Below are 144,179 nucleotides of genomic sequence, written 5' to 3'. Positions count from 1 at the left end.
ATTAAAAATATGTACATAATATAGTGCTAAAAATACATACATAATATAGTTAAGATATATACATAAGATAACATGTAAAAATATATATATAAATAATATAATATTAAAGATATATACATAAAATAGTATAATATATATACGTAATATAGAATTTAAAATGTACCTAATATATTAAAAGAATATATATAATATAATATTAAGAAATATAATAATAATAACAAAAAGGAGAGAGAGGGAGAGGGTGGATGATTTTCGGCCACAAGGTCGGCCATCGTCCGGTCGCCGGACTGCCGCCGGCGCCACCGTACACGGCAGCCGGACCTCAAAAAAACTTTTTTCGGTAAAAATGGGTAAGCTTCCTCCTTTTATTTTTTTTTTACTTTCGTATAAAAAAAACAAAATAAGATTGAAAGGAAAACAATAAGTAAACAAAGAACTTAAAATGAGAATAGACAAAGAAACTTTTTTTGCTTTGATCTTTGATTAATCTTCAAAAAAAACTAGCTTCTCCAAAAACTAGCCTTCACAATAACTCTTCTCCTTAATTACTTTAAAAAGAAACCTCTCCAAAAATCCTTTACAATAACTTTCTCTCCAAAAACTCTCCAAAAAAAAATCCCCCATATACAAAATATGAGAAGGCTTATATAGCCATTTACCAAATATTTTTTTATTGTTTATGTCTTCATTTGTAGGTACAAGTGGTGGTGGAGAAGGTGTGGCTAGTGGAGTTAGTGGTGGAAAAAGAGTGGCTAGTGGAGTTGGTGGTGGAAAAGGTGTGGCTAGTGGAGTTGGTGGTGGAAAAGGAGTGGCTAATTGAGAAAAGTTTAAGTTGTGGGCTAGGTTTTTTTATTTTGATTTGGGCTTAGGGTTTGGGCCATTGGGGTTTTGATGTAAATTGGGCTTTGGGTAGTTAAGATTTTGGGTTTTGGGTTTAATTTTGGTGGGTTAGGTAAGGCTAAATTGGGTTTTAATGTAAATGGGCTAAAATTGGCCTACAACAGCCATCTTATAATATAGGGTGTATTTTTATTACGACTCATTTTTTTGGGTAATCTTAGATTACAGGTGTAATCTTAAATTTTTGACTAGTTTGTCTTTTATTTTTATTATTTTTAATCGAAAACCGTTCATGCAAGTATATATATTGATACAAGTATCATAAAATATCGATCTCACGGAGAGTTATTACTAACCAAATTGTCAAGTACCAAATATTTACCTTAAAACCTACCCAAATTAATCGATAGTAAAGTCTTTTAACTAATTTTAAAGTAAATAAAAAATATCCAATGCAAATTAAATCAAATAAACAATCAATATCAAAATTCTAGGATTACAATTTCATCCATGCGTTAGCTAATTGATTTAGTTTCACCCAATTTACCCTAATAAAGTTTATTATTAACCTAAGAACTAAATTTCCATAATTCTCTTTCGAGCAATTAATCTAATTGTTGAGCCATATTCCTATGCTAATAATGTCGACCAAATTGATTAAGAATTAAATTAATCTAACTATGGAGCTATATTCCTATGCCGGTAATGTTAACCAAATTAATTAAGAACTATCCCAATTATGGCCACCCAAGGTAATCAAGTATATTCCTGTCCTAATTATGAATCATGGGTTGACCCATCTAATTAAAACTAAGAGTTATTCATTCTAGACCTAAAACAAAAAGTCATTTTCCAATTTCTTTAGATTTGTCAAACTAAAAGTTGGCTAGACTATTATCAAAGAAAAACAAGAATAAATAAACAATCTTAACTCTATTAAAAATAAAAAGAGATGGAAATAGATAACAGTTAATTAACTAAGCATGAAATCTATCGTAACCATAGAAAATAAATTCAGTTCATGGAGAATTTAGGATCCATCTTAAAATTAAAACAATAACTAGACATAATAAAAAGGAACAAGAAGGAAAAACGGTGAAGAAACTCTATTTTCTTGTTGGAATCCATCAATTCTTGATGCATGAAAGCTTGGGTGGCTCCTCCTCTAATTTTTTTATACTCTCTCCCTTTTTGTTTTTCTAAACCCTTAAAAATCGAAACTTTAAAAAGCTATCTTTTCATTGGAGTAGAAAATTGTCTGTTTATGTTCGTTGGGGCTAGGGTTAGTATTTGATTAAATCCAGTTGAATCGAGTCAAAAATTTTTGAATTAATCGAGTAGATGAATCCTATTTTATCAACCGAACTCGATTTGAATTTTTTTCGAATCGAATCGAATAGAGTCAAAAAATTTCGAGTCGAGTCAAGTTAACGAATCCTATTATTTATACCCAATGTTGCGTTTATATGGACCGATTATTTAACTAGTAGACGAATTACAAGATTATTTAACTATATAAACAATATAATGATTTTGCCTTTTAAATTAATGTGTAAACATTTATCAAAACGACGTAGTTTTGTCTTTTAACTTAATGATTTTGACTTTTAATTTTAGAAAAGGTGAACATTTATCAAAACACCGTAGTTTTGCCTTTTTTTATTCAAATTTTTAAATAACTCGAATTGTATAATTCATATTTGAATTAAACCGAAAAACTTAAATTTTTTTATTCGAGTTGATCTAAATAACTTGATTAACTCAAATAACTCGAACTATTTAATTCAAAATTTGAATTTTTTATTGAGTTTTTTGAATCGAATTGGATTTTGCTCTCCCCTAGCTGGGGCAGAGACATTTTTCGTTGGAATGGAAATCTACTTATGTGAAGCTATTCTTTCGCATGCTTTGTTGGACCTACGTTGAATAAAATCACATCGAACACTAGTCTGAATTAACACCATAAAATATAATTAACTTAAAATATTAATGAAATAAAATTCCTAAAATTTGAAAAATATTTAAATTATAAAATAAACTAAAAATCTTAAAACCCTACTAAAATAAGTAACAAATAACTCTAAGGGCAAAATAAGGCCTATAGGAAATTTTTATTTTTATTTAGGCCTTTAGGCTGGTTTTAAAATTAATTAAGGATATAAGCCGGTTTAACTAGAAAGCGCATCAGCTGGAGGAGCTTTCTGAAAAGCAAGGCCAGTTAGGTGCACTTTCTAGATATTTCTCCTAGGGTTAGGGCTTTAGTTTAAGGTTTTAGGGTTTAGTGTATTTTGAAAGTGTTCAGGGTTTTCGACTGAAATGACAGATACTCTTAGGTAGTTTTAAGGGGTCAGGGATGTGATAGCACGCTTTAGCATATATACATTTCATATGTCATGGTGGAATAGGACCATGACCTTAGAAACCCATCGTGAGGAAATCTGATTTCAGGGTAATAATGTAACACCCCAAAACCAACCCAGAAGTTTTGATCGGATTTCGGAAATCACATTGGCCATCAACGTGGCTCAAAACTAAATATTGATTTATATAATAAAGTCCGTTCAAAAAACATTTTTACTTGCAACTTACTGAAACTGAAAATGCACTTTACCAAAATATGTTGCAACCATTGAACTTATTTTTTGCTTAAAACTTATTTGGAACCAAATTTGCATTTAATGAATTAAACATGTTTACAACCAAAACGAAGTTGAAAAACCATTAACTGAAACTTAAGTTAAAATTTGTAACATAACAAAATATTCATTTTACCTTTATCGAAAATCATAAACTTATTTTAAAGCCTGACCAATTACAAAGGAAAAGTTTCAATCTCGAAACTTATGATCATGCACGTAATTTGCAAAATAAGTCAAACCAAAATCCTAAATTTTTTACTAACGTCCAAAGTCCAAATAAAATTTATACCACCGTCTACAAAAATTTATTTACAGTCTGGATGAAAACAGTTTATCAAAATTTACGAAAAATTTTATTAAAAACCAAACCGAATTGAGATATTTTGATACATCTGATTTGTCGATTCCAACCTCTAATCTCAAGAGTTACCTGAAAAAGAGAAAAACTAAGGGAATGAGCTACGAAAACTCGGTGTAAATCCTAAACAACTTAACTACATAGAGTTAAGTAGTTAACTAAAATTCACAATTACCAAAATCAATTCAAAAACAAGGATCATAACAGATTGACGTACCATAATGTTATAAAACTTAACAGGTTTGCAAAACATATTCATGTGAAATTTCTTAAACATGCAAAAACTAAAACCAATTCACAATCAGACAATTCTATGCAAGCATTTACTCAAAAATAGAAAAATGTAATTTATACATAAATGCATCAGTCCCAAAACCAACTTATCCAACCTGTACACACTGTCTTTAGCTATCTGTCACATACCAATTAGGGTATGCTAACCCTTTTTCTAACCTCTATACACCAATATCGGGTTATGGTAGACCCGTCCAACCAAAGCACATCACGAAGAAGTTCTTTGCCTCATATTTGTTACGCAGTCAAGCTGCTAACTTAATTGTTGTTTTACCTTTGAAATATAATAACCGATGTCGTTGGGGAGAATGTGTCGTCAGGAGAATGTGTGCCACAATGCAGTGGATGAAGATCGCGTGTAGGATTTCTACGTACAACTGACCGTACCACCGAAGGTGCATCTGAAGGTGTATCCAGAGGTGCGGGCCTCTAGACTTCCTCCTTGTCGTTATCATCGCCTGAGTATGTAGGCGATCATATCTTCGAGAATGGCATAGTCATCATCTTCCTCCATGGTAGATTGTTATGTCATCCTCGTCTGCCATCGTGTATCCATTATTACTCTGTCTACTAGTTGCAACGATAAGTTACCCCCATAAAATAGTGATATACACATTGTTTGGGTCAATATAAGCATGAAACCATAAGGTGCCCCAAATCCCAGATACGTTGAAAAGGTACCGGACATCGACATCGCCATTGACTGCTGCATGGGCGCTTATATCGATAGCAGTGGGTACATCGATGTGTATTATAAAACAATGTTTGACATTGATATCTGTCCAATGGTATAGTATATAGGGGATTTCGGCGAAGCGAAATATGTACCTGCTGGAATAGAAGGACTACCCACGTGCGACAGTTGTCTATAATGCAATGGTGCTTATGAATAAAACACAGGGTTACTTAATTTAATGGGTATACCTGGACTGAAGTGACCCAGATATTGCGCAGCGACAGGCTGTCCATCTTGTGCTTGAGTGGATAACAAACCCGTCATGCAACCGTGAACCCTCTTAGTATGCTGTAACGATTGATGTGACCTTTTCGCCCAAATTTGCCAACTTCTCTCCTCCAGTGATAACAGATATGACTTACCGACGGCTCTGAACCATGCCAAGTAATCATCAATTGTCGCTGTTTTCGCTGAGAACAATTATTCACGAACGGGTATGGATTGCATCCTATGATCCCACGCTTCGATGTGCTTCTCATGTTGCACCGACCAATTGATGTTGTCCTTCCCCCGCATTTCCATCCTGTACAGTTCCTTCAGGTCTTGCGGTGGCGGTAGAATTCGTTGCCTTCACCCGGATTGTCGCAACACCTAGTTCATTTCATGCATTTCCATCGTTGTATACACTACCAACAACACCTTCGCGTCCCACATGTGTCGATTGTGCAACGCTTCTAGTGGGATGCAGTATATGACATTGGTGTTGGCATACGACATTCATTCAAACTGAAAAGTAAAATTGTAAATATTGTTGTTTATGATTTTTTTACGAATCATTACATAATTAATATTGGTTCGAAAGAATAGATAACTAACCTTGGCTTCCGAGCGTTGATCTAACAACAGCCTAATATTTTTGAGATCCTTGGACATCCCACATAGCTCGGCACATGGTTCTACTTGTAAAAGCAATATGTTAGTCGAAACATAAAATAACAAAATATACTATACAATTTACCTATTTGTTAATAAATGATGTTTACCTCGTCACCTGTAACACCCTAAACTCGGTCTAGATGTTATGGCCGAATCTAGAGATGTCACATGGAAGAGAAGTTGAAAACGAGTTTGTCGAGTTAAAATCGTTTTAATTAAATTAGCCTTTATCTTATTTCGAAGTAAAACACATGTTATTCGCTATGTCTAAAATCATATCTTTTTAACGGAAGCTTTGGAAAAAACTTATTTTAAAAAATATCATTTGATCTTAATGAAAATCGAGTTTTATCATGCTTAACAGTAATAAATTGTAAAACAATTAAGAAACCAAAAACTTAAAGCCAGACAGTCCAATGTCCATAAGTTACATCAAAACCCTAAATAAGTAATAAAATCTAAAATTTTGCAAAAAAAAAAAAACTAAAATTTACTTGTGGCCACCACTTACTTGTGGCCACCACTGAGCCCTCCGCTGAGTTAATCCGTCAAGTCTGGGGATTACATGTATAGATTAAACAGAAAAGGTGAGTTTTCGCAAACTCAGTGTGTAATCCTCACAGAAACATGCATACAAATACACATCAGAATACAGTCAGATATAGGATGGGCCTAAGCCCATTACAGATTTAGTTTGGGCCTTAGCCCAATCAATATAGTTTTAGATATAAATTAGGGTCTTGGCCTATCTTAGATACAGTATGCAGTAACGGAAATCAGAATCAACGACCAGCCTTTACACATCATCTCTGTCAATCCCTACACACCATGTTGGGTTAAAAACACCTACCCATCCCTACACACCATGCTGTACTAAAATACGACACATAATTAGAATATTGCAGCTAAGTTGTCAGATAACAGGCTTAAGAGCATTTCAGAACGCTTCCTCCAAATATCATCAACCCACCCCAATTTAATAAATGTCATCCAATTATGCCAATAACAGTACATACATTCGAACCAAATCTCATGTTTAGAACAGAATTCAAACAAATAGTTTACACATATAGGGGTCTATGTAGTGCTTACGGCCCTACAATAAGTCCATAGTTGACTTGGGCGACCTATGCAACCTTAGAGAATTTTTCAGAGAAATGGGCTCACACGCCTATGTGGCCAACATGGCCCAAATTGGCCTTGGCCGTGTGGACACGCTCGTGTAGACTATCTGTGCGGGCCCACACTCCTGTGTTGCCCACATGGCCTAATTCAGTCTAGCCCGTATATCGTATATGGCCTACCTGGCCATCACACGACCGTATCATGCGCGCACAGCTTGGCTCGTCAATTACACGCCTGTGTTCCGTCACATAGCCTACTACACGAGCGACCACACGTTTGTGTGGTGTCGACAAAAAGTTTTTTTAGCTTTTCGCCAAATCTTATTTTCTGTGTTTCGAGCACACACCTGTTACTTTTTTAATGCTAAAATAATTCCTGAGCACTTTAGAACCTATAATTGACCAATATTTCACTCAGTTAACCACTTAATAGTCGAACAAAAATCAAATCTGAAATAAAAACTCAACCATCGAACGATTAAATCTTACCCCTAACACCTCGAAAACTTCGATTGAGACCTCACGAAAGACGAGTCCCTTTGTTTAGAATTTGCCGTTGCCCAAAGAATCGATATAACCCCAATTAGTGTATTAAAAAACACATATTACAATATACCAAAATTTCACTTACCAGTGCTGTGCAATGAAACGTCATAGAAAAAGTGGATAAGGTATGATTTCAGTAAAAAAAGAAAGTAAAATTAGAAAAAGAGGAGATTGGGAAATTTTCGGCAGGGAAAGGGGAAAATTCAACAAAAGAAAAAAGAAAAATATATCAGGAAATCTGATAACCCCCAATCCTTTTCCTCTTAATTCTCTCTACCAACTCCCCACTACTCAACATTTTACTAAAACTCAAATTCTTCTTTAACAGACCAAGCAAAAACATTGCCCAACTAGGGATTCAAACTCAAGATCTTCAGCAATCTAACACTCCACTCATCCACCAGACCAGCTGGCCCATTCTGATGTAAACCTACTAACAATTACTTAAAAACCTACTGGCAAAGGATAGGGCTTTATGCATAAAATACCAAAATTTGCCCAAGTAAAAGCTTGAACTTGGGACTTCACACACACATCCAGAACACTTAACCACTGAAGCAGATATACAGTTGTGTCACATTTATCCAAAACATAAATATAAATTTTTGGGGCGTTACGTCACCAATGAGAACATATATGGATCGATCACCTTGGGAAAAACAGTAGTCGCCACCAAGCCCACAACTGCAGCAAGAGCAAACAACCACTGATCGATACCATACTCGGTAGCATGGCCTGACACATTTCCCGGTATAATATGGACAATACAACGGATCCCTAACTTAGTTTTCCGCACTCATTGAAGTCTATTAGATATAATAGCCATGTTACATGTACCAAATTTCCAGATTTGTCTATCATTAAAATGCTCCTGATTAACCTCATGATGTATGCTCGGGTGTATTATTATATGACATCCTCCGTTCAGTTTTCAATGTCTTCTAGGAGATCATTGAAATTATCCTTCAACCAGTTCATCAATATCTGACCACCTTCGAAATTATCCGAAACTTTTCTTCACAATGATGGACAGAAGTTTACTTTGCCCGGAACGACCACAAATCCTGTGACGACTGACCCATCTACTGTCAGACCGAGTTGTAGCACTACGTCTTCGAGTGTGACTATACACTCATTGCATGGAATGTGGAAAGTGTGCGTTTCACGGATCCATCTTTCCACCAACGCGCTGATTAGTTGCAAATTGAGTTTGCAGCCCCCGGACATACGAGACGTATGTAGAATCCAACCGCTTGCAAGTGGCCACAAACTTCAAGGATCGCAAGCTTTCCCATATTATGAATGAAGCCCTCTAGAACATGATTATCTGCTTATTTGCACAATAAAAAAATCACAATTATAATAAAAAATTAAATTTAACATTATTGAAATTAACAAAATTTAAATTTTGATCTTACCATCACTAATTAGGCGACAGAAATATGTTTGTCATCGAAGCATATTAGGGAGGTAGTCATTCATGGGAAATCGATTTAAATGAATAAAAATAAGATAATTAAAAAAATAATATTTTTAAATAAAAATATCAAAAAACATTAAAAAACCAAAGAGTTGAGAGACTTAAGAGGGTTTAAGAGAGTTTGAGAAAATTAAGAGAGTTGAGAGAAGCATGTGAATGAAAAATAAATTTGAGGGGTATTTATAGGGTAAAAAAAAAGTTATCGTTGGATATTTAATTTTTTTTACTGTTGGCATAAAAGTTCAAAAATCTGTTAGAATCTAATCGTTAACTGGAAAACGTGTCCAACTAGACGCGCTTTCCAGTTAAATCAACCTATATCCCTAATTAATTTTAAAACCAGCCTAAAACCTTAAATAAAAATAAAAATCGGCCTATAGATCTTATTTTGCCAACTCTAAAATATTAGAATTATCAATTATTCTAGTCAATTTAAGTTTTTTTTTCTTAAATAAAGTTTAACATTAATTAAAACAAAAAAAATATTTTTTTTAAAGTGAATTAATAGTTATCATACATTACAATTATAATCATTATATTTTATTTAATAATTTATTTATTAATATGTTAATTATTGTTATAACTATAATCATAGATGATCTTACAATCACTTTCATAAATTATTATAAATATGATTTATAAATTCATTTCAACATAATATACTTACTTATTAATATATAAATTATAATAAAAAGTAAGAATTGGAATAATTTATCTTAATTTTATGAAAATTAAAACTAAACAATATTAGAAGAACTAAACTTACTAAAAAAAATTATAGAAAAGAACAATGGAGTAAATTATGCTTCTAAATAATATTATATTCAATTAACTAAGCACTTGAATATTACATTCTAACTAAATGAACCAAATAAAATAATATTAAGAGTTGTATGACCCGAATTTCGACCTGTAAAATATGATGTATAACTCATTTATTAAAGAAATAAAATAAAGAGGCAAAATTGGAGATTTGTGGGGGTGGAGCTCCATCGGTATAGATTTTACCGTACAAATTGAATTCGTATAGTATTATAATTTTTTTATTAGACATTGATTATAAAAGAATTATTTAACCCTTAAAACGTATATAATAAAAAATGTATTATAATTTTTTAACATTAATAAATATTTCTTTCTCTATCTGTGATTTTTGTTAATAAAAATTTTTCACATAAAATTTATATATTATTATTTTTTTATTGTTTTGCGATAATTGTTATTAACATTATTGACTTATAATATATCATATAGTTTCATATTTTAGACGAAATTTTATGTTATGGTTGGACTAAAACGTTACTTAAATTGCTAGAATCAAAAGTGGGTTCAGCATTAAACTCTTCACAGTATCACGTTGTACTTTGGAGAGAAATGATGCTGACACACATTTAGAGCAGAAGATAAGTCTCCATCAAGAATGGACCCACTGAAGCCTCATCATTTTCATTAGAATCATTAGATAAAGTATCATCATTGACCATTGAATCAAGATAAAGCACCTCAATATGGACCCACGTGAATGGGAAATTGTTGCATTACAATTGTCTCTTACTGTTACAATTTTAAAATTGAGTTTTTAAAAAAATTGTTGTAGAAAAATGGTGTGAAAAAATATAATTATTAATTTTTATTATTCTCTATTATTATTAAAAAATTATAGTCATAGATATAATATTGGAAAATTAATTAAATTATATAATATTTAAATAATTTAATATAATAATACATTAAGTACAAATTTTAAAAAGCTTTTAAATAATTAATATAAATTATTTTTAAATTAATAATACAAAATTTTTTAAAAAAACTTAAATATACTAATAAATGAAATTTAAATAATTTAATATAATAATAAATGATATTTAAATAATTTATATAATGATATATGAAATATTTAATTAATTTAATAAAATAATACATAAAATATAAATTAATTTATTTTTTATACATTTTAAATTTAATATAAATAAGGATATTTTGAAAATGTTCACTCACAAATGTAAAAGCCAACAATACTTAAATCTCAAAATTTTGTGTTTAGGTGAAAAAAAAAACCTTTTATCTGTAATTTTAATCCCAAAAGCTAGGTGTTGATTGCTTCTTGGATGGGAAAATATTTTTGAAACCTCGAACACAATGAAGAAGAGAGCCAAAGAATTATTTCAGATGTTGGAGATAACCCCGCTTTAAAGTGAAAATAGTCTTGAGGATGTGAAACCCTTTTTAAAATTGACTTTTTATTTTAAAGTAAAAATGAGAGTTTCAATCAATTATTTTTATGATGTGTGATCAGATTATTTCGTAATTTAATAATTTTAATAAGAGGTTGAATTTACTAAAACGATATTTTTTGGTTTACAAAATCTAGAAAATAGGTTCGGGAGTCGGTTACGCACGAGGAAAGATCAGCACTCTCGTTACGCCTAAAATTGGTACTTACTTGATTACTCGATGTCTTAGTGTCGAAAATTAAAAATTTGAAGAGAATTTAAAATGCGATCCTATTGTATTAAGATGTTTTAATAGAATAGGTTTTTTTCCGAATTAATCGAGAAGAAGGATCATGCCCCGTGAATTAGGACGCGATGCCTTTAGTTTTCAAAAACCAGAATAATCGTCGTTTTAATAGTTACTCAAATTTTTTGTTATTTTAAATAGGATATTGTATTATTTTAGTTCTAGAAAAATGCTATATTCTGTAAGTTAAGAGCATGACCTCTTTGAATCCCCAAAATATTGAACATTACTTTGGTTTTGAACATTTTATACATTATATAAAATGAAGATAACCCCTTTTTTAAAATGATCTATATTTTTTAAAAAAAACGAATGAATATGTTGTAATATAATGCATGAAATGATGATAGTAATGCAACTACAATAATAAAATGAATATCAATTTTATAATAATAATGGTACTAATCATAGCATAGTTATTATTACATTAATAATATAAGTAAGTAAAATAATGATGATAACAAGGATAAAATAGAATAACATGTATAAGTAGATTGATAAAATAAAATAAAATAAAATAACTATATGGGTAGGATATTAGAAATGATAAAATAAAATAACTATATGGGTAGGATATTAGAATGATAAAATATAAATAAATAAAGAGATACTATAATAACAATAATGTAATCATAACGATAAAATAGATAAGATAACTTAAAATAAAATAAATGGAAGATGCATTATTGAAAAGGCATGACATGAAAGTGCCAAGAATAAGAAATAATAAAGTAACAAAAAGTAATAATAATGAAATAATAATGACAATATGACAAAAATGTACATATATGAACAATATAAATTTTAAAACAAAAAAGCAAGGCAATAATAAAGAAAATAATAAACAAGTAAATAATGATAATAAAAGAATTTCATGAAAGGCTGAAATTAAATAAATAAGAGACTAAATTAAAATCTAAATGAAATTTCAAGTATAAATCCTAATAAATTAATAAATTAAATAATAAAACAAAAAAGGGACCACAATGAAATGCGCGAAAAGGAGGAGGGACCAATTGAAAAATTATTCCCAGACCCTCAAATGCATTGTTCCATGATGGATCAAAGTGAAACAAAACCAAAATTATGTGGTAAAATTAAAAAAGAAAAAAAAGAATAGGACTAGATTGAAAAACAATTAAAAAGTGGAAGGACTGAAACAAAAATTAAACAATTTCTTAAAAAAAACACTTGGATCCTATTAATATCCGGGTTGGGTTTCGGGTCGTGTTTCAAAACGACGCCGTTTTGGGGCTACTGAAGTCAACCCTAAACGGCGTCGTTTAGCGTTGTCTATATAAGCCAATTTTTTTTTAAAAAAAATTTAGTCTAATTAGTTTTCTTAAAAAAAAACATTGTGAGTTTTTTGACAAAAAAAAAACCTTCAAAGGAATCGGTTTTGACAAAAACAATCATATCAGTAATTCAAAAGATCGCATCTTAGTAGCTTAGATAAAAACCAAGGTTGTTTGAACGGGATTAGACTGAGAATCGATTGAAATATCGATTCAGAGAAAGGCATTGAACTAATTGACTCGAAATTTGGCATGGATTGATTCAACTAAGCAAAAAATTGATTGAAACAATTGAATTGAATTTTAAATATTATTTTATGAATTTTTTTAATAATTCATTTAACCAAATCAATGTATTGAAGTAATGAACCAATGACTTAATGATTCAATTAACTATCCAATTCTAAAAACCTCGATGAAATTGAATAATGATAATAATAATTGAACTATCAACTTGTGTTGTCTTAATATAAGTACAAAGTTAGTTTTTTTCTTATATAAAAATAATATGATAAAGTAATTAATTATAAAAATGGATAGTGAAAATAATTATTTACGAAAACGAATTCTTTGTTTCGAAGTAAATCAGAGTTGTCTGACGTATTAACGATATCATTTAACTTTTCGATCAATCATTATATTTTAAAAAATAATTATTAATGTCATTACTGTATCAAACTACACCAATATATATATTTTTAAATATTCATATTTTCTACAAGTAAACACAATAAAAGAAGAAAAAAAGGAAAAAAACCTCACTGTGTCGAGCCACACCTTTTTAAATTTTAAAAAAGATGTATTATACGATTTGTCTTCTGCCTCTATTTTTATGATTTTTACGTACAGTGTTAACACTGCCATTTACTTTTCTTTCTTTAAAGAAAGTATTTGACATTATACATGGAAATGGTCCCTATCCTGCCTTAAAAGATATTGGTGACAAGCTTCCTTTTTTAACTTCAGCTTTTTCCCATCAGTTTTTTTTTTCTTTCTTTCATCAGCTTTTTTTTATCAGTTTTTTTTTTAAACTTCAGCTATTTATTTTGTGAAAGATTTTTTTAAAAAAAATTGAAAGTGGTGTGACTTGTTCCAGGGGAGATATCTATTAAAAATTATTTTTTCTGTTTTTATCTCATTGAGTATATCTATAAAAATAAAGGCATTTTAAAAAATACATATAGATATTATCTCACACAACAAAGATATGAATAAATTAAAAAAAATAATGATTGACTGATAATTGATCGAAAAGTCGGGTACTCAGTAAGTAAACTTTCTCCTCTATTAAAGAGAAATTTCTCATTCATTCTTCTAAAGTTTCATTTTGATTTAAGTTAAAAATTGTTTGGTTTGAATTAAAAAAAAAAAGAAGAAAGAATGAAACATTTGGTCAATAAATAAAATTCAATTACAAATTAATTGGTTGTTAAGAAATTTGAATTTCTTTTTATTGAAAATTAAAAATATATTAATATTCTCATAATTATTTCGAAGTATATAGTTTTAGAAAATAAAATATTTTTTTCTTTTCTTTTTTGAAAAAAAAAACAAAATTGTCCAATAATTATACTTAAAGTAATTCATATCGATTTTTAATATAACAAATGATCTATTTTTGTAAATAATTTCTTCTCCAACCTATTTTCATAAAAAAACAAGTAGACGACAACCAAATAAAGTCAACAATTAAAAGTCTCTACCAATTAAAAAAATCAAAAATTGGGAAATAGCTCCACACAATTAACATATTTTTTATGTTATTATTATTGAATAAAGAAATAGAATGTTAAGTTAAAAAGTTAAAAAAATATTTTTTGTTACAAATATTTTTTATTAAGTGAATATTTATCAAAATCAAAAAAAGTTTGATGTACTTTAAGATTCTAATAGTCAATAAAAATAGAGTTTTATTTCATTCATACTTCTTATATCAATAAATATAGGTTAAAGAAAAAAACATTGTAAACATGAGATATAAATAAGCAAAAAAAATTCAAAGACATAATCATGAGCATGATAAGTGCATAATAATAACCACTGGAAGTGAAAACATAATAATAAATAAGAGAAAAATGAGAGTTCTTAAGATAACTCTTTGAAGGGTATAGATAACTTATATTATCAATGTAATATAAAAGATTATTGACCACGTACTTGTGTATGTCCAAATTTTATAATAGAAAGTATTTATCTTATTTGATACTAATAGTATTGCAATATTTAATTGTACAAAATTAATTGAAATCTCTAGAGCTAATATATCAATTTATTTGTGATTTGAAGTAGGTGCTTGTTGTAGAAGGCCCAAACTGCCCGGGCCCATTTTACAACCTTTAACCCAAAACAAAATAAACCCAAAACTACCCAAATCCCAAACAGACCCAAACCCATACGTAGGCCCAAATTATTAGACCCAACTAGCCAAATTTAGGGTTTTAGAAAAGTTGAAACCCTAAACACCACCTTGCCCCACCGCCATGGTCACATCATCAGTGCAAGTGGCATACCTGCCCACTGCCTCCACCGCCGTTCACCTGCAAAAATTAAATGAAGAAGAGACAGAAAATAATAAAAAAGCATGTAAAATGGCTTTAAAAAGCCAAGCCAAGGGCATTTGTAATGTTTGGCAATCTAAAGAATAAAAAAGTTACTTGATTTTGAAACACAAAAGTAAGAAAGGTGATTATAGCAATACCAAAGCACGCGAATAGCACTAAATCAGGGAACCAAAATACCGAAAAACGAAATCGAAAGCCTAAGGTGATTTTCTTTTTATTTTTTTGTCTTATTTTCGAATCCGTTCCCTCACACATATACATATATTAAAAGCTTATAAAAAATACAAAAAAAGGTACCTTTTGGAATTTTGATGGCCGGCAACGGCGTTCGACCGCGGTCCTCTCGCCGGATTCTGGCCTCGGCCAAAGAGAATTGAGAGAGAGAGGGAGCTTTTTTTTTAAAACAAGGAAAAAATGATTTTTTGTTAAAAAAAATTGCATTTATAATACTTGAGAAACGGCGTCGTTTCATTGGGCCCTCCTAAAGCCCAAAACGGCGTCGTTTTGGGGGGCCGACCTCCGATCCGACCCATCCGCCTCAGGATCGGCCTTTTTTTAAAAAAAAGGGGAATTTGCGCGCGTGGTCCCTCCTCCTTTTTATTACTTTGTAATCAAGTCTTTTGATTTTTCAATTTTTCCCCCCGAATTTGGCCTGGATTCTGGTTCGGTCCCTCTTGGTGCTGTGCATTTTGGGAGGATGGGATATTGCCCATTTTGGTCCTCCCTTGTTATCCGAGAGCCCAAATTGGTCCTATTTTTTGTTTTTTTATTTCGAATTGGCCCCGAAATTTCATTTTAGGTTCAATTTAGTCATTTTTTTGTTATTTTCAATATTTTAATTAAATTAATTAAATTAATATATTATTATTACTTATTATATTATTATTATTATTATTATCACTATTATTATTGTATGGCCCAAATTTTGCCTGGGGCCCAATAAAACCAAATCCAAATAAACATAACTCAACTACCCAATTAAAACCCAATACAAACCCAAAACCCTTAGCCCAAAACTTAGCCTAAAACACTAACCCAACCCAAAAAAAAATCAGAAAAAAAAAACTCTAATCCAACCTACTCCACCACCATAATTGGCCACCCACCCCCATTTTGCTCCACTTGCCTACAATGGAAAAAGCAAATAAATTAAAAAAAGAAGAAGAACAAGTTGTAAAAGGTTATAAAAAGCCATAATCTCAATGTAAGATGGGGGATTGGAGAGAGGAATCTATTGTATTTTGGAGAGAAGAGATTTTTTTTTAGATTCAAGAGGGGATTTTTCTTTTTTTTTTTGAAATTCAAGAACAAAAAAATCAGTATATCAATAGCAATCAAAAAGGTTCAAAGGGTTTCATTATATTCACTCCAATCGTAGTAAGAAATAAGGGATAGAATCAAAGCTGCGCGTTTTGGGTCAAAGGGCTATTGTCCGTTTTAGTCCTTCCCGGTTATTTGCGTGTACGAATTAATCCCCTCTTCTTTTTACGGATTTGCCCCAAAATATTGCTCTCAGATTCGATTATGTCCTTCCTATTATTTTTTTTATTGTTTCTGTTTACCTTATTTATATTATTATGTTTGCATTTATCTCTTATTTCATTCTAATACTAGTATTGTTAGCACTTCTATTATTTTAACTATTAATTAATGTATGTTTATTATATATGTATGTATGTACATTTCTATATATAAGTATTATTTTTATTACGTCATTTTAATATTACTATTATATCATATTTACTTTTTGCATTTTAATATTATTATTATTATTATTATATATTAGTGTATATTTTTATGTACATATATGTATGTATATACTTTTATATATAGTATTGTTTTTTAAATTTAGTATTTTTATTTGCTCTTTGTATTTCTATATTATTATTATTATTATTATTATTATATGGTAGTGTGTATTTGCATTATATGTATATATATATTGATATATAGTATTATTTTTGTTTACTTTACTTTAATATTATTATTACCTTCATTCCACTATTATTATTACTATTATTATATTTTACTATCATTATTTTTCATACGTATATATGCTACTGTTTATATTATTATTACTATAACTACTATATTTTTTTACTACCTCTATTATATATTACTAATATATTATTACTACTATTGTTACTGTTATTATCATCACTTGTTATTCTCATCACTATTATTATAATTTATTATTATTACTTATTATTTACTATTATTATCTAATATATCATCATTATCATTATTTTCATTATAACTTAATAGATTATTATTATTATTATTATTATTAGCACTACTTTTATTACTATTATTTAATATATTATTTTTACTATTATCGTCATATTGTTACTATTACTATTATATTATTATGTTATTATATCTTTTACTATTATTATTGTTGTATTTTTCTATTATTGTTATTATATTTTCCTTTATTTTTGTATTTACTTATACGTTATTATTTTATATTAACTAATTTGATAACTGTATATTTTTTTAGCATATTTATTTTATTTACATATCATTACTTTTATTATTATTTCATCATCTATTCTATTTATAGTTTTTTTTAATAATTTCAAACATTTAGCTTATTCATTATTTCCCTTTCTTATTATTTATTCGACTCATTTATCTTACCTTCGTATTTATTGTTAGTATTCATATTTGTGTTTATGTTTATCCTGTTATGGTTATCAATTTTTATTTGTTATGCATTCTTTATTATCTCGTTTCATTACGAATTTAGGTTTTATCCAACCCGATAGTGATTCTTTCACTAAAGTAAATATTTCGTATTTGGTAATCCGAGACAATCGTGCCCTAACTTACTGGGTTTCGATTTTTATTTTTTTTCTCACGTTTAACCTAAATAACGGCATATTCTTTTAAATCATAATACAAGTGTTAAATAAAATACTTACTCTCTGATATTTGAGGTGTTGTGTCCTAACTCACTGGATATGACATCTTATTACCTCGAGATAAGATTTTTTTTTTTGCAAATAAGGCGATGCTTGGTGTTTGGAAATTTCGAGAAAATAGTGCCCTAACTTATTGGGTTGCCACTTTTCTCGTTGAATTCGAATAATTAAGCACCCTCCTAAGTTTTTTAAAGGTTTTCTAAATGCAAGCCACTATCTTGGAATTTCAAAGCAATATGTCCTAACTTATTGGATATAGCGTTTTGCTGTTTCGAAATAGGAATTTCAAAAAAGGAATAATTTAATGCCAATACTTTGACGCTAGTGAATCCCAATTTTCAAAGTTAAAATATTTTAAAGAGGACTACATCTTAAATTTTTTTTCTTCCAACATTAAAGACATTTGATAATCAATTAGGTACCAATTTTTGGGCGTTACGAGTGTGCTAATCCTTCCTCGTACGTAACCGACTCCCGAACCCGTTCTTTTATTTCGTGGACCAAAACTAATGATTTTAAAACAAAATGTTTTAAAGGTGACCCAATCACACCTAAAAAGATTGGTGGCGACTCCCGTTTTCATTTTTAAAATCGATTCCCATTTTCTAAAACCCGATTTGAAAATGGTTTCGACAATTATTACTTTACTATTATAATTTAATGTATTGTCATTATTACTATTATTTTTTATTATTATCACTATTATTATTATTTTAGTACTAAACTAATTAAGTTCATATTGTTATTATTATATTATATATTCTCTTTTTGTGTTTATTTATTTATTGTTTTATTATTAATTAATTTAATATTATTAATTATTATTTATTATTGTCCTTATTAACATGTCATCATTTTATTAATATATGATTATTACTATTGTTAATGTATTATTATTTTCTACTTTGACTTGTTGTGTCCTTATTACTATTATTGTTATTGTTATTATTCATGTATATATTATGATTATTGTTATTATTAACATTCTTATTGTTACTATTATTTTTATTCCTTTTATTATTTATTATCAATATATTATTATTATTATTATTATTATTATTATTAACACTCTTTAATTATTGTCACTATCATATCTTTTATTTAACATATTATTATTACTAATTTTTATTATCATTATTACTATCGTATTATTATCACTATCATATTTTCATCTATGTAGATTTTCTTGTTACTTACCTATTTATACTTCTATCTATTTATATTTTCGTTGTTATTATATTTTAAGCATTATATCTATATTATCATTTCATTATTGTTATATTTTTCATATTATTATTATCACCACTATTACTATAATTTTCTAAATAGTTTTGCATAATATTTATTTGTTTACTACTAGTTCTTTTTAATTTCAAATATTTTTTTAGTTTATTTATTATTTCTTTTTTATTTTAGCTTATTCATTTTACCCATTTGTTTTATCTTGTCTCTTATCATTATTATCGTTCACATTCGTGTTTATGTTTATTCCGTTATGCTTGTCAATACCGAAATTTTTATTTGTTTATGCATTCTCTATTATCTCGTTTTATTACGAATTTATGTTTTATCCAACCCAAAATTAATTCTTTTATAAATGCAATGATCCGTATTTGGAATTTCGAGAAAATCGTGTCCTAACTTATTGGGTTTCGATTTTTCTCATTTAATCTAAATAACGGAATATTTTTTTAAAATCGCAACACGAATTTTGAATAAAATGCTTATTCTCGGAGATACGAGGTGTTGTGTCCTAACTTACTGGATATGACATCTTGTTACCTCGAGATAAGATTTTTGCAAACAAAGGCAATATTCGGTATTTGGAAGTTTGAGATATCGTGTCCTAACTTACTGGGTTTCGATTTTTCTCGTTTACTCTAAATAATCGAATACCCTTTTAAAAAAGTTATAATACACAAATTTTAAGTAAAAGGCAAGCTCATTCTCAAAAGCTCGAGATGTCGTGTCGTAACTTACTGGATGTGATATTTTATTACTTTGAGACGAGAAGGTCTTTAACATTCGAGTGTTTTTTTACAAAAAGAGGAATTATATTTTAAAGTCTTTCAAGTTTTTAATTTTTGACACTAAGACTCTAATTAATCAACTAGGTACCAATTTTTAGGCGTGACGAGGGTGCTAATCCTTCCTCGTACTTAACAGACTCCCGAACCCGTTTTTTTGAATTTCGCGGACCAAAATTGTTGTTTAAATAAATCAAAACATTTATTAAAAATAACTGCTTTTACGAGGTGACCCGATCACACCTCATCAAAAAGGATTGGTGGCGACTCCCGTTTTTTCGTTTTCATGTCCAAACTAAGTCGACCCTGCTTTTAAAAAAAAATAGTTTCGACACTTGTTAATGAAGCATCAGATTATATATATTTGTGATATTATTCTGTGATTTAATTATAATTTATGGTTATGATTGGATAAAAAAATATGACCATTAGAATATGATAATTATATCTAAAGCTTTGTTAAGATGGGATGAACATGTAGTAGAGTTGTCCATGGGTCGTGTTTGGGTAGGGTCAATTTAAAAATTTAGACCCATTTTCTAGGCCCAGGCCTGACCCGATTAAAAATGCTAGAACCTAAACTTAGCCTGACCCGCTCGTATTAAAATTTTTTATATTTGTAACACCTCATACTCGGCCTAAACGTTAAGACCAAGTCTAGAGAGCTACATCAAATCATTTTAGCAAATTCCAACCTTTAACTATTTAAAGTTAGACAGATGGTAATCATTTAAATAGTTAAACCAAATATGGAAATCCAACTTATAAATTGTAATCCGAAATAAAACACACGATAGTATAAGTCTAGATAAAATAGTAAAATAACTAGAAGGGAGATGACCGAGCTCCTACTATGCCGACCTGCCTAAGTCTGTGGGTTACATGTAATCCAAACAAATAGACTAAATGAGTGTACAACTCTATGTGTAACTTACATTTTCAATTAATCAGTAACATAACAGATATGATTTTGACTTTTCATTAATCAGTTAGTTCTCAAAATCGGATACAGAAACAAATGATATAATACCCCATAACGAGCAAGATGACAAGGCCAAGCTTGGAGAGTTACAACGAATGAAAATCGAAACACACTCTACAAATTATATTAAAACCCCTTTAAAGTTATATGAATATGTAATAGGGACAAACTAGTAATCTGTGATTATCATTCGACTAACTGAAACTATGAAACAACTAACATTATTAATAATACTAAACGGTGTAAAACGTTTAACCGAGCTCCCCATCCGCTGACCCATTCAAGTCTGTGATTTATCTAAAATTCATTCAACAATACTTGAATTAATATATCATAAATGAACCAACTATTTACATATTCAATAGGTTATCGGTAAAACTAAGATATCTAAGTGCAGATGTTGATTCAGAATTAGGAAACAGTTCATTCAGTTACAGATCAAAATCATACAGATAGATAACAATTTAGACTGTAGTCGGATGTCGAACAGAACAGAACAGAACAGATGCAATTGCTTAGTACTAGGTGCTACACACCATCTCTGACCAACCCAACACACCAAATAGGATATTTATTACCTTTCCAGCCTTACACCCATATAGTGTAGATCTGACACGTTTTAGAGAATGCAGTCTAGTTGTCAGATCAAAACATAGATACTAGTGATTTGACCACTGTTTCAGAATAGAATACTTCTTCCTGATTCAATTCCCACTCGATGCATATGCAAACTTCACATGACAGTTAATACAGAGTTTTAAGCAAATACTCAAATACCACTGATACTCGAATACAGTAAATCAATTCCATTAACATTAGTCAAACATAATACACATGCTGATAATCAGCAGTCAAGTTTTAGATCACATGTAACACCCCAAAATCGACCCAGAAGTTTTAGCTGAATTTTAGAGGTCACATTAATCACCGAAGTGATCATAGAAAAATTGTAGTTTAACAAATCGAAAAACATTGCAGTACTTAAGTTACATAAAATTCTCAGTTATAAAATCCTGATATTTCAAAAGAAAATACAGTCCCAATGACACTTACGTGTTACAAAATTTCGTACCACATTTTTCAAAATAGTACTTGCAATTTATGGTATTTAATTATAAACTCAGAAATTATTAATAATACTATTAAAGCCTATTTTTAACCGTGATTGTCTGATACCTCCCATACTGAGTCTGAAATCAGAATTTAGAAATGTACCTGCAAGGGGAAACACTATGGGGTGAGCTAAATGAGCTCAGTGTGAGTTTAAAACGTATCTAAAAATGAAATTATAGATCAGAAACCAAACAGTAGTTCAATAACGAAAGTACTTATAGAGATATGCAGAAATAGAAAGCAAACTCAGAACCAACGTCCCAAACAAACATAACAGTCAAAGTACACCAAATCACACACATAATACTCAATAGATAAACCCGTCAACGGGTTGATACAAAAATACTTATCATCACAATCCAAAATGTCACTACATTAATATCTCAATGTGTGCAGAATCAGTCGTAAATGTTATGATGAATAGATAGATTATAGACAAGTAGCTCACATCCAAATGTATATGAATGCAGTCAAGTATTAAAAATGCAGTCAAGTATTAAAAAAACTACCCATCCAACAAAAACACCTCTCCGTCCACTAATCACACCCTAAAAGAGCTCTTTAAGCTCATCCAACCAAACACACCGCATAGGACCTCGAAAGGCCAATCCAATCCTACACACTATATATGTGGACTAAGCCACTCAGATAATAATAATACTCAGTAAGGATGGTGTATATGCAGTATAGTGCATTGCAGTAAACTGCTGTACAGACATGTTATAGTTTAAACTACCATATCAGATCAGAATCAGTCTTCCTTCTCTTCACAAATAGCCCAAAAATTTACTTTATGCAAATGCATGTATGCTGACAACCTTATAGAAACAATGAACATATCAACAGACAGGCAAACAGAAACAAACATGGACACACCCAGCTAACTGGGTTCAAAATCATATATCCCGTACAACAGTCACAAATAATACATAAGATCGAAGCCTAGATCAGAGTCTTAACTACATTCACTAAAGCCTAGCCAAAAATTGGAACACACAAACACATTTTCAAATAAAAAACATACATAGAACTAAAATTGGTGACTTAGGGCCATGCGGCCATGTGCTCTGGCCGTGTGGAAATATTTAGGCCGTGTAGGGTCAACATGCCCATGTGATGGGGAGACAAGCCTGTATGAGGGAACACACGCCCGTGTGGGAGGAGGTACACGGCTGTGTGGCTAAGGCACACACCCATGTGAGCCAGGGACATGGGCGTGTGAACAGGCTGTGTAAGTCTCTGTCCAATTGTGCTAAAATATAGTTCAGGGCAGACACAACCATGTAAGAGTTTCACATGCTTGTGTGCCTACCAGACACGACCATGTGTCATAACACACGCCCGTGTGGGATCTCTAAATCCTTAAATTAGCCACACAACCGCGTGGTCAGGCTGTGTGGCACCAAAACACCCAAAATTTAATTCTCAAACGCACACACCCATATGCCCAAGGGACACAGCGGTGTGGATATCGACTAATTTCCCCAATTTAGCCACATAGCCGTGTGGAACCTAATCTTGCTCGGAAACTTTAATTCCTAATTCCATACGGCCGTGTGAAAATGCACACGCCTGTGTGGTCATGAAACCACACCAGAATAGGCCAAAATTATTGTTTTAGCCATCAAATCAGTCCCCAACCTTTGCTATAACAAAAATATATCAGAATACGCAGTATTTCCCATACTTTTTCAACAACTAAATACCCAAAATCAACGGTTTAAAGCATACACAAGAATTATCGAATCAACAATTCGTAAATAAATTAGATAAGGTTCAAACCCCACACCTGATTCGTAATCAAAACGCCTTGAACTCAATCAACACACTTCGATGACCTCAATATGAACCTAAAGCTTTTGTCGGCAAAAAAAATGTAAACGAACCGATGCAACAAAAACAATCCAAAAAGAAAATGAAAGAAAAATTGATTGTACGAAATAGAATTAAGAGAAGAAGAAGAATAATAGCAAAAAAAAACGTGTGACAGAGGAAAAATAAAACGTGAAAAAAAGAAAACTTTTTACTTCCTTTTCCAAAAATAATAAAAATACAATTAAAAATAAATAAGTAAATATTTTTAATTTAAAACAAATTGAAGTTCCATAAAAATAATTCCTCAAAACACACACGAGGACTTGAACCCATAACCTTGAGGTACATTAACACTCAACTAACCACCAAACTAGCAGGCCTATTCTGAAACTAAAATGCGAAAACTAACCCAATTGTCTGATCTAGCCACTAACCCTATTTATAAATTTCAAAACTTTTAACCCCAAAATTTAGGATGTTACATCATAAAAATCAGTTTATACAATTTAATTCAGTTCGAATGGTCTCACAGAAGGTTTGTATTCAGTTTGAGCAATGCTCGGGATATGAAAAAATTTTGTAAACTAGCTCACATGCTCTATGGTCTCACACGGGCACATGGCCTGGATAGCTGGCTCGTGTGGTCCCACACGGTCACAACAAGCCCGTGTGCTTGCTCATGTGTCTCACACAGCCTAACACATAGCTGTGTCCTCCACCCATGTGATCTTTATTTTTGTAAACAGTAAGCTACAAGGTTTGGACAGATGCCCGTGTCGTTGGCTCATGTGAACTCTACACTATCAAGGGCACACAAGCCCGTGTCCCTTGCCTATGTGGCTGCTACCTGGTGAACAATTAGTTACACGACCTACCACATGCTATGGCACATGACTGTCTGGTGTTGACAATCATGTTTTTCGGTGTCCAACATTCATAAAAACTCGGGTTTTCAGTACGCGCCTGAAGTAGTTTTGAAGTAGGAATGGCGTAAAAGACTCCCAAAGTTTAAAACAACCATTCAATTAACCAACTTAATTGACAACAATATACAATTACGCGTAGAAATAACTATGTCAAAAGTTTTGACACAAAACCTTCGAATGAAACCAACACTTACTGATGAATTAATGATAACCACTCAAATTAGCGTGTTGAGATTCGCTTCCTTGGATATTTATGCCTAATAAGGAAGTCGAACGATCGTTTATCAGAGAATTTACACAAAACACACAAAAACCTAATTATGAACATACAACGAAGAACAAAATGAATACCATTGAAATAGAAGGAATAACAACAAAACTTACTCAGTAACCTTCCAATCGACACAACGAACAACTTATGTAACGACTCGAAAGTCAGGGGTGTCGGGAACGTAATTCCAGGACTTCATTTTGGTAAACTGAATTGGTAAATAATTCTATTAAATAATTATGGAATTACTTTGGTAATAAATCGAAATTTTGGTAGGTAAGTTTGTGAAGTTAAAGTTTAGATTAAGTGCAAAGATTAAATTAAATGATAAAGGTAGGAATTTGCACTAAATTATAAAGTGAGACTAGGATGAAGGACTATTTAAATAAATAGATCATTAACTACATAAGTTATTGATAGTGGAAAGATTATTATTGATATTATTCTAATATATATTAATTATATTATATTTAACAAGGTGATAGAAAAGAAACATAATAATAATAGATAAGAAACATTAATATAGTGGAAAGTGATAGAAAAAAAGAAAAATAAAAATGACCTTTATCCTCTTAGCATGCCGAAATTTAAAAGGAAGGTAGCCTTATTCGGCTATTGTTTTTCTTACCTTTGAAGTTATAATGGTTAGTAAATTTTAGATCATTTTGCATAAATTTTATATTTTTGGAGCCTTGAGATCATAAGCTAAATTTTCCATGTTGAAATTTTTAGAGTTGTTAATGTGATGGAAAATGTCATCTGTGTGATAGTTGAGTTTTTGAAGTTGTTTTGATAGAATTGGGGTTAAATTATTTATTTATGTGAAGTTTAGGGACTGTTTTGGAGGTTGTTCATTGTGCTAGAAATTTAAGTAGAGTTACTAAGTTTAATGAGTAATTAAAATTTTTATATTATGTGTTTTTGTTAGTATTAACTTTTAAGGAGTTAAATATTACAAATTAAACTAGCATGGTGTTAATTTATTAATTTCAAGAATTTAGGGATTTTTAATGAACCATATGTATATTGGTTAGCTATGGAAATGTAATAAAGATGTGATTACGTTAATTTTTTATGTTAATCATGTTTAGTGTTGGTGACTAGATTGCACAAGTGATAAAATGTTAGGATAATTTTTGTAATAGATAATGGAAGGATTAATTGTATAAATGCATTTATTCAAGCGATGGAATAGTATTAATTGAATGAAATTGTAACATAGATCAAGGAATGAATCGACTGGACTGAACCGTGGAAAAACTAAAGTAACGGAGTAGTTATCGGTCTCACTATTATGACTATTTTGTTAAGGTAAGTTCGCGGTCCTAGAACTCGAACATGAATTATTTTAATTTAATTATATAGATGCTAATTACTATTGAATTATGTTTTCATATGTGCAATACGATAATTTCTATTGAATGAATGATGTTAAGACTATATAATTATCAGTATGAGAAAGGGACATTATGGAATTAAGCAATGAATGTTTAGTAGTTAATGGAGGTAAATGTGATATGGAATTATGAAAGGTGATACTGAATTATGTATATGATATTATGGATTTGCAATGGTATAATTGTTGTCGATTTATTCGACTAATGTTGGGCAAAACCCTCGTCGGTTATCCAACTAGCGCGAGGTGCAACTTCTGTCAGTTTATCTGACTAGTGTTGGCACATTATCATATTCGTCGATATATTTGACTACCAATGGGCGCAACTTCTGTTAGTTTATCTGACTAGTGCTAGGCACAACCATTGTCAGTTATCTAACTAGCGCTGGGCGCAAAACATTGTTGACTTGTTCGACTAGTGCTGGGCACATAAATGATTTTGTCTAGTTAAACGACTAACGCTGGGCGCAAAACCTTGATTACGGTCTAATCGTTAGGCACCAGGTGTCATTTATTGGATAATACAATCGGTAAGGTGTGAAAGATCATATGATGATATTTGTAGATAAATAATGTTATGGATATGATTTTATAATAATTATGGTAAACTTTTAGTTAATAGTTCTAAGTGGGATCCTTTTAAGAACATGAGTTGCTTATTGTTTAAATTTTTACTTGTCTGCAAGTTAGGTAATTATCGTTATTCTACGACTCAGTATCCACGACAAATCTCGTACTCAATGTTGGTGATGTACTTGTTTTTAAGTCTTGGCATGTACGTAGGATGTTAATATTGAAATAATAATATTTTGTTTTAGTGAATTCTAGTGAATATAGTCCTATAGGTTATAAATGATGCGTTACTATAAACACAGTTGTATATAAATGTTTGGGGTTGTTTATATAAATGTTTCCACATAGCGTTTGTTCTAATAAATAGGCCACTTTGGTATTACACCATTGATGTATTTGATTTAGAAATATAAGAAGGTTTATTCATTGGGTCATTTGGTTGTATTTTTTTGTGAGTGTTTAGTATAAGTTATGTATCTACTTATCTCACTTATTTGAATGATTGAACTTTGCTTGAAATGCTGTGAATGACACATTGGTTAGGTACTTAAGATGGTTGTTTTGGCATGTTTTGAGCATGTTTAATTGTGTTTTGAATTGGTTAAATGATTGATGAATTGGTTACTTAGTGTCCAAGAAACTACTAATTGGTAGTGTCCAAGAAACTACAAATTGGTAAACTTGAGTTATAAGGTACATTTAGGTGTACACGGCCTGAGACATGGTCTTTCACACGGTCGTGTGTCACACATGGGCGTGTACCTTGAGCGTGTAGAATAATAGTATAAGTGTAGTTTCTACATGGGCTGACACACGGCCTAGCCACACGGCCGTGTGTCCCCTGTTTCCAAAAATTTTCAATTTTTCCCAACTTTCCCATTTTGTTACGATTTGACCCGAAATGTTTCCAATCTATTTTTAGGGCCTCATAGACTCGTTTTAAGGTTCATTTATGTAATTTAGCTTATGAATGGAATGTGATTGATTAATTGTAATCATGATGGAATGATTATCGTATGAACTATTAATGTTTGTAATATTATCGTAATACTCTGTGACCCCAATCTAACGATTGAGACGGGTTAGGGTTGTTACAACGTAACCCTCACTTAGACCCAAGATCACAAGTATCAAAGTAATCAAAAGAAAATCAAAGAAAAAGAATAGAAAAATGGAAAAGAAATAGTAACTAGAGGAGGGAAGAACATTACTAAACTATTTAATTAAAACAACCACCAAACTTACGATAATTAGCAAAAATATTATCCAACGCGTATACCGAGACTCGAACACAAGATCAAAGGGTATACAGACACTTAACCATTTAAACAACATGCTCATTCTTGACATAAATTCAGACAGAATTAAATCGAAGTCAATTGCTCAAGAATAGATGTTAGTTAAAATTAAAATAGCAAAACCTCTAAAAACACATCTAGAATCCCTGACATCAAACACATAAGCAGGGCATATAACCACAGATACAGGGACTCAATTACAAAGGATATAAGATATAGTTGCAAAACATTTTAGATATAGATGCAGATTCCTACCCTTAACCGCTACACACCGTCTTCGTCCATCCCTGTACACCATATAAGGTATCAAGTACCCATCCATCCTTGCACACTGCATAGTGACTGTGTGTCACGTTTCAAAGTAATTGCAGTCTTGCTGCCAGATCAAAATACTATAAATCACCAGAATTAGACATATGTTTGTGGCTTAGCCACCAAATTCGGCAGATTATTAAACTACCCACATTTCCTCCTTTTCACGATCTCACCCCAATGTAGATGCAGATTTAACAAATATCAGTTATGCATATACAATAATACAAATAAGATCATGCTCACGTAATGCTATCACACTTACTTATCAGATTTCATATCAACTATTTATATGAAAATAATATATTGTTAAGTAACATATCATCAAATAACGGTTTCATTATCTAATTCAAATCATATGGGCTATACGGTATGCCCACGTTCGATTTGAATGACGGTTACGGCCTTAGGGAAAAATCCTAAATTTTGACCCACACACCTATATGGATTCACACGGCCTGGGTAGCTTGCCCCTGTGGTCCACATGGCTTATCAGACGCCCATGTGGTCTACCTCAGTGTCGCACACGATTTGTTACATGGCCTAGTACACGGTCACGCAGCTCAAAATAGTGAGTTACACGATCTAGCACATAGCCCAACACATGTCCATATCACTCAAGACCCAAAATATATCTCACATGGCCTGGACACACGCCCGTGTCTCTTGCTCGTATGTCTATAATTCCAAAATAGTAAGTTACACAACTTGGACACAAGCCCGTGTCTTTAGCCTGATGATCATCAAAACGTGATAAGTTTTATATTTATGATTGATCGTACTTGAAAACTAACTATTATCACGATAAAGGCAAGCGCACCTATCGAACAGTAGTATAGCTTATAGCAAGACCGAAATGTCGAACCCACAGAAACTAAAAGTACTATTATTAACCTTTTTTTTGTTATCTAGCCTAAAAGTAAGGGGATTTGCTTTATCTAAACTAAATGACTAAACTAAGAATGCACAGGAAGTAAATTGGGGAAATACTTTTGGGAAAACTGATTGATTTAGACAATACCCAAGGAAGAATCCACCTAGACTTCACTTGTTATTTGACTCTGAACTAGACGATTTATTCACTTGACTTGATCCGTAGAAATCCCTAATTTATATTATTATCTCTCTCGAGACCAACAACATTTAACCCAGGTTGATTAATTGAAATCTCTTTCTAATTAAAACCCCTAGTGTTGCATAAACTTGATCTATGGATTCCCTTATTAGGTTTGACCCTAATCCGGCAGATTTATGTCACTCAATGTCTAGGAGTGCAATCAACTCCGCTTAATTATGCTAGATCTACTCCTAGACAGGGACTTTTGCTCCTCTGAATAAGCACATCAATACTTGAATCAATATCCTGGAATATTAAAAGAAGAATTAAGAACACATAATTAAGAACAAATCAAGTATTTATCATATAATTCAGAAAATAATAACAAGATCCGTCTTAGGTTTCATCCCCCTTAGGTATTTAGAGGATTTAGTTCATAAGTGTAAAAGACAACATCTCAGAAGAATAATGATAACAAAACAGAAAGAAAACCCAAAAAACCCTGAAGGAAATTGAAGGGAGATCTTTAGTCTTGAAGGAGAATCCGGCTTCTGAGATGGATCAATTGGCTTTCTTCGAGTAATTCCCTGCCTCCTACTCCGTGTGTGTCTGAATGCCTCCTCTAGGGTGTTTAAATAGGCTTTATAATGCTTCCAACCCTCAAATGTGGCCTTTTCTGAATAGAACTAAACTTGGGCTCGACAAGGACACGCCCATGTGACACGCCCGTGTTGATTTGCTTCAAACCATGTTAAAGGCTATTAAATAGACACGGCTATGTGGTATGGCTTAAGCCATGTTACAATCTTTTAAATAGACACGGGCATGTGGTCTACCCGTGTGAAGAAGTCCAGGCCGTGTTGATTTCCCACGTTGGCCAATTTTCTCCGTTTTTAGCCCATTTCTCGCTCTTTTTACTCTCCTATGCTCACCTAAGTATAAAACATGAAATTAAAGGATTAGGAGCATCAAATTCCGTAAATCCAATGATAATTCATCCAAAAATGTGCTAAGCATGGGATAAAAATATGTATAAATTATGACTTATCACAGTCCATGTGCATCTATTTCCAAAATAGTGAGTTACATGGCATGGACACATGCCTATGTCTCCAGCCCGTGTACCTTTGATTCTAAAACAGTAAGTTACACTGCTTAGACACACACCCGTTTCTCCAGCCCATGTGCCTCTAATTCCAAAACAGTGAGTTACATAGCCTGGACACACGCTTGTGTCTCTAGCCCGTATACCTTTTATTCTAAAACAATGAGTTACATACCTATGTCTTTAGCTCGTGTGCCTCTAATTCCAAAATAGTGAGTTACACGACCTATCACACGGCCTGATACACGGCCATGGTACTAGCCTATATGTGACATACGGCTGTATAGCCAGACCGTGTAGCACAACATATGTCATTTAGTGCCCACTTCATGCCAAGCATAATTTTTTGTTCAATTACACAATTACACTTACTCAAAATTTATATAAACTCAATAGAATATGTATCAATTTACCACCTTTTAAAAACATTCAAACAATATACCAATATGTCTCAAATGACACTCAATTCAATCAACATTCATTTAAGCATGTTATGCTAATCAACTAGTACATAATCCTTCCCACTTACCATAATTTAACTTTAACAAACATACTTACTTATCTACTTCAAATGATACTTAATTTTCAATCACATTCATATTATATATACTAATGGAATTATGCACAAATTCAATACACATCTTTTCTCTACTAACCAACTATACATCAAGCTATCACCATAACATTCAAGCATTGGCATTTTTCACTCTTAGACATATACATTGAAATGCAAGACATATACACACATTTCATACCAAATTATCAATACCAAAATCATTTGTTAATCTACCACAATTAGTACTTAATCATATCATTATTTTCATGATTTCTACTCACATATCCATGCCATTCAATTAACTATTCATATGCTTTTTTCATAACGTATCATTTGACACCATTTTAATACCATTTCCATATACCAAAATGTATACTACCAAATCACGTTCAAAGCCAAACAAACTTATCAATCCAAACATATTATATCAACCAATGAAACATTAGAACTTAGCTATTCACTTGTCTCAAACATGGTTTACTGCAATGCCAATTTATACGTACACATTTGCACAACTTACCAAATCATCCAAAATCAATATCATCATTAGGCCTAGCTTATAATCATTTAAGACAACAAAAGTAAAAATCCAACCCTATATAAATGCTACATAATTGAGTCTGGAACAGAGAAAAGACTCCTGAATTAGATGTTGGATAGTGTGAGCTTCAGATTTATCCGATCAATATGTTTCACAAAATAACCTATACAGAGAGAGAAAAGAAAATAAGATAAGCATTCTGAATGCTTAGTAAGATCATATGAAGTTTACACAACATACCTTAACCTTAATTAAATTAAACTTTTAAACCAATTTGGTAATTAATATGGCATCCTTGTCTTCCATGTACTTCTGTATACATTCCCACAAAAACAACCAATAGGCTACTTTATTTATACATCAAGAACTGCTAATACAAATCACATATGCTTATAGAATGATTTAATATAGTAAAACACATGATATCCAATTCATACTCAATTTACAAAAACATATACTTAAGTTCTCTTTCATATCACATTTAATCAAGCTTGTTTTGCAACATTACAATTTAATTCATTCAATATTTTATTCACACTCGATTCATACATGTAACAACCGATTTCATATTTAATCTTCTATTCATTTTGAACTTATTTACTTATTATTTTCAACCAAAAGCTTCAAAATTCATCAATGAAAACTTGACTAAACTTCAACAATTTTGAAAATAAAGGTACGATTTAGCCAAATTGAATTACAACAATCTCAAAAACATAAAATTTATGAAAAATCAAGCATAAAATCCTTATCATGCAAAAGGGAGAAGCTTTCCAATTGTATGAGCTCCAAAAATGGCTTATTCTCTTCTTTCTTGTTTTTCCAACTGTGTAAAAGACAAAATGAAAGATGATAGGTTTTTGATTTTGTATTTTTTTAACATTATTTTAACATATAAATTCTTAGTGGAAGAGCACAAATTGTCCATCATAAAAAATTATGGTTTATTTTCCACTTATATCCTTAAATAATTATCAATTAAACCTTTTTAACTAATAAACATCAATAGCGATTAATTTTTACCTTTTTTACGATTTAGTATTTGTACCTTAACTAGTCCTTAATTCAGTAAAATTACTTATAAAAAATTTAATTCAATAATACAATAACTCCATAGATATTTAATGAATATATTTACAAGCTCGGTTTATGAAATCAAGGTCTTGATACCTCATTTTCTAAAACTACTGAATTTAGGATCAAACCACTTGTACCTTGACTAACTTTCCACATAACAAAAATTATTAAACCAGAATTCAGTATAATATTGTAACAACCTTGTAAATATTAATAAATAATATTTACTAACTCGATTATTGAAAAATGGAGTTCCAAAACTGTCATTTTTGGTACCGCTGAAAATTGAGCTGTTACATGAACATGCTAGTCTTTCATAGTACAAAATTAATTCAATACTCTAGAAGAGCTAATACATTGTTATCCGAAGAAACAAAATGATAATTAATGCATTATATTCTAAAAGGATATACATTGTAACAGATATCATATTGAGACTGTTGATGAGAAGACGATTAATTTCTCTATATTAAATCTATTATATTGGTTAAGAAATTTGTATTGGAAAATTATCATATTTCCTTCTATTTTTTACTATGTATATATTTGTATGGTTAATAATATGCAATGGTAAAGCAAAAGTTCACATTAGTTGATTTACATAAGATGGTAAATTGGAAATTTTTTAGCCCAAATATATTAATTAATTGGCATGATCGGTTAGACCATCCTGATCAATAATGATGCGGTAAATGAGAATTTACATGGGTATTTATTAAAGAACCTAAAGATTCTTCATTTTAAAAATTCCTCAAATGTTGTTTGTTCTTAAATGATTTATTAAAACCCCACTAGCAAAAATTGAGATTGAATCTCTTGCATTTATGAGAGAAATAAGGGTCCATTTATCAAACGAGTGGATATTTTTATATAATTTGGAAGATACATCTACAAGATAACATGTGGGTTATCAACACACAACCTATAGTTTGCAAGATTACTTGTTTGATGATTATTATAAGAACAAGAATTATTATTTTTAACCTTTACAAATATAGATAAAGCCATAAAATTAATTGAAATAGACAAATGCTTAATAACTTTTGATACATGATAAAACAAATCATAACGAGATATGTTGGACGCATAAAATCTGGACAATACTTCTCAGAAACATCTAAAGTATAGCTACTTAATTCAATGTCCAAAGTATCTGTACCTTTCTTACCCTTTAGCACTTGTTGAGAATTGTCAGTGTGCAATTTACCTCGCTCCCGCAAGTGAAATCTTCTATCAATGGTAGAGTAATGTAATTGAAAGTCCATCAATGGATTCTTTAAATCCTATAACAAAGAAACACCACCGAACTAATTTGAGTTAGAGTTAGTTAAAACATAATCATATCTCACTTTTTTATAGGCATTTTCATACTTTTCATTTACTTGAGAACTCTCCAATTTTACCTCATATGGATTTTCACTCACCATTGGGCTGTTTGTATTTTGACTTTTATCACTAAGGGCCTCTTTTCTCTTTGTCTTTTTAATTTTTTTCTTTCTCTTTAACCGTCTCACCGAATTTTATCATTTTCAGTTGGTCCTTATATACATCTTTGGGCTCCGAAGAGGCTAAAGTGTATTTTATTTTTCTTTAAAGATAAGGGAATACCTATTCTGTTTACCATTGTGCATTACATTATGATCAAATTGCCATAACGGTTCAAGAAGTAAGTGGATGACATGCATGGGAACCACATCATACCATTACTCATCCTCATAATTCTCAAGCTTAAATGTAATCAATGATCGCTTTGTGACTTGCACTTCGAAACACTCATTAAGCCATTGAAGGTGGTATGGCTTAGGGTGTTTTGAACAAGATAATTGTAAGGAGTCCACAAGATAACTACCTACTCACAATATGCCTTGGGATCATTCTTTCCACGAAATTGTGGAATTGAGAACTTTGATTTAGCTAAGAAGACTGGCTATGATTATTTTTAACCAAAGTTTCATCATTTGTGTAACACCCCAAACTCGGCCTAGATGTTATGGCCGAATCTGGAGGTGTCACAAGAATGGGTTTTGAAAACAAAGTCAATACGATTTAACCATTTCAATTTTCCCATTCTTATTTGCTTACATCTATTGTCAAAATGTTGTTTATCTAATTAAATTGCCTTTAAACTTGTTTTATAGCTGAAGCTTATGAAACCGTTTTATTTCAAAAAGGTAGTTCATATTTTTAGAAAACCTTTGTTTCGTAAAATCATGATTTCAGACAAACATTGCAGTGAAAATGTCAAAACGCATCCAAACCAAAATAAACCAATAGTCCAGAGAGTCCCAAAAATTACGAACTCTCAAATGAAAACCAAAGTTATAAATAAAACCATAAATTGCCAAGTTTAAACAGTTTACAGTCGAGTGGTCACCGCTGAGTCTTCGTCGTACCGATTTTCCTAAGTCTGATGATTACCTGAACAGATCAAACAAACAAATGTGATTTTTCATAAACTCAGTGTGTAACCCAACATAATTAAGCATGCAAACATACAAAAATCTCATAAACAATCAGATACAGATTCGGGCTCAAGCCCATTTTAGATACAGAAAATAGAATCAAATATACAAATCAGATATACAAAATCCTACCCCCATCCTCTATACACCATCTCGACCATCCCATCACACCTTGTGGGGTTAAAAACACCCACCCATCCCCACACACCATATCGTGCTATTACGACAGATATAAGATAAAGACCAACCAAGTTGCCAGAATACAGGTGAAGGTCACCTTTCAAAACACTTCCTCTATATATACAAATCTCACCCCCAAAATAGATGAAAAAACAGATACAAAATTAATAGAATTAACATGCTCAACATGCTTATATACAGATAACAGATATCAGATATCCATCTAGCAGAATATTCAAACATGCATAATAGTATCATACTCAGAATAGAACATTAAGCTATCAGATCACATAGTTTTTAGGGTTTGGTTAGCCCTTACCAACCCTACGGTAGGCCCATAATCGACCGGAGCGACCCGTGCGACCCTAGGAAAAATTTCAGAATTATGGGCCCACAAACTCGTGTGGCTTGCCTGTGTGGGCCCACACACCCAGATTGGCCTTGTCCGTGTGGCTCACACGGCCAGACCCAAAACCCACACGCCCATATGGTATGCTCGTGTGGGCTCACACGCTCAACTTGACCTAGCCCATGTGGCTTACACGGCCACGCTCATGCTACCACACGATCATGTCTTGTGCACGACCAAGCCGTCGTTGATCATATGGCCGTGTCCTGCACACAGCCAACCACACAGATGACTACACATATGTGTGGTGTCGACAGAATAGTTTTTCAGCTTTTGCCAAAGTTTGATTTTCTGCGTTTCGGGTACGCACCTAGTTCGGTGATAAGTCATAATTTATACATATTTTTATCCCATGCTTAGCACATTTTTAGATGAATTATCATAGGATTTATGAAATTTGATGCTCCTAAACCTTTAATTTCATGTTTTATACTTAGGTGAGCATAGGAGAGTAAAAAGAGCGAGAAACGGGCCAAAAACGGAGAACATGGGCCAACATGGGAAATCAACACGGCCTGGACTTCTTCACACGGGTAGACCACACGCCAGTATTTATTTAACAGATTGTAACACGGCCTAAGCCACACCACACGACCGTGTCTATCTAACAGCCTTTAACACGGTTTGAAGCAAATCAACATGGGCGTGTCCCTGTCAGGCCCAAGTCTAGTTCTATTTGGAAAAGGCCACTTTTAAGGGTTTTGAGGCATTCTAAAACCTATTTAAACACCCTAGAGGAGGCACTCAAGGACACACGTAGAAGAGGCAAAGAATTACTTGAAAAAATCCGGCAAATGAACTCGTAGATTATATTATTTAATATTTACGAGCCAAATGTAGTTTTTAAAAGATTTTTGGGATAGTAAATTGTGTTTTATAAAGATTTATTTGGTCAAGAAATTGAGAAAAAGAGGTATCAAGATCTCGATGTTATAAACCGAGCCATAAATATTTTTATAAATATTTACGGAATTTCAATAAGGTAGTATTAAAATTTCGTTAGAAAATTTTGACCTTTGGGTGGTCAATGAAATAAAAAGGATTAAATTGGAAAATGTGTAAAAGTTGCTAAAAGGATTAAATAGCTCAATTGTCAAATGAGGAAGGACCTAAAGTGAAAATAAGCCCAAAGGAGATATTTTGGGCGGCAATAGCTGAGAAAAATCAGGAAATGGGTGAAATAAGGGCAAAATTAGAAAATTGCCAAAATTAGCTAAATAAAAATGGGACTAAATTGGAATATCTAGAATTCTCTTCATTTCTCTTCATATTCATCAGCTGAAAAACAGCCATGGAAGGGGGTTCAAGCTGGTTTTCATGCTCTAGCTTCATGTAAGTTTAATTCTTGCTTTCTCCTTGAAATTTCTATATTTTTAGAATTTTACAATTGGGTCCAACTTACTATTTCATTAGTTTTTGATTCCATGGCTAATTTTTAAAGTTTTTATGGATGAGTGCTGAAATAATATGATGAATAATCATAGAATTGAAGCTTTACTTTTGGTATATAATGATTTTATCAAGTAAAATTGATGGAAATTCATTTTAGGACCTAATTAAGAAAGAGTTTGGAATTAATGTCTAATGCTAAAGTTCTGATTTTTAGGGGTTATGAAGAAGTTTAAAATGATAGAATAAAGTATTAATTGAGAACAATTATCTAAATTGAGGGGTCAATTGAGCAATGATTGAATTGTATAAACTGTTAAATTTGGGGCAAAATGGAAATCAACATTTTTCACTAAAACTGTTTTGGACAGCAGCAGTAGTGTAACTTCGAAAAATCACCAAAAATTGTATAAATCGAATTAAAGGATGAATAAAATATGAAATTAAATCTTATTGAGTTTAGTTTCTTATAAAAGAAGCGATGTAAGCAATGGAATTGTGAATCATGAGATATAATAAATTTTATGAGACAAGGTCAGAATGATTTTGGGTTCCCCTGTTTTGACTTTGGAAAATCATAAAAAATTGAATAAAAATAATTAGGGGCTTAAATTTATATATTTAGAATCTTTAATGAGCCTATTTTCCATAGAAACAAATAACAACATCATTTGAATCTTGTACGATGATATAATTAATTTTTAGTGAAGAAGAGTCGGAACTGTTAGACAGCAGAACAGGGGTAACTTTAAAGAATAAACTGTACTTATTGGCTAAACCAAAAATTCAGAAAATTTTATGGTAAGAAGATATATGAGTCTAGTTTTAGGGAAAATTATTGGATCTTAATTTGGAGTTATATAGCTCCAGATATAAATAATTTAGTGACTATGATGCAGATTATAGATAATGTTACTTACAAGTGTGTTATATACATTAAGGATGTGGAATGGAGAGGAGGAGGAGGAAAATATATATGAATATCCAGCTAGCATGGCTAATTTGCATATTTTAGGCTTAAGGACTGAATTGAATAAAAGTAAAACTTCAGGGGGTAATTTTGTAAAAATGTCAAAAATGACTAAATTGAAGGGAATGAATTTTTTTATTAGCTAAATTAATAAATTGAATGAAATTTTCAATTTAAGATCGGGTGAAAATTGGGAAAATGGTAAATTACCAAAATGCCCCTTAATCTTGATATTTCTACAATTTCGCCAAGTAAGTTCGTGTAACTTGAATTATATTCTTAAATGCTTGAAATGCATGTTTTTTTATATGAATATGATTTGAATGTTCATTATATGGAAATTTATGAAACATTGATATATTTGAAAAAAAAGGGGAAAAAATCTCGGTTGAATGGAAGGAAAATTCGATGGATGTCTGAAAAGGAATTGATGGCAAAAAGGATCTAGCCCAGACGGGTGATCCTATCCTGATATAGCCCTCCCGAAGAATATGTGGACAATGGATTTAGCCCGGACGGGTAATCCGAATTAGGGTCTGAATTTAGCCTGGACTGGTAATTCAGATCCAAGCTCATTAGAGTAATTGTCGTTGTAGGGGATTTAGCCTGGACTGGTAATCCCGACAATACTCTACGAGTTTATATTACAGGGGATTTATCCTGGACTGGTAATCCCACTGTAAGGATGATGTTCGCGGGAGTGTGCTCTCTGATATGGAATGTGTAAGACCATGGTTGAAAGATACCATGGCAACCTGATATGAAATGTGTAAGACCATGGCTGAAAGATACCATGGCAACCTGATATGAAATGTGTAAGACCATGGTTGAAAGATACCATGGCAATGTGATATGAAATGAAAAAGACCATGGTTGAAAGATACCATGGCAACCTGATATGAAATGAGTAAGACCATGGTTGAAAGATACCATGGCAACATGACGGGAAAATGAATAAGACCATAGTTGAAAGATACCATGGCAACGTGATATGAAATGTGTAAGACCATGGTTGAAAGATACCATGGCAACGTGATATGAAATGAATAAGACCATGGTTGAAAGATACCATGGCAACCTGACATGAAATGAGTAAGACCATGGTTGAAAGATACCATGGCAACATGACGGGAAAATGAATAAGACAATGGTTGAAAGATACCATGGCAACATGATAGAAAATGAGTAAAACCATAGTTGAAAGATACTATGACATCATGTCGAAGATAAATAAGATCGAGGAAGAGAAACGCCAAGATATCTATTGAATAATCGATATTCAGGTAATATGTATCAGATGGAATGGTTATATGAAATGGTTGTGTGAAATGTTTACAGGAATTGGTCATATGGAAATATATGTACAAAATAGTTGTATGAAATAATTAAGAAGATAGATAAATGAAATAAGTATAGGTACATGGAATTTAATTTATGTTAAGTTTAATACGAACTATTACCGAAATAAATATATATAAGATATAAAGAAATGATGGTGCATGAAATATTGATATAACGAAATGAATGATATATGCTTATGAAGAAACAGTAAGAGAATAATATATTTTGTGACATGTACATATATAATTATCTTTGATATGTTGATACAAGGAAATTATGTAAGTTGAGACTATTATTAAACTCAAGTGTAATATGTTGAGAAAATAGGTATATCAATGTTGAATTTATATGAAATATGTGCAAGTATACTAACAATGTTGTTGTTTGAAGCTTAGACAAGTGCCAAGCTATTGATTGAATGGTAACATGTTTAATTATAAAGAGCATTGAAATGGTAAGTACTTAGATGAAAATATAATTTAAGATTTTGCGAAATTTTTTATGATCTCGATTTTATTCCAATTGGTTACTAATGTATGTTTTGGGTTTCGAGGGCCCAATAGAGAGACGTTATGATTATTTCAAAATATAAATAATAAATGACTCAAAATTATCTGAAAATGTTCAGTAAACTCCGGTAATGCCTCGTACCCTATTCCGGCAATGAATACGGGTAGGGGGTGTTACAATTCTTCTGAGATGTTGTCATTTACACTTATGAACTAAATCCCCTAAATATCTAAGGGGGATGAAACCTAAGACGGATCTTGTTATTGTTTTCTGAATTATATGATAAATACTTGATTTGTTCTTAATTATGTGTTCTTAATTCTTGTTATTCAAGTATTGATGTGCTTATTCAGAGGAGCAAAAGTCCTTGTCTAAGAGTAGATCTAGCATAATTAAGCGGAGTTGATTGCACTCCTAGACATAGGGCGACACAAATCTGTCGGATTAGGGTCAAACCTAATAAGGGAATCCATAGATCGAGTTAATGCAACACTAGGGGTTTTAATTAGAAAGAGATTTCAATTAATCAACCTAGGGTTAGACGTTGTTAGTCTTGAGAGAGATAATAATATAAATTAAGAATTTTTACGGATCAAGTCAAATGAATAAATCGTCTAGTTCAGAGTCAGATAATAAGTTAAGTCCATGTGGATTTTTCCTTAGGTATTGTCTAAATCAATCAGTTTTCCCAAAAGTATTTCCCTAATTTACTTTCTGTGCATTCTTAGTTTAGTTATTTGGTTTAGTTAAAACAAATCCCCTTAATTTTAGGCTAAATAATAAAAAGAGAGTTAATACTAGTACTTTTAGTTCATGTGGGTTCGACATCCCGGTATTGCTGTAAACTATACTACTATACGATAGCTGCGCTTGCCTTTATCGTGATAATAGTTAGTTTTCAAGTACGATCAATCATAAATTTAAAACTTATCACGATTTGACGATCATCAAGTTTTTGCGCTGTTACCGGGGAACTAAGATATTAGGAACACTTATTAATTATTACTTTAGCCATTTATTTTATTGCAATTTAAATTTTGTTTTTGTTTATATTACTAAATTTTCTTTTATTTTCTTCTGCCAGGTTTTTATAGTGTATGACTAGAAGAAACCCGTTAGGACTATTACTTTTTGACAGTGAGATCAAACACATAGCTCAGAGAAACCGAAGAGAAATAAGACGAAGCTTAAGAGACATAGAGGAAGAGTGAGAGGACGATATTCCAACCACAACCGAGGAGATGGCTGAAAATTAGGAAAATCCGCTACCTCCTGCGATTGCTGCTGATCCAGTAAATCAGAATCCTGCTCCATGCACTATGTATGACTATGCTAAACCTAGTTTAACAGGAGCTGAACTGAGTATAGTTAGGCCTGCTATTGCTGGAAATAATTTTGAACTGAAACCTAACATAATTCAAATGATACAACAATTTGTTCAGTTTGATGGTTTGCAGGATGAGGATCCAAACACTCACTTGGTGAATTTTTTGGAATTTTGCGACACTTTTAAAATCAATAGCGTTTCTGATGATGCCATTCGCCTTCGGTTCTTTCCTTTTTCGTTGAGAAATAAGGCTAAACAGTGGTTGAACTCGTTACCACGAGGGTCAATCGCTACTTGGGAATAAATGACTGAAAATTTTTTACTTAAATATTTTTCGCCGGTTAAAACGGCTAAATTGAGGAATCATATCTCTTCTTTTGTGCAGATGGATTTAGAAACACTCTATGATGTATGAGAGAGATACAATGATCTTTTGAGAAGGTGCCTTCACCATGGGTTACCTTTATGGTTACAGGTTCAGACGTTCTACAACAGTGTGAACCCCTCAACGAGGCAACTTATCGATGCAGCCGCCGGTGGAACTTTGAACAACAAAACACCTGAAGAGGCTTATGAATTTATTGAAAAGATGTTACTGAATAACTATCAGTGGCAAGTCATGAGAACAAAGCCGACAAAAACAGCCGGTGTTTTCAACCTTGACGCAGTCATTATGCTATCAAATCAGGTAGAACTTTTGAATAAAAAGATTGACGGTTTGTGTGGTTCTACTCAGGTACATCCAGTGATGAGGTGCGATTCAAATGGAGGAGGAGTACACACAGAATATCAATCATTCAACCCCAACACCGAGGAGGAACAAGTCCAATATATGGGTAACAATAATTCTAGACCTCAAAATAACCCATATAGTAACACTTATAATGCAGGTTGGAAGAACCATCCCAATTTCTCGTGGGGTGGTCAAGGAAATCAAAGGCCACAACATCCTCCGGGTTTTCAACAACCACCTTACCAGCAGAAAAAGAAGCCGAACCTTGAGGAGATGCTAACAAAATTCATCTCGGTGTCAGAAACTCGTTTTCAGAATACCGAAACAGCACTTAAGAATCAACAAGCGTCGATCCTAGGACTAGAAACTCAGATAGGACATGCTTGCTAAATTAATTTCTGCACGACCACAAGGTAGCATATCGAGTAATACTGAATCTAACCCAATGGAACAGCTCAATGTGATTACCATTCAAGATGAGGAAGGGTTAGTTGAACTAAAACCAGAACCGAGGCAATGAATTGTGGTAAATAAAGGTAAAGGTGAGGTAGACCACAGTGAGCGGAAACCGGTAAATTAAGAGTACAAACCTCGTGTGTCATACCCTAATGCGACAAGGAAATACCACACGGACGAACAATTTGGTAAATTTCTTAAATTATTAAAGAAATTACATATTAACTTACTTTTTATTGAAGCTCTTTTGCAGATGCCAAACGCAGTTAAATTTTTAAAGGAGCTTTTAGCAAATAAGCAGAAGTTGGATGTGGCATCGCATGTGGAGTTGAATGTAGTTTGCTCAGCCATTCTATAGAATAAGTTGCCCAACAAGATGAAAGGTCCAGGGAGTTTTACGATTCCTTGTTTAATTGGTAGCTTAGATGTTAATAATGCATTGACTGATTTAGGGGTAAGCATGAACGTTATGCCCTATAAAATGTTTAAACAACTAGGTCTTGGGAAACCCAAACAAACTAGGATGAGTATTCAATTGGCTGATAAAACCATTAGATTTCCTAGGGGTATCATTGAAGATGTTCTTGTTAAAATCAATAAATATATATACCCAGCAGACTTTGTTGTTCTAGATATGGAAGAGGATAGTAACGTTCCTTTGGTTTTAGGAAGACCCTTTTTAGCAACTGCTAGAACAATTATTGGTGTTGGTACAAGGGAACTCACACTTCGTGTGGGTGATGAAACAATCACTCTTCAAGCTCGTAATTCAAGTAACCCATCGAATATTGAGGGTGGTTGTATAAATCATGCTACTAATACTGATCATGTGGTGCAACCTTCTTTGCAAGAAACACGTTCAACAAGCATAAATGAGCCATATTAAAGTACCAACAAAGGACCCATCTATGAAGAACGAAGACTACAAATCGAGGAACTAGATGAATGGCAGACATAGAAACCAAGAACACATGATAAACCAAAACCATGCCATGACGAACTCAATGTTTCACCAAATCAACATAAGGTTGGAGAAAAAGTACTACTAGATGCAGCAGACCCTCGTATTGCCACTTCTGAACCTAATAGAGCAATCCCTCTTACGGTACTTAGCATTTTCCCATATGGTACAGTCGAGGTAATTCATCCGAAATTCGGCACTTTTAAGGTAAATAGTACCCGTCTAAAACCTTATTTTGATGAGATTGATAGCAGGAAGGAGGAGTGTAAACTCATCGCACCACCGTAACCACACAAACAAAAGAGATAAGTCAAGCTTAGACTCCAAATAAGCGCTTTTCAGGAGGCAACCCGAGCACTAACGGTGTTGATTTCTTTAAATTTTAGTTTTTAGCATCTGAATCACTAACTGAGTCCTTAAACACAGGATTTCCACATCCACACGGCCAGGCACACAGATGTGCCTTAGGCTGCGCTCATACCACGGGAGGCGACACAGCCGTGTGATACGGTCGTGTGAAAACAGAGCAAAATTTTTCCCCAACACGGGATTCGATACATTGCTACGACCGTGTGACATGGCCGTAGGCGAAACTGTCAAAATCACACGGGCGTGCGACACGCCTGTGTCTAGAAGCCATGGTGAAAACTGAGAAATTAACACGGACGTGTGACACGCTAGTGCCTACCACCCGTGCTCGAGACTGTCAAACTAATACGGGCGTGTGCATTTATACACGAGCGTGGGAGAAGTGAACGAAGCAGGACACGGTCGTGTGCACCAACACCCCTAACGAACACGGGCATGGGCCAAATTTTAGACACACCTAAATTTTAAAATCACGAAACACACGGGCTGAAATAAGGGCAACGGGCGTGCCCCGAGGCCGTGTATCCCAATATCTATATAAACCCCTCACTATTCATCATCCCCTTCCCTAAAAAACCCTAACCTTAGCCTCCGAAATTCTTCCCCCCACCGACTGGCAACCCCTAACTCCCATTCTTCTTCTATTTTCTCCCCTCTCTTTCCTCTCTTTTCCCTCTTTTCACCCTTGCGCGCCCCCACTAAGAATCACACGGCCTCACTGCCCATGCCCGTGGCCGTCGCTCCAGCACCACCACCGCAAATCGATGCCGCACCCCTCTATCGGCAAGCACCACCATTGTTTATCAATCGTTTGTTTCCCTTTCACCCCATTACTTTTATTTCTTTTGCTGATTTCTTAACTTATTCTTGTTATTCTCTCTATTGTTAATAATTTGCATGTGTATTAACCCTTATCCATGTTTAATAAGTTCCACTTTTTCCTAATGATAAAAATTCACTTACGTAATTGTGTTCTCATTGATATTTCCTCTTGCTTGATTTGCCCACATGATTAGGATTACTAATAGTATTATTCACTATCACTTGATTGATCTTTTAGCATTCGCTTGGTTTAACCTTAGCACTATGTCCATCTTTAACTTAGCCCGTTGATTCATATGCAAAATCACCATGTTTTTAACATGCTTAAATGAGTATCTTAGCAAGTCATTATTTTTGGATTACTCAGATTTTACTTGAAGATGTGAGAATTATTGTTGATTTTTTCTTTTCTTCTTGCAGGTATACCATATCACATCCACGTGATAAGAAAATCGTTGTCCCTACCTCGAAGAAATGAAAAGGAGCAGCATCCTCCTCTGGTCCTACCACCGAAATCAGACACCCATTCCTCCAATTTCCACCGGGACCCTAGGAGGAACTATTCCAGATACTATGGGCCCGACCCTTAGGTGTGGGCCATTGCATTGATTGGACTGCCCTAGAGTAGATCTAACTAGCTGACACAGTCCGAGCTCTCCTGACTACTAAACCGTGGGGGCTTTTCTTTGAGATCATTGAGCCAATGTACCTCGAGCTCACACTCAAACTCTGTTCAACCTTTCACCTTCAAGTCGTTATGACAGAGTTCGATGTTCCTGGAATGGTCCAGTTCCTGGAATGGTCCAGTTCTGTCTCGGAGATTTAGTTCGCCAGTTGAGCGTACCGGAGTTCGAAGTCGCACTGGGACTATATAGGGAGGAGTTCATGGATGACGACGACTTCGACAGCCTCCATCGCCACATCTACTAATCACCTTCAAATTGCTGAAAGGCCCTAGTCCCTACTTCGGCAAATTATGACCCTAGCAGTTCCAAGGCATCGGCTCTCGTCCCATCACTGCGATACTTACATGCCATCCTAGTTCACACCCTGACGGGACGGCGAGAGAGTACTAGCATCTTCAACACTAATGACACCTATTTCTTATGAAGCATAGCGCCTGGGCACGTATTCGACCTCGCCTATTTCATTGCCTTCGCCATTCGCCACCAGACGGAGAGGCATAAAAAGGGAGTCATCTCTATCGGGGACTCGCCGGGCACGGTACTTTGGTCTCCTCAACACGGTGGCGCAGGCATCCTCCCTCACCCTCATCGGTCAGATGTCCCCACAAGGTATCTCGAGTATGCTCCATATGAGGATGATCGAGCGACGACGTGGATTTGATCCTCCCAGTACCACCTCGTCCAGTCAGCCAAGCAGGAGGACCCAGAGGACATTACTGATGATGTCCCTCCACCTCACGAGGATCCAGCCTTTCAGCCATCACCTATTCATCTTCCAGTTCATGCAACGGCTTCACTCTCTGACATCTCTGAGCACCTTACTCTATTCGAGCAGCAATATTTTCAGTGCTTTGATCACATTAATTCAACTCTACATCAGATTTGTCAGTACCTTCACATCTCATCGCCGCCCCCACCTCGCAAACCATCTGGCGATGAAGATGTTTAAAAACTTTTATTTATTATTTTTATGTTTTTACTTTTATCTTTTTAAAAACTACATTTTATTTTATTTTTCTTTAATTTTATTTTTACTTCATCCTTAGGTCTTATAATTTCTATTAAAAAATTTATACTTTCGACCATTTCTTTACTAGTAATCATGCTACTTTATATTTCCTAAAGAGTTATTGATTCTATCGTAGTTATAAAGAGCTCTAAAGCTCACTATTACTTAGGAATTTGCAACTCCATTAGAAAAGGTCCTCTACGACTGCCATGCCTTGCTCGACCACGACCATAGCTACCACTAGTTATAATATTCTTTTGGCGCAGCACTTGTGGAACCCAACCTCTACCACCACCGGAGTATCCTCCTCCAATCTCATCCTTGCCTTGGCTGATTACTCTCTATAACTCCAACTCAAGAATTCCATTTAACATTCAGGAAGTTTCACTTCTCTCCCTATCTTATGATCTTATATCTATATTTTTCAGTAAATCTAACTTTGTACTTTGAGGACAATGTACATCTTAAGTGTGTAGGGCGGTTATTTATATTATTATCAGAAAAATCCCTGAATTTTTTCTTGTTCTCAAATAATCTTCTCATATCATTATTAGAATGAATTTTGATTAATTTATGATTTTTATTGATATGTCTTGAATTAAAACATAGGCATTTATGCATTAATTGTTAGACTTTAAGGAATTAGAGAATCAAGCATGATAAAGTTGAAATTTGAGAATTAAAATTTTTTTAGGTTGTTTCCCCAAGTTTAGGTATTATCTTGAGTTGAAATTCACAGGTTAATCATCAAAAAGTCATAATTTTTGTGAGATCTTGAGCTTTTAAAGCATATATTATTTCTTTCATGCTCACTTTTATTGTTGCTTTGAGTGCGTCAATATCGAATTGTTATTCTAGAACTTGCTTGATTATGCATGTCAAGACCCCACCTTTGATTTGATATGTTGAGATGATAAAGGTACTTAGGTTTAACCCACTCACTCAATAAAAGCCTACCTTCATAATTAACCTTTAGTGAACCCCCTTGAGCCTAACAAGCCATTCATTGATTTACCCTCAATATTAACCCATAACCCATAATTGTGAAATCCCCGCAATTAATTTGATCCCTATTTTTGTTGAGATTCGATTTGAATAAATTGCTTACCTATGTTTTATTATATTTGATTTGTTCTTAAAAAAATTATTATTATTATGAAATTATGTAATTCTTGGATTAAAACGATGTTATCCATGAAGAAAAGCTCAAGTAGGAATGTAATTTGTAAATTGTAGTATTTTTCTAGTTAGGTAATTTTTCAATTCAATCTCGATTATAACTTTCTCTTTCAGCTTGTGACCACACCCCCTAACCAAAGCCACGTTACAACCCTCTAAAGACCTTTTGATTGATGTATCATCTCAATATAGTGGTGGAGATCTGATTTTCACGCAAGCCTATGCTAATAACTTTTCATATTGACTAATGAGTGCTTCATTTGTTGTCCTTAAACACTTCGAGTGATTTTAGTGAATCTTTAGTGAGGATGTTGAATTCTGTGATATTTTGAATCAAATGTGATTACTTAAATGAGGGGAGACACCTAATGTTTTCGTGATAAAATGTTCAACTTGGAATGTTTGAAACTTTGATGTTCTTCTAGTCGAATTCTCAATGTATGATTATTTATGGTTTATTTTGAGATATTATTGATAGGAATTATAAGTTAAGAAAAATGAATTTTTAATTGTGAATTGAGGATTTTGCTTGAGGACAAGCAAATGCTTAAGTGTGGGGGTAGTTGATAAGTCATAATTTATACATATTTTTATCCCATGCTTAGCATATTTTTCGATGAATTATCATTGGATTTATGGAATTTGATGCTCCTAAACCTTTAATTTCATGTTTTATACTTAGGTGAGAATAGGAGAGTAAAAAGAGCGAGAAACGGGCCAAAAACGGAGAACATGGGCCAACGTGAGAAATCAACACGGCATGGACTTCCTCACATGGGTAGACCACACGCCCATGTCTATTTAACAGATTGAAACACGGCCTAAGCCACACCACACGACCGTGTCTATCTAATAGCCTTTAACTCGGTTTGAAGCAAATCAACACGGGCATGTTACAAGGGCGTGTCCCTGTCGGGCCCAAGTCTAGTTCTATTTGGAAAATGCCACTTTTGAGGGTTTTGAGGCATTCTAAAACCTATTTAAACACTCTAGAGGAGGCACTCAATGATACACGTAGAGGAGGCAAGGAATTACTCGAAGAAAACCGATTGATCCATCTCAGAAGCCAGATTCTCCTTCAAGACTGAAGATCTCCCTTCAATTTCCTTCAGGGGTTTTTGGGTTTTCTTTATGTTTTGTTATCATTTTTCTTCTGAGATGTTATCTTTTACATTTATGAACTAAATCCCCTAAATACCGAACGGGGATAAAACCTAAGACGGATCTTATTATTATTTTCTGAATTATATGATAAATACTTAATTTGTTCTTATTTATGTATTCTTTATTCTTGTTTTAATATTCCAAGATATTGATTCAAGTATTGATGTGCTTATTCAGAGGAGCAAAAGTCCCTGTCTAAGAGTAGATCTAGCATAATTAAGCGGAGTTGATTGCACCCCTAGACATAGGGCAACATAAATCTGCCGAATTAGGGTCAAACTTAATAAGGGAATCCATGGATCGAGTTAATGCAACACTAGGGGTTTTAATTAGAAAGAGATTTCAATTAATCAACCTAGGGTTAGACGTTGTTAGTCTTGAGAGAGATAATAATATAAATTAGGGATTTCTACGGATCAAGTCAAGTGAATAAATCGTCTAGTTCAGAGTTAGATAACAAGTGAAGTCTAGGTGGATTTTTCCTTGGGTATTGTCTAAATCAATCAGTTTTCCCAAAAGAATTTCCCCAATTTACTTTTGTGCATTATTAGTTTAGTTAATTAGTTTAGTTAAAACAAATCCCCTTAATTTTAGGCTAAATAATAAAAAGAGAGTCAATACTAGTACTTTTAGTTCCTGTGGGTTCGACATCCCGGTCTTGCTATAAACTATACTACTGTTCGATAGGTGTGCTTGCCTTTATCGTGATAATAGTTAGTTTTCAAGTACGATCAATCATAAATTTAAAACTTATCACGATTTGACGATCATTATTCGGTTTTGATGCTATTGCAAACATGAGCCCTCTAGAACCTAAAAATTGACATACCAACACTCAAATTCAGTAACACCTTCGAAACTTTAACGGAAATATTCCACAAACGGAAACTTACAACATCCAACAACGTATTCGTATACTTACCAGTAACGAAAAGGAATCCCTAACGCTCAAATCACTGCAGGAGCACCAACAGATTCTTGCCCTTCCCCTAATCGAAAGTAAACACAAAACCCCCATTAAAACACTAGCCACGAAACATTAAGATCGAATCCACACAAGACTTACCAATCAAAAGTAGTCAAAAGTTGCACAAAAGGAGGCGAAAATGGAAAAATTGAAAAGGAGAGGGAGAGACAAAAATTAACAGAGGACAAATGAAACAGGAAACATCAAAAAGGGAGAAAGAAAATTGGGAAAAACAAAATAAAAGAAATAAAAATTAAAAGAGATGTTAAAATCCCTAAAATTCCTCTCCATTATCCCACAAACAACCACTAACTCAGAAATCCAACTCCACCAAAACTCTCACTCGCAACTGAGCAAAAAATATATCATCCTTGCTTGCACAAAGATTTGAGCATAGGACTTCCAATACACTAACTCCTTACCATCAAACCAACAAGCTTATTCTAATATGATTTAACGGACAATTTAACATAACCCCACTCAATAAAGATGAGACTAGGATTAGAAAAATAACAAAATTGAGAAAGATGAAATTTAAACCCAAGACCTTACACATACACCCAAAACACTTAACCATTAAAACAAATACACAATTATGTTAAATATTTACAAAAACAAAAACAAATTATTTAGGGGGTTACAATTTGCACGAAAGGCACGCCTAACATTATTTCCACGAGCCTCAACACTATTATCATTGCCCAAATTGCAATTATAAGTGTTGAGATTATTATTATTTATTTCACATGCAAAAGTGAATTGTCTGACTATGGTTTAAATTTTGATTTCTATATTAAGCAAAAATAAAATTGCAACTATAATTTAATATTTTTATTTTTATAATATTATTAATTAATTCAAATTATTAATAATTATTAAAGTGCTAGCATAATTTTTAAAAACAAAAATGTACATATCAGCTAAATGCACTTAAAAGATTTCAATCAAATAAATTAAACCAATTCAGGAATTCATATCCAACATTTTAATAAAAATAATTAATGGTTTTAACAATTTCAACTAACTAATAAAATATAAAAGAATCAAATTATATTAAATTAAATTACATAAACTAAATAACAATTCTTTACATAATTAAAGAATTGAAATTGAAATTAAGCCATTTACTCTCTTTTTTACAACAAAATAAATGAAAAGGATAAACTATAAAATTAGTTTAATAACAATGTTGTTTGTTCTGATATCCCATACTCTCATACTCTCATTAGAGGAATCATACACAGTATTCGAAAACAAAATTCGAAAAATACACTCAAGAAGAGAATGCCAACAAATGTAATTAATATGCTCTATTAGCTATTAGCTATTAGCTGATCTACTAATCCAATAAAAAATATATATAAATTGAAAGTAAGACTTTAACATACGATAATCTCCGACTATGAAATAAATTGATATTCTTCTCAGATGACTGAATTTGGTTGTCATTTTATAAGTGAAATTACACAAATCAAAAATAAATGATTTAAAAAAATTAAAAAATAATTTGAGTTTCGAATTAATCGAATCGAGTTATTTGAATTGTACAAGTCAACTCAAATAGTAATTCGAGTTTTGAGTTCGAATCGAGTTAAATTTTACAATTTAAGTAACTTGAATAATTTAAATAATAGATTGGTGTAAATATCCTTTTGGTCCTTCTCAAGTTTGAAAATAAGCAAATTAGTCTCTCTCTTAACAAAAATTACAAAAAAAAAAATTAAAATATTTTTTAAAATTAAAAATATTTATAAAAATATCAAAATTTATATTTTTAAAAAATTCTAAAAATATATATATAAAGAAAGTTAAAATTTTTAAAAATTTATAGAATGATACTTTTAGGAACCTAAATAAGTTAATTAATGATTCAAGTTTATCATACTAAAGCATTTTTTTTATTTTGTTTTGAAATTTTTTTTCAAATATATATGGTTTCAAATTTATGTGCTTTAACATGAATTTAGTTATATTGTAACAAAATTTTAATTTGACATGTTTAATTTTTTAATTTAACTCGAATAATTTTACTCGATTAGACTCAACTCGAATTTCATTTTATTTGACTCAATTAAAAAAATTCAAATCAAGTTAGGATGATAAAATAAAACTTACCTACTCAATTAACTCGAAACTTTTTGATTCAATTCAATTCAACACTAAACCTTAATTTTATTATTGATTTATTTATATTTAAAGATTATTTATGGGAATGTGGCTTTTAATTTTTTTACTTTGGCATCAATGAGGGTAAATACCATCTCTATAATAAGTGCCGACATTATTAATTTTTATTTCACATGCAAAAGTGAAGCGTCTGACAATGGTTTTGAATTTTGATCCTATATTATGCCAAAAAAAAATTGCAATTATAATTTGATATTTTTATTTTTATAATTTCATTAATTAATTTAAATGCTGACATAATTTTTAATAACAAAAATGTACATATCAGCTAAATGCACTTAAAAGATTTGTTTTTAAAAAAAACTTCAATAAAAAAAATTAAACCAATACATTTTTTTAGAAGGAATTCATATCAATACTAAATTAATGATGTTAACAATTTCAATTAACTAATAAACTATAAGAGAATCAAATTATGTTCTATTAAAGAATATGAATTAAATAATAATTTTTCGCATAATTGAAGGATTAAAATTGAAATTAGGCCATGTACTTTTTTTAATAACAAAATAAAAAAAGTAAATTATAGAATCAGTCACCCAACTATTAAAATTTTTCATTTAGTCATTAATGTTTTGGATCATTTCTATTTTGGTCACTCGCGTTTTAGGTCATTTTTATTTTGATTGCTCTCCGTTAAATGGTTAACGGAAGTGATGATGTGGCATTTTCTAATTGGTATAATAACACATTTAGTCCTGAATACATACACATTCTATCAATTTGATCCTAATTATAAATAATTCAATAAATATAGCTATCTACATTTACAATATCTATCAATTTGATTCTCAAACACATATAATTAAATATAGATATAGTTATATTTAAACACATATAATTAAATCTTGATAAAATTATATGTAAATTTACAATTTTGATAAGCCCAAAAACTAGAACCCAAAAAACTCAGAACCTCAAAACTTAGTAAATTTTTTATTTTTATAAACTTCATTCATAATTGTGTTGATAACATTCTCAACAAAGGAACCTAATTTTATTTCTATAAAACTTAACAAATAATTAACAAATAAAAAATAAACGAAAAATCTTCAAGTCTTTCAAATCATCATCTTTTGCATTTTTGTTAACTTGAAGAAACGCGTAAAATCTGCACTAATCTCTAAGCATAAAAGTTATTGTAAAGTTTATCTTCATCTAATTTGTTTGCAACTTATTTAGAAAAAGTTGTAAATTTTTTGGATTTTCAAATTTTCTAACTTGAATTTAGATTTTTTTATTTTTTAGATGCATATATTTTTATAATTTATAATTTCTTTTATATTTTAAAATTTTGGCTAAAGGGGTATACAAGCCCCTAGTTTTTTACGAAAAAAATTAATTAAGACCCTTAAATTCTCAAATTGCATCAGTTAAGCTCTTTGATCAAAGTTTTTCATTTTTGACAATTATAGCGTTGACGTGGTCATTAACGACGTTGATGTGACGCTCTATGTTAGTTACAATTGCTAACGTGATAGTGTTATGTCAAAAAAAAATATTTTTTAAAAAATAAAAAAAATAACAGGAATATTTTTTTTTATTTTTTACTAGAATGAACCTAGACAAATGATTGTCCAAGTCCATTCATTTCAAAACTTATTTTTTTAATTAATTTTAAAAAAATAATTTTTAAAAATTAAATTTTATAAAATTATTAAATAAAATTCAAAATTTTCAAAAGATTACAAATTAATAAAAATCATTTAAAGTTAAAGTCTAGAATGAATATGGACAAAAAATTGTCCAAATTGAATGTGAACTTGGACAATCATATGTCTAGATTCATTGATGATGATTTTTTAAAATTATATACAGTTTAAAATTTATTTTTCTTTAAAAATAGGCTTAAATATAAATTTGTCCCCCAAATTTGTAGCTTTCTCCCAAATTGATATTTATGGATTTTTTTCCAATTTGATAAAAAATATTGTCCAAATTATATATCTTCTATTTAAAAATTTTAAGTAAAATATTGCCCGAATAAATGACATCAGGAAATTATAACAAATAACTAAACAAAGCTAAAGTTATGAGAAAATAAAATAAGAACAGAAACTATTAACATAATATTGTAATATGGACTCAGAAATAAGTTAAGCAAAGTAAGAACGTGTCCCAAATCATTTAGGCTTCTTAACAATCAAAACAGGGTACTTCACGTTTTGTGCACAGTGACAGAAAATACCAGATGGTGTCAGTTTGGGGTTAAATGAATCTTTGAGTCTTATAATTATAATTAAAAGTAAACACATATAATATTATTTTATATAAATATATATAAGTAATATTATGTTTTTATATTTTCTTAATATATAATTTATATTTAATTATATGTGTTTTAATTATATGTGTTTGAGAATAAAGTTGATAAAATTTATAAGTATAGAGGGTTAAAATTATTGAATTATTTAGAATTAAGATCAAATTGATAGAATATGTAAGTATTAAGGACTAAATTTACTATAATACCAATTAGAAAAAGATTACATCATCAATTGTGTTAACTATTTTAACAGCGAGTGACAGAAATAAAAACGTTCTAAAATGTTAATAATTAAATTGAAAATTTTTATAGTTAAATAAAAAAATAAAAACACGCTAATAATTGAATAATTAATTTTATAATTTACACAAAATGAAAAGGATTTTAAAGGTCAAAGTAGTACTTTGACCACAACGCTTTTGAAATAAAGGTTTAGAAAAAGTATATTTTAATAAATAATTTTGGAACATTCATATTTTGAGAAATAAAGAATAATCATTAAATAAAAAGTCGTATAACTTTTTTCTTGCATCTTCTTTCTAGAAGCTAGGTTTTCTCCATTGTGGAGCTCGGTGCAAACCCTAATTTTGATCAAACTAGTACTCAGCACCACTTCCACAGTAATATGGGTGCCTCATGGACACAGCAATCGGATGCATTCACCTTTATCAATCGCCATCCACAGTACCGTGGTCAAACAAGAGACACAAATCTTTTCACTCATTACTTTTTTCATCATCGTCCATGTGTGATATGTGAACGGGTAGGGCTAGTCAAGGATGGATCTAAGGGCACGAGGACAATGGTATCTTAGATATTTGAATTTTATATAAATTATCATATATTTTAGATTTGGAGTCTATATTATATAACATTCATCCTCCTTCATCAAATTGTATTTTATATAATTCGCCCCTTATGAGGTTATACTTTATATTAATAAAGTATTTTTTAGTTTTTAATTACATAACTTTAATAATAATAATAACAATAATAAATTAATGTATGATAGACTTTGAAAGACTAAACTTAGAGGCTCAATATGAATTTTAAAGACAAATTCCATAATTAATTGATTTGGCCCATTCTCATACATATTAGGTTAGTGATTTTCATGTATTTTGATTTGTATGTCTTTCTAAGGAATTATCTTTCTTTGGTAAGATGCCAACACTGTCGAGAGAAAAAGAAATGAGCTTGATGTCGAGATTGAGAGCACAGAGTAAAAAAATACTAATTATTTATCATTAATGAGTTCATTCTTATGAAAAAATGGAGAGTGCAATTTAGGATGCCTAGTATTGAAAAATAGGACTAAGGAAAGTTTTTTTAATTTTATTTTTGGAATTGTAATGATATTTATAAAATTTTTAGTATAGTATTAGTTATTCTTTTTTTACATATTGGAAAGAAATATTTTATTTTATATTGTGTGATTTTTTTATTTTAATTTTTTTACAGTTAAATCATTCATTTTTTCTGAAAAACATTAAATTGATTTGTTTGATAAGAAAAAAAATATCCGAGAAGAGTTGACACTTTTTTACCTTTAAAAAAAAAGGTCGTTCGAATTTAGAAGTTTCGTCTCCCTAAAGTAAAATCTTGGATCTGTCCCATCCCTTGGGCAGTGTTTGTGTTTTCCACTTCTAAATTGTTTTCAATAAGGGATTATTGGTGGAATTGTGCTATTCTTTACCTTCATGATATTCGTATATTTTTCTCACGCTATATGCAAGTGCTTTTACAACGTATATGGAAGCTCGATGGTATCGTTTACGTGGTTGGTAGATAAAAAATTATCCCATTATACGGTTTACCAATTGACATGATAGGGTCTTTATGTTAGATAATGGCTTATGGCCGGTAGATGATGCAGCAATGTTAGCTGCAGCTTAGAGACAGAACTGTATGCTATCCCTATATTTGTTTCGGTCAACTCTAGTGTGGGTGCAATTGTGGGGTAAATTTAGTGCGAGGGTTGTGTATCAGTTTTTGCAAAAGAACAACTCACTCTCTCAACCAGGCATTCTTGCGTCATACAACTGGTGAGTCTTTTGAAAGATTAAGCTTCCTTTGAAAATATTAATTTTCCTCTGGAAAATCATCATTAAGAGCTTACTAATTTGATGTGTCATGATACAGAGAAAACCTTAGATCATCTGTTTCGCGCGTGCACTTTTGCACGACTTGTATGATTTGGGTCGAATCGTGGTATTTGTGTTGATAGTGTTGCTGTTCTTCACCTTAGTGATTGGATCCTGCAATGGGCGAATACTCAAGATGGCTAACAGAAGGAATCGAATGTGCTCACATTATGGCATATATGGAAATAACGAAACTAAGTTTCTTTTTCTAGTAAGAAGTCGGATCCTTATAAAGTCTTACAATGCATAAATGCTTCGTGGATATCAGTGTACTTAGCCCTTCATGATGCTGATTCTCAAACCCAAGTACACAACAAGATATCATCGGGGAGTACGCTAACTAATAGTAACGTAGTAAGCCCTTTCAACATTAGACCATGTCCTACTAGAAATACCAACTATATCATTGGTCTACAATTTTAATCAACCATGCTACTAGTCAGATGGCAAGAGCGATTGGGATCGCCAGAATAATCTATTTTTCTCCACAAATTATGACTGCATGCCTTTCAACAGAAACCAAGTTTCAAAGGAGGAGGATCCTTTTTCGTTTCGTTCTCCTTCAATTAATACATATTAATAGGATTATAAGTCATGATCAGGTGGTTAGTACAGATGGTTAGTAAAACTAATTCAGTTAACTCGTTGTTGCTATAGTTATTCATCTTAATTTCCTATAAATAGTGAAGTCTTCTATGTAAAAGGTAGGTTTTTAGTTTTATGAAATAGATATTAAAATACTATTTCTCTTCTTTTTCATCTTCTTCTGTTATTACTTAAAGCTTCCATAACGGTGTCAGAGATTGAAAGATTTTAACAGAGAATGCTCATTTTTTCCCTCCGGTTATTTTTCTTTTTCTAGTTTTCTGATTCAAAGTTCTTGTGGTTTCTTGGGTAATTTCAAAATTTTTTTCTTTCAACAATGTCTGGTGAGATTGATTCAACTGGGTTTGATAACTCTTCTAATTCTACCTTTGTTATTACTAAACCCTTTTCTAATAAGTCAATTACAATTCGACTTGATGAATTGAATTATTTACTATGGAGCAGCAAGTTTTTTTCATGATTGAAGGGCATTCTTTGGATAAGCAAATCGATGGTTCTTTGGTTCTTGATCCAACACAGGGTGATTAAGCCTCCCTCAAGAAACAAGATCGGGCTCTTGCGTCATGGTTGCTTGCGTCTATCAGTCCTAGCATCTTTCTGAGTCTTATTCATTGTACTTCTACTTGTGATATTTGGACTACGTTACAATAGTTGTTTTCTATTTATTCCACTACCAGAGTAATGTGACTTCATTCCATGCTTAAAGGTATAAAGAAACAGGAGTTGTCTATGATGGAGTATCTTGCTGAGATTCAGTTAATTTGTGATAGTCTTGAGAGCAATGGACACCCTGTGTCAAAGGCCATGCATATCTCAGCTATTATGACCAGGCTACTTGTTGAATATAAGTTCATAGTGTCGGTTATTGCATCAAGTCAGCAACTATACAATCTTTAAGGAGTGTGTGGTGTGTTGCTAGATGTCAAATCTTGATAGAAAGACCTTTTGTTTCCTTTACCAACAGCTCCATTAAGTGTGTAGCTTGTTGAATCTCAAAGGGCTTCCTCTTTACCTCGTCCAGCAATTCAAAATTTGGTGAATTCTTCTTTTTCATATGCTTCTTGTTGAATCTCAGTTAAAACGTTACTATCTCCGTTTTATTGATGCTTATACAAGATATACATGGATTTATTTTTTTGGCTAACACATGTGGTTATTCCATTTCATAAAATGGCAGAACGACAGTTAGGCTTTCCACTCAAAGAAAATCATTCTGATTGGGGAGGAGAGTTTCGAGATCTTCAGAGTTATTTTCAGATGTTGGAATTCTACATCGACTATCATGTTTTCATACTTCCGAGCAAAATGAGCTAGTTAAACGCAAACATACATATTGTTGAGCTTGGGCTTACACTTCTTGCTCAAGCATCATTGCCTTTCAAGTTTTGGGTTGATGCCTTCCATTCAGCAATCTATCTTATTAATCAGTTGCCTACTCGAGTGTTGAATTCCAGTCTCCTCATGAACGATTATTTGATTGTGTGCCAGATTATTCATTTCTCAAAGCGTTTGGTTGTGCATGTTATCCACTTTTGAGCCCTTATAATACCCACAAGTTGCACTTTTACTCAAAGATGTGTATTTTTCTGGGGTATTTTCCAAATCGGCATGGCTACAAGTGCTTGGCTTTTGATGGAAAAATATTTTTTTCACGCCACATTCAATTTCAAGAGGATTTTTTCCTATATGTTGTCTTGCCTTTCTCCAGTGCAAATTTTGTTGGTCTCGTCCCCTTTACTGGTAATTTTGTTTCCGCCATACCTTTTTCTTTTTGGTCATTTCTCAGCAACTCTCTTGTTGATAGATCTACTGGTTCTTCACTGGCTCTATTGGGTTAGGGGTCTATGGTTCCTTCTGATATACGTCAGACATCTGCTGATATGCTTCGGTCATCGGTTCGTGCTATTGTCCCTGTTTCTACTCCTATTTCTAGTATACCAGAAATAGCTCCTACTATACCCAATTTTAGAGTACCCAGTAAGTCACAACAACTTTCTTAGAATTAAGTGACCCAAATTCTTATTTAAATAAAATACGATGGAAAATAAAATAAAAGTAAAATCCATATAGAACTCTTTTATTTTATTTTAGAATAAGGTTTTTAAACCTTATTAAACTTCATCTATTTTATATTGATTAGGATAAGGTGTTTCAATCCTACTAGAATATGGCTTTACAAGCCTATAAATAGACATAGTCTATTCCTCTTGTATTAAATTCAAATTTTTTGACATAGTGAATTTTCTTCTCCTCTGCCTGTGGTTTTTTCCCGAAAGGGTTTCCACGTAAAATTTGTGTGTTCTTTATTTTTTATTTTATTTTATTTTTCTCAAATTGGTATCAGAGCTTCCGGGTTATTCATCTCGATCACGGTAATGGCATCTTTGAAGTATGAAATTTCGCTGTTCGATCGCAACACTAGATTTGCGTTGTGGCAAATTAAAATGCAAGCAGTTCTTGCATAAATGGATCTAGAGGATGCCCTGCTAGGGATAGATAAGATGCCTTCGACATTAACAGATGAAGAGAAGAAGCGTAATGATCGAAATGCGTTAACACAATTACATCTGCATTTGTCTAACGAAATTTTGTAGGATATGATGAAAGAGAAGACTGCCGCTGTATTATGGAAGAGGCTAGAACAAATATGTATGTTGAAAACTCTAACAAGCAAGTTGCATATGAAGCAGCGTCTTTATGCTCATCGTTTGGAGGAAGGTGCGTCTGTACACGAACACTTAACAGTGTTTAAAGAAATTCTCTCAAACTTGGAGGCCATGGAGGTTCAGTATGATAAGGAAGATCTATGGTTGATTCTACTTTGCTCATTGCCCTCGTCTTATTCAACCTTTAGAGACACGATTTTATATAGCCGCGAGTCTTTCACAGTTGATGAGGTTTATGATTCTTTAACCTCATATGATAAGATGAAGCATCTTGTGGTTAAACCCAACTCTCAGAGAGAGGGTCTCATTGTTCATGTGAGACAAGATCGGAATGTTGATGATGATCGTAATAGGACATAGGAACGGAATCCTCGTGGTAAATCTAAAGGTAGATCGAAGTCTTCAAACATAGGTCAAACTTGTAACTTCTGCAAGAAAAAAAGGGCACATTAAATCTGAGTGCTATAAGCTACAAAATAAGATTAAAAGGAAGGCTGCGAATCAAAAGGGAAAACAACCAGAAAATTCCTGTGAAGCTGATGTTGTAGAAGATTATAGCGATGGTGAACTTCTAGTTGCTTCTATCAATGATTCTAAAGTAAGCGAGGAATGGATACTTGATTCAGGCTGCACCTTCCACATGAGTCCCAATCGGGATTGGTTTATAACTTACGAAACAGTATCTAAAGGTGTTGTTTTGATGGGAAATAATGCTTCGTGTAAAATCACAGGTGTTGGAACAGTTAAAGTTAAGATGTTTGATGGAGTTGTCAGAACACTTAGTGAGGTACGACATGTTCCAGAATTGAAGAGAAATTTAATTTCGTTGAGTACTCTTGATTCAAAAGGGTACAAATATACAGCTGAAAGTGGGATTTTAAAGATTTCCAAAGGTTCCTTTGTTGTGATGAAAGGGCAAAGAAAAACTTCCAAGTTATATGTTTTGCAGGGTTCTACTGTTACTGGTGATGCAGCTGTCGCTTCCTCTTCCTTGTTAGATGATGATATTACTAAACTTTGGCATATGCGCCTAAGGCATATGAGTGAGAATGGTATGGTAGAATTGAGTAAAAGAGGACTTCTTGATGGGCAAGGAATTTGCAAACTAAATTTCTGTGAGCACTGTGTTTTTGGGAAGCAAAAGAGAGTTCGATTCACTAGAGGAATCCATAACATGAAGGGAATATTGGAGTATATTCATTCTGATCTGTGGGGGCCATCCAGAGTGCCTTCGAGAGGTGGAGCTAATTATATGCTAACCTTTATTGATGATTTTTCCAGAAAAGTTTGGTGTTTTTCCTGGAGCAGAAAAGCGATGTGTTTTCCGTATTTAAGTCTTGAAAAATTATGATTGAAAAATAGACGAGAAAACAGATAAAATACCTCCACACAGACAATGGCTTAGAGTTCTATTCTGATGAGTTTAATAGATTGTGCAAGTCAGAAGGGATCATGAGAAACTTGACAGTTCGTTATACTCCACAGCAAAACGGCGTTGCAGAACGAATGAACAGAACGATCATGGAGAATGTTCGATGTATGTTGTCAAATGCCAAATTATAGAAGTCATTTTGGGCAGAAGTAGCCTCTACTGCATGTTTTTTAGTCAACCGATCTTCATCCGTTGCCATTGAGAAAAAGACTCCACAAGAGGTATGGTCTGGTAATCTTTCTAATTATTCTGATTTAAAGATTTTTGAGTGTCCTGCATATGATCATGTTGATAATGGAAAATTGGAACTGAGATCCATTAAATGCCTTTTTCTTGGTTATAAAGCTGGTATAAAAGGGTATAAGTTATGGTGTCCTGAAAATAGAAAAGTTGTGATTAGCAGAGATGTGGTTTTTGATGAAACTGCTATGCTACCTAACTTATCTCTTAAAGACTCTTCCAATAAAGAAAATCAAAAGCAGGTGGAGCATCAGATTAATACAGAGTCAACTCCTCAAGCCAGAACAAAAATTGAGAATAAAGTTGCTTCTTTACTACAATACTCTATCGCCAAAAACAGAACTAGAAGAGAAATTAAACCTCCAAAGAAGTATGCCGAGGCTGATCTAGTTACTTATGCTTTAAATGTGGCTGAAGATATAGATACGAATCAAGAGCCATCTAATTATTCTGAGGTAGTTAGCTGTGAAGACTCAGAAAAGTGGATGTTTGCTATGCAAGAAGAGATGGAATCACTCCACAAAAACAAAACATGGGACCTTGTGAAACTTCCTAAAGGTAAAAATGTTGTTCGTTGTAAATGGGTGTTTAAAAAGAAAGAAGGGACTCCAGGAGTTGAAGAACCCAGATATAAAGCAAAGCTTGTTGCAAAGGGTTACAGTCAAATTTCAGGAGTGGACTTTACAGATGTGTTCTCTCCAGTTGTTAAGCATAGTTCGATTCGAGCTTTGCTTGGTATTGTGGCCATGCATGATTTGGAGCTTGAGCAGTTAGATGTAAAAACTGTATTTCTGCACGGAGAACTTGAGGAGGATATTTACATGCAACAAACTGATTGTTTTATAGTCTCAGAAAAAGAGGACTATGTTTGCTTGCTAAAAAAGTCCCTTTACGGTTTGAAACAGTCACCAAGACAGTGGTACAAGAGGTTTGATTTCTTTATGACTTCTCATGATTTCAAAAGAAGTAGTTTTGACAGTTGTGTTTACTTTAAGAAAAATAGTGATGGTTCTTTTGTGTATCTACTTCTTTATGTTGATGACATGTTGATAGCAGCAAAAGATAAAGGAGAGATAAGAAATGTCAAAACCCAACTAAGTAAAAAATTTGAGATGAAAGATTTAGGACCAGCAAAGAAGATACTTGGAATGGAGATTTTCAGAAATAGAAAAACAAGTAAATTGTACCTAAGTCAGAAGGGGTACATTGAGAAAGTTCTTTGCAGGTTCAATATGCAGAGTGCTAAGCATGTTAGTACTCCTTTAGCAGCCCATTTCAGACTTTCATCAGTTTCGTCTCCACAATCAGATAATGAGATTGAGTACATGTCACATGTTCCATACTCTAGTGCAGTGGGATCTCTCATGTATGGTATGGTTTGTTCACGTCTAGATTTATCATATGCAGTCAGTGCAGTTAGCAGATATATGGCGAATCCCGGTAAAAAACACTAGAAAGTAGTTCAGTGGATTCTAAGATACTTACGAGGTACTACTGATGTTTGCTTACAGTTTGGAAGAACTAGAGATGGAGTCATATGGTATGTTGATGCTGATTTTTCTAGAGACCTTGATAAAAAAAGATCTCTCACAGGTTATGTCTTTACAATCGGAGGTTGTGCAATCAGTTGGAAAGCCACTTTACAGTCTACAGTTGCTTTGTCTACCACTGAAGCTGAGTACATAGCGATTACTGAGGCTTGTAAAGAAGCTATTTGGTTGAAGGGACTCTTTAGTGAACTCAATGAAGACCTTCAAATCAACACAGTATTTAGTGACAGTCAGAGTGCCATCTTTCTTACAAAAGATCAAATGTTTCATGAGAGAACAAAACACATTGATATTCGGTATCATTTTGTTGGTGATATTATTGCTCGTGGTGATATTGTTGTGAGCAAAATTAGTACTCATGAAAATCCCGCAGATATGATGACTAAGTCACTTCCTATAACCAAGTTTGAGCATTGCTTAGACTTGGTTGGTGTTCATTGTTGAAGTTAAACCTTTAAGGGATTTTATGGAAGAGGTGGAGAACTTGTTTATTGAAAGTTCGCGATGAAGAACTTGTTCATTGAGAATTTGTGTCAAGGTGGAGATTGTTAGAATTAACCGACCCAAATTCTTATTTAAATAAAATATGAGGAAAAATAAAATAAAAGTAAAATCCATATAGAACTCTTTTATTTTATTTTAGAATAAGGTTTTTAAACCTTATTAAACTTCATCTATTTTATATTGATTAGGATAAGGTGTTTCAATCCTACTAGAATATGGCTTTACAAGCCTATAAATAGACATAGTCTATTCCTTTTGTATTAAATTCAAATTTTTGGACATAGTGAATTTTCTTCTCCTCTGCCAGTGATTTTTTCCCGAAAGGGTTTCCACGTAAAATTTGTGTGTTCTTTATTTTTTATTTTATTTTATTTTTCTCAAACTTGAACCTTCATATGATTCCAATCCACGTAATCCTAGTTTGCCTGCTTTACCGACAATTTTTGTTTCTAATGTTTATCCAATGATGACACGCTCGAAGGCTGGTATATTTAATCTCAATGCCTATCATGTTCAAATTGATACATATGAACATCATGATATTCATGAGGCGATGAATGACATACAACTGTGCATAAAGAACTTAGTGCACTCATCTCTAATGGCACTTGGAGTTTGGTTTCTCTTCTGGATAATAGAACTACTATTGGTTGTAAGTGGATTTTTAAAACAAAGAAAAATATAGATGAGTTGGTAGCCTATAACAAATTTCGATTGGTGGCAAAAGGGTTTCCTCAAGTTGCTGGTTTTGATTAAAAAAAAACATTTAGCCTGGTCATCAAGCAACCTACAATGCGTGTCTTGTTGTCTTTGGCCTTCACTAACAATTGGAAGCTCAGACAAATTGATATTAATAACGCCTTCTTGAAGAGAGATCTTGCTGAAGAAGTATATATGGATCAACCTCCGAGTCTTGAACTGTGTGATGAACGTGGTGTTCCACTGGTCTGTCGACTACACAAGTTAATCTATGGGCTCAAGTAAGCTCCACGAGCTTGGTTTGAGAAGCTGACTTTGTTTCTTATTGGGTCTCTCTGGTTTCGAGCTTCCAAGGCAGATTCCTCATTATTCATTAAGGATTTGGAGCAGACTGGTCAACTTTATTTAGCACTTTATGTTGACAATGTCATTGTCACATGTGGCAGCTTGGATGACATTGATTCCATCATCTCAACTCTGCATGAACAATTCTCGCTAAAGAATTTGGGTAAACTCAATTATTTTTTAGGCATGGAGGTTCATTGAACATCTGATAGTCTAGTTCTTAGTCAAAAGAAAAATGTTCTAGATCTTTTGCATAAACTCAAATTGAATGATGCCACACCATTACCAACTCCAATGGTTACTACACCACTTTTAACGGCTTATGATGAAGATTCATTTCTTGACATCACTCTTTATCGACAAATAGTAGGTATTCTCCAACACATTTGCTTAACACGCCCCGATATTGTCTATAGTGTTAATAAGGTCAGTCACTACATGCAATGTCCTCTTGACAAGCATTGGAAGGAGGTAAAACGAATTATTCGTTGTCTCAAACGTACCCTGCATCATGGGCTTGTTTTTCGATCTTGTCCCTCCTTATACATCACATCTTACTCAAACTCTGATTGGGGAAGCAGTAGTGATAATCGTCGTTCTACAGCTGGGTATTTTGTGTTTCTTGGTAACAATTTAGTTGTATTGAGTTCCAAGAAACAAAGTGTTGTGTCATGATCGTCTACAGAAGCTGAATTTCGAAGTGTTGCCAATACTGTATGTGAAATAGCTTGGTTGAAATCATTGTTGACTAAGATAGAAATTCAACTGGTTGCTTAACCTCCAGTTAGTTGGTGTGATAACCCTAGTTCCGTTGCACACTCTAGCAATTTGGTGCAACATGCTTGGATGAAGCATGTGGAGTTAGACTTGTGTTTTGTCCGCGAAAAGGTGGTTGCTTGCGAAGTTGATGTTCGCTATGTTCCGGCTACACATTAGATTTCATATATTCTGACTAAGCCACTGTCAGCTGATTTTTTTACTCACTTGTGGCAACAACTTTATGTTGCTTCTACTAATGAAATCTCTACATGTCTATCTATTTTAGTAGAAGGGGAGACCAAGGATGATAATAGGATTATAAGTCATGATTAGGTGGTTAGTAAAACTAATTCAGTTAACCCGTTGCTGTTGCAGTTATTCATATTAATTTCCTATAAATAGTGAAGTCTTCTATGTAAAAGGTAGATTTTTAGTTTTATGAAATAGATATTGAAATACTTTTCTCTTCTTTTTCATCTTCTTCTGTTACTACTTAAAGCTTCCATCACATATTCAGGTCAATTATGACTTATCATTACCAATGACAACAAATGGAAATCAACATCTAGTGTGCATTGGAAATTAGAACTGTTATGGGATGATATTTGCTTTCTACTACAACAAGTGCATCTTGGGACACGACATAGATACCATCCATTGGATTACTTCATTTGGAGGGCAGCATCAAAAACGTCAACGTCTAGTTCTGATATCCCATGGCACTAATGTTTGGTTGGCAAGTATCTCCCTTACACCTTCAAAAGAATTCACTTTTCTTCTTTCTCCCGAGACTCATCACGAGGAGAGATTAAAGTAAATTGAGTCGTTGTTATACGTTTGTTGATATCCATTTTTCAACACTGCTTCATCTATAGCGATTTCTTATGGCCAATAAATCTTACATATTGTTCAATCTGAAGAGAAAAAAAATTAAAAAATACCCATTAATTAGGTGCAAAAGCGTCTCTTAGGGAGTTGGAAACTAGAAATTACTGGACATTGCTTTGGGAAAAGATGTACATGAATTTTCTCTGTTGGTACTTTGAAGGATCATAATTGAATATTCCTCATTTCTTAAACATGATTAATTTAACGTAAATATACATGCTAAGTTTTATACCCTTGCATTAAAGGAAAATAATTAAAATGATACGAAAATCTACGGGAGGGAATTGGAATTTGGAAGCAATTTAGATTAGAAAAGTGTGAATTTATAGTAATATTAGGGAAATAGACGATTGTCTCCCCAGCATCACGTACCAAAGTGTAAGATTGACGAGTTAATTCGAGTTATCCATTAGCTAATATGAATAAATTCAAATAGAATTTGAAGTTCTATTTCTAGAAAAGATGTGCTTAAGCAAAATTATAGTAGTGAAATCTGGAGCCAATGTCTCGTTATGTTGCAAAATTATCATTCAGATATGGCACAAGTCATGGCTAACAAGCAAGCTAAAGCTATGTTTTCAAAAGCTACCAAGAGAGATAAAACCTTAATTACAACATCCTAATTTCATAGCTCAGAACCCGAAGGAACTGCAATTCAAGCAAAAGAGGAGGATGCCCCTTCTAACATCATCGCACAGCACAAATCATTCGTACTGCCACATATACACGTAAATAACATCTCCATCTTCCAACCCCAAATCATCGGCTGTTTCCCTCGTATCAATGCAGCAACAACTGACGCAAATGAACTTGACATGCTCGTATAACTCATTGATGCGGTCAGCATAATCATGCAACAGGTTTTTCATCGGTGTGTTTCACCCAATCAAATAGTACAGCGCACCATCCTCTGTACAATCCTTCTCCACTTTCAGAACAACTGGTTTTTCCCCATCGACAACCAGAGGCAAAGTAATAAGAGTGGATAGAGTTGCGGCTGTAGGTCTAAAGTTTCTCCTTCCCAATACATCAATGGTTTCTCCATCTTTCATCTCCAGAAATTCAGCACTGAATGTTGGCAATATAGGCTCATCCTGGTAATAGAATCTTACAGAGTTGAATGTAACCCCAACGCGTTTAATGAAGTCAAGCATTAGATCACGTAGCGGTATGCTTTGACTGATCGAATAACAATATTGATCAGCTTCATCCCCATAACCAACGCTATTTAATTTCAAAAGAATCCTCTTTTCTTCTTTCTCTTGATTATAAAGAGAGATTTGAACCGTTTTCTTCATATCCATTTTTCTATACTTCACTGCCTTTTCTAAGGAAAATTAACAAAGAAATTGCAAAAGTGAATCTAAGGGGCTTATTAAAAACTTGAAATTAATAACAAAATAATTTCCTTTCAGAACATATATACATGAATTTGCACATCCAAATTTAATTTTGAAAAGCTTTCCTTAGGAACCCTTTGCCAGTGGTGAAGAGCTTATTCCATTTACAGGAGGGAAAAGAAAAGAAAAGAAAAGAATATATGCATGAATTTGCACTTTCAAATTTAATTTTGAAAAACTTTTCACATCTAAGATTTTTCAAGAAATTTTACCACTTATAATTTTCTTGAAATTTCATGCATTTTTGAATTTTTACATGCATAATCAAATTAAAATGGCAAGCAATACAAATAGTAATGAAAAAACAAATCCTAAAGGCCTTCCCAACGCTGTTCATGGAAGATCTAAGACTACTTCCTCAGTCCTTATCTAAGAACTTATCACTTAAATTCCCTAGCATTTTCATTATTAAAGAAAAATTCTCTAATAACCATTTCAACTTAAACAAAAAGAAAAATATTAATTTTCTTTGCAAAAAAATAAAAAAGGGAGAAATATTAATCTAAAAAGAAACGAAAGAGTAATAAAAACTAGACCTTTCTTCCTACCGTCGCCGAGGTCTGCCTGTCGTTTCTATTTCTTCCCTCTTTCTTTTCCTTTTGCTGCTTTATCTTCTGCTGTCCTTACTCTTTGATTCCTTCCCCTTTAAAAACCTTTGAGATGCTCATTTTTGTTGTTTTTTATTTGGGTAAGTTACATGCTCGACCCAACTATCAATAAATTTGTGTTTTACTTACTCAATTATCAGTATTTTTTTTATCTCTTAATTATGAAAATTTATAAAATAGTTATTCAATTATTTAATTTTATCACTTAATTATTCAAATTTTTTTCTTCTTTTTTATCACTAGTTGGCTAAAATAGTAGTTTTTTAAATTTTGTATAATTGCAACTTTATAAGTTATGTCAATTAATATTGATTTTAAAAAAGAAATTAGCTCTCAACATTTACTAATTGTGAAAATTGAATTTCTTTTTTTTTTGTAGTTTTGTTTTTCTTAATAACATTAAAGGTTAATTTTAAAAGAATAAGAAAAAGGTTAAAATATTTATATATTTTCAATCAAATTCATCTGATAAATTTATTTTTTAGTTTTTAGGTAAAATGGTCACATAAAAAAATAAAACTCCAAAAGAACAAATTACACAATGTGTAAATGTTGAGGATTAAATTTTTTTAAAATCAAAACTAAATAGACACGATGTATAACTATTGAGTGTTAAAGTTGCTATCATTCCAGTTTTAAAAGTTGCCACTGTTAGTTAGCTTGTTATAAAAAAAGTCAAATTTGAATAGTTAAGTGACTATTTTGTAACTTTTTATTGTTAATTGATTCAAAAAAAAATACTAACAACTAAATGACTATATTGTAACTTTTCGTATTTAGATAACTTTTAATGTAATTTAACTTCTTTATTTTACATTTTGAAAAGAGAAATTTTCAATTGTAAAATCAATCAAATCAAATCAACATTAAAAAAAAAAGAAATTTTCTATTGTAAAAGCAATCAAATTAAATAAAATAACTATTTAAACGTTATAAAGAAAAGAAAAAAAAACCTTTTCTTTAAAAAAAAATAGAAGTAAGTACTGAGAAGACTTCTGCATTAAGAAATGAATTGCATTTGGTCTCATCTATTTAAAAAAATAGATAAATTAACCTCTATATATTAGAAAAAAGTGTAAATTGGTCAAATCCCGTTAAAATTTCAATGCATATGTGTTGTTAAGTGATGGTTTGGGTTTTTTTAAAGTTTTTTATGTAAGTAACGTGAAATTAAAGGGTGAATAGGATTAGGTAAAAGTATTATGGAGGTCCATGTATTAGAAGTCGAATTGTATTTTGCTCACTCTAATAAAAAATAGGCGAATTTGTGCTTATGCTTTAGATCAACGAGCAAATTAGTCATTTTATTAAAAATTTCATCAATTTCTACTTTTAAGTGATGATGTGATTGACAAAGCAACTAGATAATAATACATGATGTGCCATATATACATCATGTTGATGTGACACATTTTTTCACATTAACTAATATTTTTAACTGTCATGTCACCTTTCAATAAAAGATTTAATGGCACTTAAATGGAAATAGACAAAAAAAAATCTCAATTAGTTGGGTGACCAAATTAAAAAAAAAATTGATAATTGGGTAACCAAAAAGGAAAATGGGCAATAGTTGAGTAATTAATACGTCATATTTTAATATGACAATTTGAACTTTTTTATAACTTAAAGAGCTTGTTTTAAAGCAAATGCTCGATTCTTTTTATTGTTTTTCTATAGATTAAAATTTACTTTAAATACAATTTTTAGTTTATTTTATGCTTTTATAAATAAAATCTCAATTTTATGTCGATTTGAGTTTAATGGTGGCTAAAGCACTTTTAAGGACTTAATTGAGGAATAAGAATGAAGGGAGAAAGCGGGTAGCCTAGGCCTTGCATTCTCATGATGTCAATGTCACAATATTGAACATTTTGACTCTCAGCGTTGCAACATCACTCCCTAATGTCATGACATCAGCTTTGTTCGCATGCTAAAGAGGATGCCTCAATAAGCCTAGGTGTAACAACATCGGACTTGTGATGTCGTGACACCAAGCCACCTGACTTGCAAGGCTGCAACATCGAACTTGTGGTGTCGTGACCTAAGACCCTTTAAGTAGCAACGTTCGCAACATCATATTTTCAGTGTCACATATCATATTCGAAAAAACCAAACCAACTGAGATTGAGGAAGGGCAATATGAAGAACTTTTGGTCAAACTTGTTGTGTTTGGATTTAATGTTAAAGAAAAAATTGTAATTGAACTCAACCATTTGAAAGAGGAATTAGATAGTTTTTAGAGTAACTTTTACTCTTGGCTGATAGCGTTAGCATAGAATAGTACAGGGGTCAATTTGTATTTTCTAGGTTAGTTTTTCTCTACATTCAAACTTTTCAATTTTGTATGTACTTTTCCTTTCAATGGATGAATTCATCACTGGGCTTTCAAGAATTTCTTTAGACTGAAGCCATTCTACCCTTGGAATCAAGAATTACCTACATATTACTAAGCATTTCTCAACCTATTCAATTTCATCCCTTTAATTTGTTTTAATCGTATAAAATTGATTTTTTTTTGGTTTAATTATGCTATGGAATGTTCTATATTCATTGGGTGATTGGATTGGTAGCATGTGAATTTATGCTTAAATAATCAATTGCACAATTTGAACTAATTTGAATAAATTATAAAAATTTGAAATTGACAACTCTAGTGAAAATTTAGATAGAAAAGACTGAAAAGAGAATCTATCGAGTAGTTATTTAGTCTGATTTAATTGAGTGAGACCGAAAAGATAATTTGATTAAGTTCTTTGTTTGATTAAATTGAGCCCGAGAGCTAAAACTTGTTGAGTGAAGAAACTGCCAAATGAGTCTCTTAGGTATAATTTCATTGCTGACATGAAGATTAAACGACCATCATTGTTGCCTATATTGTTTTCTGTTAATTGAAGGTTTTGATGCTTAATTGCTATTTAGTAATCATTAGAAAATCATTTGTTTTGGACTGTTGTACTAATTTGCAGCTTTAATAATTTGATAGACTTTCTCTTCCCATGTTATTTTTGTTCTTTTCTCTATTTTGCATGATCTCCTTTGGGTTTGACTCTTGGAATTTTCTAAGGGTTCCATTGTTATACAATTTATTACAATATAACCTGTGCACTAGTAGTACACATCCCACATAATTATATATATTTGTATATTTCGATTCACATATGTCACCGTCAGTAGTTAAATTAAAAATATTGATAGTTCAATAACTAAAAAGAAAATGAATAATAATTGTATGGCCTAACAAGGTTTAAGAAAAACTAGATGTATAAATTAATATCTTTATACATGTTATAAATTCAAAAAAAAAATGGTATTCTTTTAAAAAAATATATATTTCTCCTGAATTCATGGGCATTCAAAATTGTAAGTTTTCATGTAATTTTAGGATGTAGAAAAATAATGTATCCTTCATTGGAAAAGGACATCGACGTTAATAGCATAGTCGTAAACTAATGAGTGAAAATGGGAAAAAAGAAAATTGAAGATTTTCATGGTTTCAAGATTATATATGCAGCCAATAATGATTATTTTTATTTTAAGTATTGTACAATTTGATGTAAATACAATTTGGCCCCTATAGCAGATTTAGAAAATCGTTCAATTGAATAATTATAATTATTTGCAGAATTAGTACCATATGATTTTTTTTTCTGTTTTATTAAGTTATTAACCAATAATTTAAAATTGGTTTAATACATTATTTGGTGTTTGTGTTTGAGACTTTTTTTTTAATGTGGTACATGTGTTTATTTTTTGATTCAAAGTGATACATGTATTTGATAGAAGTTATGTATTTAGTATATGAAAGTAATAGTATTAACTTTTTAGTATTTAATTTGAGTTTTAAAGTTGATTTTTTGAAAATTCATAATTTACTAATAATATTGGCAATAACATTTATCAAATCAATTCTAAAACCCAAAAAAAATCACGTATTTTATTTAACAAATTAAATATAAGATTAAAAAATCACAATTAATACTAATATTATTTTATTAACAAAATCATGAAAACTCGAACCTAATAATATTACCAATTGATTTTCATCAAATCAACTTAAAACCCAAATTAAATACTAAAAAAATAAATATCATTACCCATGGTTACCAAAATGTATAACTATTGTTAAATATAGATACCACATTGGGAAAAAAAACACAAGTACCATAATAAAAAAAAGTATGGAACTAAGGACTAAATGATATATTGAGCCTTTAAAATTTGAGTTATTTTATAAAAAAAACTTACATATTATTTATTAAATGTAATAGATTCCAACTATATATTTAAACAATTTGGTATGCTTTTATTCTTACTTTTAAGATTGAAATTTTTAATGAAATAAGAATTTTTTGTAATTTATAAAAAAAAATTACATTTGCAGATGCTTCATTATAAACTTTTAATCAATTTCATTTTATAACATAATTTTTACTTCTATTTTATTTTATGCATTGAAAATTTATGTTCCTTTTAATTAATATTAAAATATCAATTATGAAGATTATTAAATAAAATAATTATATTATTACGTTTATTTTTTAAACGTATTATTTTTAAATATGGTACAAAAAAATTCAATAAAATTTTAATTTATTTAAATTCCAAAATACCTAAGCAATCTTGTGATTTTGTAATTTATTTAATTGAAGTGAATTTTATTATTATTTTCTAAAAATGACATTACCTATAAAGAGGAAAAAAATTAAATTTTTTTATATATTTTAGTAAATTAAATATTTACAATTGAATAAAATTATTTTTCTTTTTTACTTTATTGCTTAACTATTATTTGTTCCCGTACATACCAAGCAGGCCGAAGAGTTCAAAGCTGATGCTAGTAGAGATAAGGGTAAAATTCGGTTCGGTCAATGCATGGTGAAAGATCCTAAATTAAGTCCAAATCCACAGCCCAACATGTTTGTGACCGCGCACTTACGGTTTCCCATTGGAATTAGCCGTCGCGGTTAGTTTATCTTTAATTTTCCTAAACTCCAAAAGGAAAATCAGAAATTTGGTGTTCTTTCACCCAGGCGGCACAAACACTAAATCAAAAAGGTAAAATACCGAAATCTGCATGGAAAGGGAAAGAAAATCATATCAGGTATTATTGCTCTCTTCTTTCCCTTGAATCACAAACAACAGAAAGCATAGAGGCGCGTTTGTTAAGGTTTTAATCTTTATGTTCATATTTTTATTTAATGATTTGTTCCATCTTAATATTATTTTTATTTAGTGATAAATGCTTTGTATATTTCATTAGTATTACTCTTGTTATCATTAAAAACATGATTAGTGGTTAATTGTTTTAATTGAATTGAATCGAATTGAATATTTATTTTGGATTGTTGTAAATATTTTACAAGTGAAGGAAATGGAGAGGTTAGGCTATCCAAAAACGATTGATGGGAATCATGCGTTTATCAAAGCTTGTGATGAAGATCTTAGAAAAATGATTGATCAGAACCATGGCCTTATCAAAGCTCATGATGAAGGTATATATTGTTTCTAAAATGGATTTAAATCTGATATTAAAAGCTATTTGTAGAATTGCTTATGGCTTATGGTATAAATAATATGTGTAGAGATGGAAAGGATAAAGCAGATGGCTGATGACATGTTTACCATGGAGCAAGAGAGTATGGCTGATTGTTTTCCTCATAAGAGAAGAAAAATAGACAAGCTTCTACTAATGTCTGAGATTATAAATCTTCGGCATAACAAGATGATGGTAAAATAAGCTTAATGCATTATTTAGGGTTTGAATTTGGCATATTAGGGTTTGATTTCACCCCTTTTCCTGTGTAGAATGAGATGGCTCTTTTGGAGGCGGATGAAAGAATGTCGATATTGGCGCAAGAGCATCAGGTATATTTCCAGTCAGATAGATAAATTCTACCAACTTTGTATCTTAACGTTTTTTACTTACTATGTCAGACAGAAAAGGATGAATTTGAGAGACGAATTAAGGAGCTTGAAAGGAAGGTTGATGATAAACGAGTAGTGGAGGTGGAGATAGAAAGCCCGAAAGAAGAAATAAAAGTGAAGCCAAAGGTTGAGGCGATTGAAGAAGAAGAGTGAGAGTGGGCAGGAGCTTATTCAAGCTCATACGTTCAATTACATCACTAATGTTTGTTTTGGAGTTAGGCATTTTTTCTATATGAGCTTTGGTTCAGTATTTGTTGAGCTAGTTGCTTCTGAACTTTTTGTCTTCATTCATATCATAACATTTGATTGATAATATTAAAAACATATTGAATTTAAATAAATAATTTTTAAAATATAAATATCAGATTGTACGCGATATTCTAGTTTTATCTATACTTTCTAATTATTAATTATTGAATTTTAAATAAATAATTTGTAAATTGTAAAATTGAATATGAAAAATGTTACTTCAAATTGAATTATTGAATTTAAGTAAATTAAAAAGACTTATTATGAATATATGATTTGAAGAACATCATTGAAAATTATATAAAAAAATGAAGGGGTTTATGTTGCAACTTTCTACTCCACAAATACTTTATTTCATTCCTTGCCAAATTTAACAACTTTGTAATATATATATAGAAAGGATAGTATGAAACAAGTATATTATTTTTTAATAATTTAATGTTACATCAGTATTTTTATTTTGATTTTTAGTATTTTCATTCCAAAAAAAATCATTGTACTTTTTTTTTAAGTTTATTTAACCCTTGAATTTTTATCATTTGTCAAAATACCCAAATATGAATGGAAAAGTTAACTTTTTCATTAACTTCATGCATAGCTAGTAGATGTTGACGTGGTATCCACGTGACAAACCACATATATATTTAAATCATTGTGTTAGGCTACAAATCCAAGCATATTTAAAGTACAGGTGTTCATGAGACAGGTCGGATTGGGTTCAGGTTAGGTTTAAACATGATATTAACATATTTTATATTTGCCCAAGCCCGACTCGACTTGAAATTTAGGCTTAAAATTTTACCAAAACCCATCCATTTTTGCAAAAGACTAACTCAAACCCATTTTAAACCTGCCTATATTATTATTATTTAATTTTTTAAAAATATTTATATTATATTAATATAATATTTAATAGTTTTATACATTTTTTATTTATTTAAAAATTTTAGATAGCCATCTTAACTTTATTTTAATATTTACATTAAAGTAGTAGTATATATTTAGTATAAGTTTTTTTTAATGTGTTCTAAATTACATAGTATATAAAAATAACATAATATAAAATATTATAAACTTAAAAAAGGGCCGGACCGAGCTTGGGCCTTGAATGTTTGAGCCTTTAAACGGAGCTAATTTTTTGCTAAAGTCTATTTTTTGGATTTAATATTTTTACTCAATCTCTTTCAAATTTCAGATTGACTTTCAAGCCCCGGATGAATAATCTGACTCATGAACAAAAATATTTAAAATAGATGCAACGAAACCTTTCTAATCGGACTAAAACCAATAAATATCATATTTAACAGCAAAAATCTTGTAATTAGTTTCAAGTCAATGATTTATAAATTGTTTCAAAGAAATTGTGCTCAGTTCACATCAGAATCATTTCACTTCTTTTCTTGTCCGGAAGATGTTTTCTCAAGCTGCTTAAACTAGTTTTCGAACAGACTGTCAACTTCACCATTTAAATTGTCTCTGGTTTGGTACAGCCACTATCAACAGGATTTTCAAAATTTTCAGTGTGATTGTAATTAATTTTTTTACTAATAATTTATATTTGATTATTTATAAAAATTAGGTTCATTTTTTCATAAAAAAATTATATTATTTGTATATGTTTGAATTTGAAACTTAAATTCCCAAAAATAAGATCATCTCAAAAATAGTAACCTTTCTTTAATTTAATTTTTTTAAGAAAATATTATTATTAATAGAAACCATAAATAATAACAATATAAAGAACATATTAATGCATACATGTCTGCATAATGATCTCAAAAAAAAATTGACAAATTGATAGTAAGTTAGTAACCATAATACCTGCAATATTAGAATAATTTAGAAATAAATTAGAGATGTACCGGCTTGATCAAATCATTGAAATTTGCATCTAACCTTACTATCATCAAATCAATTTTACAATAAATACTGATCAACCAAAAAAAAAACTGTCAAAAGTCCTAAGAAACTAGTGATGCACAAAAGTCCAAGTCTCAGATGACCTATCCTCCTCCTCATCATCTCGAATCTATCACTATATCACTATGATTTATCATGATATAACCTTTCGAGAATGGTTCTTAATAGATCTGGCGGCACCCTTATATTAACAAATCTCACATATGTACCAAAACATAACTAAAAATTAAAAGTAAAATAAAGCCACATTTGCTTATTCAAAGAAAATAGACTGAACAAAAAAGAACCATGAAAAATGTGAACAACCATGAAACTAAAAAAAATAAAATTGTATAAAATTTTTAAAAAGTTATATCATGTATGAGTATTTGGAAAGTTGTATGGTAATTAGATTTGAGTGTAATTACTCATGTAATGCAACGACCCGATTTTAATCAGTGTCAAAAAATGCGATTTTCAAGTCAAAATCCATAAACCAAATCAATGAAATCATAAAAAGAAGAATTAGTGAATTTTAAATTGAAAGTATAATACTTGACAGTCAAGTAACTAAATCGAGAAAACGATTAAATATAGACTAAATTGTAAAAGTGCAATCGTTAACAAATTTTAAATTAGAAAATGTCAGAAAACTAAATTAGCAATTCAACCAAGGGTCAAATAGTTATTTAACCATTTGTATAACATGGATAATGGAGTATGACGATTCATTCACTTATTTTTTTAATTAAAAGAGTTAGATTATATGTTATAACCATTTAATTAAGTTAATTAAATTTAATTAGTTGCTTAATCTAACTATAAATAGCAAGTTATTGGGAGAGAGATGAAAGCCATCATCTTCCCTTAGTTTTTGCCGCCCTTTACCAAAAAAAAAAAGAAAAAAAGAAAAAAGAAAACCTTGATTGTTTTTTCATTGGACTAACGTATCAAAGGCTAATTTTTATTTTTTTTTATAGAATTGTAATTAATTAAGTTTAATTAAGTTAGCTCATAACTTAAATTTTGAAATTATCAAGCGTGTGTTAAGTTACCATTATAAAGGTTTGATGAATTTGAATTTGAACTTGAAAAGGGTTGGATTTTAATTATTAAATTTAGGTTTTATTAAGATTGTATTAAAAGATATTGAATGAGCTTAGATTTAAAGGTTTAGTTATATATTTAACTTTTTATATTAGAGACTAAATTGAATAAATTGAAAGCTATTAAAAAATTATGTTATAGATTGAAAGCTTGTGGTCCTTGAAGAAAGAATATAAAATTGGATTTTGATAAGATGCTAAATAACGAAAGATGTGAGCACTTCAAATGTAGAGGCTAAAATGAGTAAAGTACAAATTATGTTAAATTGGTATGTTTTTCATGTGCTTGTATGAAACTAATATTATTTCTATTATCAAATTTACATAGGTAGCTAAAGACAACATCGGGTTGTGTCACACCTTGGTTTGGCGAGTCAGTTCGGTTTGCGAGATCATGCTGGTGAAGACCGCCTAAGTTGTGAGACTTGGAAAGGTTAAGGTTGGTAACTTCGTGGTGAAGTACTTCGTAGAACCTCGCCAAAATTGCAGAGTTCCATTTCGCAGATGGTGAGTTCTTAGTTATGGCGAAAACCTTATTAGGTCGACCTTCCCACTAATAAGCTTCCCACCCCTATTTTTGTATCGTTGCTAATGTAAATATATCAATTAGTGGGACACGTTTTAGTCATCTAAGGACCTAGTGGAGGTAACATGTCAGTAATAAGGACATTTGGAGAGCCTCGTAGGATGTAGACAAAAATTAAGGGTTAGATGAGAGCAAGAAGGTGATCAAAATATTAAATATTTTCATACTATGGTAGCAACTAAACAAAACATATGCAATCTATTAGAAGTTTGAAGGATAATAAGGGGAAAAGTTTAAACTCTTTTAAGGAGATAGAAGTTGAGGCTATTAAGTTTTATAAAGGCTTTTTTAGCTTTCCAAATTTTGATGTTATTGGTTGTTCTACTGGGTTGTTGAATGAACTTATTAATTGTTTTTTTTCTGAAATGGTAAAGGCTAAGTTACAAAGACAGGTCACTAAAGAAGAAATTAAGGATTAATATTTGAATAGAAAGGAAAGAAAGCTTCTAGACCTGATAGCCATACTTCTTGTTTTTTCAAGGCTGTGCGGAATTGTTGAGTATGACTCATATTTTAGTCAAATTTGAGAGGTAATCTCCCAGTTAAACTCTATTTATTTATTTTAGTCGAACTCTAATTAGTCTAGATTATTTTATTATTATTTGACCTATGAATTTAGCCTATAAATAGGCTCTTTTATAACCTTAGAAAATACACCCATTAAAATATTAGAACTCATAATACTTTTAGAGAATTTTGTGTTTACATTTTGAGGATTCTTTATTCTTGGGTTTAGTTTTTATCTCTATCTTTTGTACTATTTATTATTTTGCCATTATAGTAAAATTATATTTGCTCATGGTTTTTTATCCTTTTTGGAGTGATTTTTCCATGTTAAATTTGTGTGATCAATTTCTCAATTTCTTCCGCTATTTTTTACTTGTTCATTGCTTAATCGAGTCGATCCCCAACAGGGATATTGTTGGTACAGATTTGATTCAAGCAGTTCTTTATTTCTTTTAATTCTCAAAGCTTATTCTAACTTTTAATGCCATTGCTATTGTGTTGGTATTGAAAGTTTATAATCCTACTCATTTAAAAGATTTTTGACCAATATTATGGTGTAATGTGATAAACAAATGCATAACTCGAATTCTTGTTAAGAGGTTAACAATGTTTATACCTAAGGTAATCATAAGAAGCCAAAGTGCTTTTGTGATGGGAAGAAACATAATAAACAATACTTTTATGGTTCAGGAGTTAGTGAAAGGTTATGAAAGGTCTACTCTTTCACCTCGATGTGCCCTCAAAATTGATTTATAGAAAGCTTTTGACTCCTTCAACTAGAAGTTTATTCTTAATGTTCTTGTTGCCTTATAGATGCTTGAAAAAATGCTCAATTGGATCATAATTTGTATTACAGCACCTAGAATATCGATCTCTTTAAACAGGGGACTTGTAGGGTACTTTAAAGGTGCCAAAGGTCTAAAACAAGGGGAACTACTTTCCTCCTATCTTTTCGTGCTTTCCATGAATATTCTCTCCAATCTTCTTGATGTTGCAACTACTTATGGACTTTTTAAATTCCATCCCAAGTTCCATACGATAAGATTAACTCATTTGTATTTTACAGATGATTTGTTATCTAAGGGTAACTTGGATTCTATTTTGGGAATTTGGAGTGTGTTGCACAAATTCTTGAGTTCTCTAGTTTGAAGCTTAACCCAATAAAAAGTTATTTTTTTCTACAGGTGCCCTTAATGAGGAATTGAAAAGAATTCAAGTTGAGATAGGAATTACTTTTGGAAAGTTACCCGTTAGATATCTTGGGGTCCCTCTTGTTACCAGAAGATTTACTTTTCGAGATTGTGCTCTATTGATTGGGAAGATTACTGCAAGATTACAAAGCTGGGCAGCAAAATATTTATCCTATGTAGGGAAAGCACAACTTATCCATTCTGTGATCTTTAACTTGTAAAATTATTGGTGTTGACAACTTATTTTTCCAAAAGTTGTTCTTCAAGGGATCAACCAACTTTGCTCCAAAATTTTTTGGAAAGGATGCAATGAACCAGTGAAAAGTGCTAGAGGTGGAAATATATTTGTTTCCATAAATCTAATGGAAGACTAAAAGTTTGAAAGATTTAACTCTTGGAATCAAGATTGTTTGATTATGTTGAAAATTGGCTAACCATGCAGCAGTGCAAATAATAAACTATGAGTTGCATGCAGGAAAGACATGCAAGCTGTGAACCATGAATTGAGATCTATGAACTGTAAATAGTAAGTTGGCCATGCGAAGTACCAGTAAATGAAAAATTGTGAGCTGTTTCAAACAACTCACACTTATGGCGAATAGGCAAGATACAAGTAGTCTTGTTGACATCAATGTTGCAAGCTGTGATATGAACTGTCCAAATGCGAATTACTTGGCACACAGTCATATGGAGAACTTCCTTCTTGAATGTTATTATGAGAACCATCATGTGACCAAGTGAACCGTCATGCAAACAGCTTATATGCGAGAAGGCTGTCGGATTGAAGACATGCTGACTGTATCTGCGAGGCATAAAAATATTTTAGTACACGCTACCAGTGATGAGTGTGTGTATTTTTTTAGTGTGTTTTAGATAAAACCAATCTTATTTGGTAAGATTGATGCGTTTAGGTGCTGATTAAATTGATTAATCTGCTTATACTTGTGTACAAGTTACATTTTTCAAGTTTCAAAAGCTGATTAGTGATAGTAATTGTGTTTGGTAAGTTGATTGACTATAAAAACATGTAATGCATTGTTATCTATAATGAAAATTTGTTTTTCATTCAAGTACTCTTAAGTTCAATGTTCTTCCTTTGCTCAAAAACTCTAACAATTGGTATATAGAGCCATTGATATTTGAGGATCATTTTTCCTTGTTATTTCTATAAAAATGTCTTCAGCTAGTTTTTCACCTCATCCACTACTTGTTTTCAACGGTGAAAACTACCACATTTGGGTAGTAAAGATGAAGACCTACCTTCAAGCTTTTGACTTGTGGGAGATAGTGAATGTTGATATTGAGCCACCACCATTGAGGGCTAATCCTACCATAGCACAAATCAGGCAACATAGTGATAATCGTGCTAAGAAGTACAATATCATGTCGTGCCTGCAAAGTGGTGTTTCGGATGTGAAATTAACCAGGGTCATGACCTATGAGACTCCAAAAGAAACTTGGGATAAGCTAAAAGATGAGTTTCAATGCTTAGAAAAAACTAGACAACAACAACTTATTAATCTCAGGAGAGATCTTGAGAATTTGAAGATAAGGGAGGTTGAAACAGTGAAGCATTTTACAAATAGAATCATGGCAATGGTCAATAGCATTAGACTGCTTGAAGACTAGTTCAGTGATAGTAGGGTGGTTGAGAAGGTCATAATCATATTTCCAAAGAGGTATGAGTAAAAAAATTCCTCTCTTGAAGATTCGAGGGACCTATCTCTCTACCAGAGTTGATCGATGCTCTGTATGCTCAAGAGCAAAGAAGAGCAAGCAGACAAGAGGGGCACGCAGAGGGAGCGTTTCATGCTAGAAACAGAGAAGGCTCGAGCTCCTTAAGCACTGTAGGAAAGAAAACTTGGACAGACAAAAAAGAGAAGAGTTGGAGAGATGGTGGCAAGGAGAAAAATCCATCATGCTATTATTACAAGAAGATAAATCACCTAGAGAGGTATTGCTGGTTTAGGCTAGATATTCAATGTAGAAGCTGTAAACAATTTAGTCATGTTGGAACATTTTCAAAATATATAGTGTTCCAATAGTTGCAAATGAAAAGTTATAAGTTACCAAAAGTTATGTCACTTAATTAATAATAAAGGGTCATAATTATTCAAGTAGATATCTATTGAATAATTATGTTTATGGTTAAAGATATGACTATCCATTTGGGTAATTATATCCATATGAAGAGACAGAAGACCTCCTATAAATTGGAGTGAAATTTCATTTGCAAGACACACAAGAAAAACACATCAAAATTTTCTTTCTATTCTCCCATCATCTTTTATATTCTTAGATTATTTTATAAAGAATTGTTGTAGAAATTCTTTATAGAAATTGATATCTTTGCTATACTCCACTTAGTGCTTAGTGGATTGTTTCCGTTAGTGCAAAATGTAAACTGTCAGCAGGCTTTTTTGTATCATCGAGGTTAATTTGCCAGTAACTCTTTTACACACTATAATATAGGTGGGGGAAAAAAGAACCTTAAAGAAAGTGACCTTGATATATACCTTAAAGTCTTCGTTAACTTCTCATAAGTTTATTTTTATCCCCAAGCACCAACAAGTCATGGAGAAAGTTTGCAAAAACAAATGGTAGATGCAATGGTATAACAATATTCAAGTTTAGATTGCTGATGAAAGTCAAGCTCAAGAAGAGCATTTGTTCACTACTTCTTGTTTTGTTTCAAGCAACAAAGTCAACAAGAGTTGGTTGATTGACAGTGACTGCACAAACCACATGAGTTCAAATGAAAGCATCTTCAAGCAGACTGACGGAAGCTACATTTTAAAAGTGAGAATTGGAAATGACCAGTTTATTGAGATTAAGAGAAAAAGTGATGTGCTAATCAATACTCCAACAAGTACTAAAGTAATTTCAAATGTGCTTTTAGTTCCTGAAATAGATCATAATCTCTTTAACATTGGTTAATTTCTTGAGAATAAATACTCTATTAATTTTAAAAATAGTGGTTACACTATATTTGATTCATTGGGACAGGAAGTTATGATACTGTAAATGAATGATAGAAGGTTTATGCTGGATTGAAACTTTGTGGCCTTGAAAGCCTATACAAGTTCAGTGGATGAATCACATATTTGGCATAAAAGACTAGGACATGTGAACTATAAGTCCTTTAGTCATGTGTGTAAGTCAGACTTGGTTAAGAATATGACTAAAGTGTATGACGAGTTGAAAATGAAGGCTTTTATGACCTTCTTGTTAAAGGCATTAGGTTTATTGTTAAAGCTTATCACATATGTGACTTAGAGTATTGGAGCTTGCAATTTTTAAAATAGATGTTGACCAAGCCTCTTGGAAAGGTCAGGTTCGGATGCTTGAGAGAGATGATTGGAGTCAGCAGCATGGAGGCCAGGGAGGAGTGTTGAAAATAGGCCAACCATGCAACAGTGTGAACAATAAACTATGAACTGCATGCAAGAAAGACATGTAAGCTATGAACAATGAATTGAGATTTGCAAACTGTAAACAGCAAGTTGGCTTCGTGAGAGCTGACCGCATGAAGTGTCAGCAAATGACAAGCTACGAGCTATCTCAAATAGCTCACACTTATGACGAACATGCAAGATACAAGCAGTCCTGCGGACAACAATGCTGCAAGTTGTCATGTGAACTTTCAAAATGCTAATCACTTGGTGGATAGTCATATGGTGAATTGCCTTGTAGACTGTTATTATGTAAACCATCATGTGAACATGTGAGCCGTCATGTGAATAGGCTATATGCGAGAAGGCTAACAGATTGAAAACATGCAGACTGTATCTGCAGATAGCATGAAAATGTTTTGGTACACGCTACCAGTGATAAGTGCGTGTTTATTTTTTTAGTATGTTTTGGATAAAACCAGTCTCATTTGGTAAGATTTTTTATGTGTTTAGGTGCTGATTAGATTGATTAGTTAGCTGATACTTGTGTACAAGTTATGTTTTTCAAGTTTCAAAGGCTGATTAGTGGTAGTAGTTATGTTTAATAAGTTGATTGACTATAAAAACATGTAATGCTTTGTTATCTGTAATGAAAATTTGTTTTTCATTCAAGTGCTCTTAAGTTCTCTATTCTTGCTTTGCTCAAAAACTCCAATAGATTCAGCATATTAAGGTCATTCTAATCAAGTAGGGATCACTATGGATAGCGGGCTTTACGCTTAGTCATTGAGGATTGCTCTTTTTGGCAAGTATAGATTAGAGTAGGTTGCAGCTGGACATGGAGGAAAATTTTGAAGATGAGAAGTGTTGCTATTATAGTATTGAGACATCTAATTGATATTCTGTTTCACAAAATTGGCAAGAAGTTAGTAAAAAGGAAAAGGTGCATTGGGATAGGCTTGTTTAGCACAAATTTCATATACCAAGACACTCTGTTATTTCTTGGATGGTTATATTGAACATATAACAAGACACTTTTTTATGATATGAATATTGATGGGAATTGTTCTCTTTGTGGGAGGGTGCAAGAAAGCAAGGATCAACTCTTCTTTATTATTTCAAGGAAAATATGGGAAGAAATTTTGAGGTTGTGTTAATTTCATGGAAGAATAATGCGATGGCATTTAGAGCTCCATTGGGCTGTTGCTAGGTTGAAAGGAAAGTCCTTTCTTACCATCATTTTGAAGCTTGCTTGGAATTCACACATTCATATTATTTGGAAAGAAAGAAGAGAATTTTTCCAACAGTTGTAGTCTACAAAAAAGGATATTGTACAAAATATTAAAGCTATAGTGAAAGTTAGTTTACTAGGGAAAAGTATAAATAGAATAAGAGGGGTAAATGACAGACTTTGTATGTATTGGGATATTATAGATTGACTTCTTGTATGTAGTTAAATATCTTAGTTTTCCTTTGTAGCAGATCACTGTTTTCTTTGGGTAAATATACAAACATATTTAGTGAATAAAAATCCAGTTGCTAAGTTGCTTTTCAGACACTATCTAAAGATTAAAATATGTTGTAAATTATAATTTTACTTTTAGAAATTTAGAACTCCAACTCCCTTAGGGATATCCAGGCAGCCGCTACCTCTGTTACAGCTGCTTTAGTTGCTGCAAACGATGCTTTATTTGGGAATGAAGATAATGACAGACATGGTAATATCAGTCGGGTAGTGCCCGAGAAACCCACGATAGCTTATGAATTTGTCGACGAGGATATGATCTTTGATGTGTCTAATGTTCTTGCCAATATAGCTGAAGGGATGCTTCCCAGTCCTCACTGGGATATTGACATTGCTGCTGATCATGTTCCTGTTTATAACACCGGAGGTTATTGTTGGTTTAACAAAGAACTAATTGAAGTATAGAACTAAAGATGAAATGAAGGGATAATATAATTGATTAACAAAGCAGCCCTTATATACAAGTCCCAAGTAACAACCTCAACAATAAATAAATTCAAATTGCTACTAACAAGCTAACAACTCCTCTTCCTACTAACAAGCTAACAAATCCCCCTAAGACTTAGTCTTATTATTTTAAAAATAGCTACAGCCTTGAGATACTAACATTCTCCTCCTAACTCAAGTGCTGCAGACACCAAATTTATTCTTAAGAAACTCAAAATGACTAGTATGAAAAATGTAGTAAAATATTCGTCATCTGATCTTTGAAAACTAGTGTCTTCAATATTCGCCTTCTATAAATTCCTTGTCAACTAGTGTAGCTTCAAGAGTTGCCTCTAATTGTTTCCTAGCATGCAATGCCATCTAAATCAAAATTCCATAATTCAAAATCATCACAAGTTGCTCTAGAAAAGTCATGAGAGTGGCCAGAGTGCTTTCCCTTCTTCCAAGATCTTGTGTTGTCACTATACTTGCGATTAATACGATTTATAGTTTGATTAACCAATCTTCTCGCAGCTAATAATTCCTTTTTCAATTTTGTATTTTGCATTGAAAGCTTAATCATCTTACCAACTAAATTCTTAAACTCAACAACATCTACAGATGTCAATTCTTTCACATATGAAACTTCTTCAGTCGGCTTTTGATTTTGGAAACATAACCTACTATTCTCTTCTAAAAGTTGAACATTACTCTTGATCTCCTGAGATAGATTCTTTTTCTGTGGCTCCTCAGCATGTTCTTTAGATATTTCATGTGCAAAAGATGATAGTTTATCAAAGAGAGATGTCACCTGCTGCTCCAAGAGAGTTACCTTTGCATGCAACTCCTCATTCTCAAAACACTTGATTTGCAGTTGTTCTTGCACGATAGGATTATCTTCCTGACACTTGCATGCCACTTGCTCCTCCTCAAATGGATTCAATGAGAAACTCTTTTTCTGCATCTTGATCTTAAATAATTCATTGCCACTAGAGTCAAGGATCAGACACATTCCCTTTTCGAAAATCACCTTGAATCTCTTCTCTACCAATTGACCCTTACTTAACAAGTTTTGATCAATCTTAGGTACAAATAGAACATCTGAAATCAACTTAGTTCCAGCACAGCTCTCTATTGCTACTGTGCCTCTTCCCTTAACTTCTAGGTATTCTCCATTTCCTATCCTGACTTTTGACTTCAATGACCTATCAAGGTCTTTAAATAGCTTCTCATAATAAGTTATGTGATTGGTACAACCACTATCAACTAACCAACTGTCACATAAAATGCTTGATGAGAAGCAAGAGACGACAAACAAATAATCCTCTTCTTCTTCAACTACATGTACTTCACCCTGCTATTGATTTCTCAATTCCTTGCAAAACCTCTCAATGTGCCCCATCAAGTTACAAATTCTGCATTTCACATCTGGCCTTCTCCAACACCTAAAATGGGGATGATTATGTTTTCCACAATACTTACATGAAGAATACTTATTATAATTTTCAGTATTATTACCTTTTGCGACAGTTTTTGAACTACTATTACAATCACTCTTCTTCCCATTCCACTTCCGTTCCTCTCCTTTTTCGCCTTGCTACATCTTAGCCTTTAATGCTCCTTCTATACTTCTTTCTATGCTTCCTTCCTGCCTCATTAGCCTCCTCTGCTCTTGTGCTTGTAAAGCACTGATCAACTCCACTACTCTCAATTGAGTCAAGTCCTTAGTGTTCTCAAAAGAGGCAATAGTTGCTTCATATTTCTCAGGCACAGAGACAAGTATCTTTTGCACCAGTCTAGAATCAGAGAGCTCAGTCCCAAGAACTCTTACCTTGTTGGCAATACCTATAAGCTTGTCTGAGTATTCTTTGATTGACTCAGACTCCTTCATTTGCAGCCTCTCGAATTCTCTGATCAAGTTCAACACCTTCATGCTCTTAATCCTCTCATCTCCTTGATACTCAGCTTTGAGGTAGTCCCATATCTCTTTCGTTGATCCAAAAGCCATAATTCTATTGAATATGGCTGGCGAAACCGAAGCATAAAGACAAGACTTTGCCTTAGCCTTCCTGGTGGTTCTCTCCTTGTGCATTTTGATCTGGTTCATAGTTGGATTATTGGGAAGTGGAGTCACCTCATAGTCTTCCTCGACAGCTTCCCAATAATCACAACCCTCCATGTATGCTTGCATTCTCACGGCCCATGCTTGATAATTCTCTCCATCAAACACAGGTGGGGCTAAGATGGACAGGTTACTCGATCCCGAATCCATTTTCCTTTAGCAAAACCTCACAAGTGTATCTCTCAAATTTTCTCTTAGAACTCTCACAAAACTTTTCTCACAAGTCCCTCAAGAAAAATGGCTTTGATACCACTGTTGGTTTAGCAAAGAACTAATTGAAGTATAGAACTAAAGATGAAATGAAGGAATAATATAATTGATTAACAAAGCAGCCCTTATATACAAGTCCCAAGTAACAACCTCAATAAGAAATAAATTCAAATTGCTACTAACAAGCTAACAACTCCTCCTCTTACTAACAAGCTAATAAATCCCCCTAAAACTTAGTCTTATTATTTTAAAAATAGCTGCAGCCTTGAGATACTTAACAGTTATGAGAAATATAAATATCTATACTAATAGTCTTAAAATAACTATGAAAGCTATCCCTTGTACTCTCTACCATCAAAACCAGTAATTAAAAATGAAAAAAAGCAAAGACCAGTGGACGCCGTTTAGTATATAACAGTTGCAAGCAAGAAATTGCTACCACAAACCTGGGATGGGTGTTTGTGATTGTTTTTTGCTGGATTTTCTGTTTATATGGGGGTTGCTCAACACCCAACATGATGCTAGACAACCAAAAGCGAACATGGTTACGAGTGCTCTGGTCAAAACCCAGATTCTATTTTTGTCATACGACGTGGGCAAAGATCAGACAAGGGAAGATGATGCTATTGAAGAACCCCATAAGTTGATAAGAAAACACTAAATACTTGCCAAATTACAAATTTAAACTTGCATCACCATAAAATCCACTGATAAAATGGTAACCATGATCCTGTTGCAATTGAAACAGATGAGTCAATTAATTGGACCGAAAATCAACTGAGATTCCGGTTTGAAGAAGTAAAAAATTAATTAACTCTTGAATCGATATAATTCAATTGAACTGGATTGAAAAACTATTTGAACTCATTTGAATTGAATAAATCACATTTTATGTTTTTAATATATATTTTTAAATTTTTATAATTTTTTAAAATAATTATTTAATTTAAACTAACAGGTTGGATTGGTTTGACCAAAAATCATAATGTGAAATCATCTTACTAAAAATGGGTTCAATCTATCATTTGCGAATTTTAATTCCATAATTCTAAAAATATTCTATAATCTCTTCTGTTTTTTCCCCTAAATTCCTGAAATCGTCCTTAATGACAGAAATCAGAAACAAAAGTCTAATAAAAAATTAGGGGTGTAGAATATGGGATTAATTGTTTAATGCCTGTCACTGTTTTACGTTACCATATCATATAAATAGTGCCAACTTAAGCTTTATTGCCATAAGATAAATAGACAAGCTTAAAATTACTGGAAAACAAGAAGATTTAAACAACGCCAAAATATTAAAGACTGAAACAAAAACAACATATCAATAGACATACGGACAGACATCTTGAACAGTTCGTTCGTCAGCCACCAGAATGGCTGGAATTTGCATCGATGATATCACCGTCTTTCATCCCCAAATCATGGGGAGTTTTGGTAGATGCTATACGTAAACCATCTACACGGAACTTCGTATATTCGAAAACAGCACCAGTCCACTCGCAGTAATCAAGCATCAGAAAACGCAGTGGCGTGTTTTGGCCCATCCAATAGTTAAGCGTATTGACTTGCGTCTGCCCTTGCACTTTCACAACAATTCACTCGAGATAGACTTATCAATGTCGATTGAGTTGCTGCTGTCACTCTTTCCTTTCCAACCATCTTAACAGTTCTAAGTATTTCTTTTGACAATGATAGACTCAACTAATCAAAACACTTTATATAGAATTTTCAACAAAAAGAAAAGTATATGTGCATGCATTTCTATTGATTTGCACTTATCTGTTATAATATCTATGCATGGTTTATTAGCTTAATTAATTCTCTAGATAACTATGCCAGTTCCATGTAATTTCCCAGGTCTTTTTCTTTCATCGCAATTAATAGTAATTTTAAAAAAATTCTCTCCTATATATATTATCTTTTAAATTTGTATAAATTATATGCTAGTTATTTAAAATGATTTTGTTCCTATTTTAGTCACTTTAAATTTTTTGTCTATTTAATCACTTTAATTAAATTAATGGTATTGATTACTGCCGTTAAAAATCTTATTAATTCACTAACATATTGTTGAGATAATAATATTTTAACTTTTAATTAAAGTTAGGACCTCTCAACCACTATTCCAAAACATTTTTTTTTCATTCATTTTCATTGCTTGTTTTGTAATCTCTAGAAAATTTTGTTAATTGGTATCATATCAAACTTTTGAAAAACAATTAAAATTCAACACGTTTTCCCAATTTCATTAATACTGATGAAGACATAGTTGTTTTCATTTAAGTTTATAACTTTTTGTTACCTTTTCCAGTTTTTTGGATTCCGAAAAATAAAGCTAGCAAACAAGTAGGTTTAGATTGAGTTTATTTAGGATTCGGCTTTTTTCGAGTTTGGATCTATTACGGCTCAAGCTTTTTTAGGCTTAGACCCTTTTAGACTTGAATTTTTTCGAGCTCAAATCGAATCGGGCTGGCTTTAACGAATTCAAATAATTTTAAATTTTGTAAGTTATAAATATTTTAATTTTGAATGTAATAATTTATTTTACTTTTTTACAATGACAACACAATTCAAATTTATCTTATAAAAACGTAAAATATATATTTAATACAGTTCTTTTGTATAAAATAATTGAAGTGCTTATTGTATGTAAAATTTATTATTCTATTATATTAAATGAATTAACAAAAATATTTTTATCTTTCATTATTATATTATATTGACAATTTACAATTGAATAACTTTTTATCTTTTAAATTAAATTTGTAAACATAATATTCATATTCTAAAATATTTATTTCAAAACCCAAATATATTATAGTAAACCCAAATCCAAATGATATTCTAATTAATGTTATTACCAAACTCAAAATGAACTAGCCCAAATCTAAAGTCCAAAATACAAAGAAAATTAAATCCAATATTCAAATACAATTTGAAAAAGTTCTCAATTCAAAATCTAATTTAATAAAAAATATATTCTTTTAAGATATTTAATTACAGGGGTGCAGCTAGGGGCTGGCAGGGGCATCGACTCCCCTAAAATTTTGATGTAATTCTTTAAAAATTATAAAGATCTAGTCTATTAAAATAGTGAAATTGCATTTTTACTATCGTAACAGTTAAAATTTAATTTCGGCCCCTGTTTAATTATTTATAATATTTTATGTATTGCTAGTTATAATTACACATACTAAATTATACATAACTATTGATGTTATATATATTTTATTATAATACATAATATAATAATAGTTATATATATTAATCTTTATAAATATATTATTTCATTATATAATGCTATATCACATACCATAGTAGTAGAGAAGTACATAATATAAAAGTTAGCTCTCCAACAATATTATATAATGTTATATCATATGATTAGTGTATAATATATTAAAATTAATAGTTTATATGTATGCATCAATGATTAAACATTATAATATCATGTAATAATATATATTTTATTATAACCTATAATATAATACTAGTTATATATAATAGTAGTACATTATAAACTAATTATTATATATTATTGTTTATTATTATATTGTTTGAAATACCCTCTATGTCCCTATACTTTTCGTAAGTTTGAAAGCTAGCCTTCCCATACACGCCCGGATATTGTTAAGTCCTAAGTTGCATTGGAGACTTGCGTATTGAATTGAGAAGTTTCCTAATCAAGCGGACCTTTTTTTTTGAAAGTAAGAGCAAAAGGCGAGCTGGTTGATAGAAGGATGTCAACCTTAGTTCGGTTACTTTCAAATTAGGAAGTTCTTAGTGGAGACATGATGATTAAGGATATTTCAGGTGGCTGTTGAATTAGTGTTGGTGAAGGAAGTACAAGAGGACTATATATATGCGAGACGTTATTCTCTGAGATTATTTTCGTTCATTTTCTATTCTTTCTTCATCTTTTTCTCTAATTTGTTCTGCAAGAAAAAAGGGTCAAGGAGCGTCATGCATGGAGGGATGAGATTGAAGTTTGAGTTTTAGAAACTAGAAATTTTGTAATCCAGAAAGCTTTCCAACCTCTTTATATAACGGATTTAAGAAAAGGGAAGGAAGTTAAGGATTTCAGGTAAACCATTGATTCTATTCGATATTGGGTAAGTTTATGGATGACCATTTAAATGGTCTCTGCATGCAAATAAATTATAGTTTTTATGATGATACATTGTCTTCGTTGGAGTTCTGAATTGATTGACTGTTTTGATGAATAAGAAGACTCAAGTGGCAAAGGAAAAGGCTTAGTAGATGGTTTGGCGTTAACTATCAAGTGAGATTTAGAACTCAGGTTTTAAATGAATGATTTCTGTTTCAGAATCGTGTGCAAAGTTTGTGTGATTTAGTGATCTACCAATGGCCGAGTGTTGGAGTATCGTGTTGCATGTTGTACGTGTTAAGTTCTACAAATGATGAATCACTCTAAGGTTTAATGTTGATGTGTCGTGATGCATGCTATGTAATGATATGCAATTGCATGGCTGGGTGTAAGTTGACTATGTTGAGTAGATGAAATGATTAACATGAAATATGTCGTGCATTAAGCAGTAGTATTGCTTCCGTGCTGGTGTGTGAAATGCATGCATGTCATTTATATATGTGGCTTTGCAGAGGCTCGGATGGACGGCATGGAGATTGCATATGCATTTTATTTATAATTGTGGCTTTTGCGGAGGTTCAAGCGGATTATATGAGGAATAGAGTTTAATGATTGAATTGTTCGGAGAAAGGTGCACACCGGTAAATAAAAGCCCTCAACGGATAGTATAAGACTCTAGGAGTCTAAGGCTTTAAGCCGTATATGTGAAATGAAAGTTCATGGCCATAGCATTATTGCAAATGTGAAAGTCTATAAGGACTGTCTTTTATATGGAAGTCCGTTAGGATTTTATTGTATGTGGCAGTCTGTCAAAACTATCTTATAAGTGGAAATCCGTCAGTCAAACCTATTTTACAAATAAGATTCTACAATGAAGGGATCCATTTGTATGGGTCCACCAAAAAGGTGTTTTGTTATTAGGAGTAGACCATTATGCATGTGCGAATGAATAATATAAGACGAACGCAAATTATGACGGTCCTCCAAATATGTTCTTAACAATCATGGGATTCAATCCTGTGAATTTTAGCAGAAATGTTTGAGTAATTGGATCCGCTCTTAATAAGTCGACTAAGAATGAGTCCGCGTACTCGTAGTATATTTCTATGTGCGAATCGCAATGTACGGGCCAAATGTGTTGGACACCCTCACACCTGCCAGATTTCTTTTATGTGATCGATATAAGAGTATTCTCTTATTGGTGAATTGCTTATTATTTTTCAAGTATTGGGATGATTACGGTATGATTCTATCATTTGCTGCTATACTTGAAGTTGAGTTTTTTCTACAGCATCTTTTTGGGAAATTGGGTACTGACTACTAAGGTAACTGGTCTGTCATTAGTGAAGAATTCAAGCAACTTTTGAAGGAGTATGAGAATCAAAGTCATCTTTTCTCGATCATCTATCTCAGTTGGTAATAATGATCAAAGTCGTTGAAAACAAGTACATGGAGATTCTAGTGTAAGTTTAATATTTTTATTGAAATTACTTTTTAATTTTAAATTTAATTTATGTATTTGTTACGGTAAGTTGATATGTTGATTATATTCTATTGTTATAGAATTTTACAAATTATGGTATTGGATCTATTCGAGATAGAACTAAATTTGATATATATTTCGCTGCAAAAAGAGAAAATTTTAAACGCAACTCCAAGTTTTGGATTGGTGTAAACAAAATCGAAACCAATATCTCATCTTTTCAACAATGGCAAGGGATTTATTGAGTTTTCGAATTCTTTTAACTTTTATCATTTTTCAAAATATCCAAATATGGACGAAAAAAATTACTTTTCCCTTAACTTCATGACATGGCTTGTGGATGTTGGCGTATTATTCACATCACAACCTACATGTATGCTACATCAACAATTAATTAAAAATTAAAAATATATAAAAATTTAGAAAATATATATTTAGTAAAAATTAATTTTCTTTAAAACTATAAAAATTATTAAAATCATTTAAAAGACTTTTTTATTAACTTCATGACATGGTTGGTAGATGTTGATGTAGCATCACATGTATGCCACATTAGTAATTAATTAAAATTGAAAAATATAAAAATTAAAAATATTGAAATTTATAAAAAATATTTAAATTATTCAAATTTTGTGAGTGAAAATGTACCGGTGATAACATCAGGTGATGACACTTCTTTGCCACTAGACACATTCCCCGTATTTCGCGGTGGTCTCCCTCTCGCAGTCGTATTGCTCAGTCTTGCATTATGAAATTTATCTTTCTCAGATAACTCTAGCCAATCTCGAATAAAATGATCTGGCGAGCCATATTTGAAACAAGCTTTATTACTCTTATTCCAACACTCTCCAAAATGCAGTCTCCCACACTGTTGACACTCGCGTTTATTATTTTTCACACTGCCAACGCTCGAGACGGAAGTTGCTTGAGTTTTATGACTCACATGTTGATTTCCACGATCTCTATTCGGTATCCCACTGATGCATTTGATCGATTATACGAATCTCGGGATTTCTTTGATGAAGAATGATAAGGTTTATTCATAGGTCTTTTTCTTGAATCTCTAGCCTCTGAATCATCTTCCCTCTTTTCTCAGCTAAAGTCTTCGGCTTTACAAGCTCGGCCAACTAATGCAACAAATTCTTTCAAATCTAAAATCCCAACCAGAAGTTTAATGTCTTCATTCAAACTGTTAACAAACCGCTTACACATGATCTCTTCGGTAGAAACATACTCTCGAGCATATTTGCTCAACTACACAAATTCTCTCTCGGACTCGGTTACGGTCATATGACACTGTTTCAATTCTAAAAACTCTTTCTGCTTTTAATCTAAAACCGTTGACCTATGTATTTCTTTCGAAACTCGATCTAAAAGAACTCCCAGGTGACTCTTTCTCTCCGCACCACTAATACTAATGTATCTCACCACTGATACACAGTATCCCTTAGAAGTGACATGGCACCTTTAACACATTCCGCCGGCGTACAAGACAGTTCATGAAAAACTTGAATTGTATTCTCAAGCCAAAACTCGGCTCTCTCAGGATCATCATCAACTGTAGCTCTAAACTCTTCAGCCCCATACTTTTGAATTTTATCAACAAGTGGCTTGTTCAATCGCAAAGGTTCCAAACCTTGTGAAGCTACAGGAATCGATTGGGGATTAGGAGGGGTTGGAGGTTGTTGAGTAGTCAGATTTGTCTGGACATACTGCGTGAACCATTCGTTCATCAATTGGAAAAAGGCTTCTTTAGCCCCTCTTCCTTAGCTACTCAATACGGGTCTAGATCCATATGGCGTTGTCCCTTTAGCGGGAGCTAGCGCTAGATGTGTGCATGGGATGGGCTGGGCCCATAAAAAATTTTAGGCCCCCTTTTTAGGCCCGGGCCTGGCCCGACACGAAATATGAGCCTAAAAAATTGTCCAAGCCCGACTCGAAACAAAAATGGTTGGCCCGAGCCCGGCCCGGCCTGGCTTGGCCCATATTAAAATTCTTTTTCTTATTTCATTAAATAAATTTTGAAAATATAATAAATCAAATACATTTAAAAACAAAAAAACAAATATTAAAACAAGAAACAAATAAAAAATGAGACTAAAAAATTCTTAAAACAATATACAAATTGAAAATATAATAAAAAGTGGTTATATTAAAATTGAAACAAATTAGAACTAAAATAATAACCAAATTAATAATAAAATAAAAATTTTACAATATCGAAATAATATTAAAAACGATAATAGACAACATAATAAATAGTCGCAAAAGAACAATAAAACACCACAAAAAGTAGCACCAAAACAACACCAAAATAGCACCAAAACAGCAACAAAATAGCAACAAAACAGCACAAAAATAGCACCAAACAACGGCAGTGAAAACAACATCACCAACAACACCAAAAACATGCAAAATATAATCAACCAACTAGAATATCTATACATTAACCAATCAACATATTTAATTTTATAACAAACTATAAATTGTAAGCTAAATTAAATTGTCAACAATTAGAAAAGAAGGTAACCTAAAAAGCAATCGAAGAAACATCATCCTTATCGTCCTCATCATCCTCATCGTCCTTGCAACCAATTTCTAACATGAAATAAGAATAAATAATTAGATAATCAAATTGATAAAAAAATAATATAAAATTACAACAATAAAACAAGAATAATAATAATAATTATCTATTGAAAATCCCTTAGCTCACATCCAATCATCCAAGCAAACAACGACTTGAACCGTTTTTGGCTTAAGTGAACTCCTCAAAGGTGTGATAACTTTCTTACCCGTGTTAAAAGCCGATTCAGAAGCTACAGTCGATATTGGAATTGCCAAAAGATCACGAGCCAATAATGAAAGCTTCATTATATCGAACTGAACTTTTACTTCAATAATCCAAAACATCTATTTGACTATTCAACTCAAGCTCCGATTCTTCCAAATAAATGTCCAACTGTGACTTTTCACTCTTAGTGCTAGATTCATTTAAAAACCGTTTATAGTCACCACTCTCATCAAAATCTCTCCTAAAATCAACACTATTAACATTGTGTTCATCCAAACTAGAATCAACAGGATTTTTATCCGAAACATTAGAACTCCCAGCCAAAGAGGAAGACGTGGATTTGGATTTCTTAACATACTCGTCAAACAAGAGTCTAAGATTGCTAAGAATGGTTTCAACAAAATCTGAAGCATGAATACCATATATTGTAGTAAAGCAATACTGCACATAATTCAACTTGTAACGATGATCTAAAATTGCAGCACATGACAATATCAACGAATACTCAGCCCAATATTTATTAAATTTCTCTTGCATTTGCTTAACCATTGGAGTTAAAAATGAATAAGAACCTTTAACTATATCAAGCAAGACCTTGTGAACCTTCCAAACCCCTCTAAAATAAAGATTAGCCGTTGGATAATTTGAGCCAGAAAAAACACAAGTCACATCATAAAAGACTTTCAAAAATTTGCAAAGAATAGCAACATTTCTCCACTCCTCGTTAGAAAGTGAAAATATTTGATAATATTTATCCCGTTGGCCTCAATAATCTAGCACATCTTTATAGTAAAGAGAAGATTCAAGCATCAAATAAGTAGAATTCCATCACACACACACATATCTTGACGCAACTTTTTGGTCACATTCAAATGAAAACTTTTGTTGGCCACATTATAAAATCTTTTCCTACAAATTCCCGACTTTTTTGTGTACTTAATTCCATTTCGAATCTTACCAACAACATCATCAGAAAGTTCCAAACCAGCTTTAACTATAAGATTTAATATATGTGCACAACATCTAACTTGAAAAAAAGCACTATCACACAAAATAGCTTGGTTTGCACGAAAATGATTTTTAAGACAAGAAACTAAAACATCATTATAAGAAGCATTATCCAAAGTGATGCTAAAAATTTTCTTGTCTATACCCCATTGAGATAGACATAAAACAAGTTCATCCGCTATGTTCAAACCATCATACGGAGGAGATAAAGCTCTAAACCTTATGATTCTCTTTTGTAGCTTCCAATCTTTGTCAACCCAATGTGCAGTAATGCAAATATATTCATCATTAGTATGGTCCGAGTTCCAATTATTGGAAGTTAGACAAATTAAACCAACCAACTCTTCTTTAACACGATCTCTCTCTTTTGCATAATACATTAGGACATCCCTAGCAGCTGTATATCTACTTATATTCTTAAATTTAGGACTAGCAATTCTCATCATGTATCTAAATCCCGGTTCTTTAATTGTCCTAAATGAATGCTTGCCACACACAAGGAAAGTAGAAACAGCTTGACGACACTCATCAGCATCAAACTTATAGTTTTTTTATAAATGGAACACCTTCTCATGATAGTTGAGTGGCTATGGTGTATTGAGTGATGTCCTTATTAACTTTTTTCAAACAGCTATTTAGATGACGTCTTAAATGAGAGGTTCTACTGGAAGATTTAGCAGAGAAGATAGTCTTACATTGATTACATTGTGCCTTCAATTCATTTTTGTTCTCGCATTCAAGCTTTGTCATTTCATCCCACACCTTTGAAGTGGTAGACTTTTGACGTTTGGGAGCATTTTCATACTCATTAAACCCATCGTCTATAGGTATAGGACTGTTCGAACTAGCCATAGTCATAAAAACTCAGGTCCTGAAATCCAAATAAACCAAAAGAATATTAATTTTCATACTAAAAATATCTAATAATTGTGATACAATTTATAATTGAGACCAAATGGCTTCATCTTATTTAAATATCTACCACAAGCCTAACAAAATCATTGAAACCCCAAAAATAGCCAATTTTCAGTATTACAAAAAATAATAGACTACAAAGCATTGAGAGCATGAAATAATGACAAAAAAATAATAAAGGGAAAAATAAAAGCAAAGCTTGATAGAAATAATTAGGTTAACTACAAATATCGATATAAATAGGAACACAAAATTAAGCCTATGAAAAATCAAGTAAATTAACATACAGATCAAGCATTTTCAAAACGAAATAAAATCCCCATAAAATATATCAAACAATTCAAATCACTATAATTTATAACAACATATATATCAAACCTTCCATATCTTTGCTTGTCTGTTAGTATCACCAACCAAAGCCACAAAACTACATACATAAAAGGATTGGATCTGGAATAATTAAGCACTTTGCGTCCATATTTTTCTCTAACCTATCTTTTTCATTTTATTTTTTCCTCATCAATTATTGTTCAACATTAAATTAGGATTACAATAATACATTTTTAAAAAAAATATATATGTACCAAGAAAAATATATAATTTTTAATATATAAAAAAAAGACACATGATGCTTATAATAGCAAAAAAAAAAAGAAGTAAACTGCCAATAGAACAGAACATAATTGGTTACAAAATGCAACAAAATCATATAAATTTACTAGCTAATTCAACTATTAATATTAATAGATGTATAAATTTACTATTTTGAGGTTTCTTTACAATAATCCTTGTAATAGGTCCAATTTACCCGGGCCCATTTAAGTTATTTGCAATGAATAAATGAGTCAAACAAATAAACCCAAATAAATTAAAATAAAAGCCAAATAAAGTCCATAGATTACAAAAGCCCAAATAGTCCATTTACAATTTTCAGTAAATCCAAATACTAAAATCATATCAGCCCAAAACCTAGGCCTAATTACAATGGCCCAAACCCGAAACCCAAAATTGGCCCAAATGAGCCCAATATCGTGGAAGCACCAGAAACCCTAGAGGATTCTGGAATACACCAGCGCCACAGCTAGCCAGAATCGGGCTCCCACGAGTGGCTTCCCACGAACGACCACCCCACAAGTGGTTTCTTCTCCGTATGCCTCCACGTCAACAGAACCTGCTAGAAGGAGAAACAAACACAGCAAAAGAATACACGAGAAGCAGCAAAATATAGTGAAAAAATAGCAAAAAAAAGAATAATTTTTTTTTGTATTTTTAGATTTGTATTTTTCTGGCTATAAAAGCCACCGAATGTACCTGGTAAAAGTTATGCACATTGCATATCAAAAAAATAAAGCCGAAAGTTATTGAAAGGTGATTCCCAGTATTATTTTTTTCCTTTTTTTTTCTTATTTGGGTTTACATGAAATTTTAAAATAAAAGAAAGAAAGAGATTTACCTTAGTAGTCGAGGCTCGTTTTCTTTGTCGCAATCGAAGTAGGGACAGGATTTCGAATCCGAAGTAGATAATCCTCGAGGTTTGATCCTCCATGGCTCCTCTGCGCATCGCGAATCACTACTCAAAGTGAAGCAAAAACATGCGAATGAGGGGCTGTTGGGATCGGCCGAATGGAGAAAAGAGGGTTAGAGTGCTTTTGTTTTCTATTTCATTAGTAAGTTAGGGTTTTGCCCTTTACGACCAAGATGAAACGATACCGTTTGAAGCCAATTTCAATGGCTCAAAACGGTGTCGTGCAAGTGAATACTCGATGACCCGATCCACACACGGTCAAGATCCACGTGTTTGGTCTTGGAAGGATATTTGCACCATAAGTCCTTCTCTTTTGCTCCATAGTTCAACTGAGCTCTATTTGTTTTTTTTTAATTTATCTCTGTAATTTGTGCGTGGATTCAGTTTGATCCTCACCTAAGTGCTGCATTTTGGGATCTAAAATATTTCTAATTTTGGTCCCTATGCATTTGTACGTGTTGCACATTGGTCCCTACTTTAATTTCAGTAATTTATTTTACTCATAAACTATCCCTTTTATTTTAAATTATTTTAATTAAGTTCTCTATACTTGTAATTCGTTATTTTTTTATAAAGAGAGCTCACTTAATTTTCTTTTATATGTGTTGAGATTACTTAAATAATTTTACTTTTGTTCTAAAAAATCATTATTTTGAAGTTTTATATTATATTACCTTAACATCTAGTATAACATTTCATTTAAATATTTTTATATATATTTGTACATATATTATTTTAATTGAGTTTTCTATACGCAATACTTGTTATTTTAAAGTTTTTAATATTTTATATATATGTTGAGTTATTTTAATAACTTCACTTCGTTTTTATAAAATCATCATTTTGAAGTTCTTTTTACATCATATTATTTTAACAGTCTATATAATTTTTCATTTACATGTTTTTGGATATAGAGGTACATATGTTTGATCCTAGATACATATATAAGTCCATGTTATTTTTGCATATAAATTGCTTCTAAAATTTATTCACATGTACATATATTTAGTTTCATATTGTATACCCATGCTATTCTTTCATATTTTATGTATTATTTAAATTGTCTTTATTGTATAGATATTGTCAATTTTAAATAAATGTTTTATTTCTAAATATTTGGTACGTTATTTGATTCAAATGTTTTATTGCAACATCTTTTTTAAAGAATTTTTGTATATATATTCTTAGTTTTTTTAAAAATTATTTCAAGTTCTAGCATGTGTTATTTGCTCATCAATCCATCATTTTTAGAAGTTGTTTTTGTATTATATTAGTTTTATGATTTGGTACCACATGTGATAATTATTTTTATATTATTTCATGTATATTCATTACACCACATTTATTCGTTTTTATGTATTATTAAATCAATTGTTGCTCATCCATGCTTGTGAATTTGGGTTATATTTTGGATTAATTATATTTAATTATTTGTTTTGTTAGTTAGCTAAATAAGTTATATTATCTTCATTCATCAATTATCGTATTTTATTTATACATATATTATCCCATGTTTTTATTTTTTTCTTTTGGTTTACAAATGTCGCTTTATAATTTCCAACTCTTTAAAATCAATTGTTCCATTTTGTTTCAAGTAAAATTAATATGTTTTGAGCTAGTTTACAAGTAAAATCCTAAAATAAGGCAATGATCAGTAGTAGAAATTAGAGAAATCATGCCCTACCGTGTTGGGTTTCGATTTTTCGTTGGACTAAATATTTGGACATCCTTTTGTAACTTTTGACCTAAAAGCTTTTGGAAGTCAAAAATCAATCGTGTTCTCAAAAGTATAAAGGATCATGTCCTATCGTGCTGGATGTGATGCTTTATACTTTTGAAACGAGAGAGTTTTGACGACCAACTTGAACCACTCAAATGTTTTAAAAGGAACTAGATTTCAAATTAAAAAAAAAACCTTAGACATAAGGACAACATTTAATCAATCTGGTACAAGTTTTTGGGCATAGTGAGGGTGCTAACCCTTCCTCATACGTAACCGGCTCCCGAACCCATTTTTTAAATTTACGTGGACCAAAATTGATTTAAATAGAACAAAATATTTTATTAGGTGATCCAATCACACCTAAACAAAAAGATTGGTGGCGACTCCACACTTTGTTTTAAAAGTCGATCCCCTTTTTTTAAATAAAAAAATGGTTTCGACAATCCTGCAAATAATTGTTTTATTTTATTTTAAATGTGAATTTAAAATAAATGTTTCAAACGAAGTCAATTTAATTTAAAGCTTTTTATTTAAATATAAATTAAAGTTTACTAACTTATTTGGTTCTAAATTAAAATTTTATGTTCTGAAATTTTATTTAAAAGAATTTTGAATGTAGAATTAAAAATTAAAATACTATTGAAATAAAATATAAAGCTTAAAAAATAGTAAACATAGAAGCAGAACAGAAGCATACACCTACAGGAGTCAATTAGTCCACATGCATTATTATTATAATAATAAGTATCATAAATATAAGAAAAATATAAGAAAATATAAGATAAATGTGAAAGATAGTGGACTCGGGTGGTGCGGATGAGAAAATATAAGAAAAGAGATATAATGAAAGAGAGCACCAAAATAATTACAGTAAGAAGAAGATGCACTGTCAAAAACCTGCAAGAAGAAGATGCAGCAGTGAAGAAGAAGAAGAAGAAGAAGAAGAAGCTTACCGTGAAGAAAAGACTTTCTAAGATAAAGTAAGGCACAGCAACAGTCTTCAACAGTAGCAGCCAGCAATATGAGGAGCCTTAGTAAAGACCAAACTTTGGGGAGCACCGAGATTGCAGATGAAGAAGCTAGAGACAACTGGATCGACTACTGAGACTGCAAAAGAAGAAGCAAAAATGAAGAAGTTGAGCTGAGCTTGAGGTTAGCTGGAGGTGGCCGACAGACAACTGGATCGGTGGATCGGTGGAGGTGGTGGTAAGCTAGGGATTTGGGCTTTGAAAATGGGAAAAAGTGGAGGAAGGCAGCAGTACAAAATGAAAAAATGAAAGTGGAAAAAAGGAGTAAAGTTAAAGTTAAAAATATAAGAAGGATTAAAAAAATAATTTAATATAAAATTCAGGATCTTACCCGGGGCTCGGCCCGATTTCTAAACGGGCTTCGTTTTTTGTTCAAGCCCATTTTTCGGGCCTATATTTTTACCCGAACCCTCCTATTTTTTGGGCGGGCCTTCGGGCCGAGCCATAGCACATTACTTTCAACCTCATCAGCTACAACTCGATTGGGGTCCATTTACTATAAACAACACATTTCAAATATCAAGAGTCATCACACAATTACAGTTTATATATGGTATGTATAGCTAGACTCTCACACATGCTACGTTAGTCCTAGAATCGACTAAACCGTAGTTCTGATACCAATAAATGTAACACCCCTCACCCGTATTCAATGGCGTAATAGGGTTATGGAGCATTACCAAACCTATAAAATATTTAAACATTCAATTCACGTATAATTTCACATTTCATGCAAACATTATTCAAACTCAAGCATAATGTCCCTATAACGAGTCTACGAGGCCCTAAACATGTTTTGAGAGTGATTCAGGACTAAATCGATAACTTAGGAAACTTTCACGAAACCTTAAATTTTTTTCTAAAAATAGGGGACATAAGCCCGTGTGCCCGGCCGTATCTCTCACACGGCTAGCAGACACGGCCATGTCATAGGTCGTGCGGACATTCGAAATGGGAGCACATAGCAGTGTCCCAGCCCGTGTCCGACCCCATGTAACTCTCTGACTTAGATCACATGGCTAACACACACGCCCGTGTGCCCTAAAAATGGCCCTACGGGCCTATGTGCCAGACCGTGCCAAACCTGTAGGGTATACTGACTTATGCCATACGGCCAAGTCACACGCCCGTGTGTGAGGCCGTGTGAGCATACTGACTTCATTTTAATTTCAACACTTAGAGACACATGGCCGTGTAACATGACCATGTGTCACACACGACCGAGACACACGTCTGTGTCTCTGCCCATGTGGACAAAAATAGGCTATTTACCAAGCAATTTTGCCACCCAAACTTGCATGTACCTATACCACATCAATTATCACCAACACATAGCATATCTAATCATCTTAACCAGCTAATTCAAACATAAATCATGCATATTCCATACTTAAATCATCAAATTTTACTTCCTTAAATCATCAAAAATGGCTAAACTCAAATATGCAATATCATGCCTAATTTCTTAAGCATACCATTATCTTTAACTCAACCATTTGACACTCATAATACCTATAGCCATCAAGCATCACACAACCATCATATAACTCATATCACAAAGCATAAACACATATATCAATACATGATTCAACCATACCAAAATAACTCCAAATAAGCCATCACTCATGACTATATATACAAACCAAAACATATACATTTACAAGCCAATTCAAATGGCCAAAATCATTACCAAAACATAACCAACATGACCAAAGTCCCTATATATGTCATATACTCAAAATATCAAAGTTCATAGGTACCAAGTGATAGGTGGATAGTGTGAAGCAATCTTCGACGATCCCCGAATCCTAGTGTCGAAACCATTTTTGAAAGGTCGACTTTTTATTTAAAAATGAAAATGGGAGTTGCCACCAATCTTTTTTATGAGGTGTGATCGAGTCACCGTGTGATTGATCATTTTAATAAGCGATTTAATTTATTAAAACAACGATTTTTAGTCTACAGACTTCGAGAAACAAGTTCGGGAGTCGGTTACACACGAGGAAGGATTAGCACCCTCGTAACGCCCAAAATTGGTACTTAATTGATTAATTAATGTCTTAATGCCAAAAGTTGAAAATTCGAAAAGAATTTAAAATATGACCCCTCTTTGTATTAATGTTAATTTTACTTAAAAAACCACTTGAATAAATTGAAAACGTTAAAGACCCTCCCGTCTCGAGATAACAAAATGTCACATCCCGTAAGTTAGGACATGACACCTTGAACCTTTGAGAATAAACTTGTCTTTATCTTTTATTTGAAATCTTATATATTTTAATTTTAAAAGGATATTCGGTTATTTGAGTTCAACAAGAAAATCGAAACGCCGTAAGTTAGGGTACGATTTCTCGAATCTCCCAAATATGAAATATTGCCTTGTTTTAAAAATTTCCTTTTTGTGTATTTGGGTAAAAATTAATGTAATATTAAAAATGATGTATGGATAAAATGTTATGCTAATGAATGACAACAATATAAATGTACTAATAAGCAATTCGTAATACATACAATACATGTCACTTTAATAACCATATTATCAATCAAAAATAAATAAATAACAAAATAAATAATAACAATGATAACAATAATAATAATGACACAATGCACAAAAAAGAAAATACCAATTTTTAAAAATAATAAGGACAAAGGGAATAAATAAATAAATAAATAAATACATAAATGAATATTGAGGAAAATAGTTTATAAAATATTGAAAATAAAGGATCAAATTAAAATATAAATGAAATTTGGAGTGCCATTTGTAGTAAAGTACATAAATATATAATGATGGATGACAAAACAAAATAAACAAATAGATGCCTAGTAAAAAGAAAATAAGAGAACAGTTTTAAATAATAATAAATAATAAAATAAACAAAAAAATAGGCTAACAAGTAAATACATAAGGAATTAAAATGACTAAAAGACCCAATTGCCACTCAAATAAAATTAACGGGACAAGTTAAGATAAAAAAATGAACAAGGGGACTAATTTGAAATGCGCGAAAACAAACGAGAACCGAATGGGAGAATATCCCAATTTCCTTATGCGCATCATTCAGAGGGACCCAAATAAAAAAATAAAATTAAACAGGATAAATTTTAAAAGAAAAAAAAGAAAACAGGATCATATTGTAAATAGTCAATAAAGCGGAAGGGTCACATGCACAAATAACCCAAAAGTTGATAATGCGTAAATCTTCAGGAGCGAGTCAAGTCGCACGCTGGTCCGGCTCAAAACGATACCGTTTTGGGGCTATTACTGCCAAAGCTAAATGACGCCGTTTACTGGAGCCTATCTAAATCAAATTTTTTTAAACAATCATTCTGCTATTGTGTCCAATATGGTCCGGCCTCTTTTTTTTTAAATCGGGGCCTCTTTTTTTCTCTATTGGGGTTCCAATCCGGCCATGGGTTCGGCCGTCAGCCACTGTGGCGGCCACCAGTCGCCGGCGACAGTGTCGCCATTTACGGTGGCTGGAGAAAATAAAAAAAGATCATTCTCTTGGCTTTTTGAGTCTCTGAGCCCCTAAGATGTCATTTTTCATTGGAACCAATGAACCTCGATCGCCTATGGCAGTGGAATACAAGGAGTCAGGTAATTTCGACCCCCTCTTTTGTTCGTATTTACTTCTTTTGAAAATGAAAGCAAACAAAAAGAAAAAATAAATAAGTAAAAATAAATAAAAGACTACCTTTGTAAATTTTTTTGTTTTTTTTTATTAATCTTGTGTGTTCTTAAAAAAAATACAAGTGGGAAATGTGACCTTTTTTATAGCCGAAAATACAAACTGTCCATTACAAATATTTTGTTTTATTCTTCGTTGTCTTCTTTGCTCGTGTGTTTGTTCTGTTGCGTGTTGCAGGTGACAGTGGCAGTGGCTGACAATGGTGGTGGCAGAGGCAAGCGCAGAGGAGCGCCGACTTGAGATGCGGCTAGTGTTTCAGTTTTTTACTGAAACTGAGTTTAGGTAGTTGGGCCATTAGGCCATTAGGTTTTTTTTTTTAATTTTGGGCTTGTAATTTTGTATTTGGCCTGCTGTTGTAAGTGGACTCTAGACTGTAATTATTTTGGTTTAAGTTTGTTTTATTTTTGTAATCTTGGCCCGAGCTAAATTAGCTTATTACAGCTACCGCTCTTTGCTTGTTGACGTGTAATGTAAATGGAGCAAAGACTTCAAAAAAGGCTAATTTTGCCTGGTCTTGCCAAATCTCGACTTCTTTGGTGCTCCTATTCTTCAAGTAGCCTTATTCTAGCACAGTGCAACTTCAGGGGTATAGGAATTGTAATTTCAATCTACTCCACTGTAACTTCAGAGAGATTAGACTCGTATCTACAATCTGCTTCATTACAACTTTAAGGAGATAAGATTTGTAACTCGTAGCTTTAATCTATTCCACTGCAACTGTAGGGAAATAAGATTCACATCTTCAGTCTGTTCCACTGCAATTTCAAGGAGATAAGATTTGTGGCTTCAATCTGCTCCACTATAACTTTAGGGAGATAAGATTAGTGGCTTCAATCTGCTCTACTGCAACTTCAGGGAGATGAGATTTACCATGGTAGATTTAATCCGACCTATTATAACTTTAGAGGTGTAGGATTTGTGACTTGTAGCTTTAATCTGTTCTACTGCAACTTTAGGGAAATGAGATTCGCTATCTTCAATCTGCTCCACTGCAACTTCAAGGAGCTAAGATTTATAACTTCAACCTGCTCCACTGCAACTTCAGGGAGATAAGATAGTTGGCTTTAATCTGCTCCACTGTAACTCCAAGGAGATAAGATTCGCCACGATGACTCAGTCCGTCCCACTATAACTTCAGAGGTATAGGATTTATGGTTTCACTGATCTGTTACACCGTTCTCTAGGGAATATGACCTGTAAAATGTATTTCATGGTCCTATTTTTATGCCGAGTGATTAGGATGTTATTATCAGAATAAATCAAATACTCATAACTAGATGTGTATGAATGATGTTTGCATGAATGCAGAATGTCATTATTTTTCGAGAATGATCCTTTTTTAATGCTTAAGGTTGACATTGCTCGTCGTTCATCAAGGTTCTATCACTGACGCATTACCCTGCCTTCTTATTCAGCTGGTATCTTTGGCAGAAAACCCGAAGAAATAATCACAATTTAGATTATTCTTTCCAAAATATTTCCAACTCTTAAATTTGGTTAGTTCTGACTAGTGGTCCTGTTTCAGATCCTTTTTCTATTTTGTACTTTTCAAAGTAATATGCAAAACTCCTTTTACTTGAATATTATTAGTCCATTAATCGCTATTTCAAAAAAAAGCTTGAAAAAGATTGTAACAATGGACAAGATTGAAATTGATTGGGAGCAGGGCTCGAAATGAATAGATTAATCAAAGATGGCAAACACTGTTAAAATACAATATGAATAGGATGAAACTAGGTGCCCAGATATCGTAACATGAGCTTCTCTGCACTAACTTCTCGATGACCCTTTTGAACTTGATATGTTTTTAGGAGATCCAGAGTACTTCGTTGATGCCCCAAGACGCAACATCCCTCCTTCTTGCTAATTCGAATAGGGCAAGACTACCACATGCCCCATCTTCAATCAAAATTTGAGTTGCCCTTTCTTGGGTTTTCAACTCAAAACTTCTTTGGTCTCAAAGCGCCCTTTGTGGGTTTTCGCCTTGGCCTCTCCTTTTTTTCTTTAGGTGAAGTATTTCCTGACTGAATCAGAATTCAAAGGATTAGACAAGTTTTTTCCATCCGTCTTGGTCAAAATCAGAGCTCCTCCAGAAAAGGCCTTCTTTACCACATTAGGTCTCTCCCAGTTTGGCACCTAGTTTTCTCTAAAGTCCTTTTGTATGGGAAGGATCTCTTTCAATACCAGGTCCCCCTCATGGAATTTTCTAGGGTGAACCTTTTTGTCATAAGCTCGCATTATTCATTTTTGGTACATTTGACCATGACAAATAGCCCTTAGCCTCTTTTCTTCAATCAAGTTCAACTGATCATATCAAGATTGGATTTATTCTGCTTTATCTAACTTTAGTTCTGACAAAACTCGGAGGGAAGGAATCTCGACTTCAATAGGGAGTACCCTCTCCATTCCATAAACCAATGAGAAAGACATTACCCCAGTGGAAGTCCTTACAGACGTTTTAATAAGCATAGAGGGAAAATGGTAACTTCTCATGCCAATCTTTATAAGTCTCAACATGCCAATCTTTATAAGTCTCAATCATTTTCCCCATGATCTTCTTGATGTTTTTATTGGCTACCTCCACTGCACCATTCATTTTTGGGCGATATAGTGACGAGTTGTGGTGTTTAATCTGAAATTGACTACAGTCCTCCGCTATCGTGCTATTGTTCAAATTTAATGCAGTTTTTAGATATGATCCTTTCTAGCATTCTATATCGACATATGATCTGTTTCTTCAAGAATTTATTGATTGCCAACTTTGTGACATTGACATATGAAGTGGCTTCTACACACTTGGTAAAGTAATCAATGACCATAAAGATGAATCAATGCCCGTTAGAAGATTTTGGCGAGATCAGCCCAATGACATCCATGCCCCACATAGAGAAAGGCCATAGAGAAGTCATGACATAAAGAGGTGAGGGAGGCACATGAATTTTGTCTCCATAAATTTGGCATGACATCTCTTGGCGTAATTGATACAATCTCCTTCCATGGTAGACCAATAATATCTGAATCTCATGATCTGTCTGGCCATCGTAAAACCATTAGTGTGCATTCCGTAAACGCCCTCATGGACTTTTTTCAATATTTTCTTAGCCTCAAAAATGTCCACACATCTTATTAGTACTTGATCCTTTCTTCTTTTGTATAGGATCTCCCCATCTAAGTCATCTTCACTAGCTAGCCTTCTTAATGTCCTTTTATCATTCTCAGTTGCTTGGTTAGGGTATTCCTGATTCTTCACATATCGCAGTATATTGTGGTACCAAGGTGATCATTCTTTTCTTCTTCCTTAATGTTGTAACAATGAGCCAGAACCTCATAAATACTCATCTCGATAGGTTTTACGTCCTCTTGTTTGTTCACTTTGGTCATGGCAGCTACAGTAGCCAAAGCATCAGCCATCTGGTTTTCATTTCGTGGGAGATAGTAGAAGGTGATATCATCAAACTCCTCAATTAATTTAAGAACTAGCATTCGATAATTGATCAATTTAGGGTCTCTCGTCTCATATTCACCTCTAAGTTGATAGATCACCAATGCAGAATCCTTATATACCTCTGATACTTTGATCTTGCATTCTATGGCTGCACAGATGCCCATGATGCATGCTTCGTATTCTGCCATGTTTGTGCAATCAAAATCCAATTTACTAATAAAAGGATAATGATCTCTATTTGGGGATACCAGGACTGCCCCAATTCTGTTACTCATAGCGTTTGAGGCTTCGTCGAAGTTTAGCTTCCAAGGATGACCTTCTTAAGAGTATTCTTCAGTGGTTGCAGTATACATTAGATCTTCATTCGGGAAATCAAAGTTTAAAGGCTCGTAATCTTTTAGAGTTCTACTGGCTAGAAAATCTGCTATTGTACTCCCTTTCATTGCCGTCTGGTTCACATAGACTATCTCGAACTCAGATAGTAGAATTTGCCATGGGTCATTCTTTCATTTAAAGTAGTCGACTCCATCATGTACCGTAGAGGGTCCAATTTTGAGGTGAGCCAAGTTGTATGGTACAACATGTACTATCTTAGTCTTCGGGTTGTCCAAATTAAACAACAACACAACTTCTCGATTGGCGAATATCTTGTCTCACATTCAGTGAATTTTTTACTAAGATAGTATATCACGCTTTCTTTTCTTCTTGACTCATCATGTTGGCCCAGTACGCATCCCATGAAATTCTCAAATACTGTCACGTACACTCCTTATCCATACACCTGGATTGTGTTTCTTAAGGAGATGGAATATGGGGTCACATTTCTCCGTTAGTTGTGAAATGAAACAAGCGATGTAATTTCACCTCTCTAAGAAACCTCGAACTTCTTTTTCGGTAGCAAGGGAGGTAGCTCTTGTATAACCTTGACTTTATCTGGGTTAATTTCGATCCCTTTTTCATTGACCGTGAATCCTAGTAATTTTCCTAACCTAGCCCCGAAGGTACACTTTGGTAGATTGAGCTTTAGTTGGAATTTTATTAACCTTAAGAACAATTTCCTTAAGACTTGCAAATCAGTCTACATAAACTTTAATTTCTTTGTGCATCATGTTATGAAACGAGGTTACCATGGCTTTTTGATACGTTGCTCTTGCATTCTTTAGTCCAAATGGAATTGGTGGTCACTAAACTAACTAAAAATTCGACTAAGGCAAACGCACCTATCGAACAGTAGTATAGTTATGGTGAGACCGAAAATATCGTATCTACAAGGACTAAAAATACTAGTAATTGCTATCTTTATATTATCTAGCCTAAAAATTAAAGGTATGTTTTTAAACTAAGACTGATTATCTAATTAACTAAGAACACGATAGAGATTTAAAGTTGCAAAATACTTTTGGAAAATCGATGGAGAAGACAATACCCAAGGAAGAATCCACCTAGACTTCACTTATTACTTCTAAATTAGACGATTTATTCGTTTGACTTAATCCGTAGAAATCCATGATTTATGTTATTATCTCTCTCGAGACTAAAAACAACTGACTCTAGGTTGATTAACTGAAATCTTTTTCTAATTAAAACCCCCATTATCGCATTAACTCGTTCTATGAACTCCCTTATTAGATTTAACTCTAATCTGGCAGATTTATGTCGTCCAATCTCTAGGATTGCATGTAACTCTTCTTAACTATGGAGGATCTACTCTTAAATAGGGATTTTTGCTCCACTGAATAAGCAATTCAAAACTTGAATTATTATCTTAAAATATTAAAACAAGGATTAAATCTCACAATTAAGAATAAGAACAAGTATTTATCATATAATTCAAAAAGTAATAAGATTCGTTTTAGGTTTCAACTTCCCTAGGTATTTAGGGAATTTAGTTCATAACAATAGAGGAAAACATCTCAAAATTGGGACAACAACAAAATATACAAAAACCCAAAGGACTTCTAAGGAAATTGAATGGAGATCTTTAGTCTTGAAAGAGATTCTGCTTTCGAGCAGATTCCGATGGCTACTTTTCGAGTATTTTCTGCTTTCTACTCTGCGTCCCCCCTTTAATTCTCTTCTAGGGTGTTTATATAGACTTTGTAATGCTTCAAAACCCTCCAAATTAGCCTTTTCCGAGTAGAATTAAACTTGGGCTCGACAGGGACACGACCGTGTGCCACACCCGTATGAAGGTGCTCAAATCGTGTGTAATTCTGAGTTGGTTTTTAGTTGACACGGCCATGACACATGGGCGTGTGGTTTGACCATATGCCTCACACCGGTGTCTGGTTTACCCGTGTGGAAGTGCCTAGGCCGTGTGAGATACTAAGATAAGCCTATTTTGTCTGTTTTTGGCCCATTTCTTGCTCTTTTCTCCTTTCTATGCTCACCTAAGTATAAAACATGAATTTAAAGGTTTAGGAGCATCAAATTCACTAAATATTATGATAAATCATCTAAAAATATGCCAAGCATGGGATAAAAATATGTATATATTATGGTTTATCAGGCATCATCTTATAGCAAAATTTCCCCCACATGGTTACGAACGTGGTCTTCTCCATGTCTTCAGGATATATCTTTATCTAGTTGTATCCCGAGAAATCATCCATGAAGGAGAATAGTAAGTAATTGTCGTGTTGTCCACTAAGGTGTCAATATGAGGTAATAGGAAATTGTCTTTTGGGCTGGCTTTGTTCAAATCCCTGTAGTCTACGCACATTCATACTTTCCTGTCTTTTTTAGGGACAGGAACGATATATGCTACCCATTCTGAGTATATAACCACTTGTAAGAAACTAGCATCAAATTGTTTTTTGACCTCCTCTTTTATTTTCAACAAAACATCGGGCCTCATTCTTCGAAGCTTCTATTGAACTAGCTTACACTCTTCCTTTATGGGGAGCTGGTGTACCATGATATCAGTACTTAGCCCAGACATGTCTTGATATGACCATGCGAAGACATCTTTAAATTCTTGAAGTAACTTGATAAGGTCTCATTTTGTCTCTGTGGCAATACAAGCTCCAATTTTCACCTCTTTTCCCTCTCCTAAGCTCACAATTTTCGCTGATTCTTTGTATGGTAGGGTTTGTTTCTTATCTTGTTCTACCATCATCAACAAATTAGGAGATAAGTTACAGTCTCGATCATCTTCAAAATCTTGATAATCCTCAATACACATTTCTTACTCAAAAGGAGACTCTGAGTCAGTAGCAGCCTCACTCATATCATTGATATCTAGAGACTTGTTATAGGGATGAAGGAAGATACAAAGAACAAAAGAATCTAAGAATAATTATCTGTATGGTATGATTATGAATGAAATGGAAAGAATAAAAGAATATTTGCTCAAAATGATATGCAAAGATGCATTTTATTGAAATAAAGATGTTGGACATAAGCCTATTCCACAAAAGGATTCTTATTGCTCCTAGGCTTAGAATAATATGTGTTTTGAACATTACTCTAAATTAGCTCTAAATATTACAGGAATCTCTTCCGCAGTCCAATTATTGAGAACATTTTCAGGTACATAAGGGCAAATGCCCGATAAATTTTCTTCCTCGGTTCCTTCTTCAGATACAGCTTTGATGTTCCGATTTTCCAACATTTCTCCCGCAATCTCTTTTCTTAACATCTTCTATTTGGAGTGAATAGTTCCTCCTGATACGAATGTTTTGGATTTATAGGGAAAGGCCATTGGTTCCCATTTGACCTTTCCTGGACTCAGTCGTGCTCTTTTCTTTCTTGTTTCTTCTCTAACTCCCTTCTCTTTTGCCTCGCATCTGGCTTATATCCTAAGCCAAAGCAATTTTGTTTGTCCCTCAGCATTGGTGCCTCAACCCTTCATTTAGGTATTTTTTGAGTCATTTCCCGGGTAAAACTCCTTTCCCCACTGTCAGTTGTAGGCTCATCTTTATAGTTTTGGATATTTTGGGCATCGAGATCTTGTTCCCCTCAACGATGAAGGTTGCATTCACAAATGCTAGTGATCGAAAGGAACATTCTATCACTTTATCGTCTGTCCCTATGTATGGCGCGTCACTGGTTCTGGATGCAATAATGTATTCTTCTGCGTTTATCATTACCAGTCGACCTTCAGTTACCAACTTTAGCTTTTGGTGTAGTGATGACAACACAGGCCCTGCTGAATGAATCCAAGGCCTCCCCAACAAGCAATTATAAGAAGACTTGATGTCCAACACTAAGAAATCTACCTTATACATGTTTGGACCAATCAAAAGGGGTATCTCAATCCTTCCCATCACTCTCCTTTCAGTACTATCGAATGCTCTCACTATGTTTTAGCACGTCTTCATATGAGAGCTATCCACAGGCAACCTATTCAGTGTGGATAAGGGCAAGACATTCAGTGCAGATCCATTATCGATTAGTACCCCTGGCAATGTATATCCTTTGTAATGGGTGGTAATATGCAGAGCCTTTGTAGATCCCATGCCACCCGGAGGTATTTCATCATCATTGAAAAAGATGAAGTTATCGACACTTATGTAATTGACCAGACGATCCAGCTTGTTCATAGAGATATCCTTAGCGACATAAGTTTTATTCAACACTTTCATCAATGCACTATGATGTGTCTCTGTGCTTAAAAGTAAAGCTAATATAGATATGCGAGCTAACTGTTTGTGTAGTTGTTCTACAACACTATACTCGCCGTGCTTTAGGAATTTCAAGAATTCCTTCGCCTCTTTCTCAGTTACCGACTCATTAACAGGCGATTCAAGTCTGGTCGTCTTCTCCTTCTTTTGTTCAACCACCGAGGTTTTTCCTTCAATGGGCTCGCCTCTTGTATTTACGGGACCATAGCGCCTTCCATTGCGTGTGTAGAAACCAACATCCTTGCCCTCTTCTGAAGTGCTAACTGGATTCTCCTCCCCCGAGATCGTCACGTTGCAGTCATAATTCTAGGGAACCCTCTTACTTTCTTTGTGGGGAAAGGCTACAGGTTACTGGATTATTACCATTGGTGTAATTTGTACTTCGTTTTCATTGCTTCTTGGTCATGAAATGATCACCACTGGGTTGTTAACTTTATAGACCTTCTTTGTTGACCCTTCTTCTGAGGTGCACACATATTCTCCTTTTGAGCCTTTGGCATATTCAAAGAATTCTAGCTCCTTATTATCCAATAGATTTTGCACTAAGGTCCTGAATTCAACGCACTCCTGGATCTCATGGCTTTCTTCCGCATGGCACTCACAGTAGTTCCTCATCCTTTTGGGTCTCTTCTCTAAATCCTGTTTGGTTAATCCTCCCTCTACAATTTTCTTTCAAACCCATTTCAATGGGGGTTTCAGTTCTGCTACATCCATCTAAGTTCTCTTCCCTCCACTCTTAATTATCGCGTTTACCCCTTTATCAGAATGACTGGGTAACAGATTTCCTACTACGTTAGATCTTAATGGGTCGTCAAACTTTACAATGCCCATCTTGATGAACCTTTCAATTAACTTTTTAAAAACGGTGCAGTTCTCGATTGAGTGTCTGATAAACCATAATATATACATATTTTTTATCCCATGTTTAACATATTTATGGATGGTTTTTCCTTAGTTTCATTGAATTTGATGCTCCTAATCCTTTAAATTTATGTTTTATACTTACGTGAGTATAGGAAGGCAAAAAGAGCAAGAAATGGGCCAAAAACAGACAAAATGGGCCTAATTCAATGCTTCACACTGCTCAGGCACTTCCACACGAGTAAACCACACGCCCATGTGAGGCACACGGGCAGGCCACATCCACATGTGTCCTAGCCGTGTTGACTAAAAACCAAGTGAGAATTGCACATAGCCTGAGGACCTTCACACGGGCGTAGCACATGGCCGTGTCCCTGTCGAACCTAAGTCTAATTCTACTTGAAAAAGGCTAATTTTAAAGGTTTTGAAGCATTCCAAAGTCTATATAAACACCCTAGAAGAGGATTAAATGGGACACAGAGAATAAAAGGCAGAAAACACTCAAGAACAGCCATTGGGATCAGCTCAGAAGAAGGATCTACATCAAGAGTGAAAATTTCCATCCAATTTCCTAGAAGTTCTTTGGGTTTCTTTATGTTTTGTTGTTTTCCAATTTTTGAGATTTTTTCCATTATTATGAATTAAACTCCCTAAATACCTAAGGGAGATGAAACCTAAGAAGAATATTATTACTCTTTGAATTATATGATAAATACTTGTTCTTATTCTTAATTGTGAGTTTAACCCTTGCTTTAATATTCCAGGATATTAATTCAGGTTTTTGATGTGCTTATTTAGTGGAGTAAAAGACCCTGTTTAAGAGTAGATCGTTCATAATTTAGCAGAGTTGCATACAATCCTAGAGATAGGACGACATAAATCTGCCGAGCTAGAGTCAAATCTAATAAGGGAACCCATAGATCGAGTTAATGCGACAAAGAAGTTTTAATTAGAAAGAGATTTCGATTAATCAAAATAAAGTCAGTTGGTTTTAGTCTCAAGAGAGATATTAACATAAATCAGGGATTCCTATGGGTTAAGTCAAGTAAATAAATCATCTAATTCAGAAGTAATAAGTGAAGTCCAAGTGAATTCTTCCTTGGGTATTGTCTTTTCCATCGTTTTTTCCAAAAGTATTTTCCAACTTTAATCTCTGTCGCAATCTTAGTTAATTAGATAATTAGTTTTAGATTAAAAATTCTCTTAATTGTTGAGCTAGATAATAAAAAGATAGTAAATACTAGTATTTTTAGTCCTCGTGGATACGATATTTCTGGTCTCACCATAACTATACTACTGTTCGATAGGTGCGCTTGCCTTAGTCAAATTTTTAGTAAGTTTAGCGACCGTTGAGTTTTTGGCGCCGTTTCCGGGGATTAAGATATTAGGAACGCTTAATTTTTATTACTTTAGCCATTTTTTTATTTTATTACAATTCAATTTTGTTTTTATTTTTAATTATTGAATTTTCTTTTATTTACTTTTGGTAGTTTTTTATAGTTTATGATTAGAAGAAACCCATCAGGACCTCTACTTTTTTATAGCAAAATCGAAAGCACAACTCACAGAAATCGAAGAGAAATAAGGCGAAGCCTACAATACATAGAGTAAGAGCGAGAGGCCGATATCCATACCACAAGCGAGGAGATGGCTGATAATTAGAATAATCTGTTACCTCCTGTGGTTGTTGCAAATCCAATAAATCAGAATCTTGCTCCTCGTACTATGTATAATTATGCTAAACCTACTTTAATAGGAACTGAATCGAGTATAGTTAGACCTGCTGTTGCTGCAAATAATTTTGAACTGAAACCTAATACAATTCAAATGATACAACAATTTGTTTAGTTTGATGGTTTACAGGACGAAGATTCAAACACTCATTTAGCAAATTTTCTGGAATTCTGCGACACTTTTAAGATCAATGGCGTTTCTGATGATGCCATTCACCTTCGGTTGTTTCCATTCTCATTAAAGAATAAGGCTAAACAGTGGTTGAACTCGTTACTGTGAGGATCAATCACCACTTGGGAACAAATGGCTAAAAAGTTTTTGCTTAAATATTTTTTGCCTGCTAAAACGGCTAAATTAAGGAATGATATCTCTTCTTTTGTGCAGATGGATTTAGAAACACTTTATGATGCATGGGAGAGATACAAAGATCTATTGAGAAGGTGCCCTCACCATGGGTTACCTCTATGGCTGCAGGTTCAGACTTTTTACAATGGTGTGAACCCTTCAACAAGACAACTGATCGCTGCAGCCTCTGGTGAAACTTTAAACAACAAAACACCTGAAGAGGCTTACGAATTTATTGAAGAAATGCCACTGAATAACTATCAGTGGCAAGTCATGAGAATAAAGCTGACAAAAGTAGCTGGTGTTTTCAACCTCGACGCAGTCGCTATGCTCTCTAACCAAGTAGAACTTTCAAATAAAAAGGTTGATGGTTTGTATGGTTCTACTCAGGTACATCTAATGATGAGGTGTGATTCAAATAGAGGAGGAGTGCACAATACAGATTATCCGTCCTTCAACCCTAGCATCGATGAGGAACAGGTCCACTATATGGGTAATAATTCTAGACCTCAAAATAACCCGTATAGTAACACTTATAATGCAGGTTGGAGGAACTATCCCAGTTTCTCATGGGGTGGTCAGGGAAACCAAAGGCCACAACATCCTCCAGGTTTTCAACAACCACCTTGCCAACAAAAGAAGAAATCGAACCTTGAATAGATGCTTACAAAATTTATCTCGGTGTCAGAAACTCGTTTTTAGAATACCGAAACAGCGCACAAGAATCAACAAGTGTTGATTCAAGGGCTAGAAACTCAAATAGGACAGCTTGCTAAGTTGATCTCTAAATGACCACAAGGTGGCTTACCAAGTAATACTGAAACTAACCCAAGGGAGCAACTCCATGCCATTACTTAGTTGAGGATGAACCGAAACCAAGGCAAGACAATGTGGTATATAACGATAAGGTTGATGTAAGTAAAGAGTATAAACCTCGTGTGCCATACCCCAATGCGACAAGGAAAGACCACACAGACGAACAATTCGGAAAATTCCTTAAATTATTAAAAAAATTACATATTAACTTACCGTTTATTGCAGCTCTTTCGCAGATGCCAAACGTAGTGAAATTTTTAAAGGAGCTTTTGGCTAATAAAGAAAGTTAGATGATGCATCGCATGTGAAATTAAACGCAGTTTGCTTAGCCATTCTACAGAATAAGCTACCGAACAAGTTGAAAGATCCAGAGAGTTTTACGATTCCTTACTTAATTGGTAGTTTAAATATTAATAATGCGTTGGCTGATCTAGGGGTGAGACTAATGTTATGCCTTATAAAATGTTTAAACAACTAGGTCTTGGGAAACCAAAACAAACTAGGATGAGCATTCAACTGGCAGATAAAACAATTAGGTTTCCTAGGGGTATCATTGAAGATGTGCTAGTCAAAATTGATAAATTTATATTCCCAATTCATTTTGTTGTTCTAGAAATTAAAGAAGATAGTGACGTGCCTTTGATTTTATAGTGATGTGCCTTTGATTCTAGGACGACCCTTTTTAGCAACTGCTAGGACTATCATTGATGTTGACACAGGAGAACTAATACTTCGTGTAGGAGATGACACGATTACTCTCCAAGCCCGTGATTCGACTAAATTATCTAATAAGCAAGATGAATATACAAGTTATGTTGATATGAATAATATTATGGCTCAAACTTCTTTTCAGGAAACCCCTAGAAAGAACGTGATGGAGACACATTCTAATCTATGTGACAAAAACAGAGTGACTCACGAAGAATGAAGGCTTCAGATCGATGAGCTAGACGAATGGTGAACAAATGCCAAGGAGAAACCAAAAGTACACTATGAATCAAAGCGACGCCATGATGAGCGTGAGGATGAAACAAAGCAATTTAAGGTTGGGGATAAAGTATTGTTAGATGAAAATGATCCCCGAATTGCTACTTCAAAGCTTAATACAAACGGAGCGATTCCTTTCATGGTACTGAATGTTTTCCTATACGGTACATTCGAGGTAAATCATTCTCAATTCGGTACGTTTATGGTAAATATTACTCGACTTAAACTTTACGTAAATAATAGAATTGATAGTGAGAAAGAGGAGTCTCGACTTCGTGATCCGTCGTGACCATGCTTATATGAGGTGAGTCGAGCTTAGACTTTAAATAAACACTTCTTGGGAGAGAGTCTGAGCACTAACACCACTAACCTGTTTATTTTATCTATTTTTCATGTTTTTTATGCAGGACCAGTGACCTAAACGTCCTGGACACACAGGCGTGCCCTTGGCCGTATGGAAATAGGGCTAAAAATCCCCAAGTATCAAGCCACACGGCCTGCGATAAATCCACATGGTCATGCGACACGGTCGTGTGAAAATTGGAGCAAAATTTTTAAATTAGTCAGAGAGGTACACGGGCAAGGCACATGGTCGTGTGTTCGGACACACGGACGTGTGGGATACCATATGGGCATGAGAGAAGCGAACAACGAAGAACAAAACCTTGTGACACGGCCGTGTGAACCACACAACCCAGACACGGGCACGTCCTAGTCAGTGTGACGATTGGGCATTCAACTTTCGCGACAAACACGACCTAAACTTGAGCCACACGGGTGTGTGACACGACCGTGTGGCCCAACACGGGCCTCACACGACAATATCCCATTTTTAAACCCGCCAACCCTAACATTTTTGTCTTCTTCTTCTTCAATTTCCCCCTAAACCCTAGCTGTCAACCCTCATACCGACCAGCCACTGCCGCTCACCCCACTGGCCAACCCCCATTCTCCTCTTCCTTTCCCTTCCACTTTCTTTCTTTCCCATCCTTTCTTCTCTTCTCCCTTCACCCAGCGCACGGCACCCAAATCCCCCACGCCCGTGCCCCTCAAACATCAACCATCGACCTCCACCGCCATCTCGCACCACCGTCACCATCCCAACACTACCACCATCGGTCTCCCCTTAACTGATTATATTCTTTTCTTTCTCATATTTTATTTTTTTAATTATTTTTATTTTTATTTTTATTTTTCTTATCATTCTTTCTCTATTTGCCAGTCTTATTATTCTTTTCTGTTGTCTTCTGATTGTGCTCTTTTGTGTTTATGATTCTTGTGACTATTCTTTCTTCCATTTAGCAATACTATTCTTTGAATCCATCTGTTCTTTTTAGTTTACTTGCTTTCTGCTATGATATTTTGCTTATTCTTTTGCATTATTCTTACTATTATTTAGTGCTCTTGTTTTGTTTCTCTTGCTTATTAGTATTCCATTCGTTCTACATATATCTTTTCTGCTATCCAGGTCATTGCCCTATTAAATGTTAGTACACATGCTTTTAGGACAATTTGTTGATTTTGACTATTTCAGTTCTATCTATAGGCATGTGTTTGAATATTGGATGATGCCTTAGTATTGATAGATTCTTTTACTTTTGTAGGTACATCATGACGAACACACGAGGCAAGAAAACTGCCGTCCCATCTTCAAAAAAGCAGAAGTGTCTTGGCGTAACCTCTTCGAGCACCTCTACTGAAGCTCGTCATCCTCTGCTTCGATTCTCGTCAAGACCACAGGATAACCTGTTTTAGCTTCTTCGAGTACGACCATTAGGAGTGGGCCGTTGTATTGATTGGGCCGCTTTGGAACAAGTCTAACTTGCTCACCTTGTTCGATTCCATCTCGATACTGCTTCGTGGGATCGGTTCTTTGCAATCATCGAGCCCACCTATTCAGAGCTTACCTTAGAGTTTTGCACTACTTTCCATCTACAACATATGATGGATACACATAACGAGGCTGGTACTATCATTTTTAGACTTGGTGGACTCGTAAGGCACATAAATGTACCAGAGTTTGGAGCTGCTCTAGGGCTCTACACGGAGGAGTTCATGGCTTCCGAGAATTTTTTACATCTTCACCGTCACATACACTACTCGCCCTCTTGTTTTAGACCGACCTTACTGTGAGTACTGTTCCCTATGACGCAAGTCGCTCAAAGGCGACTTCTCTTCCTCCATCACTACGCTACATCCATGCTATGTTGGCTCATACTTTGACTGGGAGAAGAGAGAGCACCGGCGTCGTTAGCACCAGTGATGCTTACTTCTTATGGAGCATGGCGACTGGTCATGCATTTGACTTGGCATATTTTATCGCCCTCACTTTTCGCCACCAGACAGATCGCCGTAGGAGGGGCCCCATTTGCCTTAGCCCTTATGTGACTTGCCTCGCTCAACACTTCGGCCTCTTCGACACTCTAGAGATGTCATCAACACTCACACTAGTAGGCCAGATGTCTCCTCAAAGATTATCTAGTATGATCCACATGAGGATGATAGAGCGACGCCATGAGGTCGACCCCCCTCAATACAGACTTGTTCACTCTGATGATCAGGATGAGCCAGAGGACATTACTGATGATGTCCTTCCACCTCACGAGGACCCATACCCACCACCACCACCGAGTCACCGACCTCCTATTGCCGCTTTGACAGATATTTCTGAGCGACTCACTCGCTTTGAGCAGCAGTGTTTTAAGCAATTCGACAGTATCGATACCACTCTTCAATAGATTTGCCACCACCTCCACATCTCTCCTTCGGCACCGTCGACCCACGGGGCATCCGATGATGAGGACCATTGAGTCTCTTTATTTATTTATTATTATTATTATTTTCATTTAAATTTTCTTTTGATTTTTATCTATTTTTGAAGACTTATGTTTTATATTTTGAACTATATTTATCTTTATGGTTTTTCTCGAGTAACCCATTGATTCTCTTCCACAGTTGTGTTTATTTTTTTTACTAGTAACTCAGAATCATGCCTTTCATTAGCACTATCTACAATTCTAGCTTTCGCTATTCCAAAGATTTCATCCAAAAATTCAAGGCAGTTTCACTTCTCTCCCTCTCTTCTGATATCATGTTTATATTGCTATTATCTATCTTTGAACATTGAGGACAATGTACATCAAAAGTGTGGAGAGGTTATTTATGTGATTATCAAAAAATCCCTAAATTTTTCTTGTTCTCAAATAATTTTCTCATATCATTATTAGAGTGAATTCTGATTGATTTATGATTTTTATTGGTATGTGTTGAATTAAATCATAGGTAACTGTGTATTGATTGTTTAAACTTTAAGACATTAAAGGATCAAGCATGATAAGTTGACTTTTGAAAATTAAAATTTCTAGGTTGTTTCCCTGAATTGAGGTATTATCTTGAAGTTTTGAGTTTACAGGATTGACATCAAACATCTATAACTTTCGTGAGATTTTGAGCCTTTTAGACCATATACCTTTCTCGCTCACCGATTTTTTTTATGAGTGTGTCAACATTGATTTGCTATTCTAGAACTTACATCGATAATACATGTCGAGTCCATACCTTTTATTTGATATACTGAAATGATAAAGACACTTAGGTTTTAACCCATTTACCCCATAAAAAGTGTACCCACATAATTGACCCCTAGTGAACCTCTTTGAGCCTTTACTATTATTTCTTGATTTTTCCCCTCAATATTAACCCACAAACTAACCCTTTTAGATTTGTTAAGAATTTCTCCCTTTTCATTGACTCCTTTTTATCGAGATTTGATTTGATTAGTCACCTAATTATGATCGTTCATCCTAGTTGCTGAATTATCTCTTATTATGTAATTTCCATTATTGTTCTTAAAAAATCGTTTATTTATATTCATTCAGTCACATATTTTTCTAAAGAGCTTGGATAAGTTAAAGTTATTATATTAAGAAAAAGCTCACATCGTTGGTTTTGGATATTTTGAATTCTTGCACTTTTTTTGTAATTTAGCAATTAGCTTCATTTTTAAGTTTGGTAATTTATTAAATTAATCTCAATTCTCACCCTTTTTTTCAGCCATTATCCATCCCTTTAACCCAAGCCCCATTACAACCCTTTAAAGGCCTTTTGATTTGTGTATCATCTCATTTATAGTGGTGGAGATTTGATTTTCATGCAAGCCTATGGTAATAACTTTTCATGTTTGACTATTGAGTGCTTAATTATTGAACCTTAATCACTTTGAGTGATTTGAGTGAATCTTTAGTAAGGACGTCAACCCTTGTCGATTTAGAATTAAAGGTAATTACTTAGATAAAGGAGGATACCTATGATTTTATGATTAAAATGCTCAACTTGGATTGTTTGAAACTTTAATGTCCTTTTAGTTTAGCTCTCAATGTATGATTACTTAGGGATTACTTCGAAACATTATTAACGAGAATTATAAGTTGAGAAGGATTTATTGTGAGTTGAGGATTTTGCTTGAGGACAAGTAAATGCTTAAATGTGGGGATATTTGATAAACCATAATGTATACATATTTTTTACCCCATGTTTAACATATTTATGGATGATTTTTCCTTAGTTTCATTGAATTCGATGCTCCTAATCCTTTAAATTCATGTTTTATACTTAGGTAAACATAAGAAGGCAAAAAGAGTAATAAATGGGCCAAAAACAGACAAAATGGGCCTAATTCAATATTTTACACGACTCAAGCACTTCCACACGGGTAAACCACACGCCTGTGTGTCCTGGCCGTGTCGACTAAAAACCAAGTTAGAATTGCACACGGCCTGAGGACCTTCACACGGGCGTGGCATATGGTCGTGTCCCTGTCGAGCCCAAGTCAAATTCTACTCGGAAAAGGCTAATTTTGTGGGTTTTAAAGCATTCCAAAGTCTATATAAACACCCTAGAAGAGGATTAAAGGGGACACAGAGAATAGAAGGCAGAAAATACTCAAGAACATCCATCAGGATCAGCTTAGAAGGAGGATCTACATCAAGACTGAAGATTTTCATCCAATTTCCTAGAAGTTCTTTGGTTTCTTTATGTTTTGTTATTTTCCAATTTTTGAGATGTTTTTCATTATTATGAACTAAACTCCCTAAATACCTAAGGGAGATGAAACCTAAGAAGAATATTATTACTCTTTGAATTATATGATAAATACTTATTCTTATTTTTAATTGTGAGTTTAACCCTTGCTTTAATATTCCAGGATATTAATTCAGGTTTTTGATGTGCTTATTCAATAGAGCAAAAGTCCCTGTCTAAGAGTAGATCGTTCATGATTAAGCAGAATAGCATGCAATCCTACAGATAGGCCGATATAATCTGCTGGATTAGAGTCAAATCTAATAAGGGAACCCATAAATCGAGTTAATGCGACAATAGGGGTTTTAATTAGAAAGAGATTTCGATTAATCAACCTAGAGTCAGTTGGTTTTAGTCTTGAGAGAGATATTACCATAAATCAGAGATTCCTACGGGTTAAGTTAAGTAAATAAATAGTCTAATTCAGAGGTAATAAGTGAAGTCTAGGTGAATTCTTCCTTGGGTATTGCCTTCTCCATCGTTTTTTCCAAATGTATTTTCCAACTTTAATCTCTGTCGCAATCTTAATTAATTAGATAATTAGTTTTAGATTAAAAATTCTCTTAATTGTTAGGCTAGATAATAAAAAGATAGTAATTACTAGTACTTTTAGTCCTCGTGGATACGATATTTCTGGTCTCAACATAACTATACTACTGTTCGATAGGTTCGCTTGCCTTAGTCGAATTTTTAGTTAGTTTAGCGACCATCAGTGTCCCGTGATTCTCGCGTGGTACTCGCATTAAGCATTCACGTCGTACCATTTTTATAGGTTTCAAGTAGGAAGAGGATACAACATGTGCATCAAACAGACTTTGATATAGCTTCCTATATGTCATCGGGATGGGTGTGAATGGAGCCTTTCTGTATTTAGCCTTGTGTTAGATTCTTACCTTGAGGGGCCCTGATGGCTAGTAGTTACTGTCCTTGACGGGCCTATCGTGACTAGTTTTGAATAACCTTTGTTATATATACTTGCATTATTCACCTCATTTTCCTTCTTCCTCGAGGCTAATCTTTTGGCGCTTTCCCCCACGTCTATCTTACCACTTCTCACTATATTTTCAATCATTTCACCAGTCATCACTATATTCGAGAAGCTCTTAGTAGCGTTTCCCAATGTATGGTTGATGAACGGGGCTTTTAAAGTATTGATGAAAAGCATTGTGGTTTCTTTCTCCAGAAGAGGTGGCTGGACTTGCGTTGCCACCTCTCTCTATCTTTGGGCATATTGTCTGAAGCTCTCACTTTATTTCTTCTCCATATTTTGCAAAGTGATTCTGTCAACTGTCATGTCCGTCACATAACTATATTGCTTCATGAAAGCTTGTGCTATGTCTTTCCATTAATTGATTTTGGCATGACTCAGTTGGTTGTACCATTTGGCTGCTGACCCCATCAGACTATCTTGGAAGCAATGAATTAATAATTGGTCATTATTAACGTATCCTGTCATCCTTCGACAAAATATCGTGATGTGAGCTTCAGGACAACTAGTTTCATTATACTTTTCAAACTTCGAAGTTTTAAACTTTAGAGGGAGCACTAAATCTGGGACCAAACTCAAGTCCTTAGCATCAATTCCGTAATGATAATCAGCATTTTCCATTGCCCTGAATTTTTCTTCTGACTATCTACACTGATCTTCAAGTTGCTTTGGTAGTTACACTCTTACTTTTTCCATTTCTACCATATCGTGGAGGTCAAGAATAATGGGATTGGTTGGATTATCCCCCGGATTGGAGCCTGAACCCGTTGGGTAGTTTGTTGGTACCGAGGTACCGAATTGATATTGTTAGGGTCTGATAGTAACGGTTACCCCTCGTGGGAATGCCGCTAGTTGAGTTTGGACATTTATCAGGATAAAACCTAGGGGATAGGTAGGGTATTCATTATCGTTCCCCGAGTTAACCGTAATACTCTTCCCTTTTTCGAGTCCTCTAACCAGCAACTGCATCATTTGTCTTATCATACTTCTTTAGGATTCTTGCATTTGATCCCTCATGTCTTGTTGAATTTTGGATAACTGTTCTTGCATCTGTGCTTGCAGTTGATTTTGCATATCTCTTTACATTTGTTCTAATCTTTCCAATCTTTGTTCCATAGCCTTGGTTTTGCGGCAGGTACTGTAACGATATTTAGTTGGTAAACTCTCATTGGTTTCCAGGGTAACTATCATAATTTTAATTAATGAAGGTATTTTTATGAAACTTAATGCATATGATGAAATGTAATGCAGATGAATGAAATGAATGCAAAAAGAGGCATTGATTCTAATTCAATTTAATTAGAACAACTTTACTAGAAAACAAATTTCTCTACATAAAACGGATTACATATACGGCTTTACCTTAATATTCAAAACCTTAACTTTCCTAAGAAGCCAAGCTAATTCTCGGCCCCGATCCGATTTTGATTTACACTTTAAGCTTAGCATGTCGGCTTGAACTGCTAGGGTTTGCAAATGATCAGCCACTTCCCGTACTTGAGCCACAGCTTTGCCCATGATGTAGTCTTTATCTCTAACCTGACCTTGATAACGTTGGAGCTACTCTTTCCATTGTTCGCTATTCTTTCCAAGAAACTCAACTTGAAGTTCACAATTTTGTAGTGCGGCTTCGAGCTCTCATATCTTTCCTTTCAACTATTCAATCTTACTTAGGCTTGCTCTCAACTAGATTGCGGAGTTGCGACTACGATATGATGAAGTGACGTTTCTAATTCTACTACTCGAACTCTTAATTCCACCTTCTCATTTTGGCTTTCTAACAAACTCCTTTCCAGAGCATCTTCTCGAGCTCGAGCATCTTGGAATTTCTTTTCCCACTGATCGGCTCTAATTTTTTCTTCTTTGATTTCTTGTCGCCATTGCTCCAATGTTTTACCCAAACCGGCAGTTTTTATCGACAAACGCAGCTTCTTATAATCTGTTTTTAGACTATCCAAATCTTCATCGGCCTTATTATTTCCCTTACTCAATTTCTCGGCCTCTAGCTTCTGGATGCCGACGTCTAATCCTAGCTGCATCTTTTCCTCCTCTAACTGCTCTATCTTCTTTCCTAATTCCGAACTCCTTTTTTTCAAAATCTTGCTTGATGGTCTCTAACTCAGATGGGATCACTTGTAGATGTTCTTCTATCGGTTGAGTGTTTTCTTGACTTAGCATAGGGATGTTATCATTGACTCTTTTACCCCACCACCAACTATATTTGGGGGTTGTCATCAGATTTTTTGCAAATATTTTCATTCTGCGGGTTTGGTTCCAAGCGTTCGATATTTCACGAACCTTCTTCTTGTAGTTATCACCCTTGTACGAAAACTCACACTAACCTAATCCTTGCGTTGCTGGTATGAACTGCCTCGATCTATACTGTCTCAATACGAGCAAAGAAGCATATCCAACAGTTCCCTAAATCCCAATTAGAGGAACCCAGTCAAAGTCTCCACACCGGTATAGAATCTCATCGGGAATCATTCAAGGGGCTCTCCATTCAACGTCTTCGTCTTGGAGACTCTGGAGAATCGTCATCCACTTTTCTTCTGAAATGTCATCTCACCTCGGTGAAACCACTAATTCTTTAAAAGAAGAGCAGTTCTTGAAGAATACTCGATAAGAAACTTTTTCTATCTTCCAAAAGTGGCTATGAAACCATGCTAATAAAATTTGCCCATACCCAACGAACCTTCCTTCACCCGCTCTTCGACATGCACTTAAAGATATGAAGGTTTCGGCCAGGATTGTTGGGATAGGCATGACCCTTTTTGTCAAGCCGATCAAATAAGTCTGAAACTGCCTCATCTATATGCCTAGTGCTTTGGGGAAAACTCTTCCAAGGTATGCATTTACTATCTTCTTTTTGTTTGATTCGGGCTACAACCCATTGCTCGCTCATCCCTGTAATGCTCATTAGCTTTTTTAAGAAAGTCAGGACATTGGCAGCTCTCGAATAGGCTTTATCGGTTTAAATCTTTGGGCAACGAAGTAAGGTCTTGTACTCTTCCACGATGGGTACCAAATCAACTTTCCCAAAGGTAAATCAATTGTAGGCGGGATTCCAATACTAGGCAAGCTCGGAATAAGTGCTTGTCTACTTTCATATCGAGTAAATAGGGCAAATTACCATAGTTACAGTAAAAAAACTACTTGATCTCGTCATTCCATTTATCCCATATCTCTTTCAATTCTTGGAGATTATTCTAAGTTAGTCTGATGCGAGTGAAATCCCACAACTCTGACACATACCCCTCCGTAAGACTATCACCCTTCTCTTGCTGCATTTTCTCGAACCAAATTCGGACGGCGCATATTCTCCACTTTATCAAGAAACCCCTTTTCTATGATAAGCTCTCTATTTAAGATACTGAACATGAATCAACACCTTTTTTATGATGAAAATGTCATACAATCAAAGTCAAAGCAAAAAAAGCAAGTCAGTATTACACAAAGCTAGAATTCAAAGCAAACTAGAAATAATAAATACAACACCTATTCGGGTAACCACTAGGGTTTGGTGTGGTTCTACCTAGGGTAGGCTTTTAGGGCTCATTATATGCAGTTTGGTTCTAAAGCAAAGGTACCTAAACCAGTAGATTCCTCAATCCTCACCCATTATAGGCTCATATGGACCGATTCAGTTCAACGGAATACATTTCCTTATGGCTATACGAAGATGAAAATCTTATGAAGACATAGGTACGAATGTATCCCAAAAGAGATCCACTATTCTATACGGAGGTGAAGACCTTACGAAGGAATAGTTTCTCATTCCTACTTAAAAGGATAAAATCAACCAATTCATGCGATGCAATATGCGGAGATATATCAAAAGGCTCAACCTAATAAAGCAAACATATTATGACAAAGACCACGAAAATGACAGATGAAATGCAACGAAATGGTTGTAAATTTAAATCAGATTTTCAATTTTTGACAAAAAACAGAAAATAATAAATTTGCGGCTTGACTCTCTTAATGCGTCCCCAGTGGAGTCACCAAGCTGTCGGAACCATTTTTGAAAGATCAACTTTTTATTTAAAAACGAAAATGGGAGTCGCCACCAATCTTTTTTATGAGGTGTGATCGGGTCACCGTGTGATTGATCGTTTTAATAAGAGATTTAATTTATTAAAACAACGATTTTTGGTCTACAGGCTTCAAGAAACAAGTTCGAAAGTCGGTTACACACGATGAAGGATTAGCACCCTCGTAACGCCCATAATTGGTACTTAATTAATTATTTGATGTCTTAATGCCAAAAGTTGAAAAATCGAAAAGAATTTAAAATACGATCCCTCTTTGTATTAATGTTAATTTTACTTAAAAAACCACTTGAATAAATTGAAACAAATGTTAAAGACCCTCTCATCTCGAGATAACAAAATGTCACATCCCGTAAGTTAGGACACGACACCTTGAACCTTTGAGAATAAGCTTGTCTTTATTTTTTATTTGAAATCTTATGTATTTTAATTTTAAAAGGATATTCGATTATTTGAGTTCAACAAGAAAACTGAAACCCCGTAAGTTATGGTACAATTTCTCGAATCTCTCAAATATAAAATATTGCCTTATTTTGAAATTTTCTTTTTTGCGTATTTGGGTAAAAATTAATGTAATATTAAAAATGATGTATGAATAAAATGTTAAGCTAATGAATGACAACAATATAAATGTACTAATAAGCAATTCATAATACATATAATGGCAATAATCACATAATACATGTCACTTTAATAGCCATATTATCAATCAAAAATAAATAAATAACGAAATAAATAATAACAATGATAACAATAAAAACAATGACACAATGCACAAAAAAGAAAATACCAATTTTTAAAAATAATAAGGACAAAGGGAATAAATAAATACATAAAGGAATATTGAGGAAAATAGTTTATAAAATATTGAAAATAAAGGATCAAATTAAAATATAAATGAAATTTGGAGTGCCATTTGTAATAAAGTACATAAATATATAATGATGGATGACAAAACAAAATAAACAAATAGATGCCTAGTAAAAAGGAAATAAGAGAACAGTTTTAACTAATAATAAAATAAATAAAAAACATAGGCTAACAAGTAAATACATAAGGAATTAAAATGAATAAAGGACCCAATTGCCACTCAAATAAAATTAACGGGATAAATTAATATAAAAAAATGAACAAGGGGACTAATTCGAAATGTGAAAAAAAAACGAGGACCGAATGAGAGAATATCCCAATTTCCCTATACGCATCATTCAGAGGGACCTAAATAAAAAAATAAAATTAAACGGGATAAATTTTAAAAGAAAAAAAAGGACCATATTGTAAATAGTCAATAAAGCGGAAGGGTCACACGCGCAAATAGCCCAAAAGTTGAAAACGTGTGGATCCTCAGGAGTGGGTTGGGTCGCGCCAGAGTCAGGCTCAAAATGACACCATTTTGGGGCTATTAATGCCAACTCTAAACGACGCCGTTTAGCGGGGCCTATATAAATCTAATTCTTTTAAAAAAAATCATTCTGCTATTTTTTTAAAAAAAAAACTTTGGAGCCCTTTTTTTTTACTCTGTTGGGGTTCCAATCCGGCCATGGGTCTGGCTGTCAACCACCGTGGCAGCCATCGGTTGCCAGCGACGGCGCCACCATCCACGGTGGCCAGAGAAAATCCATTCTCTTGGCTTTTCAAGTCTCTGAGCCCCCAAGACGTTTTTCATTGGAATCGATGAGCCTCACCCGCCTACGGCGGCGGAATACAAGGAGTCAGGTAAGTTCGACCCCTTATTTTGTTCGTATTTACTTCTTTTGAAAATGAAAGCAAACAAAAAGGAAAAATAAATAAGTAAAAATAAACAAAAGACTACATTTGTAATTTTTGACTCTATTTTTTTTTTTGATTAATCTTGTGTGTTCGTAAAAAAATACAAGTAGGAAATGTGACATTTTTTATAGCCGAAAATACAAACTATCCATTACAAATATTTTTTTTTCTTCATTGTCTTCTTTGCTCGTGTGTTTGTTTTGTTGCGTGTTGCAGGTGACAGTGGCAGTGGCAGTGGCAGTGGCAGTGGCTGATGGTGGCGGTGGCAGAGGCATGAGCAGAAGAGCACCGACATGGCATATGGCTAGGGTTTCAGTTTTTTACTGAAATTGAGTTTAGGTAGTTGGGCCATTGGGCCATTAAGTTTTTTTTAATTTTGGGCTTGTAATTTTATATTTGGGCCCGCTATTGTAAGTGGACTCTGGACTTTAATTATTTTGGTTTAAATTTGTTTTATTTTTGTAATCTGGGCCCGGGCTGAATTGACCTATTACACCGACCTAGCTTGATAATACTATAAAACACGGGAAAATAAACAAAACAAGTTATAAAGCTTAGTAAGCTCGTATATCATAAACTTAATTCAATCTCAAGATTATAAATCAACAATTTGAATACATCAATATTTAGCATATATTAGCTAACAAACTTTTCGTATACACAATTATGATATTGATCACATTCTATTAGGGATGAATTATCTTAACCAAACAAAATTTAGTAAATTTAGTTGGTTTTGTATAATCGAACAACGTTAATATTTTAACCTCCTTTTTTTCAATACATAATTTTATATATCTAACCCAAATATAAAAAATAGATCACAATTTAAGAACAAACATATTAATATTCTTTTAGAGGGAATTTTTGTTCTAGCTATAACGTCAATTGCAACATAAGGTATAGCTGAAAATTGGCCAAAACTTATTTTATTTGTTTTGGTAAATTTTTTACCAAAAAATATGAGCTTTTGTTCGTGAACTTTGAAAATTGGTTATGGCACACCATCTATGATACTCAAATATGCAGAATCAAGTGAGTTCAGATCAACCTAAGGCCTTTCAATGCAGTTTAAGTTCTCTTGTTTAAAGAGAACGAATCATATTGAATTTTAAACAATTTCAAGAAATTATTTTTTATCTTAGAATTTATAAAGATAAATAAAGGCCTTTTATATGATTACTTAAAAGAAGAAACGTGATCGTAATTGATTGTGACTTCTCAAACCTAAAAAAATATATATATTATGGGCTTTTATTAGGTAAAATGTACTGAGGTAGCACTTATCCTTGTTTATATAGGAACTATTATTTCAAGTGCATAACTATCAATAAACTTAATTGATTCACTTGGTTTATAATTAAGTTTTCAAGGGAGAAAGATTTAGTAGAGTGTGATACAAATTAGAGAACATATGTAAAGTTGCTAAATGGTGAGTGCTTAAAACTTAAATCATAATTAAAGTATATGGAACTGGCTCTCTGAGCAAGGTTAAATTGACATAGAAGGAATCTGAACTTTATAACTAAGGTCAAATTGACCCATTAACTAAATTCCCTAAAACACATACAAGCTTTTAACGAAGTCGCTTGATCTTCTTCCTTATTTGATTTTCTATCAAGGACTTAAATTGCTTGAAGTTGACAAGCACTTGATCCTTGTGATTAAGGAAATACATTTAAACCTTTCTTGAGTAATCATCAATACAGGTTAATACATATCTATAACCACCTTTTGAAGTTGTTGGAGAAAGGCCTTCAAAGATTGGAATGGAGATAATCCATCGTATCTTTAGTTTTGTAAATCCCATTGCTGAACTTGACTCGAGTCTGCTTTTCAAAGACGCAATGTTCACATAATTCAAACTTCCTACACTGGCCGTACAACAAGCCTCGTTTGGTCAAGACCAATAAGTCTCTCTCGTTCATATGCCCAAGTCATATATTTAAAAAATAATATATAAAAAAAGCGTACACATGGCAAAATTTTAACTCTTTTTATGAAGTTGAAAAATTACACTTCAGACATATCAAATACTAACCCATATTTACTTTACTTTTCTTGTTTCTATTACATAAAAATATGTGCCAAACTAATTTTCAATTTTCAAAATCACACTATTTATTTTGTTTGCTAAATATATTTTTTAATTTTCAAAAAATAGAAATAAAAAATATTTATTAAAAATGAAAAAATAAAAATAAAATATTTTTATTTAATTTTTTTATAGCTACATAATCACAATTATTGTGAAAAAATAATGAAAAAACTAAAATTTATTTATTTAATTAAGTTTTAATTTTTACAAAGATGAAAAGTCTTTTTTAATTTAAAATTTATTATTTACAGATTAAAGTGCTTTTTTAAATTAAAAATTAATATTGGTTGGTGCTTTTTAAATTAAATAATAATAATTTCACTTTCATAAATTTTCTAACTATAATGTTTTTTTTTAATTCGAAAAAACATAAATTTAGTTGCTACCCTAGTGTTGCCACAACAAAACTAACATATTCAACAATGATGATGATGATACTCCTTATATGAATTATCCTACAAGGTTATAGTGGATGTTATGTCAACTGAATTAAGCCTGAAAGATGAAAACACTGAAGTGAAAGGAAAAAAATGGTTGAAGCTATCAAAGGAAAATATAATGTGAGAAATGATCTTAAGAGACAAGATTGTGAATGAGAAAGATGAAATGACTGTTAAGAACGAAGAAGTAAATGCTGCCCGCAAATCACATTCTCAAGAAGCTTTATAAGATGAAAACTGAAAACTGGACATAAAGGTGGTGGAAATCTTTAACTTCTACTGTTTTTGAAAGAGGCTAAAGAAAGGGTTAATGTACCAAATGGTACCTGGTTTTGGCATTAATGTTCAATGTAGTATATATATTTGGTCATAATAAAGAAAGGGTTAATGTACCAAAAGATTTACCCAATTAACACTAAACAAATGTTCACAATATTTTTTTTATTGGGTTAACAAATATTTTTAGTATACCTATAAATGACCAAATTAATCAAAAGACACCCTTCATTCTGACTCAAAGTCAGATATGAACCCTTCAATTTAAATTATATAATCATCTTCCTTCCAAAACACATCAATACCTTTTCTTACTAGGCTTAAAATTAATCTATCAAAATTCTAAATCAAGGGATTTTAAAAAAAATTCATAATAAATTAGAAATACATCCACTCCATCAAATTGTTAAAATTTATATCTAACTTTGTCCTCATCAAATTAAATTGATCATAAACATCAATGAATTAAGAAAAAACTATCAAAAACCCCAAGAGACCCATCATATAAGTGATACACAACAATTCAAGTCTTAAATTGCTTATCTTCCTCAGCATCATCTCAAATCAATCATCATTATTATGATTTATCATAATTAAACCATTTAAAAACAATTCTTAATAAATCTGATTGCCTTAATTTAGCAAATCTCACATACCCCAAATAAAACTAAAAGTTAAAAGTAAAATGAAACTCTTCTACTTTCAAAGAAAATAAACGGCACAAAACAAAAACTATGAAAATGTGAACAATCACGAAACTGTGAACAAATTAATTAAAACATCAACACTGTAACAAAACCATGATAAAAACAAAATAAAACTAGGAAAAATTGTTTTTAGGAAGCGGCTTCCAACAAATGATACCTCCATCTTCCATCTTATAATCATCGGAAGTTTTCTTCGGATCTATAAGAAGCCATCGCTTTTGAATATAAAATCTGATTTTCTCGTAGAAAAGAGACGTACGATCTGCATAGTCAAGAAATAGATATTCTAGCGGTGTGCTTCGCCCAATCAAATACAGCAAGTGATGATCAGTTCCAAATAGACCCACTTTCAAAGTGATCGGCATCTCTCCCTTGGCCCGAGGCAGGGATATCAGTGTCGTCTCAGTGCTGGCGGATACATCACGTCGAATAACATCAATGGAATCACCATCTTCCAGCTCCAAACGATTGGCTGAAAACAATGGGTTTATAGGTGAATCATCAAAAAGAAATCTCACAGAGCTTAACGGAACATCAATGCGTCGAGTGTAATCAATAATTAGTTCTTTGAACGGTGTGTTTCGACCCATCCAGTAGTAATATTGATCAGGATGTTTAAGACCACTCTGCAGCTTCAAAAGAAACCGTTCTTCATTGTCTTTCACCTCAGACTCAGACAAAGAGATTAACGTAGATTGAGTTGCTGTTATGCGCCTGCTCGTCTCCATTTTTCACAAAATGTTTGATCTTATCGCCTTTTCTTATCACCAAAAAAACTTTATATAGTATTCAATTAACAGCAAAAAGTAAAGAACATTAATTAGTTGCAAAAGCTTATCATTGGAAATCAAAAATTGGACTTAATAAGGGACAATAAGTACAGTTTGCTTTGGAAATAACTTTCTTCGCATTTGAAATTAAATTAGGATATTTTTTGATATCATGTATTTATTCAATGAAAATATAATTATTATGGTTGAGAATGACTCTTATTTCAATCAAATTTGAGAAATAATTATTCAGTTAAACTTTATTTATTTGTTTCAATCAAACTCTGATTAGTCTTTTATGTTTATGTTTTGAGAGATCTTTGTTTTCAGGTTTTTCAAGTTTTAGTTTTTTTTATTTTCATCTTTTATACTTTTCGTTCTTTATTCATTATAGCAAATTTATCTTTATCGTGGTTTTTTATCCTCTTTAGAGTCGGTTTTTCACATTAAATTTGTGTGCTTAATTTCTCAAATTTTTCGCTTTTTTTTTACTTGTTCATTGCTTAATTAGGTTGATCCCTAACAATTATGATAGTAATTACAATAGAACTGTAATCTTTTAAATGTGTTTGGCTGATAGATTGTAATTATATTATAATTCTTTATATCATATTTGCTAATACAAAATGTACATACACAGTTATATAATTTATATTTTTAAAAAGTATTAATTATTATAAAAAAATTATCAAATGATATAAAAAGTTTCTAAACTAATAACAAAAATTAAAATCAAATAATTATATTCAATATGTTAATCTAAAAAAGTAGTTGATAATACGGTTACATAATATTAAATTTTATCTAATTGCTCTAGCATTTTATATTTGTTAACCTACTCCCTCTTTAACATTGAAGATATACTCGTCGAGTTCATTAAAATTATCAATATCTCCTTCCATGTATTATTCAAAGTATGGATTATCTCAATTCAACTTAGGAATGAAGTTATGAAGTATGCAACCCACTAGTATGATTTGAACTTTTTTTATGTTATACTTAAGTAATGTTAATATTAGATTTTTTTTTTAGAATTACAGATGTTTTTTCAACCACATTTCAAAGTTTTGAATATCTCAAATTTAAGAGTTTATGAGCTGTCTTTAGTGCTTGTGTTTGGCTCTATTCTTTTAAATAGTATCATACCACAAATCATGGTATAAGAAAACCTTTTGTATTTGAATAACTAGCATCTACTGCATAATATTTGAATTCATAGTGCAAAAGGCATTAGCTTTTATTATAAAAATTTATATAAACTCAATTTGAAAAAAAAAATTATTCTGAATTATAACCCTTTTATAATACCTAAATTAAGTTGAAAAATTATAAAATTTTATGATATATAATCTTTATAAAAAAATGTTTTATAAAGTATCCAATAACTTTCATTACACTATTTATAAATAATATAATTTTTTCCTTAATTTTAGAAATTTATTTTTATAAATAAATTATGGAAAAAATATAACATTTCTTTACAAATAATTATTTTTATAATATATAGCATGTGCATGAAAATAAGTTATGTTAATATCTTTTGGAAATACATTTTTTTATAAATGAGTATATTATAATACTTTTATAACATTTAAATTATTTTTATAATATACATTTTGTCCATAACTTTAGAATAATTTTTAGGACTTAAATATAAAATACATATAGATTATTTTTTATAATATATATTTTTAGGATTTATAATATAATTTTAAATTTTTTTTGTTGTAATCATCCCAAACACTTATACATGTTCATGCTTATAATTTAATTTTCATAACTTAAAATTGTATTAATTTTTTAAAAAGATATATCATGTATGAGTGTTTTGAAAGTCATAAGGTAATTTGATTTGAGTATAATTACATGTGTAATGTCACGACCTAATTTTAGTTGGGGTCAAAAAATACGATTTTGAAGTCAAAATTCATAAACCGAATCAGTGAAATCATGAAAAGAAGAATTAGTGAATTTTAAATTGAAAGTATAGTATCGGACGGTCAAGTAATTGAACCGAAAAGCAGTTAATTATAGTACAATAACTAAATTATAAATGTACAATCACTAGCAAGTTTTAAATTAGAAATATCAGAGGGCTGAATTAGCAATTGAACCAAGGGTCAAATGTACAACATGGATAATCGAGTTCCATGATTCATCATCTTATTTTTCTAATTAAAAGAGTTAATTATATATTATAACCATCTAATTAAGTTAATTAAATTTAATTAATTCCTTAATCTAACTATAAATAACAAGTTATTGAGAGAGAGATGAAAGCCATCATCTAAATCTTCCCTTAGTTTTTGTCGTTCCATACAATAAAAAAAGAAACTTAATTTAATTAATTCCAAATTTGGTAGTGTAACTTTTAAATAATGTAATTGTACAATATACTATAGATTACATTTTCATTTTCATTTGAGAGTAACAAGTTTTATCATGAAAAATTAATTACTTTGAAAAATGTAGTATTAATAAGAAAGTTAAGCTTTGAATCCCTAGAAACACGCACTAGTTTCATGGGTTAAAGTGCAAAGCCTGTGATCATGGCACAAGATGCGCCCCATGGAGGTCTGTCGATAAGATGGGGATCATTTAGCCCACGAAAACTGGCCCGATTCAAAGAACTGTTGGAGAAGCCTGTCAAATTGAAACCTAGTTGGCCCGATAATGAAGATATGGAAACTTAGGTTGTTATGGTAACTAATCTTAGAAGATTAGATTTGATTTGATATGGCATATCTTGTAAATCCCTAAAACCAAGGGATATGGTTAATCTTGTCCGTCAATGTAACTTAATCTTGTCCGTCAATTTTGGGGGAACTCAACTATAAATAGAGAGCCCCCCCCCTCACTTGTAAATTATCCATTGTATGCTGAATTCTTAAAAGTAATTGAATTCTGAGAGCATTTACTCAAACACCTTATGTGCGTTCTTTTCTGTGGCTTTCTATTGTTCTTTATGGCTTCTTTTGGCATAAGTTTGCTTTTGCTATACAAATTGGTGCCTTGGAGGAGTTCTTAAGGAATTCTCACTTGAGTAAAGGCTGACTTACGCGAGTTTGGACGAATGGATCGCGAGAAGAAAGATCTAGCCCCGTGACACTAGTTCATAGACAAAATAAACTTATTACAAGCTAATATTGAACTTTTAGGATTTTTTTTTTAATTTACATTGGCGTCTTCTTCTTCGTTGAACTCTTTGGAGGACAAGGCCACCAAAAAAGTTCGTATGCGTAGCAATGATGTGGGGGAGGAAGATCATCTTACAGCGGTGGACAAAATTGGGATTTCTATTGGTATTGAAAAGCCTGCTAACTCACGAGTTTCTTTCAAAGACATGCTGCTTAGGGCCATTGGAAGATATAGTGTTGAACAAATTGAGCTTAGGGCCATATACGATTGACTACAATTTGCTTAAGAAGCTGGATAGAAAAAGGTGATAGTTGAGACTGATTGTGCTATAGCAACTAAAGCCATCCTTGGAGATCTCAACAGACATACGACCAGAGACTTGGTCTTTAGAATTCAAGAAATGTGTGAATGCGATTGGCATGTAAGCATCAGACATATTCCAATCTTTGTGCTCTTCTGACTAAAGCTGTTGATCAGGTTCGTTTAGATATCCAATGTTTTTGCCCCTATTCAAATGGAAATTTTGTTAGTTTGTAATTAAGCTATCCTATTATTATTACAAAAAAAAATTGTAGTATTAATGAGAATAAATAACCAAGACATGATATAGCTGTTTGTGATTGGAAGGATAGATAGACTTGAATATCAACTTCTAACTTGTTGGTTATCATCTGTAGGTTGGCTTAGTGAAAGAATCTCTCTTTGTTGACCTTTATGCTCTTATAATTGTTAGCGTAAACTACACCATTAGTCACTCTAAATAGGGATTGTTTTTATTTTGGTCATTCAAAGTTTTTTTTGTTAATTTGGTCATTCAAAAAAAATTGATTAAATTCGTCACTCCTCCGTTAAATGGTAATAAAAGTCTTACAGTGCATTTTCACGTTAATTACTCTAAATGCATTATTAGTCTAATTTTTTGTGGTATAAATGTACTATTAGTTTTCAATTACAATTTAACGGTAGTGTTATCAATTTGATCAAATTTTTTGAATGAACAAATTAAAAAAATGACCAAAATAGAAACGAATCCTATATAAATTCACTATGCTTAGTTGTCTCATGGTTGCCTATGGAAGGGTTTGCTTAATGCAGTGACGGGTTTGCATAATGCTAAAGATGCCAAAAAATGGCGGTGTTAGCCCCAATGTCAAACTTTTAATGTGTTAGACTACAGTGCAAAAGCTTTCTCGTGTTTTCAGTGTTTGATTATAAAAAAATACGGTTTTATTATCTATAACTTTTAAATAATGTAATTGTACAAGAGCCTATAGATTACATTTTCATTTTCATTTTCATTTGAGAGTAACAAGTTTTATCACGACATATAACTCTGAAAAATGTAGTATTAATGAGAATAAATAACCTAGACATCATATAGTTGTTTGTGACTTGAATATCAACTTTTAACTTATTGGTTGTCATCTGTAGGTTGGCTTAGTGAAAGAATCTCTCTTTGTTGACCTCTATGCTCTTATAATTGTTAGCCTAGACTATACCATTAGTCACTCTAAATAGGGATTATTTTTATTTTCGTCATTCAAAGTTTTTGTGTTACTTTGGTCATTCAAAAAAGAAATTGATCAAATTGGTCACTCGCCCGTTAAATGGTAACGGAGGTCTTATAATACATTTTCACGTTAGTTACTCTAAATGTACTATTAGTCTAATTTTTTGTTGTTTTTTTTTTCATTTTCGTCTCCAATTCTTAATTTAAAGGCTTTGTTTGTTTAACTGAAAATGGCTTCTAAAAAATTGTTTTTAAAAAATGACTTACTTTTTTTGAAAAACTAATATTTTTTTGTGTTTAGATAAATTCATGTAAAATATTTTTTGTTATTTGACAGATTTCTTAAAGTAGCCATGAAAATATTTAGTTGTGCAATGCATCTTTCACAACGACTAATAACATTTCTTACTAATTTTCCCCAACCCCATTCACTAATTAGACTTAACAATCACAACTTAGTACTCTATGGGAAATCTCCATAAACATGCACCTCGAATCGCACTACTACATTTGCACTCAACTTGCATTTTGTTTAGGGGAGCTTGCTTGTTCACAAAGGTCCGTTAGATAAAAGAATTGAGTCAACTATTAAAATAGTCACTTTTATTTGCCTCAAGTTACATTTTAATTACTTATGTTATCATTTTGTAATATTTTAGTCTCTGAGCCGTTAATTGTCGTCAATGGTGTAACGGTAAACTGACATGGCGCGATAAATCATCATTTCAAACGAAAATTTTAAGTTGAATTCTACAATTGCTTCTTATATTATTTTTTTTCATTTTGAGCAATTTAATTTTTTTTCATTTATGTTTTTTAACTTTTTTTTCATTCACTTTTGTTTCTTTCTTTGTTTTCCTCCCTTCTTCATTTTTTTTAATGTAATTTTTTTATGTTTTCTATTTGTTAAAACTAGTCCACAAGCTTGTTTCACTCAAAAAAAATAAGTTGTTTAAAAAAATAAAAGTATACGTGTAGAAGGCCCATTTTGCCCGGGCCTTTAAAATTATTTACAGCAAATAAATAAACTCAAAATTAAAAACCAAAAAATTATAAATTATAAACCAGATTAAATAAAATAGTCCAGTCCATTTATATACTAGCCCAAATCACATTTACACTTATAACCCAAATTACAAACAATAAACCCCAAATCCCAACTAACCCTAGCCTATTTACAAACAAAATTAATAGCCCAAAAATACAAAGATGAGTGGCCCAATTTGAAGAGCCCAAAAGGCCCAATAACCAAGGTTCCAGAAACCCTTACCTTAAGGGTTTCTGAAAACAGTTTGCATGTGACAGTCCTAAGTAGACCCTAATCAAAAAGTGGTTTCAGGACCACGAAACCGAGTTTTATAAATAATTGAAAGTTATATTCTATGTTCATGATGTGAGTAAATGCATGTGTAAAAATTTCAAGCATTAATTTTGCCATTTGTATGTGAAATTTGAAACGGGACTTATGTGAAACATTGGTAAAATAGGTTAGGTAAATATATAAAGTGATCTAATAGAGCATGTATTCAAAAATGTGGGCTTGCATGTCAAATTACCCACTTTTGAGATGGTGGCCGGTCATGATATGGTGTTATATATATAATATGTATTGTGACTTAAGATATTATATTACAAATGAATTAATAAAAGAGATATTAGATAATAGTTAGTGGGAGGAGAAACCAAAGTTGGTTCATCCTTGTCCTCCATTACCGTAGCCTAAAGGGAGGGAGAAGAAAGTTTGGTTGCTTTAATTTTTGGCTTAGAAGATGGCTAGAATGAGTTAAGCTCATGAGCAAAGAGGATCTAAATCAGATAAGGGGAAAGAGAAAGCCGTCGAGTAGCCTATCCGCAGTTGCTCAAATAAATAAAGTAAGTTCTTAAGTAATTGAGTTTGATTCCTTTGTAAGTTTTAAGTTTTAAAACGGGATGAATATGAATTATGTATATACGTTAAGGTCAATGACATTTCTAAATGACGGCATATATGATATTATGTTTTAAATATGTGAATGAGAACTTTACAGAGTAAATTGTATAAATCTGCTAGGGACAGCAGCAGTAGCGTGTTTTGGAAAAATTACCATAAATTGTGGGAGTTGAGTTAAAGGCTGAATAAATTATGTAATTAAAGCTTGATGCGTCTAGTTTTGTATAAAAGAAATCGTGTAAGTAAAGGGGTTGCCGATAATGAGATTTTCAAAGTTGTGTGAGACAGAGTCAGAACGGCTCCGAAATCCCCTGTTCAGTATTTGGAAAATCATTATAAATCTTACAAAAATGATTATAAGATAAAATTATATTTTTAGACTCCTTAATGAGTCTAGTTTCAAACAAAATAAACGAAAACATATTTTGAATTCTGTACAATGAGAAATTAAATTCTTAGTGAAGAGTGGTCAGAGTAGTCAAGCAGTAAAATAGGGGAAACTTTAAGAAAAATCTGGTATTGATTGGCCAAACCAAAAATTCTGAAAATTTTTTGGATAGAGGAGATACGAGTCTATTTTCATGGAAAATTAACGGCACATAATTTGGAATTCGTAGCCCCAGTTACAAATAATTTAACAACTATTGCTCAGGAAAACAGCTTGTAGAGAATTTGTGGTTATGTTGTAAACATGGATAAAACTTGTTTTAGTTGCTCATTAGCTATTGATTAAACCCATACGTGAATTCTAAATTGTGATATTATAAAATGATATATGAGTGTTAGATGGATCTTTGATATTAAAATTTGTGAAATTGTAAGTTTATAAGTATTCGAATATGAAATGATAGTATGGCTTGAAATTGAATTATTCATTGGAAAATGATAGATGTAGATTCAGCCAAGACAAAGTGTATACATGAAAGTATATGTGGTATGTGAAGTATATTTGGATAATTGTGATGTGAATACATGAAAATTTATATTTTGATTTAGGATTTAATGTGATGAATGTGAACATGCATATATGTGATAAGGCCGAATGGCCAATGTGATGAACGTGGAAGTGTATATATGTGGTAAAGCCGAATGGCTAATGCGAAATGTGTATGAGATGGATATGAGGTAAAGCCGAATGGCTAATGCGAAACGTGTATGAGATGGATATGAGGTAAAGCCGAATGGCTAATGCGAAACATGTATGAGATGGATATGTCGTAAAGCCAAATGGCTAATGTGAGATATGTATGAGATGTGTATATATATATATATATTGTGGCCAAATGACAAACGGCGGAAGGTGTTTTATTAGATATTTGATGAGGTAAATGAATTACAAATATGATAGTCGATGTGAATGTTGTAACATGTAAATAAATATGCATGAAACTCTATGATGTAAACCCGGGATTAAAGACCAGATGACCATATGTGGTGACTATGTCTGGGTTAAGACCCGCTGACTCGTGTGGAGATTTCATCTGAGCTAAAGGTCTCGCCGATAATTCGAGTAGAGTTTAAAGCTATAAGACTTCGCAATAAGAATTGCTTATAAATATATTCAATGCGAAAGGTTAAACAGGTATGTACTCCAAGTTTATATGTGAGCTGGATTTGAACTAAATCATAAGGTAGTTATATGATGCATACGTGAGCAATCTATGAGACTATTCCTACGATTATGTGACATCGGATCAATGTGAGAGGTTATGTGAAATTATACAATATATCTATGTCACATGAGCTCACTTTTATGTGAAAGTTTATCTGCCTATTGTATATGATGAGATGTGCATATTCGGTAAAGGGATGGTATGCCCGAAGGAAGAGTGAAATAAAAATACGAACAACTATGTTATAATTTGATTGTTATCTGCTGACACTGCTTAAAAATTACTAAGCATTGTAATGCTTACTCCGTTTACTTTGTTTCCTCTGTTTTATAGATCTCATTTGGAAGCTACAGACTCGGGGATCGTCAGCAAATAGTCACACTATCACTATCCACTGCTTGTTACTGTTATGTTTTGAATTATTTTATGGCATGTATAGAATAGACCAGTGGCCGAAGAATATTTTGGTTAATGTATATAAGCCATGCGAAAATGGCATCTTTTGAATGTGTACTTATAAAAGTTTAAATTTGTATCCCTGACTGTCTTTAGTATTTATCTAAAGGAATGTTCTCAAAAAAAAATTACTGTTCTGATATGAGTTTCAAGTCTGGTAATGCCCCTTCACCTATTCTGGCGACGGATACGGGATAGGGGTGTTACATTGCATCGTAGCCTTCTAGCCATGGGATCGGGCCTCCACATCACCCCACAAACGGCCTCTTCCTCTGTACGGTGGTTTCACCTGCAAAAAAGAAACAAAATAATAGCAAAGATGGGAGCAACAATGTACAGCAAATTGACAACAAATGTTTAACAGAAAGATCTAAAAAGAAAAAATATTGCTTTTATTTTTTTCCCTTTATCCAGCTATAAAGGGGCCGAAGCCAACCATTGTATTTGGTTTTTTTTTTTTACGATACAAAGAAATATACTCAAAAAGATTAAAAGGAAATTTTTCTTTTGTGATTTTGGCTTCATTTTTTTTTCTATTTTTTTATTATTCTGGTTGCTTTTGGTTTCCTAAAGTACAAAAATAATACAGTAGTAGAGGAAATAGAGGGAAGAAATTTACCTTGATGATGGCCGTTCTCCGTTGGGGACAA

The 144,179-nt window shown here is 32.8% G+C and overlaps 4 protein-coding genes, 1 long non-coding RNA gene and 2 other non-coding genes across 14 annotated transcripts; 2 read left to right on the top strand and 5 right to left on the bottom strand.

Annotated features, from left to right (window-relative positions):
* Window positions 1–42,182: 42,182 nt before the first annotated feature.
* Window positions 42,183–42,289, bottom strand: LOC121209159 (small nucleolar RNA R71). Its single transcript, XR_005904276.1, has one exon. It is a non-coding gene; the product is annotated as a small nucleolar RNA R71 (small nucleolar RNA).
* A 24,600-nt stretch (window positions 42,290–66,889) lies between these two features.
* On the bottom strand, window positions 66,890–68,557 carry LOC107896373 (uncharacterized). 4 transcript variants are annotated; one of them, XM_016821538.2, is made up of 2 exons: window positions 68,411–68,557; window positions 66,890–67,789 (listed from the first exon to the last, which is right to left on the bottom strand). In XM_016821538.2, exon 2 carries the CDS (start codon window positions 67,764–67,766, stop codon window positions 67,341–67,343), a length of 426 nt encoding a protein of 141 aa, XP_016677027.1. In that variant the 5' UTR covers window positions 67,767–67,789; window positions 68,411–68,557; the 3' UTR covers window positions 66,890–67,340. The 4 variants fall into 4 exon arrangements, with proteins under 4 accessions (XP_016677027.1, XP_016677026.1, XP_016677028.1 ...); XM_016821537.2 differs by having other exon boundaries at window positions 68,399–68,555; XM_016821539.2 differs by having other exon boundaries at window positions 66,890–67,784; window positions 68,399–68,553.
* Window positions 68,558–73,333: 4,776 nt separating this feature from the next.
* Window positions 73,334–74,739, top strand: LOC107895934 (factor of DNA methylation 4). Of its 5 annotated transcripts, none has more exons than XM_041077926.1 (5): window positions 73,334–73,574; window positions 73,842–73,965; window positions 74,056–74,201; window positions 74,279–74,338; window positions 74,412–74,552. In XM_041077926.1, the coding sequence occupies exons 1-5, from the start codon at window positions 73,548–73,550 to the stop codon at window positions 74,472–74,474; spliced, it is 420 nt and encodes a 139-aa protein (XP_040933860.1). In that variant the 5' UTR covers window positions 73,334–73,547; the 3' UTR covers window positions 74,475–74,552. The 5 variants fall into 5 exon arrangements, with proteins under 5 accessions (XP_040933860.1, XP_040933859.1, XP_040933857.1 ...); XM_041077925.1 differs by having other exon boundaries at window positions 73,344–73,528; window positions 74,408–74,739; XM_041077923.1 differs by having other exon boundaries at window positions 73,344–73,574; window positions 73,837–73,965; window positions 74,408–74,739.
* A 6,369-nt stretch (window positions 74,740–81,108) lies between these two features.
* LOC107895424 (uncharacterized) lies at window positions 81,109–81,564 on the top strand. The gene has a single exon (XM_016820708.1). The coding sequence runs from the start codon at window positions 81,109–81,111 to the stop codon at window positions 81,562–81,564; it is 456 nt and encodes a 151-aa protein (XP_016676197.1).
* A 17,225-nt stretch (window positions 81,565–98,789) lies between these two features.
* On the bottom strand, window positions 98,790–102,446 carry LOC107896375 (uncharacterized). The gene is made up of 2 exons (XR_001683720.2): window positions 102,123–102,446; window positions 98,790–99,491 (listed from the first exon to the last, which is right to left on the bottom strand). It is a non-coding gene; the product is annotated as an uncharacterized lncRNA (long non-coding RNA).
* A 14,459-nt stretch (window positions 102,447–116,905) lies between these two features.
* Window positions 116,906–117,012, bottom strand: LOC121208868 (small nucleolar RNA R71). Its single transcript, XR_005903992.1, has one exon. It is a non-coding gene; the product is annotated as a small nucleolar RNA R71 (small nucleolar RNA).
* A 17,143-nt stretch (window positions 117,013–134,155) lies between these two features.
* Window positions 134,156–134,840, bottom strand: LOC107895425 (ubiquitin-like protein pmt3/smt3). Its single transcript, XM_016820709.1, has 2 exons — window positions 134,270–134,840; window positions 134,156–134,163 (listed from the first exon to the last, which is right to left on the bottom strand). The coding sequence occupies exons 1-2, from the start codon at window positions 134,838–134,840 to the stop codon at window positions 134,156–134,158; spliced, it is 579 nt and encodes a 192-aa protein (XP_016676198.1).
* Window positions 134,841–144,179: the final 9,339 nt, after the last annotated feature.

The sequence above is a fragment of the Gossypium hirsutum genome, chromosome A10 (assembly GCF_007990345.1).
Source record: "Gossypium hirsutum isolate 1008001.06 chromosome A10, Gossypium_hirsutum_v2.1, whole genome shotgun sequence".
NCBI classification, from domain to species: domain Eukaryota; kingdom Viridiplantae; phylum Streptophyta; class Magnoliopsida; order Malvales; family Malvaceae; genus Gossypium; species Gossypium hirsutum.
Note: the sequence above shows the minus strand (reverse complement) of the source record. Positions and strands in the feature narration are given on the sequence as shown.

What these genes read in the sequence shown, in the direction of transcription:
- LOC107896373 (XM_016821538.2), bottom strand. Translation starts at nt 67,766, where the DNA reads ATGGATATGAAGAAAACGGTTCAAATCTCTCTTTATAATCAAGAGAAA.
- LOC107895934 (XM_016821128.2), top strand. Translation starts at nt 73,548, where the DNA reads ATGGAAAGGGAAAGAAAATCATATCAG. An exon ending in TATCAAAGCTCATGATGAAG is followed by an intron (nt 73,966 to 74,055) that starts GTATATATTGTT and finishes TAATATGTGTAG; the next exon opens with AGATGGAAAGGATAAAGCAG. An exon ending in TATTGGCGCAAGAGCATCAG is followed by an intron (nt 74,339 to 74,407) that starts GTATATTTCCAG and finishes TTACTATGTCAG; the next exon opens with ACAGAAAAGGATGAATTTGA.
- LOC107895424 (XM_016820708.1), top strand. Translation starts at nt 81,109, where the DNA reads ATGTCTTCAGCTAGTTTTTCACCTCATCCACTACTTGTTTTCAACGGT.
- LOC107895425 (XM_016820709.1), bottom strand. Translation starts at nt 134,840, where the DNA reads ATGGAGACGAGCAGGCGCATAACAGCAACTCAATCTACGTTAATCTCT.